We start from the raw sequence: 144,179 nt of genomic DNA on the forward strand, positions 1-144,179 counted from the left end.
CTGTTTTGTCCAGCTTTATTAAATCTCTGTTCAGCTTCATTTTGCATGAAAAATATTTTGGGCTTGTGCAGCCTTTTAGTATGTAGAATCCCTCCTCATCTTGATGTGCACCAGACATGCACAACTCATATGGGGGCAGATCTGTGGTTTTCTGCTTTGTCAACACCTGCTGTTAAGTGCACAGGCCCAGTTGACCAGAATCCCTTATAAGCATCCTAGAGAGAATTTCTGAAGAAAAGATCCCTGAGCACTGCCTCTGGAATACTCTCAAGTTCCAGAGCATGTGGCAGTTCCCTACAGCAGCAGCAGAGAGCATGGGTTGGGTTCTAGTGTGTGTCAGAAACATCCTTGTAGATAGGAAGATTGGGCCAGTTCCATGCGTCAGACTATAGTATTGGGAGGTAGGGGGCATTGGGATATGGCTGTTTATCAGGACCAGTTGAGAATGGGTGTGCTGTGGAGAGAAGGAAGATGGCAGCATCTGGTACTGCCTGCCCCCCCCCCCCCCCCCCAATCTGCTAACCAGTGACATGAAGGCTGTGGCTTTAGGCTAGGGATGGTCCACCAGGCCACTGGAGATGTTATTTGGGGATAGGGTTGTGAAGATGGAGAGAATCCTGGTTTTGAAGTGTGCTTGTTAGATACAGGTAATGTGATAAAGGCCTGTTCCCTGCACACTTCTATTTCTTCAGTAGATGGGGTTGAGCCAAGCTATGCAAATAGATAATCAAATGAGTGATCAGGAATAAACCTCCAAAGTCTGACATGCACACAAGGAGTCACAGCTAGGATCACAGACCTCAGTGGGTGCAGACTCACAAGCAATTACAGCACACAAGAACCATCAATGTGCCTGTAACAGACAAGCACGCAGGGACTGTGCCAGGATTGCAGCCGTTGGTGAGAGTGGACGGAGCACAAGGGGGACAGGTGCTGCTGGATCAGGCCTCTGAAACATTAGTGGTTGCAGCTGGTGTGCTCTTAGCAGATGGTAAGATTCTTTTGCTTCATTTTTACCATGTTTGCAACAGCTCTTTTTATCTAAGTTCAAGAGGGACCTATTTCCTCTGGTTGTTCTGGGAGATTTTTTTTTTTTTAACTCTATCCAGGCACATCTGGGATTTACAGCCCTGGATCTAACAGGAGTGCAAATTCCAGAACATTTTGAGACTGGAATGAGCAAGACGGGGTGAGGGGGAAGGGAGCATGTTATCCTCTCCTTCACAATTATAGTGAGGCACTTGTTACTGTGCTCTGGCAGTACACAGTGTACAGTGAAACTGATGATTGATAGAGGCTTTCTGCAGAAGGGTAATATGCATCCTGCATGTTTCACTCACTTTCTACCTAGATTCCTGTACGAGGATGTTCACAATGACAGCTCTTTCAGAACTTCTATATTTTTAAGGGGGTGTAAGGTTTAAAATGGTCCCCTGCTTTGTGTGTTAAATTGCACTTAATCTTCCAAATGGAAACTAAAATGAGGGGCCTTGGAAACATGTGGGAGTGTTTGGTAAATGTATATCCTCTTTTTTTTTCTTTTTTCTTTCTACACTCATAGGTGTAGTTTGCTTGGAGTGGTAGGGAGCCCTTTTAGCAGTGTGTAGTGGTGAGGCAATTAAGCACCAGCACCTGAAACATTTGGAGGGGATGCTGTCCTCTCACACCTCTCAGCAAACCATGCCCGTCTCTATGCATGACTCAAGACATGCCATACATTTGTCTTCACCTACATGGGATGAACTGGAGTTCAGCCATATGAGGAGTCTGCAATGGTGAGACAGTGATTTTCAGGAAGGGATACCAGGACTGAAATTGCAGTGTTCAAGACATATAAATACACCTCAGCAGCCTCGATAGGTTAAACACTGCAGGAACTTAGAACAGTCCTGCTAGATTTCTGGTGGAAATGTTTTTGTCAAAAGGTTGTCAGTTAAGAGGTTCAGTGACTGCAGTCCAACACAAGCTTCCAAGTGGACATGTTGCCAGAGAGCTACAGCGATCCATGTACCAAGTAACATCCCAGGCACCAATCTTTAATTGCTGAGTTTATTTTTTAAATGGGTACATCAGGTTAATGTTGCCTGTTTTGAGGCAGTGGTATTCTGAAGGTACTGATCTACCTGGGAACTCTCCAGATGTCACCCAAAGACTAAGACTTTATATTGCCAGGTTACTGAGCTTCAGGGCATCCAGAAAGTTCCATCGGGAACCTGCTGTTTACAACTCCAGTTCCCTTCCAACTTACAGCACATTGCACTTGCAGTCAACATGAAAAAAGGGGCAGGACAAGAGCATAAAGCAATCATTTTTAGATCTGCGGTATCTGCTCAAACCTCGCCCCATCCCATCCTGAGGAAGGGGCTGGGACAGTAATCCAAGTGCCCTCTGATGGAGCTTTCCCATTGCTCCTGGAGCCTGGTAATGCAGCAACTTAATAAAGTCCCCAAGTACATCAGTACCCTCAGAGCAACACCTCCTCAAGATGCAGCAGTATCACTTAACCTCAGTAAGGGATCTTAATGGCAAAGCAATAGTGGTGAGGACCAAAGACCTGGTTCTATAGTCTGATCTGCCCATTGTAAACTGAACAGCGAGAGATGTCTGTTTAATCTGGTTTCCCTTGCATCTTCCTTCTTCAAATTTCCAACTCTTGCTTTTTTTCCAGAATCATTTTGGGAAGAACAAAAGTGCGTAAGTAGAGGTCTTAATTTTTTTTTGTTCATCAGATTGTGGGAATACTTTATAGGATAGGAACTAGGGCTCTAAAGAATATTCATATTCAATTCGGCCCCAAATACATTATTCATGTTTGAATTAATTTAGCCAAATAAGAATAATCTGGGGCTCTAGTGTGCTAAATCCTACTGAAATAAAACACTTGATCTCCAGTTTCACGTTGCTTCCTTTATTATTTCTTATGTTAAAGCTCTGCCCAGTATTCATATTTGGTATTCATATTCAGCCAAATAGTAAAATATGCTATTTGGTATAGCTTTGATAGGGACCCTGAGTAGGGCCAGAGGCAAACCAAGTACCTGCAGTCTCATGAAAATACCGACAGGGCTTTGAAGGCAAAAGTGAAAAGCAGCGCAGCCTATGAATATTGCATCTGAGCAGGATAAAGATCTCTTGGTTTTCTTTGTGCTGGTTCTCGTGCAGTTTCTATCAAGTGAGAAACATCAGCAGGAGTGGGAAGGGGAGGGTTTTGAGTTTAGCTCATGCGCTTTCAGTAGTAGCTCAAGGTAAGTTAGATTCAGGTATAGTTGGTATTTCCCTGTTCGAAAAGGCCTAAGTTTGTGCTGATGGTTAGGTAATGACAAATAACTGCAAGGCCCATCTCAGTCTGTGCGCTTTCCTACTACAGTCATGTACTTTAGCCTCATTTCCACCCCTCCCATATTAAGTTTAGTTTCTGCTAGCTCAAGGTTTTGTGTGTAGTTTGTTTTTTTGGTACTTTAGCAAAGCCTCTAGCCCAGTCAAGAGAACTTGGAACACTCAATTTGGGTTTAAAACTCAAGACTATGAGCCAACATTTGGGTCATTAGGAGGGTTCCCAGGTGAAGGCATGTATTAGAATATATTCTGGTAATAGTAGCCTGTGCCAGGACCTCCATTAAGATTTTTAGAGGAAGATAGAAATGGCAATAATGCCTTTTTCTTCTTCTTCTGATGGAAACAGAATGCCCAGTGAGCTGAGTTTACACTTTGGGTTAATTGGTGATATAGTAACATAGTAGATGACGGCAGAAAAAGACCTGCATGATCCATCCAGTCTGCCCAACAAGATAACTCATATGTGCTACTTTTTGTGTATACCTTGCCTTGATTTGTATCTGTCTTTTCAGGGCACAGACCATAGAAGTCTGCCCAGCACTAGCCCCACCTCCCAACCACCGGCTCTGCCATCCAATCTCGGCTAAGCTCCTGAGGATCCATTCCTTCCGAACAGGATTCCTTTATGTTTATACTACTACTACTTAACATTTCTAAAGCGTTACTAGGGTTACGCAGCGCTGTACAGTTTAACAAAGAAGGGACAGTCCCTGCTCAAAGGAGCTTACAATCTAAAGGACAACATGTTTATCCCACACATGTTTGAATTCCGTTACCGTTTTCATCTCCACCACCTCCCGCGGGAGGGCATTCCAAGCATCCACCACTCTCTCCGTGAAAAAATACTTCCTGACATTTTTCTCGAGTCTGCCCTCCTTCAATTTCATTTCATGTCCTCTAGTTCTACCACCTTCCCATCTCCGGAAAAGGTTCATTTGCAGATTAATACATTTCAAATATTTGAACGTCTGTATCATATCACCCCTGTTTCTCCTTTCCTCCAGGGTATACATGTTCAGGTCAGCAAGTCTCTCATACGTCTTGTAACGCAAATCCCATACCATTCTCGTAGCTTTTCTTTGCACCGCTTCAATTCTTTTTATATCCTTAGCAAGATACGGCTTCCAAAACTGAACACAATACTCCAGGTGGGGCCTCACCAACGACTTATACAGGGGCATCAACACCCCCTTTCTTCTGCTGGTCACACCTCTCTCTATACAACCTAGCAACCTTCTAGCTACGGCCACCGCCTTGTCACACTGTTTCGTCACCTTCAGATCCTCAGATAGTATCACCCCAAGATCCCTCTCCCTGTCCGTACCTATCAGACTCTCGCCGCCTAACACATACGTCTCCCGTGGATTTCTACTCCCAAAGTGCATCACTTTGCATTTCTTCGCATTGAATTTTAATTGCCAAACCTTAGACCATTCTTCTAGTTTCCTCAGATCCTTTTTCATGTTTTCCACTCCCTCCCGGGTGTCCACTCTGTTACAGATCTTAGTATCATCCGCAAATAGGCAAACTTTACCTTCTAACCCTTCGGCAATGTTACTCACAAATATATTGAACAGAATTGGCCCCAGCACCGATCTTTGAGGCACTCCACTACTCACCTTTCCCTCATCCGAGCGAATTCCATTAACCACCACCTTCTGGTGTCTGTCCGTCAACCAGTTCCTAATCCAGTTCGCCACTTTGGGTCCTATCTTCAGCCTGTCCAGTTTATTGAAGAGCCTCCTGTGGGGAACCGTGTCAAAAGCTTTGCTGAAATCTAAGTAGATTTCTAACCATTTCTCAGGGGATTACCTGGAATTACTGCCGGCAGCCGCGTTGGGCTGACAGTAGTCCAAGAATAGTGAGTGGTAAGCCCGTGTTGGGCTAACTGCCGTGTTAGGCTTACCACCATTCTGTAAAAGGGCCCCATAATAAAAAATATAATTAAAAAAGTATGTAATCATGTAATAAAATAACCAGTGTACGATGGAAGTGTGGTTCAAAAGAGACATTCTGTGAGTGTGAAAATCAAAGAATAATGTAAACAATTTATGTTAAATGAAAGACATAAGGAAAAATAATGGAACGGTAAATATATTTGTCAACATGGAGAACTGACTGGCGTAAAAGAGTCTTGCTGGGTAGAAATGGACAGCAGCAAACAATTATGTCTGGAGGTGCATAAATAAATAATGCACTTTCCCAACTTTCAAAAACCCTATTGGTAGAGAACATAATTTATTTAAAAAAAAATTAAGCAGAAGTGAGCCAAGGGTGCACAAAAAAAAAACCTCACTGACTATCCGATTTAGAACAAAGAAATATTCATGAAAGTATATTATTTTTGTTACATTTGTACCCCGCGCTTTCCCACTCATGGTAGGCTCAATGAGGCTTACATGGGGCAATGGAGGGTTAAGTGACTTGCCCAGAGTCACAAGGAGCTGCCTGTGCCTGAAGTGGGAATCAAACTCAGTTCCTCAGGACCAAAGTCCACCACCCTACCCACTAGGCCACTCCTCCAAAGTCAAAGGTGATAAGAAAGTGCAAGAGAATGTCCAATGTTGAAACAATGTGTTGCAATATACTCAAACACGTGATAATATATAAATGTTATAATTTTGATAGAAAACGTTAATTGAAGCCGGCTATTAACATACTCGCACTCTCGGTTCATAAATGCTAACCGAGTGATCCTAAAAAGGAATGTCATGGGCTGTCTCATAAAAAGATCAATTAGACATTGTGAAAAAGGTAACAGAGTACAGTGTTTGTTGCGAGGCATTCAAAAAAATATAAACTTGTGCATGCTATAACGATCCAAAAGTAGCAAAGAAACATAAGTCAACGTAGCGCTAACCTGTAATATAAACACTGTATGTAACTGTGCGTTTAGGAAAATAGGTTCCCACTTACCAAAAAAGCAGTATAATGGGGGTACGACGTGCACAATAATGCTTACTGGTCTGCTGCATATAGAGAACAGGAGCCCCTCCCCCCCCCCCAAGAAGGTGGGGTAGGAGTGCTCAGTTCAAATTAAATTGAAAAAAGGGAAGGGGAATGGGACTCTATACCACTTTTGCAACTACATTCAAAGCGGTTTATCTGGGGCAACGGAGGGTTATGTGACTTACCCAGAGTCACAAGGAGCTGCAATGGGAATTGAACCCAATTTCCCAGGACCATCGTCCGCTGCACTAACCACTAGGCTACTCCTTCACTCTGAGGAAAAGCTTCTGTAAAACTCGCCCAAGTAACTGGTGCTGGCTTTGAATGTAAAAGTGTAAATTAGTGAATCACTACCAATAAAAGTGTCCTGGGAATGAAGTGTCCATAATGTGATGTGAAATGAGGAAGAGTGTACACAAAAACAATTAATACATATGTTACTGATGTCTTAACAAGTAACGCGAGAGTGGTGTGAATTCTGAAATAATAATGAATAATGATAAAAATATACCCACAAATATAATACCGTTCTAATGCTTGTACAGAAATTATAATTGATGGTGAATGTGAATGTATGAAAATTAACAACCGTAAGTGCATGAAATAATATTATGAAATATTGTGCAAACATATATTCACTAGTTAAACCAATTATGGTGTGCAATATGTTATAATTATTACATTATAATTATTCTCCGAGGACAAGCAGGCTGCTTGTTCTCACTGATGGGTGACGTCCACGGCAGCCCCTCCAATCGGAAACTTCACTAGCAAAGTCCTTTGCTAGCCCTCGCGCGCCCGCGCGCACCGCGCATGCGCGGCCGTCTTCCCGCCCGAAACCGGCTCAAGCCGGCCAGTCTTCTTTTGTCCGCACTCGGTACGGTCGTGTTTTCGCCGTGTCGAGCCCCGGAAAGTCGACCTCGCGCGTCCAATTTGTTTTGAACGTGTTTTTTTCCTTCGGGAAAGCTTTGTCCTAGTCGGGAAGTGCTCCGGAAACCCCCCGCCGGGTTTCGTGTAAATCCTCCCCGTACTTCCAGCTTTTTTGCCCCGGTAAGTTTTCTTTCGTCGTCGGGGTAGGCCTCTTTTCGGCCTCGGTCGAGATTTTTTCTCCCTCTAAATTTGGTGCTTCAAATTTCGCCATTTCGGCTTTTGATTTCGCCGGCGTGATTTTTCCGCCCATGACATCGAAGCCTTCCAGCGGCTTCAAGAAGTGCACCCAGTGCGCCCGGGTTATCTCGCTCACTGATCGACACTCGTCGTGTCTTCAGTGTCTGGGGGCCGAGCACCGCCCTCAGAACTGCAGTCTGTGTTCCCTGCTTCAAAGGCGGACTCAGGTAGCGAGACTAGCCCAGTGGAACGTGTTGTTCTCGGGCTCTTCGTCGGCATCGGCACCGGGATCTTCGAGTGCATCGACGTCGTCAGCGTCCAGACCATCTTCCTCGGCCGCCCCTGCATCGAGTGCATCGAGGCATCGGGCCTCTGCATCGGCGCCGAGACATCGGATAGCTGCATCGACGTCGGTGGTACCAGGACCTCGTCTGCTGATGTCGTCGGACGGTGGTGCATCGGGTGGAGTGCAGGTGAGGGCTGTCCATTCCCCTGCTGGTGGCGGTGAGCCCTCGGGTGGGTCTCCTCCTACCCTGAGGGCTCCTGCGGTACAGCCCCCCCGAGATCGACCTTCTTCAGTCTCGGCCCCGAGGAAGCGACGGATGGATTCGACGTCCTCCTCGTCGGTGCCGGGGAGCTCTGGTGACATGCTTCGGAAGAAATCGAAGAAGCATCGACACCGGTCTCCTCCCCGTGTCGGCACCGAGAGCTCTGGGTCGCCGAGGGATTCGGCACCCAGCAGGCATCGGCACCGAGAGGACCGCTCACCCTCTGTTCAGGAGGTGTCGATGCGCTCCGCTCTGGACAGCCCGGAACAGCCTCCACGCCCGGAACAGGTACTGACGTCGACGCCTGCATCGACCTCTCAGCCTTTCTCTGCAGCCGCTCTAAACGAGAGCCTCCGGGCCGTTCTCCCAGAGATTCTGGGAGAGCTGTTGCGCCCTACCCCTCCGGTACCGGCGGTGCTTGCGCCACCGGTACCGTCGAGCGTGGCGCCGGCTGGCCCATCGCCCAGGTTGAGGTCCCCGACGTCGGTACCGCGTGCGGTACCGACCGCGGCCACCTCCCAGGAAGGCTCCCCGACTACGTCGGCGGAGGGAGCTTCGCCGATGCGGGCGAGGGAGTCTACCTCTCGACGCCCCATCGTGGACGGGGTTCCACGGAGTCGAGCAGGGCGAGGTTGCAGACACAGGTCCGTGAACTTGTGTCTGACACCGAGGGTGAGGCCTCGTGGGAGGAAGAGGAAGATCCCAGATATTTCTCTGACGAGGAGTCTGAGGGTCTTCCGTCTGATCCCACTCCCTCTCCTGAGAGACAGCTTTCTCCTCCCGAGAGTCTGTCTTTTGCCTCCTTTGTCCGGGAGATGTCTACGGCCATCCCCTTCCCGGTGGTTGTGGAGGACGAGCCCAGGGCTGAAATGTTTGAGCTCCTGGACTATCCTTCTCCACCTAAGGAAGCGTCCACTGTTCCCTTGCACCATGTCCTGAAGAAGACATTGCTTGCGAACTGGACCAAGCCATTAACTAATCCCCACATTCCCAAGAAGATCGAGTCCCAGTACCGGATCCATGGGGACCCAGAGCTGATGCGCACTCAGTTGCCTCATGACTCTGGAGTTGTGGATTTGGCCCTAAAGAAGGCTAAGAGTTCTAGGGAACATGCTTCGGCGCCCCCGGGCAAGGACGCTAGAACCTTAGACTCCTTTGGGAGGAAGGCCTACCATTCCTCTATGCTCGTGTCCAAGATCCAGTCTTACCAGCTCTACACGAGCATACACATGCGGAATAATGTGCGGCAGTTGGCGGGCTTGGTTGATGCTCTTCCCCCTGAGCAAGCCAAGCCTTTTCAGGAGGTGGTCAGGCAGCTGAAGGCGTGCAGAAAATTCCTGGCCAGAGGAGTTTATGACACTTTTGATGTTGCGTCCAGGGCCGCTGCTCAAGGTGTGGTGATGCGCAGGCTCTCATGGCTGCGTGCCGCCGACCTGGAGAATAGAATCCAGCAGCGGATTGCGGACTCGCCTTGCCGTGCGGATAACATTTTTGGCGAAAAAGTCGAGCAGGTGGTAGAGTCTCTCCACCAGCGGGACACCGCATTCGACAAGTTCGCCCGCCGGCAGCCTTCAGCTTCTACCTCTACAGGTAGACGATTTTTCGGGGGAAGGAAGACTGTTCCCTATACTTCTGGCAAGCGTAGGTACAATCCTCCTTCCCGACAGCCTGCGGCCCAGGCTAAGCCCCAGCGCGCTCGCTCTCGTCAGCAGCGTGCGACTCAGCAAGGCCCCGCGGCTCCCCAGCAAAAGCAAGGGGCGAGCTTTTGACTGGCTCCAGCAGAGCATAGCCGACATCCAAGTGTCAGTGCCGGGCGACCTGCCTGTCGGAGGGAGGTTGAAAGCTTTTCACCAAAGGTGGCCTCTCATAACCTCCGATCAGTGGGTTCTCCAAATAGTCCGGCAAGGATACACTCTCAATTTGGCTTCAAAACCTCCAAATTGCCCACCGGGAGCTCGGTCCTACAGCTTCCAGCACAAGCAGGTACTTGCAGAGGAACTCTCCGCCCTTCTCAGCGCCAATGCGGTCGAGCCCGTGCCATCCGGGCAAGAAGGGCTGGGGTTCTATTCCAGGTACTTCCTTGTGGAAAAGAAAACAGGGGGGATGCGTCCCATCCTAGACCTAAGGGCCCTGAACAAATATCTCGTAAAAGAAAAGTTCAGGATGCTTTCCCTGGGCACCCTTCTCCCCATGATTCAGCAAAACGATTGGCTATGCTCTCTGGACTTGAAGGATGCCTACACACACATCCCGATACTGCCAGCTCACAGACAGTATCTGCGATTTCAGCTGGGCACACGCCACTTCCAGTACTGTGTGCTACCCTTTGGGCTCGCCTCTGCGCCCAGGGTGTTCACAAAGTGCCTAGCTGTGGTAGCAGCGGCGCTTCGCAGGCTGGGGGTGCACGTGTTCCCATATCTCGACGATTGGCTGGTGAAGAACACATCCGAGGCAGGAGCCCTGCAGTCCATGCAGATGACTATTCGCCTCCTGGAGCTACTGGGGTTTGTGATAAATTACCCAAAGTCCCATCTTCTCCCAGTGCAGAAACTCGAATTCATCGGAGCCCTGCTGGATTCTCGGACGGCTCGCGCCTATCTCCCAGAGGCGAGGGCCAACAACTTGTTGTCCCTCGTCTCGCGGGTGTGAGCGTCCCAGCAGATCACAGCTCGGCAGATGTTGAGATTGCTGGGCCACATGGCTTCCACAGTTCATGTGACTCCCATGGCCCGCCTTCACATGAGATCTGCTCAATGGACCCTAGCCTCCCAGTGGTATCAGGCCGCCGGGGGTCTAGAGGACGTGATCCACCTGTCCACGAGTTTTCTCGAATCCCTGTATTGGTGGACGATTTGCTCCAATTTGACTCTGGGACGTCCCTTCCAAATTCCTCAGCCTCAAAAAGTGCTGACCACGGATGCGTCTCTCCTGGGATGGGGAGCTCATGTCGATGGGCTTCACACCCAAGGAAGGTGGTCCCTCCAAGAAAGCGATCTACAGATCAATCTTCTGGAGTTGCGAGCGATCTGGAACGCTCTGAAGGCTTTCAGAGATCGGCTGTCCCACCAAATTATCCAAATTCAGACAGACAATCAGGTTGCCATGTACTATGTCAACAAGCAGGGGGGCACCGGATCTCGCCCCCTGTGTCAGGAAGCCGTCAGCATGTGGCTCTGGGCTCGCCGTCAAGGCATGGTGCTCCAAGCCACATATCTGGCAGGCGTAAACAACAGTCTGGCCGACAGGTTGAGCAGGATTATGCAACCTCACGAGTGGTCGCTCAATTCCCGTGTGGTGCGACAGATCTTCCAGGCGTGGGGCACCCCCCTGGTGGATCTCTTCGCATCTCAAGTGAACCACAAGGTCCCTCAGTTCTGTTCCAGGCTTCAGGCCCACGGCAGACTGGCGTCGGATGCCTTCCTCCTGGATTGGGGGGAAGGTCTGCTGTATGCTTATCCTCCCATTCCTCTGGTGGGGAAGACTTTGTTGAAACTCAAGCAAGACCGAGGCACCATGATTCTGATTGCTCCCTTTTGGCCGCGTCAGATCTGGTTCCCTCTTCTTCTGGAGTTATCCTCCGAAGAACCGTGGAGATTGGAGTGTTTTCCGACCCCTCATCACGCAGGACGAAGGGGCTCTTCTGCATCCCAACCTCCAGTCCCTGGCTCTCACGGCCTGGATGTTGAGGGCGTAGACTTTGCCTCTTTGGGTCTGCCAGAGGGTGTCTCCCGCATCTTGCTTGCTTCCAGGAAAGACTCCACTAAGAGAAGTTACTTCTTTCATTGGAGGAGGTTTGCCGTCTGGTGTGACAGCAAGGCCCTAGATCCTCGCTCTTGTCCTACACAGACCCTGCTTGAATACCTTCTCCACTTGTCTGAGTCTGGTCTGAAGACCAACTCCGTAAGGGTTCACCTTAGTGCAATCAGTGCATACCATTACCAAGTGGAAGGTAAGCCGATCTCAGGACAGCCTTTAGTTGTTCGCTTCATGAGAGGTTTGCTTTTGTCAAAGCCCCCTGTCAAGCCTCCTACAGTGTCATGGGATCTCAATGTCGTTCTCACCCAGCTGATGAAACCTCCTTTCGAGCCACTGAATTCCTGCCATCCGAAGTACTTGACCTGGAAGGTCATTTTCTTGGTGGCAGTTACCTCGGCTCGTAGAGTCAGTGAGCTTCAGGCCCTGGTAGCCCAGGCCCCTTACACCAAATTTCATCACAACAGAGTAGTCCTCCGCACTCACCCTAAGTTTCTGCCAAAGGTTGTGTCGGAGTTCCATCTGAACCAGTCAATTGTCTTGCCAACATTCTTTCCCCGTCCTCATTCCTGCCCTGCTGAACGTCAGCTGCACACATTGGACTGCAAGAGAGCATTGGCCTTCTATCTGGAGCGGACACAGCCCCACAGACAGTCCGCCCAATTGTTTGTTTCTTTTGATCCCAACAAGAGGGGAGTGGCTGTAGGGAAACGCACCATATCCAATTGGCTAGCAGATTGCATTTCCTTCACTTACGCCCAGGCTGGGCTGGCTCTTGAGGGTCATGTCACGGCTCATAATGTTAGAGCCATGGCTGCGTCGGTAGCCCACTTGAAGTCAGCCACCATGGAGGAAATTTGCAAAGCTGCGACGTGGTCATCTGTCCACACATTCACATCTCATTACTGCCTGCAGCAGGATACCCGACGTGACAGTCGGTTCGGGCAGTCAGTTCTTCAGAACCTGTTTGGGCTTTAGGATCCAACTCCACCCCCCGAGGGCCCTGTTTGTTCTGTTCCAGGCTACACTCTCAGTTAGTTGGTAAATTTTTTAGGTCAATCTCAGTTATGTCCTCGCCGTTGCGAGGCCCAATTGACCAATGTTGTTGTTTTGAGTGAGCCTGGGGGCTAGGGATACCCCATCAGTGAGAACAAGCAGCCTGCTTGTCCTCGGAGAAAGCGAATGCTACATACCTGTAGAAGGTATTCTCCGAGGACAGCAGGCTGATTGTTCTCACAAACCCGCCCGCCTCCCCTTTGGAGTTGTGTCTTCCCTTGAAGTGTATTGTCTTGCTACATACTGGACTGGCCGGCTTGAGCCGGTTTCGGGCGGGAAGACGGCCGCGCATGCGCGGTGCGCGCGGGCGCGCGAGGGCTAGCAAAGGACTTTGCTAGTGAAGTTTCCGATTGGAGGGGCTGCCGTGGACGTCACCCATCAGTGAGAACAATCAGCCTGCTGTCCTCGGAGAATACCTTCTACAGGTATGTAGCATTCGCTTTACAGAAATAACACACTGTCTCATCATATTATCCCAATACAACACATGCAAACCCACAAACATTAAAACCCCAGGATACACCCTCCCTATCTCAGACAGCCTGAAGATTCTCGGAGTAACTATCGACTGAAACCTCCAACTAGAGTCCCAAGCTAAAGTCACCATAAAGAAAATGTTTCTCTCAATGTGGAAACTAAAACGTGTGAAACCATTCTTCCTGAGGGAAATGTTTCGCAACCTGGTACAGTCAATGGTACTAAGCCACAGGGGTGTAGCCAGACAGCAGATTTGGGGTAGGCCTAGGCAACAAGTGAGTGGGCACCAACGTTTCCCCCCACCAAAAAAATATCTCAGCTGGTGGGAAAATGCTTCTGTCCACCTTACCAGTCTGCAGCAGGCATGTGCTGAAAACTGAGCAGCGTTTTCGTTACCATTAGTGGGAAGTCTTCAGCTGGCAGAACTTGGGATCCCCACCAACCACCTATGGCTAGGCCACTGCTAAGCCGCACAGACTATTTTAACGGAATCTATGTGGGATGCGAAGAACAAATCATAAAGAAACTTCAAACCGCCCAAAACACAGTAGCAAGGCTTATATTTGGAAAAAACACGTTTTGACAGCGCCAAACCACTCTGAGAAAAACTGCACTGGCTTCCAATTAAGGAACGTATCGTATTCAAAATCTGCACGACAGTTCACAAAATCATCTACGGCGAAGCACCGGGATACATGACAGACCTCAACGACCTGCCACCCAGAAATACCTTAAAATCAGCACGATCATACCTAAACCTCCACTACCCAAGCAGCAAAGGACTCAAATACAAATCCACTTATGCATCCAGCTTTTCCTACCTGAGCGCACAACTGTGGAACGCAGTACCAAAAGCAGTAAAAACCACACTCGACCACTTGAATTTCCGGAAAGCACTAACAACAGAACTGTTCAGAAGGGCATACCCCACCGACCCAACATAAAAGACCTGGACATTAGCGACACAACGTAACTAAAGATCGTAACGGAGATATCCTAACTCTTCCTTTCCCTCACTAAGTTCTCCCCAATACATGTATCTCACTGTACCATAATATCACCTTAATACTACTCACACCTTGTATTTGTTCACACCAGAATTGGTTAACGCCGATTACGGTACTATGTAAGCCACATTGAGCCCTCAAAGAGGTGAGAAAATGTGGGATACAGATGCAACAACTAATAATGATAAAAGCATTTTGTCTGTTATGAATCTTAAAACCTAGGAAACTAAAAAGGAATAATAAAAGAATGTTATGGTAAGAAAAATGTTGTAGTGAAAAAATAACATTAAAGGGAGGGGCACCATGGTACTGAACTCATAAATAAGCCGTTGTTCCTCTCTCAAGAGCATATTATTGATATTATTCCTGCACCAATGTAGTAGAGTGATTTGTGCTGTACCAATGGCTTTTTTTATTATAGTTTTTATTATATATAGTTTTATTTGAAAATGTTTTAGTACATTTGAGTATGGTCTTTAATATACTTCATGTACACGTTTTGTGATTCTGATTCTATATCCTTGTAAATATAGTTGGCTTACATGTTTTATATTTTTAGCTTCTTTCATATATCTATAATTTTGTATGATGCGACACATTTTTATTAGATCTTTCTCATCTCTAGACTCCTGAAGCAGGTATGTTTGTGGTGCTGAAATGCAGTGCCATGTCGAGTCATTTGAGTCTTTTTTTTACCACTACTACACAAGTTTTCAATAAACTTTTGGCTGTTAATCTCATCATCTGTTGAGCCTTTTTCCATTTCCCAGTCCTTATTTATTTATTTGTAGCATTTGTATCCCACATTTTCCCACCTATTTGCAGGCTCAGTGTGGCTTACATTTCCCGTAATGGCGGTTGCCATTTCCGGGTAGCAGAATTACAAATGGTATTGCGTTAAGTTGCATACATACATGGAACATAACATATATGATACAGGTCATGGTATATATATGTACCATGTGCATACATACTTGGTACAGAATAATACATTATGGTGTTGTATAAGGTTCCTGAGTAATAAATTGGATTATAACCTACATTAGGTCATCAACTATAGAGAAACCCTATTTGGCATAGGGTTTAAGGTGGTAGAGTTAGTCCTGTGATAAGATTTCAGTTTTGTATAGATCGTATATAGTGTTGATATTTAGTATTTAAGATGGATGTTTATGGTATGCTTTCTTGAAAAGGTCTGTTTTCAATAGCCTTCGGAAGATGGTTAGGTCTTGCGTTGTTTTTATTGCCTTCGGTAGTGCGTTCCATAGCTACGTGCAGATGTATGAGAAGCTGGTCGCATATGTGGATTTATATTTTAGCCCTTTACAGTCATGATAGTGGAGATTGAGGAATGTGCGTGATGATCTTTTTGCGTTCCTAATAGGTAGGTCTATAAGGTCTGACATATAGGTCGGAGCTTCCCCGTAAATGATTTTGTGGACCAGGGTGCAAACTTTGAATGCAATTCGTTCTTTTAATGGGAGCCAGTGTAGTTTTTCTCTTAGGGGTTTTGCGCTTTCGTATTTAGTTTTCCCAACTATGAGTCTGGCTGCTGTGTTTTGAGTGGTCTGAAGCTTCTTAATGATTTGTTCTTTGCATCCAACATAGATGGAATTGCAGTAGTCTAGATGGCTTAGTACCATTGATTGTACTAGGCTGCGGAATACTTCCCTTGGGAAGAAAGGTTTGATTCTTTTAAGTTTCCACATTGAGTAGAACATTTTCTTTGCTGTATTTTTCGCATGGTCTTCAAGTGTGAGATTTCGATCAATTGTGACTCCCAGAAATTTCAAGCTGTTTGAGACCGGGAGGATGTAATCTGGGGTGTTTATGGTTTTGGGTTTGTTTGTGTTGTATTGTGAGGACAGGATGAGACATTGTGTTTTTTCTGTGTTTAGCTTCCGCCCATGAGTTCATTGTTTGGAGGCTGTGTGTGATTTTGTTTGTGATTTCTAGATAGCTTATTCCACATTGTTCTTTTATCAAAAAAAGTTCCTGTTCTAGTCAGATGTAAACATACTCGATTTAAGGCAGGCGTTACAAGATCACAAGACATCAGCGATCGTAACTGATGAGATGGAACAAAATTACAAAAATATTTTTAGTTGTGCTGGAAATGGTGCATGCTCAAGGTGGAACCACTGCTGGAGGCCACACTGGGCCAGCAGTAGTTTTTTTTACATTTGTACCCCACACTTTCCCACTCATAGCAGGTTCAATGTGGCTTACAAATTATATACAGGTACTTATTTGTACCTGGGGCAATGGAGGGTTAAGTGACTTGCCCAGAGTCACAAGGAGCTGCCTGTGCCTGCAGTGGGAATTGAACCCAGTTCCCCAGGACCAAAGTCCACCACTCTAATCACTAGGCCGCTCCTCCACTCCTATGGAGCAGCAAAAGTTCCAGTTTGCTGTGAGGCATGCCCATTGCTGCATGGCAACCCTTTAGTAAAAGGGTCCCTATGTATGGAGCAGGGTATCTATCATACATGAAGAATCACCATACTTCTTAAACAAAGAAAGAAAATCATGCCATTGAGGAGAGGAGAAATTTGTCCAAGTTCTATCTATTGGTATCACCTCTCCAGAGGGTAGATCAATTAACTCAAAAATAATATCAGGGAACGAAGATCTAAGTGTACTTAGTTTGCGTACGCCTTGTAGCGCTATAAAAATGCTAAATAGTAGTAGTAGTAGTAGTACTCTGAAAATAATCATCTAGTTGACCTGCTATAGGAATCTTCTCAAGAGGGAAAGGGAATGGGACGATATACAACCTTTCTGTGGTTTTTGCAACTACATTCAAAGCTGTTTGCATAGTATATACAGGTTCTTATATTTGTACCTGGGGCAATGGAGGGTTAAGTGACTTGCCGAGAGTTACAAGGAGCTGCAATGGGAACTGAGCCCATTTCCCCAGGATCAAAGTCTACTGCAATAATCACTTGACTACTCCTCCACTCCTGAATATGAGGGGAAGGTATAGTAGTAAGAGTTTCAACAATCTGAACAAGCTGCTTAGTACTGGAGAGATCAGCTCTGATCATGTTAGAGTAGTAATTTTTTCTAGCATTCTTGAGGGCTTTTTTTTTTTTTTATAATCGTAGGCTGATCAATTTTTTCCCCCTCAGCCATTTCTGTTCAAGTTTCCTACATAATCGTTTCAAGTTAAATAGGTCTGATGTAAACCATGTGTTGCTCTGTCTTGGGTATCTTACTTTAGACTCAAGAAAAATGTCAGGAAGTATTTTTCACGGAGAGAGTGGTGGATGCTTGGAATGCCCTCCCGCGGGAGGTGATGGAGATGAAAACGGTAACTGAATTCAAACATGCGTGGGATAAACACAAAGGAATCCTGTTCAGAAGGAATGAATCCTCAGCAGCTTAGCCAAGATTAGGTGGTGGAGCCGGTGGTGGGAGGCGGGGCTGGTGGTTGGGAGGCAGGGATAGTGCTGGGCAGACTTCTACGGTCTGTGCCCTGAAAATGACAGATACAAATCAAGGTAAGGTATACACAAAAAGTAGCACATATGAGTTTATCTTGTTGGGCAGACTGGATGCACCGTGCAGGTCTTTTTCTGCCATTATCTACTATGTTTTTAGAATAACTTGGTGCTATCTTGTCTAAAATATCAGTGCTAATCTTACTCCTGTCTCCAAACTCAGAAGGGCTATTATCTGGCCAATGTAGTGAAAAAGCTGCCCGAAATTGGCTGGATCAATTCTGCGTAGGGGTATAACAAATAGCATGCTGCTTAGGGGAATCCTTACATTATCTCCAATTTAATGTACGTGAACTTTAAAAAATGATCCAACCATAATGTTTTGTCCCATTTAATGTCTGCTATACTAATATTAGAGATAGAAAATGAGTTGTCACAGAAGGAAACGAAATCTAATTGGTGCCTTTTTTCATGGGTAGAATAAGGAGGCAGAATAAAATAATTCAAAGTGGAAAGAAAAGAATAAAGATCCACCTTCCTAGAGTCCTGTAGATGTAAGTTAATATCTCCTAGAATCAAACTATGGGCCCCTTTTATAAAGTGGTGGTACACGCACCACCGCTTTGCTCTACGCCAAATCGGGACTACCACCAGGCCACTGCAGGAACCTGACAGTAGTTCCCATCCCCAGCGCATGCAATTTCCAGCACGACAAAAATAATTTTTCATTTTTGTGGCACTATGTGCTGCCTGGTTACAGTCAGGTTAGCGCAGAAGCCCTTATCGTCACTGAAACAGGTGGTGGTAAGGACACCCCCTGGAAATGGCCACATGCCAATCTCTGTGATTAGTACAGGGCCATTTCTTTTTGGGGGCCAAAACCAACCTTTTACCCACTGCTGTAAAAGGGAGCTTCAGTGTGCGGCAAATCCACGTGCCGACACCACCGCAGGCCCCCTTTTACCACAGCTTAGTAAAAGGGGCCCTATATGAGCTATAAATTGAGGTCCTAAAGACAAACTCATAGAGGTGGTAAGAGATTAGTAGAATTCCTTGTCCAAGCTCGATATTTTATTTATTAGTATTTATTTACCACCTTCTTGAAGGAATTTGCTCAAGGCGGTATATAAAAAGAATAAGTCAAACATAAGCAATAGACAATTACAGCAGTAAAAATATTTAAACAACAATATAAAGTACGGCATAGTATGTGACATACAATGTCAACACAATACGTAATAAAGCATTTATCATAGACAGTGTAGAGCATAAGCAAAGATGGAGGAACATATAGATAAGACAGAGTAACAGGAGTAAGAAAATAAGGGGATTAATTTAATTAAAGTTGCAAATGTCAGAAAGGTGCTTGAGTATTATCTTAGCTAGGGAGGGAATGAGTAATCACGTCCTGCTATGTAGTATGTGCAATAAATCAACTTTAAACGGGCACACTTAAAGATTCATTTCATTTGCAAGACGGGGGCAATTATATGTCCAATAAACAAAACACTTAGCCCAGCGTCTTATGATTTATAACAAATTATTTATTTTCCAAAGTTGCTTGAAGAATTATATATAAACTTAGCCTTATGAAATCAATTTAATGACTCTATGTAAGGACTGTTGGCCAACATGCAGTATGTTTCGCTAGTGCTGCGTCAGGGTTCGGTCCATGCATTGAGTGCCATAATCAACATACTGCTTACATGGCGACACCAACGCTATTATGCTGGGGCATTGGGTAGTCCTCATTTGTAATTAGCCCTGACATGTACCATTGTTTCTCAGATTGTCTCTCTATTATTTTCATACAGGTTCCAGCCACCGCCCCTTCCTCCCCCAAGACATGGTGAGTTTATGCAAAATAGTTTTTACATACCTGCTCAATACGTTCATTTTCTCCCAATTATATAGTTTTTTTTCCCTATGCTCCTCCTGCACTGAGGATCCTGCACCTCTCTCCTGTCCTTTCCTCGTCACAGATCCAAGCAGAGTTATGAGCTCAGAACTTCCATAATGCCATTTTCTCTTCTACCTTACAGAGAAGTCACCGTGTCCATCTGTAGCAGCAAAACTGAAAGGTTGCTGGTACCTTTATTCAATAAGCCTCTTTGTCACTTTCTCCCTTTCTTATATTTTAAATCCCTCCAAAGTTTCCTGTTAGTCAGTGTTATGAAAACTTCACAACTAATGTAATGTTCTCATGTACATTGATTTGAAGATGGATAATGTGCTCCTAAACATAGCCTGTGATATTGACCTGTGTGTGTTTTTTGTTTCAGAGAGCAGCAGAGATGAGGTAAGTTTTTGCTCCACTGTGCAGTAGTCTCTGATGTGGGAGTAGCGGCTGTGTGTTTATCTTCTTTTTATATCATGTCACGTTTTCAGAGCCATTTATCTGGGTAAATGTGACTGAATATTAAATTCCTCTAATATTACTAAAAGCATGCATGGTATTCCACAGACGTTTTTAGCTGCCTTGAAGGAGGTGTCCTGGGGACATAAGGTCTGTGTGACTTTTTTTTGGATGGGAAATGTACACCCATCAAAAGGAAATGTAAAATCCATGGGTACAAACTTTCAAGATGAAAATGTGTATGCTTTTTCTTTCAAAATTGGTGCTAGTCCATAGGTAAAACATTGGCTCAGAAGGTCCATGGTTGGAGTTCCTGAACTGACAGGGCTCTAGTGAGAGTGTTGCAAGCAGGGCAGCTGCCTAGCGTGCAGAGCTGTGGGGGTGGGGTTGCAGTGCCAGAATCTTGGGAGGGGGAAGCAGGTGGTACAGAGCAATTCTATTCCCCCACCTCCCATCCCCAGAGGAAAGCAGGGGGTGTGAACCAATAGTAGCAATTAAACATGTTCCTTAGTCCCACAATGATTTTTTTCTTATTACTGCTGTTCTGAAGACGGGTTGGCATCCTGCGTCAGCTAGTCCAAAGATAGGAGAACCCAAGAAGAAGAATTTTAAATACCATATTTGCTATGTTACTAAAGACCAGTATGGTCTACACAGTCTGACGAGGTCCATGTATGTTACCCCTCCTCCCCTTTGTTAAGATTGCACCTGTTGCTCCGAGTAGGTCCCCCCCCCCCCCCCCCCCCCCCCCCATTCCTGGTTAAGGTTTTACCTGCTGCTCTGTGAAGGTTGCCCCTTTCTATGTTCTTTATTTTTATATGTGTGATTTGTTTGCTTTGTATGGAAATACTCTACACTTTTATTCCATCATTTTTCCATATAAGGATCCTCTGTTTATCCCACACATCTTTGAATTCTGTCACCCTTTTTGTCCAACTACCTCCCGTAGAAGAACATTCCAGGCATCCACCACCCTCTCTGTGAAAAAGTATTTCCTGATGTTGCTTTTCAGTTTCCCTTCTTGTAGTTTGTTTTTGTAGCCCCCAAGCCTTTGGAAAAGGTTTGGTTATTGATAATCTTTCAACTATCTATGTGTCTATCATTTCTGTCCTCCAGGGTGTCCTCAAGTCTCTTCTCAAACATCCTTCTGTTGCAGACCCCCGTACCATTTTGGTTGCTTTCCTCTGAACCACTTCAAGTCTTTTTATGCCTTTAGCCAGATATGGCCTCCAAAACTGAACACAGTACTCCAAATGCAGCAATGTCTTGTTCAGGGGCATTATCACCTCTTTTCTGCTGCTTTTGTCCCTTTCTATCCAGCCAAGCTTCTTTCTAGCTTTGGTCACCACCTTGTCATGTTGTTTAGCCTCTTGAAATCTAATTTTTTATAGATCACTTCTCATGGTTTCTACTTCCTTTATTTATTTTATTTGTTGCACTTGTATCCCACATTTTCCCACCTCCTTACAGGCTCAATGTGGCTTACAATACATCATGAATAGTGGAAATGAGAAGAGAATAGACAATTGGTATTACAGAAGGATTTGGGGTTACATGATAATGATAAAGCATTATAGTGAAATAACAAGAAAACATTTTAAGATAATTCTGGGTACATGTGGGGGATTTCACATGTAATGATCTTAGTGATATGTCTTGTTGAAGAAATGAGTCTTCAGTAGTTTGCGGAAGCTGGTTGAGATTTCCATGCTGTTGCTAATCTGTGTCATCTGCAGAAAGGTATAAAATTTTCCTTCTAACCCTTTGGCAATATTGCTCATAACATTAATTGAACAGAATTCACCCTAGGACAGATCTCTGAGGTACTCCATTACTCACATTTCTTTTGAATGAATTCCATTTACCACCACCCTCTGTCACCTGTCAGTCAATCAATTTCTGGTTTGGTTTACCACTTTGGATCCCATCCTCGAGCTGCTCAGTTTATTCACGAGCCTCCAATGAGGAACTGTATCAAAGGCTTTCTAAGTACATCATGTCCAGTGCATGTCCTCAATCTGGTTATTTTGTCACCCAAAGAAATTAGATTTGCGTGGCATGGTGGAAGTCATGTTGCCTTGGTTCTTAAATCCCATTCGACTGTAGAATCTTCGCTATCCTTTCCTTAGCATCTCTATTATCTTTCCCACCACCAAGATTAGACTTACTCTGTATTTTCCCATCTCTTCTTTGCTTCCACTTTTGTGGAACATTTCCAGTTTCCAAGGATCTAATAAACGAGGACTTGCCAGTATCTCTCTGAGCGCCCTTGGTAGCCTGGGATGTATGTCATGTGGCCCCATGGCTTTGCCCACTTTGTTTTGCAAGCTGTTCATAAATGCTATCTTCCATGACTAGTATAGTATCTACATCATCCCTATATAAATCTCTGTCAATCAACTGTGACCTCTCGCCATGCTTTTCCTTCATGAAAGCCACACAAGTATTCATTGAACAAGTCTCTCTCTTTTTCTCTCTCTCTCATTGCAGGAGGTGGAGGAAGAAACTGAAGACACATATGAGGCTCCACCCTGTGTAATGAGCAAATTAATTCCACTCCAAAAGCTGGAGGATGAGGAGATCTACTCAGGTGGGAGAGAAAGAAAGGGAGACAAGGCAGTGGGTTTATTTCAAAGGATTTAGATGCCTAATCTTTTGGAATTTACTTGTATGTGGAGAGGTGTGGTAGCCATGTTAGTCCACTTTTAAAGGTAATCAATAGAAACAAAATAAAACATGGAAAAGAAAATAAGATGATACCTTTTTTATTGGACATAACTTAATACATTTCTTGATTAGCTTTCGAAGATTGACCTTCTTCGTTAGATCGGAAATAAGCAGTATATATTGAAGTCAGAATCAGGGCCGTGCCGATGCGGTAAGCGGGGTAAGCGCCGCAGGGGGGCGCCATCTTCTGGAGGGCGCCGCCGCTGCGTGCTTACCTTGCCCCTCCCGCTCCCATGTAGGAACTGCCCGCCCTCTTCTACCCCCCAAGATCCCTTTCCTTTTTTTTTTCTTTTAAATTTACCTTCCTCCGGCAGCGCAGCGTCAGTGAAGGAGGCGGTGCTCCCAGTCCCGACATCTCTAGCCTTCCATTGGTTCGCTCAGTGTCCCGCCTTCTTCTGACGTCATCTTGGGGGGGAGAAGAGAGCGGGCAGTTCCTAAATGGGAGCGGGAGGGCAGGGGAGAGAGGAGCATAGATGGGAGGGTAGGGTTCATGGAAGGGAGAGAGGGGAATTGCTTGATCGGGATGAATGGCGGGGGCAGGGGACAGATGGGCATGGATGGGTGGGAGGGTAGGGCTTAGGGAGAGAGGGGAATTGCTGCCTTGGAGCCGGGCGGGGGCGGCGGCGCCAACTGGTAGTCTGTAGGGGGGTGCCAGAGACCCTTGGCACGGCCCTGGTCAGAATGATAAATATGATTAAATATTTTGACACCCACCAAACAGGACTTAAAGATCTGGGTTTTGTAGCCCATTATAAACCATAAAAATGTACTGCTTTGAAAATCGTACTTCTTTGTTCTCCTCCTGTCTCCATGCATATCTCACCTGTCTCTCTTCCTGTCTCTCACCTATCCACTCCCCATCCTGTTAGACTGTCACTGGAATGCTTTGATGTTTCACTTATATATACTGTCATCTACCAACAGTTGCTTATTTCCGATCTGACGAAGAAGGGCAACCTTCAAAAGCTAATCAAGAAATGTATTAAGTTATGTCCAATAAAAAAGGTGTCATCTTATTTTCTTTCCATGTTTTATTTTGTTTTATTTCTATTGATTTCTTGTATGTGGAGAAACATTTTGAAAGAACGTTTTAATTGTAATTTAGATGTCCAAGTTGATATGTCTGAACTTCCACTAGTATTTTAGAACAGGATCTGCTGACTGTAGAAGCTATTGTAAAATACATGGTGAAATGGACATTCACGTGTCGTTATGTACAACATGAATATCCATTTTAGAAAAATAGATGTCTAAAATATGAACAGGGCAATACAGGAACATAAACGTCTCTGTGTCAGTGTATGGACATCTGTTATGAAATGGCAAGTAGCCTAATGGTTATAGCAGCGGTCATTGATCCTGGCAACCTGGGTTCAATTCCCACTGCAGCTCCTTGTGACCTTGGGCAAGTCACTTAACCCTCCATTGCCCTAGGTACAAAAAAATGATTTTGAGCCCTCTAGGGACAGAGAAAGTACCTGTATATAATGTATACAGTGCTGCGTACGTCTAGTAGCGCTATAGAAATAATAATAATAGTAGTAGTAGTTATGTGCTGAAACATAAATGGTTATGACAGCCATTTTAGAAACTTAGGGGTCCTTTTCTCCCTCAATTGGACACAGAGCTCCATATTCTTGCCAGTTTTACTTTCAGGGAGACACCAACCACTTGGGGATAAAGGAGGTAACCTTCCCTAATCCCTTCAGTGGAGTCTGCTCAATTGAAGCACTTAAACCTAGATGTCCTGGGTGGAAGGTATAACTGCATAATCCATCTTTTTGGACATAGACATTCATTCCCCTTTTGTACTTTCTTTTGGTTTTGGTCTGTATTCTGGCTTTGTAAAATCAGAACTTAGAAGACTATCATGCAATAGATGTCTAAGTGCTGGTTTGTGGACATCTAAAACTGTGAATAGTGTTTCTAAAATAAGGGCCTTAGTAACCTAAATCAACCCATTCTGCAACTAACTAAAACTGAATGACTAAATGTTTTGGAACTCTATTTCACTACAATGGGTGACTTGGGGACAGAGTAGATGAATGAGGGCACTTAGTGCTTAGCACGGAGATACTCAGCACCATACACCTATATTTAATGATATTTTTGGACAAAATTGTAGGCACAGAAGTGAAGTTGGTCCATTTTTTAAAAATGTGATCTACACAGAGCCGGATTAACACCAAATTGAGCCCTGGGCATTTGTGGGCTTCTTTCCTCAGCCCACCACTTTCCCCCATCACATTCATTTTCCTTGTCCACCTCCCTGGATCTTCATTCATGCCCCCTACCCTCATGTTTCACCACTCTAGAAGTAGTAGGGAAAAATGTCGAGCCTTGCTGTTAATGTGGTAGCAATGATTGTTTGAGTGAGTATGGGGACTAGGAAAGCACTTCCTTCGAATGGCGTAGCTTAATGATGAGCTGGAGAGCTGCCAAGTTACCCAATTGCAGGAGGGAAATTTGAAGCCAGGCCTGGATGTAACAACCATATCCTGATGCATGGGACCTGCAGTGCTGATTTCAAAGGGGTAGAATCAGGGACTACAAATAGCTCTGTGAATTGGGATGTAAGATCAAAAACAGGACTGGCCAAAGTGGTCTCCCTTTGAACCAGGTAATTGGCAGCTCTGGAGCAGTATGCTGAGAACAACGGATGCCGAGCAAGTGAGTGGATTGCCCCAAAACGTGAGATTTATGGGTGATGTGTCTGAGGGATACATTTAAAAAGCTTTGCATATAAAAAAAAAGCTTCACAAATGGAAGAAGAAAAAAATATTTAACTTTCTCTGATGCTTCTGAAAGGATATTAAGAATGGAGTTTTTCAAAAGAATTTGCTCGGGTAACTAAATAGCTGGGTAAACTCTCCAGGCTCAAAACTTTTCTTCACTTAAAATGTGCACAGCTACATTGGTGCAAGTGGATTCCCCCATATCAGCCCAATTTTAAAGGAAAGCTGTTTGTGTGAAAGTCTCCCTACTGGAGACCCAGACAGACATATAAACACGCATACATTCCTCTTTTGGTGCTCGACTGCTGTCTTCTGTGCATGTGCTCAACAAAGATATAGTGGAATTAGAAAAGGTACAGAGAAGGGCAAATGCTAAAGGAGATGGGACGACTTCCCTTTGAGGAAAGGCTAAAGCAGCTAGGGCTTGGAGAAGAGACAGCTGAGGGGAGATATGATAGAGTGGAGTGGAACGGGTAGACATGAATCACTTGTTTACTGTTTCCAAAAAACCTAGGATTAGGGGGCACACAATGAAGCTACTAAGTAATAAATTTAAAACAAATTGGAGAAGATATTTCTTCACTCAATGTGTAATTAAACTCTGGAATCTGTTGCCAGAGAATGTGGTGAAAGCAGTTAGCTTTGCAGGGTTTAAAAAAGATTTAGATAACTTTCTAAAAGAAAAGTCCATAAGCCATTTTTAAGATGGACTTGGGGAAAATCCACTGCTTATTTCTAGGATAAAATGATAGAAATTCACAGAAAAGCTCCCAATTAAGTCTTAAATTTGATCCGAAGGGGAGAAAGGGTCTCATAAAATCACCTGGGCGTCCATATACCTTCTTACAACCCAGTGTTGGGGTGTTGCCCAATAGTGCCCTATATAATCATTGACTGGACCCCCTCCTACCAAATTCAATTTTTCTTAAATTGTTTATGTGCTTCTTTGTTATATATTTGACTATGGTGCAATAACTCCACTGTGTGTTCAATGTGCACGGAGGCTCTCCTCAACTGTGATGTCTCAAAAATGTCGAGTAATACAGAACCCAAAAATCAATCAGACATCTGAAATATCCAAGTCAGCATCAGCTAATGGGACCCCGACAGGCATCCGTTTCGCGGAATGCTTTCTATAGGGATCACGGCTGATCCTTTCTCTTGACTGGTACTGTCTTAGTACTGATCCCTCTGCCGTGATCACAGCACAGCAGGGCGATCAGTATCAGTCAAGAATTTATAGCTAGCGCTTTCTCAACCTGCAGCAGCCACCTCACACTCCCCCATTCCTCTTAGATTTGTACCGTATCTCAAAAACCCAAGCCTCCAGGACATGCGCTAATCTTATTGGCTTTCTCCAGAGCCTCCTACAGAGCTCACACAGACTGAGGCAGTTAGCACTTGCAGCCCTTCCCATTGGTTGGATCCTACCACCACAGTCTCTGCACTGGAAGGGGGGAGCAATGGAGAGCTATAGAGGGCTAAACTCTGAAAATATCCAGACACTTTAACCATTGTTCTGGCTTCAAGACAGTTGATTTGCAGTTGAAAATCCTGAAAAAAAAAAAAGCTAGGTTACCAGTTGTAGCCTTCTAAATCCTGACACATCTGACAGAGGGCCCCCCCCCCCCCCCCAACATTTGGGTCATAGGCACATGCCTAGTTTGATCCAAGGAGGTTTAAAGACAGGAGACAGCATAACATAAAAAAACCTGAAGTAGGTTCCCCCAGCAGCCACCATCATGGCTCATCCAATCAGCTTCTGCATGTCGTTTTTCAATCTTCATTGTTATTTTATATCAGTTATAGATAGAAACATGCTGGTTTGTGCAGCATATGGATACACAAAGAGGAACAGTCAGTACAGTGAAGCTTGCATCTGCCATCCACCAAGCACCAGCCACTGCATCTCCACCCTCATCCAGCTCAACCACACGGTGCCAAGCCCTGCCTACCCAGCATCTCCGGAGACAGCAGGTGGCCACTCATCCTTCAGCCTGGCCCTGGCGCAGAACCTGAGTTGCTGCAGCAAGCAAAAATAATGGCAGAGTTTTTCCACACCTCTAGTTTCTCAGCCTAGGGAAACCAGCATTCAACCCAACTTTCAAAATTGCTGACACAAAAAAAGGTACCGCCATAAAAAGTAAACTAAAAAAAGGCATATAGCGCAGACAGGGTGGGGAGGAAGTAGAGGTCTCGAGGCACTGGTTCATACAGAAGTTACCTCTCACGAGCTTCAAAACACCCTGAGTTCAGCAGCAGGCACGCAAAAGGAGCACCTTTTAGATTTCTGCAAATGATGATTTCTGGAATTGCGTGCTGACTGCTTTTTAATGGTTCATGTTATGTTTGTTTAACTCATGCTTTTACTGAAATCTACAATACAGCATCACAAATAACAAAGCAAGCTGTTGAGCAGTGACAAAACATTTTGAATATATCTTCCCAACACCCCTTACCAATTCCCTCCTAACAGAGAGAATGCAAAATCAAGGTAGTTTAATAAAATCTCACCAGTTTGCTATTCTTTTGGACGTAGTGATATGGCGTCAAGCTCCGCCCACTGTCTAGGCTCATGCCGTCTCCTCATTAAACATCCTTGGTTTGCTGATGCCTTAATCTGCACACTACCTAAATATCCAGGAGGGAGGGGTGGCAGGAAGAAGGTAGATAGGGAGGTCCCAGATTTCTCACCCATGTCCATCACTTCATGCCTAGCTGGTTGAGAACTCTGATCTGATGTATTAAATGTGTTGGTTTTGTAGATTCTTGATGGTTCATCTGGCTTAGAGACAAGATACAAGAGGGAGAGAGCAGGTGGGGAAGCATATAGTCAAGGGCAGTGGTTCTTATCCAGTGTGTCCCAAGAGGTGGAAGGCATGCCACAAAAACATTTAATGTAGACAGAAAGTCTGCGTTTCCTTTTCAACCATCAGTGCATGCAAGCTGGGAAGACTAGCAATCTTGAGCGTCAGGTTCTTGAAATCCCTGTAACTAGTTCCTATTTCTGCTTCCCCAGTACCCCCAATAATAACTGCTGCCTCCAGCCCCAACTGAAAATGTTGCTGGTCTGCTGTCCACAGTTTCTGTTTGCTGCATAATTTGAGTAGCATACTTGCAGGTTTTTGTGTTGCTTCACAATATCTGGCAGTGGAGGAATTTTGTGTTGCTTTTACTGAGGTGACACGAGAATTTTAATATATATATTTTGTCTTGTATGGCAAGTGAGAAATTTAGGACTGATGTGTTGCATACAGCTTTTTGATATGGGATAGGCAAATTCATACTAAACTTACAGTTAAATAACAAAGTATTTAGATGTGCTTTGTTCAGTTGTGAATTTTAGTGTGTCCACATACATGAAAAGTTGTCTGTCAGGTGTGTCACAACAGAAGAAAGGTTGAGAACCATTGGTTTAGGGATAGCCCATTTATTTATTTAGATTTGCTCACACCTTTTTCAGTAGTAGCTCAGGGTGAGTTACATTCGGGTACACGGGATATTTCTCTGTCCCAGGAGGGCTCACAATCTAAGTTTGTACCTGAAGCAATGGAGAGTTAAGTGACTTGCCCAAGATCACAAGGAGCAGTAGCGGGATTTTGAACTGCCCACCTCTGGATTGCAAGACCGGTGCTCTAACCACTAGGCCACTAGTGGACAATAGTCCACCTGTCCTAATATTAAACTTTGAACCACTAACTTGAAAGTAGTAGGCTCCGATATATTTCTAATTTCCCAGTTTTTTTCATTAGATTGAAAGTCTTTATAACTAATGCATTTATTTGAGGTTCAGACGAGAGTGTATTTGATATTAATACCCTTAAGATCTTCAAATTGGATATGAATTTAAAACATGGATTACTAAGCTTCAGTATGTTATCTATCATTCCATATATCTGCAGTCTGCCAAATCATTAAAAATGTAGTTTTGTTAGTGTTCAATTTTAAATTATGAGAAGTAATCCAAAATTACAATAAAGTTATGCTCTACCTGCAGACTGAAGTATTGGTAGAAATACTGTAATATCATCAGCATAACAGAATACTTTATACCCAGCAACATTTAAACAGAAACCCAGAGAACTTATCAGAACATTAAACAATGATAGGGAAAGGAGAGACCCCTGTGGAACCCCAAAAGGAAGACTTGAGTATCACTGAGCCTGACACTATAGGAACAAGACAATAAGAAACTTTTAAACCACTCTAAGACCCTACCACATATTCCAAAGGAACTAGATAACAATATACTATGGTCAACCAAGTCAAAGGCAAAGGACAAATCAGATTGCACTGATTGCCCTGTGCCTACGACTCAACAGAGATCTTCCTTCATCCCATAACGTGCCCATCACTCAAATATTGACAAAATTGAGAAACCTTTCCCTAAAAAACATTCAGCCAATTCATTTGCAGAATGCTTGTTCACAACCACAGGTTGCAACAGTTCCTTTGGATCATTGAACATATTAACCAAATTGAACAACTTTTTAGAATCTAATATATTAGCCCCAAATTCCTTGTAGTGATAGATTTTCTTTTTCTCCCTTATTAACATCTTAGTTACTCCCCTGTTTACTAAGCTAAGCTATTGGCTGCCGTGTGCTAATGCCGACAGTCAGCATTGCCGCGCAGCTTAGTAAACAGGGGGGGTTATTTTACGTCTACAATCTGACCTAGACTTGGGCCGATAATCTTTCTGCCATTTCCTTTCTAGGCATCTACAAAAGTGCTTTTGTTGAATTAATATATCACCAAACCAGGGACCTGATTTCTTTTTGGACTTGGTCTTGATTTCTAAAGGAGCTAACTCATCTAACACTTCAGAGCTGACCTTAGCACAATTATCTATAAGGGACAGAGATAAGATATTTTGTTCCAGTATAGCTCGTTAGAAACCTTCTGTCTAGATGTATAAAGTTGTAAAGAAGGTAAAGGCTTCTGATTTTATCTATCACCTTAAAATAACCCTGAATCTGAAATCCCTTTTATCCATGCTTTTGGATTTACTTGTAGATGGTTCCAGCTCAAGGGGGAATCCAGTGTCGCAAAACAGACTCCCAGCAAAGGTTGTATTGTTTTTCCATTGTACATAACTGTCCTGCTGAGACCTGACTGGGTTCCTTTAATATTGTCACCCCTGGGTCTCCCTTCCAGGTGGCTCCTGCTTAGCTTGCTTCCCTGGAGAGTAGTCAAGAGTTCTATGCCGTGGGCAGAAGGTCTCCCTATTTCACTTACTCCAGGACAGCAGAGGAAAACAGAAAGGTTACAGTTCCCTCCCTTTCTACATGCCAGCGGTCTTTTATCAGGAGTTCAGTAAACAAAACCAGCAGGCACTGATGGAGAGATTCTCCATGTCAGATTTCCTTTAATCAGTTTATTTCCAGCAAACCACTTAGCACAACCCTGCTCCACATCATTCTTCCTCTTCTGGTTTAAAGTAAGTTAGTGCTGAATACCACTGCACACAGAGTTTTCAGGCACCACACTGATCTTGACATTCAAACCCCTGTAGCCTGTCCTTTGGTTCACTTATCACAGTCCAATCACTTAGTAGTACTCCTTACAGTCTGCCTAGATAGCTTGCTAGCAAAGCTCTCCCACAGCTTTCTCCCAAACTCTGCTATCCTTTCCTCCCCTTTTTACACAGGTCCAACAATAACCTGACTCATAACGCTTTTACCTTTCCTTTGGAGACATCCATCAGCTCTACTCCCCCCTCCTTCTGCCTAGTCCCCTCGATCTTATCCTACTCCATAGCATCTTCCGCCCCTGCCTCCTGCAGCTATTGCTCACTTTGATTGGAACTCATTTCCAAATCATTCCCTTTCCCCTCTGCTTCCTGTGAGTCATGGGTTTTACCTTGCGCTGGTGGTTTCTGGGGACTGTAGTTCTCTCTCCTATATTGATCTCTTACCGAGCTCTTTTCCACCAGAGGGTGAACTTTTCCTCCAGGGGGAATCTGGGACTTGTAGTCCCTTTCCCTGGGAGGAAAGCTCTCCTGTTGTTTCCTCCTCCACTTGTCTAATGTAGTGCTCCTGCTCCCCTGCTCACAATATATAATAAATACCCCGGCCTCCACTGCCCCTGGGGTTGGTTCCAGGTTATTGACCTGTCGGTAGCGGGACTGTGGGGGGTACTTGTCTTTTCATAGACCAGATAGTTCATGTGGAGAAGCTATCTGAGAGCTGTTTTGAGTCTCTGAACTTGGTTCTTTTGAGGTCATAACACCCCAGAGTCAGCCTCTAACTCATGACATCAGACCCTTTGAAATAATGAATATAACAGGAAGAATGTTAAATTACGGTAAGCAAAATGAGTTTGGGGAGAGGACAGGATATAGAGAATGGGGCAAAGGGAGAGAATGTGTGACTTGGCCTTTTGGAAGCCAGCACTTTAATTATAGGAAGCAGACCATACAATATGGACATTAAAAATGAGGAGCTTTTTATATAAGAGAATCCTGGGGGGTTATGAAATCTCTCCTATAAGAGCCCACAGCCTGGGTGTATGGTAAGGAGCCATGTGGCAGATTTGGTAAATGACATATGATGAAGTTGGAAGAGACCATGGGAAAGGATCACTGTAATGTAAGGGCATGGGAAGGGAGCACACAGTAGATATATGATAATGTCTTGTTTTTTTGTTTTGTAGCGTCCTGTTAAGATGAGCCTTTCCTTAAACACAGCACTCAATGAAAGTAGCAGAGGAAGCCATCCTGGCCACGGCACCCGATGTAACTATTTCCTCTTTTACACTATTGGCAGTCATTGAATGTAAGAGGCAGTTGCTTGTGGTGGTGATGGGTTGACAATTTTCTTGGTCTGATCCTAGAGCTGTCTAAAGTCAAACTTCCAGCATTCTTAAGAAGACAGGAATTGCCTGTGTGCTGACCATCAAGGGCTGAATTTATGGCTCCTAATTTTCTTAGGTGACACGGAGGCATATTTTCAAAGCACTTAGACTTACAAAGTTACACAGTAACCTATGGAACTGTGTAAGTCTAAGTGCCTTGAAAATGGCCCCATAGAGGCATATTTTCAAAGCACATAGACTTACATGGACGCTGTTCAAAAATACCATCCTGGAGGCCCAGGCCATACATATTCCGCAAATTAGAAAAGAAAGACGGAAGTCCAAAAGACACCCGGCCTGGTTGAAAAGTGAGGTGAAGGAAGCTATTAGGGCTAAAAGAAACGCCTTCAGAAAATGGAAGAAGGAACCGTCTGAAAATAACAAGAAACAGCATAAGGAGTGTCAAAGCAAATGCAAGGCGCAGATTAAGAAGGCCAAGAGGGAGTATGAAAAAAAGATAGCATTAGAGGCAAAAAAACATAGTAAAAATTTTTTTCGGTATATTAAAAGCAGGAAGCCGGCAAAAGAATCGGTTGGGCCGCTGGATGACCGAGGGGTAAAAGGGGCGATCAAGGAAAACAAAGACGTAGCGGAGAGACTGAATGAATTCTTTGCTTCGGTCTTCACCAAGGATGATTTGGGTGGGATACCGGTGTCGGAAATGGTATTTCAAGCGGACGAGTCGGAGAAACTTACTGACTTCACGGTAAACCTGGAGGACGTAATGGGGCAGTTCGGCAAACTGAAGAGTAGCAAATCTCCTGGACCGGATGGTATTCATCCTAGAGTACTGATAGAACTGAAAAACGAGCTTGCGGAGCTACTGCTAGTGATATGCAACTTATCCTTAAAATCGAGCGTGGTACCGGAAGATTGGAGGGTGGCCAATGTAACGCCCATTTTTAAAAAAGGCTCCAGGGGAGATCCGGGAAATTATAGACCGGTGAGTCTGATGTCGGTGCCTGGGAAAATGGTAGAGGCTATTATTAAAAACAAAATTACAGAGCACATCCGAGGACATGGATTACTGAGACCAAGTCAGCATGGCTTTTGTGTGAGGAAATCTTGCCTGACCAATTTACTTCAATTCTTTGAAGGAGTGAACAAACATGTGGACAAAGGGGAGTCGGTTGATATTGTGTATCTGGATTTTCAAAAGGCGTTTGACAAGGTACCTCATGAAAGGCTACAGAGGAAATTGGAGGGTCATGGGATAGGAGGAAATGTCCTATTGTGGATTAAAAACTGGTTGAAGGATAGGAAACAGAGAGTGGGGTTAAATGGGCAGTATTCACAATGGAGAAGGGTAGTTAGTGGGGTTCCTCAGGGGTCCGTGCTAGGACCGCTGCTTTTTAATATATTTATAAATGATTTAGAGATGGGAGTAACTAGCGAGGTAATTAAATTTGCTGATGACACAAAGTTATTCAAAGTCGTTAAATCACGACAGGATTGTGAAAAATTACAAGAGGACATTACGAGACTGGGAGACTGGGCGGCTAAATGGCAGATGATGTTTAATGTGAGCAAGTGCAAGGTGATGCATGTGGGGAAAAAAGAACCCGAATTATAGCTACGTCATGCAAGGTTCCACGTTAGGAGTTACGGACCAAGAAAGGGATCTGGGTGTCGTCGTCGATAACACACTGAAACCTTCTGCTCAGTGTGCTGCTGCGGCTAAGAAAGCGAATAGAATGTTGGGTATTATTAGGAAAGGTATGGAAAACAGGTGTGAGGATGTTATAATGCCGTTGTATCGCTCCATGGTGCGACCGCACCTTGAGTATTGTGTTCAATTCTGGTCGCCGCATCTCAAGAAAGATATAGTAGAATTGGAAAAGGTGCAGCGAAGGGCGACTAAAATGATAGCGGGGATGGGACGACTTCCCTATGAAGAAAGATTAAGGAGGCTAGGGCTATACAGCTTGGAGAAGAGACGGCTGAGGGGAGACATGATAGAGGTATATAAAATAATGAGTGGAGTGGAACAGGTGGATGTGAAGCTTCTGTTCACGCTTTCCAAAAATACTAGGACTAGGGGGCATGCGATGAAACTACAGTGTAGTAAATTTAAAACAAATCGGAGAAAATATTTCTTCACCCAACGTGTAATTAAACTCTGGAATTCGTTGCCGGAGAAAGTGGTGAAGGCGGTTAGCTTAGCAGAGTTTAAAAAGGGGTTGGACGGTTTCCTAAAGGACAAGTCCATAAACCGCTACTAAACGGACTTGGAAAAATCCAAAATTCCAGGAATAACATGTATAGAATGTTTGTACGTTTGGGAAGCTTGCCAGGTGCCCTTGGCCTGGATTGGCCGCTGTCGTGGACAGGATGCTGGGCTCGATGGACCCTTGGTCTTTTCCCAGTATGGCATTACTTATGTACTTATGTACAAAGTTACATTACATAGTAACATAGTAGATGACGGCAGAAAAAGACCTGCACGGTCCATCCAGTCTGCCCAACAAGATAACTCATATGTGCTAATTTTTGTGTATACCCTACTTTGATTTGTACCTGTGTTCTTCAGGGCACAGACCGTATAAGTCTGCCCAGCACTATCCCCGCCTCCCAACCACCAGCCCCGCCTCCCACCACCGGCTCTGGCACAGACCGTATAAGTCTGCCCAGCACTATCCCCGCCCCCCCAACCACCAGCCCCGCCTCCTGATCTTGACTAAGCTCCTGAGGATCCATTCCTTCTGCACAGGATTCCTTTATGCTTATCCCACGCATGTTTGAATTCCGTTACCGTTTTCATTTCCACCACCTCCCGCGGGAGAGCATTCCAAGCATCCACTACTCTCTCCGTGTCAGGAGGGGCATTTTCGAAAGAAACGTCCAAGTTGCGATTTGGACGTCTTTGCAAAACGGCGAAATCCAGGGGTGGGGAAACCCGTATTTTCGAAATAAGATGGATGTCCATCTTTCATTTTGAAAATACCGTTGGAGACGTCCAAATCCTTAAATTTGGACATCCCTGGATTTGGACGTCCTTAGACATGGATGTTTCTGACTTTCGGCGATTTTCGAAACCAAAGAGGTCCATGTTAAGAATGTCCAAATGCAAGCCATTTGGGCATGGGAGGAGCCAGCATTTGTAGTGCACTGGTCCCCCAGACATGCCAGGACACCAACCGGGCACCCTAGGGGGCACTGCAGTGGACTTCATAAAATGCACCCAGGAACATATCTCCCTTACCTTGTGTGCTGAGCCCCCCCACCCCAAAAAAAAAACCACTACCCACAACTGTACACCACTATCATAGCCCTTACGGTGAAATGTAACAGGTAGGGGGCTATGGGCCTGGGTCTGCCTGTCTGAAGTTCACTGCAGTACCCACTAAAACTGCTCCTGGGACCCGCATACGCTGTCATGGACCTGAGTATGACATCTGAGGCTGGCACGACATATTTTTAAACATGTTTTTTGAGGGTGGGAGGGGGTTAGTGACCACTGGGGGAGTAACGGGAGATCATCCCAGATTCTCTCTGGTGGTCATCTGGTCATTTCAGGCACCTTTTTGTGCCTTATTCGTAATAAAAACATGACCGGGTGAAAGCGTCCAAGTCAGGGATGTCCTTGGGTTTTTTTTTTTTCAATTATGGGTCAAAGACGCCCAAGTGTTAAGCACGGCCAAGTCCCTCCTTCGCTACGCCTCCGACAAGCCCCCTTGAAATTTGGACGTCCTTGCAACGGACTGCAGTTAGAGATGTCCAAAATCGGGTTTCGATTATACCGATTTGGACATCTCAGGGAGAAGGACGTCCATCTTCCTATTTACATAGAAAGATAGATGTCCTTCTCTTTCGAAAATGAGCCCAATAGTAACCTATGTTACATAGACATAGACTTACAAAGTTACATAGATGCAGTGTGTTTTTTCTAGAGAAAAAGGTGCCGGTAGTCAAATGCCATGCCACCCTTGAGGGTTGGGGTGATCACTGAGGGACCCACCCCACAATAGCCAGCTGCCCTACAACCAGTCACAGAATCTATGACAAGGCAGAATTGGTGTGTAGGGCCTAAGCTCTTTCATTAAAACTTGGGGACCATGGGTCAATTTTAGCAGACAATGAAAAAGGTGCCAGTACTCAGTACCCCCAAGTACCCCCTCAAAAAAAGCCCTGCATAGATGTAACTTTGTAAGTCTATGTAATTTGAAAATGAGCCTTGAGTAACAAAAGTGTAAGTGCTTTGAAAATGAGTCTCATGGGGACAAATCCTGTCCTTATTGACATGCAGTTGCCTACTCATCTTGCTTATACCCAAGTGGTCTGTGCCCTGGCTAGCCTTGTGTAGATCTTATGTACCTGTATATAATATGTGAACTGCTTTGGTTGTATCACAAAAAGGCAATATATCAAATGCATTACCATTACTCATGTTACTGTGCTTCTCCCTCTTGTTCACGATGGGAGTAGAACATGCTGATAATGTAACTTGGGCTGCTGAATCATAAGCCTCATACTCCCAACGGTAGTAACAAACGCATACAACCTGGATTTGCACCTCATTTGCAGACGGGAGGTGCCTTTGCCAAGCCAGACTGGTCAGTCCAACACTCTGAATACCGAAGATTGATGTTCCCCTTTTGTGAGAGGTTGTTACTTAACTCTGCATATAATAGTGTTGAAAAGATGACCATGCAAGGAAGAGATTTTCATATTTTGAATATTACAACAAGTTAAAATATCGAAGAATGAAGAAATGGATGATACTTGGTAATGTTAAACAGGTGTAACTTGCTGATTATTAACCACTTACAGTGAAAAACATTTATCTCTTAGGACACAGAGCTGAATAACTGAGGCTGGGACTGGAGTTTGCAGAATAGGCTTGCAGAGTGTTGGGACAAGATGACTTCAGTTGTACTGGGTTGGGATGAGCTTGGCTATTTTGGGCTGGGCCAAGATTTCCTAATACTCTCCCATGGCATGAGTAGACTGAACATTAATTACGGTGCTTGTGGAAATTGTGAATTTTACAAACTCCTGTACTCTTCCCACCCACATTACCTGCAAGAAGAGTAAATGCTTTGTTAAAACAAGGAAAATGTCACATTTTAGCATCTGAAGGAACTACTGTAACTGGATTATAAAAATCTCTCGGCATCCCTATGATTGATACAGCTGATGTGCTTTCAACTTTCAACTAGCTGACCGTCTCCTAATGACACCAGATCTCTCTCCCACCATTTCCCTGTTCTTTGCATTCAAGTTTTGGTTTGTGTGCGCAGAAAACCATTTTTAATCAAGATTTTTTTCACCTGTCCTTTGCAAAATAACCAAATCCACTGAGGCATTGTTGAATTGCGACAGGTCAGGCTTTCAAGATATCCCTAACGATTATACATCGGTACAAAAGAAATGGGCTATATCGCAATACAATGATTTAAATATCAAAACTATATCTCAATAAATCATTCATAATCTTGAACTAACATCAAATATCCACAATTCAAACATTTATTAATAATACTAATGCACACATTAAAAAAAAAGAAACTAGACTGCTCACTGTCTGAGACTTCTCTTGTACACTTTCACTATCGTGATGACATGACACGTCACATTGCTTTTTACATAAATACTAAAGTTCATAAGAGAACACAAATAAAAGACAGTGCCAATGACAGGCATATATACAGAGTCGTTCAGAACGGAGCCGATGATCTCATTCAAGGTGTAAACTTTGATCAACGGACCACTTTCTGTCCACATTGTCTAAAAATCGCCCCCTTAGCTGACCTGTACATCTGAAATGCTGGTAAGTCTGTCCCAGTCTTGCACTGTAAACTTGTCAAAACTATTAGTAGTCTCAATGATGGTCGCTCAGTGTCGGTAGGTTCATTTATTTAGTTTCGACATAAGCTCATGTTTCGCATCTGTGGCATCTTCAGGAGACTAAATAACCAATACCATGAAATTATTTCCACTGTCGCCACTGGGCAGTAGCTTCTCCCTGGGGGCACAAACAATGTAACGAATATAAATGAGACAGAGATGCATACAATGGAGGGATTCAGGGTGTTAGACTGACCAACTCAGCTTTGCAAAATCCCTCCTCACCTGGACGAGGAGGCTCCAACCCAAGCCAGGTGGTGTGCAAGTTAACCTTCCTGGAGGTTTATCACTGTTGAGAGTGAGTCTTAAATTCAGATGCCAATAGCTGACCAGGTAACAGACTATGCTCAGTGCAGACACAGTGCTACTGATGCTGTTCCATGAATCCACAAGCCTTTGCCATAAACTCTCAAATAAATATGTTAACCAAGGTTGGATTTGAACTTGTACACATTAGCAAACTATTGACAAGCCAAACAACGACCTTGTTCATGCTGTTTGTTGCACGTGACTCTAAAGGCTTTTGCTCTTCTAGCTTCTAAATTTCAGAGAGGAGGAATGAGGCCGCCACTTCCCCCCACTGACCGTAGACTATCTCTGCCCATTTCTGCATTGTACCCCCAACCGGAGAGTCTGCTGAAGCCCATCTACAGGACTGAAGATGGTATGGCCAAGGCTAGTTGTCTTACAAATGAGTAAACAGTGTAATATCCAGGAGAAAAGCTCTTAACGTATGAGGGACCAATAATGGGAGCTAGCTGTGTAATGTTCAGTTCAGAGCTTCCCAGACTTCCCCTGATGACCCCATAGCCAAATGGATTTTTGATATATCCATAGTGAATATGCTTGGGATATGTTTACATGAACTGAAGGTCTAGAATATGTAAATTCTCATGCGCATTCTGGTGAACGAGGAATTAGTGCCTCCGTATAGCTCCGTAGTACAACCGCACCTTGAGTATTGTGTTGCAATTTTGGTCACCTCATTTCAAAGATATAGTAGAATTCACTACACTGAAGAGACCAAAATGATTGAGGGGATGGAACGTGTCTCAGATAAGGAAGGGTTAGAGAGGTTAGGGCTCATCAACTTGGACAAGAGACAGTTGAGGGGGAATATGACAGAGGTCTACAGAATCCTAAGTCGAGAGGAATGAGTAAACATGAATCGATTGTTTATTCTTTCAAAAAGTACAAAGACTAGGGCTCACTTCATGAAGGTACATCATAGCACATTGGAAAAAACTAGAAGAAAATATGTTTCATTCAGTGTACAGATATTCTTGGGATTAAGTAGCATGGAATCTAGCCACTTCTTGGGACACTGCCAGGTACTTGTGACCTGGACTGAATACTGTTAGAAGCAGGATACCTGGATAGATGGACCCTGGTCTGACCCCAGTATGCTAATTTGTATGTTCTTTTGTGAGTAGATATCTGAGAGCAGAGTTGGTTATGGGACCATCAGGACAGGTTTTGGAAGTCCTGGGCTAGGGCTACCTTTCTACCTCCCCCTCAGTCCTTTGCCTTTCTGCTACTTCTGAGACTGCTTTTAGTTACCCCGGACCTAAACTTGGGAACTCTCTGTCCTCCCAGCTTAGATCTTCTCATATCCTTACAGCCTTCTCCGGGGTGACACCCAGGTCCACTCCGATCCACTCAGGGCCTCCGCGCTAGGTGCCCAGTGCTCCCACCAGGTGCTGTGGAGGACTTGCAGCTCATCTGCATATCCTTACAGCCTTCTCCGGGGTGACACCCAGGTCCATTCCGATCCACTCAGGGCCTCCGCTCTAGGTGCCCAGTGCTCCCACCAGGTGCTGTGAAGGACTTGCAGCTCATCTGCCTATCCTTACAGCCTTCTCCGGGGTGACACCCAGGTCCACTCCGATCCACTCAGGGCCTCTGCTCTAGGAGCCATTTTTCTCTTTATATCTAATCTTTTTCAGTTGCTAAAGTACCTCAATCATTTATGGCCCCTATTCACATTCTCTTCCTAGCTCTGTCCCTTCCTAATCTTTTCCCTCACCCCCTACCTCTCTCTGCTACAGGAACTCACTGCCCATCCATTGACTTCATCACCTCACCTTCTCTCCTACCCTCTTCCTCCATCTTGGCTTATAATCTCCGTCTCTTTCTTCCCTCCATTTTGCCTTCCCCATTCCACCTAAATACCTCTCGCCTTCGACGCCTTTGTGGCCACACCTCTTTTACTCTCCTCCGCTCTCTTTTACTCCTTCTCTTACTCTCAGCCGGTGACATCAATCCCAATCCTGGCCCTCCTCACCAACTATTATCCCAACTCTACAGATTTCACCGTGACCTCTCTAACCTCATCTCTATTCCTCTACTCCCCTCCTCTTCTCTGCCCTTCTCTTGTGCCCTATGGAATGCCCGCTCTATCTGTAACAAACTCCCCTATATCCAGGACCTCTTTATCTCGCGTCACCTCCATTTGCTCGCCATAACAGAAACCTGGCTCTGCCCTGATGACTCTGCTTCAGTCGCAGCCCTCTGCCATGGCAGTTATCTTTTTTCACATAATCCTCGCCCTGCTGGTCGCGGAGGCGGTGTTGGACTACTTCTCTCTCCCTCCTCCACATTTCAACCCATTCTTCCACCTCAATCTCACTGTTTTTCCTCCTTTGAAGTCCACTCTATCCGCCTTTTCTCTCCTCTGCTTCTTCGAATAGCGGTCATTTATCGTCCCCCTGATAAGTCCCTTTCATCCTTTCTCAGTGACTTTGATGCCTGGCTTGCCTTCTTCCATGATCCTTCCTCCCCCTCTCTCATCCTTGGTGACTTTAATATTCCTACTAATGATCCTTCCAACTCTTATATTTCCAAGTTACTCGCTTTAACATCCTCCTTTAATCTCCAACTATGCTCCACCTCCCCCACTCATCAAAACGGTCACTGTCTTGATCTCATCTTCTCCTCCAACTGTTCACCCTCTAGTTTCCTTGCCTCTGATCTTCCCCTCTCTGATCACCATCTTATAACTTTCACACTTAAATCTCCTCCCTCCCAGTCCCGTCCTATCTTATCTAATTTATCTAGAAATCTTCACGATATTGACCCTTCATCTCTATCCTCCCATGTTTCAAACCTCCTTTCTACTGTGGCATCATCCACGTCTGTCAATGAGGCTGTTTCTTCTTACAACAATACTCTATCCTCTGCCTTAGACACTCTTGCACCTTTGATGACCCGCCCTATAAGGCGTACAAAACCCCAGCCTTGGCTGACTTCTAATATCTGCTACCTACGTTCCTGTACCTGCTCCGCCGAACGACTCTGGCGGAAATCTCGGGCCCTTGCTGATTTCTTACACTTTAAGTTCATGCTGACCTCCTTCCAATCTGCTCTTTTACGCGCCAAACAGGATTATTATATCCAACTGACCAACTCTCTTGGCTCTAACCCTCGACTTCTCTTCACCACATTGAACTCTCTCCTCAAGGTGCCCCCTCCCCCAACTCCCCCTTCATTATCTCCTCAGACCCTTGCTGAATTCTTTCATGACAAGGTTCAAAAGATAAACCTTGCATTCTCTACCTCACCACCTCTCCCTCCACTAGTCCATTCCCCTCTCTCTCCTTCCCCTCATTCCCTTTCCTCCTTTCCTGAAGTTGCTATTGAGGAAACTACACTTCTCCTTTCTTCCTCAAAATGTACCACCTGTTCCTCTGATCCCATTCCCACCCACCTTCTTAATGCCATCTCTCCTGCTCTTATTCCTTTTATCTGTCACATTCTCAACCTCTCACTTTCCACTGCGACTGTCCCTGCTGCCTTTAAACATGCTGTAGTCACACCTCTCCTTAAGAAGCCTTCACTTGACCCTACTTGTCCCTCTAATTACCGACCCATCTCCCTCCTTCCTTTTCTCTCCAAATTACTTGAGCGTGCTGTTCACCGCCGCTGCCTTGATTTTCTGTCCTCACATGCTATTCTTGCCCCACTACAATCTGGTTTTCGCCCTCTCCACTCAACCGAAACTGCGCTTACTAAAGTCTCCAATGACCTATTACTGGCTAAATCCAGAGGTCTCTATTCCATCCTCATTCTTCTTGATCTTTCCGCTGCTTTTGACACTGTCGATCACAGCATACTCCTCGATACCCTGTCCTCACTTGGATTCCAGGGCTCTGTCCTTTCCTGGTTCTCTTCCTACCTCTCCCTCCGCACCTTTAGTGTTCACTCTGGTGGATCCTCTTCTACTTCTATCCCTCTGCCTGTCTGCGTACCTCAGGGTTCTGTTCTTGGTCCCCTCCTCTTTTCTATCTACACTTCTTCCCTTGGTTCATTAATCTCATCCCATGGCTTTTCCTACCATCTCTATGCTGATGACTCCCAAATCTACCTTTCTACCCCTGATATTTCACCTTGCATCCAAAACAAAGTTTCAGCGTGCTTGTCTGACATTGCTGTCTGGATGTCTCAACGCCACCTGAAATTAAACATGACCAAAACCGAGCTTCTCATTTCCCCCCCCCCCCCCAAACCCACCTCCCCACTCCCCCTGTTTTCTATTTCTGTTGATGGCTCTCTCATTCTCCCTGTCTCCTCAGCTCGAAACCTTGGGGTCATCTTTGACTCTCCTCTCTCCTTCTCTGATCATATCCAGCAGATCGCCAAGACCTGTCGTTTCTTTCTTTACAACATCCGTAAAATCCGCCCCTTTCTTTCCGAGCACTCTACCAAAACCCTCATCCACACCCTTGTCACCTCTCGTTTAGACTACTGCAATCTGCTTCTTGCTGGCCTCCCACTTAGTCACCTCTCCCCTCTCCAATCGGTTCAAAACTCTGCTGCCCGTTTCGTCTTCCGCCAGGGTCGCTTTACTCATACTACCCCTCTCCTCAAGTTGCTTCACTGGCTCCCTATCCGTTTTCGTATCCTGTTCAAACTTCTTCTACTAACCTATAAATGTACTCACTCTGCTGCTCCCCAGTATCTCTCCACACTCGTCCTTCCCTACACCCCTTCCCGTGCACTCCGCTCCATGGATAAATCCTTATCTGTTCCCTTCTCCACTACTGCCAACTCCAGACTTTGCGCCTTCTGTCTCGCTGCACCCTACGCCTGGAATAAACTTCCTGAGCCCCTACGTCTTGCCCCATCCTTGGCCACCTTTAAATCTAGACTGAAAGCCCACCTCTTTAACATTGCTTTGACTCGTAACCACTTGTAACCACTCGCCTCCACCTACCCTCCTCTCCTCCTTCCTGTACACATTAATTGATTTGATTTGCTTACTTTATTTTTTGTCTATTAGATTGTAAGCTTTTTGAGCAGGGACTATCTTTCTTCTATGTTTGTGCAGCGCTGCTTACACCTTGTAGCGCTATAGAAATGCTAAATAGTAGTAGTAGTAGTAGATCTTCTCTTCCCTCCAGGTGTTCCAAACCCTAGTAAAGACCTTCCTTTTTGCCTCAGTCTTTGAGACTGGTCCTTTGTAATCTCTATCCTCCCCCACCAACTCTTTTGAACCCAGAACATTTTCCCCACAGCAACCCTACTCAACCACCTTGTGGCTTTTGTCTGATTGCTCATAACCCCTCACACCATCTGCTTGCTAATTTTTTTTTACTGGTTGCAAACCACTTAGCCACCATTTTTGGCCCTATTTTGCGGTACGGTATATCAAGTACCGGAAATAAATAAATATATTTCTAATGCCCAGATTCTTGACTGATGGGGAGGGACATTCATGGGATAGGAGGCAGCTGTTATTCTAGATAGAATTGCCCTGTGCCATGCCTTCATGTTTGAATTTGTATGAGTGATAGCAGACAGTGCTGTGTTAGAAATGACATTCCTTGGGGGATAAGAACAAAGAAGGGGTGATATAGAACAGTAATTAGATTATTTTGTAGGCAGTACTGTTCTGTAAGCGTAGCCCACATTTGTAGGGGACAGAGTTATATCACAGTAATAACAGAAGAATGCTGTATTATAAATATTAATATGTCCCAGAGTAATAACAGGCCATGTATATTAGCATATGCTGGGGGGGGGGGGGGGGGGTGCTGCTTTTCTTCCAGGTCAGCAGCCTGAAACATTTCTAAAGTGTAGCATATTTCCTCCCCCAAGGGAAGGGTGGAGACTGCTGCCATCGCCAACCCAATACCCTTTTTTAAGAAAGTCTGCATTGGAGGTATAATACATAACTGCCTGTCATATTCCATAAATATCATCACCTAGCTTGTGCCTTTATTTGTAGAATTCCTAATTGATTTATTTTTCCCTGACTTTGCAGATTTGTACCTGATGCCAGTTCCTGATCAGGTAATATCCATGAGATATACTTGTGTACTGTTGGTCGCAGAAGTTGGGTTAATTTCCCTATGATGCTCTTTCTAAAAATGGAATAGTAGCATACAGGAGAAGGTGATCCACCTAGGTGGATGAACGTTAACTCCCACGCAAATATAACAGTGTAAAGAGAGTGGGAAGTGGACCAATGACTCCAGAGAAATGGGATAACGGATTTCGAAGTACCACTTTATTCAATGAGTCATTGAATAAAGTGGTACTTCGAAATTCTTTATCTCGTTTCCCTGGAGTAATTGGTCCACTTCCCACTCTCTTTACACTATAGTAGCATACAGCTCTTAAACAGCTAGTTAGCAACAGGGCAAACTTTTAATCATAATTGATCCAAAATCAGTCCATTTAAACAACATTATAGAACCTATCTTTATTTCTTTGTTTCTTTATCTTCTTTTTTCTTATTTGTAAAAATTCAAAAGCAGGAGACATTTAATGCTTACACAAATCTATGTTTCGCCATGTGGTTGCTTCAAAGGCCAATCTCCATCAGATTCACTCCCGTGATTGAAGCAGCCTCATGGTGAAACATGGATTCATATTGGCATTAAACGCTTTCTGCTCTTGGATTTTACAAATAAGAAAAATTAAAGGTAAAGAAAATAAAGATAAGCTCTTTAATGTTGTTTCAGTGGACTGATTTGAATCAACAACAGTTAAGAGAACAAACTGTTTAAGGGCTCAATTCTACTATTCTGATGGATCCAACAATATTATAAATATTTCTGAAAGAAGATTAATAATATCTAAGGGGAAGTAGTTATGTTGTGCCTGACTGTTGTAGACTTTCTCATTTTTAGTGTTGGTTTTGTGTGGAACCATCCTTAAAAACTAGCCAGGTTGTGGGCCTCGGAGGACCCAATATCTCAAGTCACACTGCCTCAGAAATATCTTTGTCAATCTTCTAACTAAGAGCTCTGCTGCAGCTCATGGTGTTAAAGACTGGGCAGCTCATCTTCCCCCCCCCCCCCCCCCCCCCACCAGCTCATCCTGCTGGCTCATGCATGATTGCTGTGCTTGTGGGGTCAGTAGAGGAAGGGGCTAAAACATATATAGCCAGTCAGCTCTTGTGCTCTGGTACTCCATGCTTCTTGCTGAACAGGAGGAAGAGATGTGAACTAAGGAGCAGGCAGGCAAGATCTAAACGCTTATGGGAGAGGAAAGAAAGATTGGTAAGGAAAATGATTCAACTAAGCAGCATAAAGACAGACTGTAAATGATTCTTTTGTTTTGTTTTTTTTCAGTAATAGAAGGGAAAGCAAGACAGGGTATATACTGCAAGCTTGCATTGTATGAGTGCTTAGTGTAGGTATCTAGTACAAGAAGAGTATGTCTGTAAACCTTCTGTATGTTTAACCTTCTCATTTACACAACCACATTTGACTTTTGAATCTGTGTCTGAAGATTCTAGGTGTCTGGCTTATGATTATGGGTCTCTGTTGACTGTATGTTTTTGCTGTGACTTCTGAAACATGAAAGGACATGGTTTAGCAGAGATAAACATTACGCCCTCTGTTCTCAATAGCAAAATACATCCTTGGCGACCTTGATTCATTTACAAAACCTGGATTATTTGTAACTGAGCTGATTCCATTGCAGAAGGGCATCCAAAGAGTGCTGGCATGTTGCAAGTGTTTCCTTTGTGCACGGCTGTCATTTTTTTTTTTAATTTGCACTATTGTCTTCAAAATATTACATGGTTTAGCTCCTGGTTGTATATCTTATTTGTCTCTTCCTCCAGTTTCTTCCAGATGTTCCTGTGTTAGAAACAGTTAGAGACTTCATTTTATTCTAGTAAAGAGATTTTACTGCTTCTTTTTCTTATCAAGCATTATAATTGTGGAACTCCTCACCTTTAAATGGAAGATTAGAACCATCATACCTTAGATTTCAAAAACTGTTGACAGCATTCTTATTTAGAAAATGTTGAAATGTTTGACTTGCTATTCTTTTAACCCCTAAATGTTGTTACTGTAATCTGCTCTAACCTCCTGGTAAGTGTGCAGAAAATAAGTTTCAATTTTTATCATATTGTATTCCATGTAATCAAATATTCTCCAGTCCCACCACTTTGCCCTCTCCCAGAACCTACTACTTTGCATCTCTGTATAATGAAAGCCCACAATCCTCTGTGCTTTTTTACTAACCAGTCACTGAGGGGTTCTAGTATGCAAATGTCATCCTAATCCCCCTCAGTCACCACCTTAATGGCACTTGATCTGGGATGTGAAAAGGTTGGAAGATTGGGCATTGCTGTTCTTTAATCTCCCTGATGTGCTCCTGTTGCAGGATGAATCCCAGGATGACATTTACTTGGAGTGTGAGCCAGTGACACGAGGTTAGTACGCAGGGAATAAATTTATGGTTAAAGCAAGTTTTCAGCCGGAGGGTGGCGTATTGGCTGCCTACAAACACTTAGGGGCTCTTTTAAGTACCTGTATATATAATATGTAAACCGCTTTGAATGTAGTTGCAAAAACCACAGAAAGGCAGTATATTAAGACCCATTCCCTTTCCCTTTTACTAAAGGGTTGCCGCGTGGCAACCCGGAACTACCGCTAGCCTAATGCGGGTGCCAGCGGTAGTTCCGCCCCCAGCGTGTGCCATTTCAGGCGCTTGCAGAAATATTGAAAAAATATTTCTGCAGGGGGGTTACCTGGGAGTAATCGGTCAGCGTCGTGCGCTGCTCGGTTAGCGTAGGAGCCCTTACTGCCACCTCAATGGGTGGTGGTAAGTGCTCCCCCTCCCCAAATGGCCGCATAGCAAGTGTGAACTTACTGCATGGCCATTTAATTTTTGGCTATTTTCACCCGCTGTGGTAAAAGGGGCCCTGGCACGTGGCAAAAACGGCCTTTTTACCACAGCTTAGTAAAAGGGCCCCTTAGTGTGTCTACCACATCCTACGTATTATTTACAAACTCGGGTAGTGTGGTTACAAAGAGGATGCCAGTCTCTTCACTAAATAAGAAAAGGATTAAAAATTTAACACAGTGGGGTTGACATTCTGAAGCATTTATGTGACCAGTATCAGATGCTAGCCATGTAAGAGCTTTTGGGTTGAATTTGATGCCAAAAATGTTTGCTGAATAGATTGCCATGCAGTCAAAATATATCTATATGGGCATGGAATGCCTAGCACCCACCTGGGGTTAACCCTGTGGCCACCTGGAGGATCTGTCCCCAGCACTGCTCAGGCCTGCCTGCACCTCAGCACGTGTTCTATACCAGCACCCTCCACCCCACCGACTGGATCCCACTTGCCTCTGGGTGAATCTCCCACTCTGAAGTTATTGCCCAGTGATTTTTTTCCAGGACACTGGGGCTGCACTTCTAGTGGTCCCACAGTTCCTAGAAAGCACCCACATACCCAAAACACAAACCACCAGGATTCTTAGTCCAGGACAAACAGAGCTAATAAATGAATTGATTTATACAGGTAACTGAATAAGGATCAATATTAAACCTATATAAATACTTTTACTACCTAAGTAGCACCTGGGGGAGTTTCAGGAAATTAACTGCTCACAAGTCTTGAATAGGGTCTCAAGACAGATGTTTCTCCTCTGTACCCCCACACAGCTACTAAAGAACATCCAGTACCTCCTGGCTAGATTTGAACTCCAGGGCCGACGCCAACTTTGAAAGTATCTGGCCAATGGTACTGCAGATTGCCTTTCACCAAGCTTAATCTGGAAAAGAATGTCTTTTTCTGCAACAGCTTTAAAATGCAAAACAAACACCATCTGCTGGCCAATTAGGAGAAATACAGTTAGTGAAATAATACAGTTCACAGGTTTAGGAATTTACTGTTTCATCACACATATAAAATGGGGCAGGACAGGGAGGAGGGGGAAGGGTCAGGGCCAGAAGTTAAAAAGTGACCATATTTAGCTTCTAACCATTTAACATGTTCAAGTGGGAACACAAACGCAAAGCCTAACTTTTTTCAGATAACTTATCCTTATAAAGCTATGTCAGCAGCATGTTCAGCTCTCAGACCTGCATGCATATATTTGTTAAAATACACATAAAGATGTAAAGATAAACTACCTGCATATCTTAATTTATTTATTGTTGCGCTCAATTAATTCTGACCAATAAGAGCTCTCAATTAAAATTTTATTTTTTTAAATTTTAGTATTTGCTCTATCGCTATTCCCAAGGAGCTTCATGGCAGTACATACTGTAATCCTGAGGTATAATGAGGCAGTAACATAATAAAAATTCATTCAAACTATACAAGGCTGGAACAAGAGGGCAGGTATAGGCATAGGTCAACAGACATGGTCCATAGACAGTGACCATGATGGCCATTCATAAACTACAGAGACAAAAGGGTTATTTTGCTGCCTTTCACAGCCTCATCAGAGGAGCTCTTGCTTCTCTCTGTCATTTCTGTGGTCTCTGGTCACAGAGTCCTCCCAGTTGCTCATTCTTTCTTTCACAGTTGCATTTCACAAAATTGATTACTTAAGAATAGCCAAACTGGGTCAGACCAATTGTCCATCTAGCCCAGTATCCTGCTTCCAACAGTGGCCATTCCAGGTCACAAATACCTGGCAGAAACCCAATTAGTAGCAACATTCCAAGTTTGGACAAGTTCCTGGAGGAAAAGTCCATAGTCTGCTATTGATATGAAGCAGAGGGGAGACTTCCGGGTTAGCCGTGGGTAGTGTATGTGAATCGCAACCATTGCCAGCAACCCTTTGATGTCAGAAATGATGTGAAGGGAGGGAGATGGTCGGTCACTGGGGGAGGGAGAGATGTTGGGGGGGGGGGGCGGTTCTTATGTACACTACTTTAGTTTCATGCTTACCCATGATTGGGTGTCTGGCTACGTTCTTAAAATCTTTTATAGTATTTATTTGTCCTCGCATAAATATTTTGGTATTGGGAAACCCCATCCTCATACCTCCTCCAATTTCTTTTTATCATGCTTTTTCTCTTCCTTTTCATCCTTATGCACATCCGATCCTTGCTTGCACCCCACTTCTTACTCTCTCTGCTCGCTGGCTCCTTCCCCCCCCCCCCCCCCAAGCCTCTATGTCAACATTAGACTGCAAGTACAGGGTATGTCTGTTTCTTGTTTAGACTTTATCCCCCTAACTGATTTTTGTTTAATTCCAGCACCTGAATTGAACAAGGCATACCACAGCCTGACTTCTGTGCCAGGCCCAAAGCCAAAGCCTCCTCCACCTCCCCTCAAGCTACCCAAGTAAGTTGTGCCATCTTGTAGCAGGAATTATGAAAGATACTGAGATGCTGAGTTTATGGGATACTTGCTTTTGGTGCTATAGTTATGTAGGACACATCATTCACTTCAGGTCGCACTTGTCCCCAAGAACTATGGCACCAAAGGTCAATTAGTTTGAACGTGTTTGTATGAGTTGCAAGTGTGTGTGTGTGCATGCGTGCGTGCATGTGGGGAAGTGAGGGGGGCGAAATAGTGGTTGAGCATGGGGCAACATCGGCAGATGGCGAGAGCAGGTGCATGAAAGGGAGAACTTTCAGTTGTGTGGGAGGAGCACTGTCTGATATTTGAGTAACTTTATGCTCATGACTAAAATGTTTGTTTTTCACAGGCCGAAACTTCCTTTCATTCCTGTGAAACATGTGAGTGCTGCTTATAGATGTAAGGGCTGGGGACAGGAATATCACATGCAAAATTAATGCTGATTGAAAGCTACTTTTTAAAAACTTTCCTCCCAGGTTCTTCAAGCCACAAATGAAGTGCATTGGGGTTAGGTATTCACATTGGAATATCTGGAGGAGGTTTAGTGCAGGATGTGCAGTAGCTGAGCTGTGTGGGGTTCTCAGTAGTAGGATGGTAGCAGAGGGTGCAGCAGGTCAGAACTGAGTATTGGGGGGGGGGGGGGTTTCGGTACCGGCTAGCAGCAGGGGGCGCTGCACATTGGAGCTGGTGTGCAGGTAGCACGGGGTATGCAAGATAGGTCAGGGGCATATCTGCATGGGGCCACAGGGGCCTGGGCCCCCGCAGATTTCGCCCTGGACCCCCCTACCCGCCGTCAACCCTCTCCCGCCTACCGCCGTCACCTACCCCTCCAAGGTCCCCTTCCTCCTGCCGGTTTTTAAAAATATTACTTCAGCTGGCAGAGGACCCCAACCCCCGCCAGCCCAGCCGAGGTCTTATTTAAGTTCTTCATCCTCGTGCTGTGAAAGCTGCATCCCTTCCAGTTTCAGAGGGAGTCTGACGCGCAGCACGTTGACGTCCTGCACGTACAACGTGCTGCGATGTCAGACTCCGTCCGAAACTGGAAGGGATGCAGCTTTCACAGCACAAGGATGAAGAACTTAAATAAGACCTTGGCTGGGCTGGCGGGGGTTGGGGTCCCCCGCCAGCTGAAGTAATATTTTTAAAAACCGGCAGGAGGAAGCGGACCTCGGCGGGGGTAGGTGACGGCGGTGGGGGGGGGCGGCGGCCGGGGGGCTATAATGTGCCCCCTCACTCTAGCCCCTGCTCCCCCTACCACCAAACCTCAGATATGCCCCTGGATCACAGTACTGGGGTGCCAGCAGGGGGTGCTGTAGGTCAGAGCGAGGTGTGGGGGTCTTGATACTGGAGTGGCAGCAGGGGGATGGCAGGTCAGAGCTGGTTGTGGGGGGGGGGGGGGGGGGGGGGTCTCAGTACTGAAGTGGCAACAGAGAGCCCTGCAGGTCAGAGCTGGATGTGGGGGTCTCAGCACTAGAGTAGCAGGGTGTTTATTGCAGGTCGGAGCTGTACAGGTTGCAGTACTGGAGTGGCAGCAGGGGGTGCTGCAGGTTGGAGCTGGGTTTAGGGGTCTCTGAACTGGGGTGGCAGCAGAGAGCCCTGCAGGTCAGAGCTGGGTGTGGGGGGTCTCAGTACTGGGGTAGCAGGAGGTGCTGCAGGTTGGAGCTGGGTGTGAGGGTCTCAGTACTGGGGAAGCAGGGGGTACTGCAGGTTGGAGCTGGGTGTGAGGGTCCCGGTACTGGGGTGGCAACAGGGAGGCAGGCTGGAGCTGGGTGTGGGATCTCAGTACTGGGGTAGCAGGAGTTATTGTAGGTCAGAGCTGGGTGTGGGGTCTCAGTACTGGGGTGGCAGTAGGGGGTGCTGCTGGTTGGAGCTGGGTGTGGGGTACTGGGTAGAAGCAGAGGGTTTTGCAGGTCAGGGTTCAGATCATTCATTGAACTGGAATAAGAGGAAGGAGGATACACTTCTCCCCTCTTGGCTCCTCTTCCTGACTGGTTTGTAATTGTTTATTGTGTTTTTCCTTTTTAGATCTCAGCGGTACCCCTGAACAGTCGGAGTACATGTCAGCCAGGTACAGTGTGCACAAATGGTGTCCCTCTGGGCATATTGCCATGGATAGCCTGAGCCTCACTATGTATGGACTTTTCAGTCTCTTACAGCAGCAGAGACAAATAGTAACCTGATTTCACCTTGTCAGCAGTAGCAGGATCCCCAAGGCTTCATACAAACCTGAACTGGGGCTACACTTGTGTCAGTTCACCCCATTTAGTGTATCACCCTGTGTTCAATAGATACACGTAGTTTTGTTTTTCTTTTGTAACCCACAGTTTCCTCCTTCTATTCCTTCATAGATTCCAGCCCTGGCCTGGTTCCAGTTGGGCTGGAAGTGGTACCATGACTCATGAGCACTCATTCACAGCTATACAGAGATTCTTCCCCTTGTGTCTTTTGTTAACTTTATTTTTCACTTTTTCAACATGGTACCAGTGGTTGTATAGAATTCTCTCCTGCTAACATCCATCCTCCTCATTCCCTTCTCCTTACTTATATGCCTCGTTAAAATACAATGAGTTTCAGGTGCCTAATTGTTTGGTATGGCTGAAGATGCCGTCACACTGCTCTCAGCATTAGTCCCAGCTCAACTGTTCCATAAGCATTATTATAATCCTAAATGTCCTTTCTTAATTGGGGATTTAGCTCACACACCTTTTCAGTAGTAGCTCAAGGTGAGTTATATTCAGGTCCACTAGGTATTTCCCTGTCTGTGGAGGGCTCACATTCTAAGTTTGTACCTGAAGCACTGGAGGGGTAAGTGACTTGACCGAGATCATGTGGGATTCTTGCTGTTCCTTTAGAATGTGCCATGCTATATAGGGTTCCCATATCTCCAAATACCTAGTCAGAACACCTTTTAATGGTTGTCACTTTACCCAGTGCATATACACTCCATAACCCATTACAAAAATCTGCTAATATAGGGTCCTTCTGGTTTTCCATGCTCTAGTAATATCACATTGCATTGCTATGAGGCACACCCACTAGTATCCATTCTTCTCTTGGAACACTCTGGTTTCCAATGGAGAAGACAAACTTTAGGATCTATTCCTGTATCAACGCCTAGCCTTATCATAGGGCAGGGCCGCCAAATCTGAAACATGCACCCCACTTGTCCATATTTGCACCAATACTGCTTTGGCACCAAGAGTACATTTTATGCAGCCTCTCCGGTATCATATACCATCTATGTAAGACTTTAGTCCATTTTCCACTGGGGAGGCTGTAACTGAGACTTTGAATTGTTGGCCACATCTTTGTCCCAGTTCTCTTTCTCCAGGTCCTCCCCTGTCCTTTTTCTTTTTTTTTTTTTTTTTTTGCTTTCAAAATCTTTATTGCAAAAGTTACAGAAATAGAAATCCATATAATTTAAAAAATATAGCAAACTCTTCATACAACATAATACCCCCCCCAATCTCCCACCCACTTCCCAAAACCAAATGATCTAGGGTTCCCCTTGTGTAACTGAGATAAGGGGCAAAACTCTAATATGCATCAAGTGTCCACAGCAGGCACTGCATAGAGACTGCTACATAAGTCAGTAAACTTTACCAGATCTCCAGGATTGATAATAACCCCAAATACGATGAAACTTAGCAAGATGTCCATTTTTAGGGCTGTCGACTCCGACATTAAACAGAAATAATTCAACTTCTGCAGGACCACCTCCAAAGTCGGAACCACTGGCTTCTTCCAAGCCACTGCCAACGGCCGCCAATCTGGCAGCAGTAATTAAGTGTGTGGGTAACCTGTGTTGAAGAGGTTTAATCCCCAGAGGCTTGTGATGTAAGAGGCAGTAATCTGCCTTCATGGGGTATGTAACCCTCAAGATCTGCTGCACCAAATCCATCCCATAGTCTGGGAGGGGATGGTGATGAGACCTGCAATGGAGCCCTAAGAGAAGGCAGTGATGATACACAGTGTCAGTGCATGGATGTTAGATGCCCTAGATTAACATTCAGCCTTGTGCCACTTCTCCATTCTTCCTCCCCTCCCACACACAGAAGCTCTAGCACAGCATCCTTTCACTCCTTTTGTCTTTCCTCCCCCATACTTTGCACAGCAGTGGCAATATCCATCCCTATTTTTTCTATCTCCCCCCCCCACCAATACTCTGCACAGTATCCTCCTCTTTTCCCCACCATCAGTGCCTCTGGCATAACACTGCCTCTTTCTTTTCTTTTTCCTTTTTCTTAAATTGATCTTTATTGAAATATTTAATGTAGTTTAAGCTGTTCCCCCTTAAAGCTTCCCTCCCCCTCCAAACCCCCCATCTCCCCCCCAAACCCCCTAATACTAAGGTAACAATGGAGAGCAATACACAAGGGGGGGGGGGGGGGAAATCAAGTAGAAAACCAAAAGAGAGAGCACAAAAATGTTCTCCCTACCTCCCCATGGCTCATTATTTCTTAATCTTCTAGCTCAGATACCAGGCCATAAAAGGCGCCCACAATTTTTCAAAACTGGACAGTCTTTCTCGATGAATAGCAGTCAATTTGCCCATATAGTATACGTCCCACAGTGCTGGAAGAATCTCTTGCTGTGAAGGTATCAATTTAGATTTCCATCTTCTAGCCAGCTCTCGTCTAATACTTGTCAAATATGGAAACAAAGACTTTGGACAATTCAGGTGGCACCATACCACCAGAGAAATGTGCAAAAACAAAGCAGGATCCGCCTTAATGGGAAAAGCAAACACTGTAGTGAATATCCAAGTACATTGCTCCCAAAAGTATGAATCAAGGGACATTCCCACCAAATATGAAAGTAGGTACCCACTCCACCACAGCCCCTCCAATATAAATTCCCCAAAGAAAGATGAAAGAGAGACGTCTTAGAGGGAGAGAGGTAACATCTATATAATAATTTTAGCCCATTTTCTATGAGTTTGGCTGAAATAGAAGTGTGAAAAATATATGAGTGAATAGCTTGTCAATCCTTATCTGTAAAATCCCTTTCCCCAAGTAATAACATACTTAGGATAAGTGCCATCTTGTCTATGCAGTATTTCATACACCTGAGAAATCGATCTACACTGTCTGGGCTCACCCTGAAGTAACATTTCAAAGGAGTGTACCAGTTAAATAGCCATTGTCCGAGTGGATTACCTTGTAAAAACAGCACTGCCTCTTTCAGTGGCGAGCAGCTCCAGCAAAGCATTATCCTTTTCTCCTTCCCTCCCCCCCCCCCCCCCCCCCCCCCCCATATTTCTCCACGTCTAACAGCAGCATCCACCTCCCTTCTGCTTTTTCTTTGGAATAGCATCCAGTTTCCCTCTCCTCTTTCCCTTCTCCCAGTTACCAGGGCAGCATCCAGATTCCCCCCTCCCCCCCCCCCAACATCCATCCTCTTGCTCTCTTCCTGCATGCTACCAGTGGTGCTCAGTACAGACTGCACTGCACAGCAGCATTTCTCTTCCCTCCTGGCTGCTGCTTGCTTTCATGGGAGAACCATTCCTCAGAACACAAGCATCTGGTTAGGGCACCAGGGGTTAGCACCTCTTTTATCTCCACTCCCCATGCTCCCTGCTGCCGTTTAGCAGTAAAAGATAACACCAACAGTAGAGTTTGATTGCAGCTACACTGCCACCCAGTTGTGTTGTAGGCAACCACGAACCACCTAGATTGTCTAATGCTTATAACAGCTCTAAAAACCATTAACTATTTTGCAATTTGTGTGTAGAAATGGTGTAATGATTTTATTGGACTAACTTAATACATCTGTGATGATCTTTTAAGAGCTCTGATCCCTTCATCATGTCCCTGCAGTGTAGCTCTGCATTGCACTCGCCCCAACCCCCTGCATCTTACATTTAGAATGGCTCTGACTATGTGTTTCTTCATCCTTTCAGGCACAAAGCCTCAAGTTGTGACTCCTGAAAACACATCAGAGGTGAGAGCAGCTGCTACAGATGGGGAACTTTTAGCAGGGGAGAAGGATAGTGGAAGAGAAGAGGGGTAGGCAGAATGAGGGGATGATGTGGGGAGCTGGGGAGAAAAGGAGCATCAGGTAAAAACTGTGGAGAAAGACTGGGTAATGAAGAGGCAGGTAAGGGTTAAAAAAAAAAAAGCAGTATTAGTGTAGGACAGTGGTCTCCTACCTTTTTTATGTAAAGGGCCGCAAAGTGGACACTACAGAGCTCCGGGGACCACCAAAAGATTTTATTTACTTGGATTTTACTCACACCTTTTTCATCAGTAACTCAAGGTGAGTTATATTCAGGTACACTGGGTATTTCTCTGTCCCTGGAAGGTTCATAAGTTTGTACCTGAGGCAATGGAGGGTTAAGTGACTTGCCCATGATCACAAGGAGCAGCAGTGGGATTTGAACTGGCCACCTCTGGATGTCAAGACAGTGCTCTAACCACTAGGCCAATCCTTCACTCCATATATTTAAATCCTAATCAGCTCAGGCTTACAAATGTAATCTTAAATACTAATTTTGATTCTACAAGGATAAATGATACTCTGTTTCTGTGTTACTATTAATCCTTCCCATCCCACATGAGCCCAAAGGAAAGAAATTATTTTTATCCTTAAAAGTCTTCTGGAAGTAAAAGAACAAAAATGTACCGGGGGGGGGGGGGGGGGGGGGGGGAGGGGGGTTGTCTTACAAATATCTTGCATTTTGGGTGGAAAAATCCAAAATAATAGTCAAGGACAAAAAAGCAATGTTGTCTCACCTGTTTTCAAAGTGAAATATGTGGGTAAAACTTTGTCTGAAAGTTGTCCACGTGAAGCTCTGCTGGGTCGCATGTGCGTGGTCACATTGATTTGCATGCAAATGCATGCATGCACAGGGAGAGGTGAGTCGATTGGCATTTGTGTGCATGTATGCACATGTTATGATTCTGCTAAACAGGCAGAGGAATGGCTGGAACCCGCTCTGCTAAACAGGCAGGGGAATGGCTGGAACTCATTTCTCATTGGCCTGTCAGGGATTGAGCTGACCTCTGTAGCTGCAGAAGTCAGAAGCCAAGAACTACTTAACCTTACCTCTCCCTACAACATTTGCTTTAGCGTTTGATTGCTGTCAGCTGATGTCTGCTTCTCTCTCTCTGTTTGTGCTAGGGCAATTTGCGTATACATTGGAGTTTTGCTTACTCTCCTCCTAGCTTGTTGATTCTGTGCGTGTTTGCTGGGTATTCCCAGCATGAGTTTGATTGTCTCCTCAAGTCACTGGCTTCCGATCAGGTACCACATACAGTTCAAGCTTCTCCTACTTACCTACAAATGCACTCGATCTGCAGCCCCTCATTACCTCTCTACCCTCATCTCCCCTTACGTTCGTACCCGAAACTCTGCTCACAGGTCAAATCCCTCCTCTCAGTACCCTTCTCCACCACCGCCAACTCCAGGCTCCGCCCTTTCTGCCTCATCTCACCCTATTCTTGGAATAAACTCCCTGAGCCCATACGTCAAGCCCCCTCCCTGCCCATCTTCAAATCCTTACTCAAAGCCCACCTCTTCGATGTCGCCTTCGGCACATAACCATTATACCTCCATTGAGGAAATCTAGACTACCCCAACTTGACATATCGTCCTTTAGATTGTAAGCTCCTTTGAGCAGGGACTGGCCTTCTTTGTTAAACTGTACAGCGCTGCCTAACCTAGTAGCACTATAGAAATGTTAAGTAGTAGTAGTAGTATTTCATTGCACCTTGTCTGTTCCCTGCTGTCTGGTGTTGTGCTGTCTGTGGTAAGCTTGTTCCTTGTATGTTCTTGTTTGTTTGATTACGTTTCCTTTCTCTCTGTGCTCCCTTTTTGTGCTAAGCTTAGGCTCTGCTCCCTGTAGACCTGCCCCTGTTGGCAGCCTCCCTGTCCTTGTTTTTGCTCCTGTTTGTTTGTTTTAGTTTCCCTTTGCTTGCCTCACCTTTGTCTGCCATGTAGCCCTACTTCCTGCAGTTCAGTGTTTCAGGAGTAGCCTTTTCCCTTAGCCTGTTTCCCCCTTTGTTTGCTGAGTCTATCTCCTGATTCTGGTGATCAGTGCTCCTTATTTGATCTGTGTTTCTTAAGGCAACTTTCTCTGTTTGTTTACTCTTCCCTTTACCATGAGTGCTCTGTGGCACAGCCTTGTATATCCCTATAAGCAGTTCCCTTTAGCCTTGTGTGTTGTGGGGCCAGCCTGTGCATTCTTGTGTGTGGATTCCCTTTATCCTTGTGTGCTGTGTGGCACAGCTTTGTGTATTCTTATAGATGGTTTCCCTTTACCTTTGTGTGCTGTATGGTACAGCCTAGAGTGTTCCCTTGAGTGGCTTCCTTTATCCTTGACTGCTCTGTGGCACAGCCTTGTGTATTCCTATAGAAGCTTCTGTCTGTCTCCCTCTTCCTTGTGACTCCAGCTAGCGCTGTGTCCTTTGCTTGTGCTCCAGTCACTCCGGGGACCCCTCGTTGTTCTTTCTCCCTTCCCAGTGTATGATTGGGTTCCTGTTCGGCTGTGAGGCCCGCACGCTTGGACTCTGTACGCATGGGTTCCCGATAGGCCGTGAGGCCCGCATGAATGCTGTATCTCCCATTTTCTGGTGGTGCTAGTTGTTTGTCCTGTGTGTGCGGGGCTTGGTGGCTGGGGTTGTGCATAGTGCCTGTTTGGTCTACCCTAGGACTTGGCCAAGATCTTATGTTAGGCCTCGGCCTGGGCTCAAGGGCTCACGACCAGATTAACAGTGCATCAGTGTGACCACGCAGGTACATGTGGCCCAGTGGAGCTTCATGGGGCCTTATCTCTAGCCACAGAATCAGCAGGGTTCACTGGATATGAAGGCCGCAAAAATGGACTGAGTGAGCTGCATGTTGGAGACCACTGGTGTAGTGAGAGACTGTATGGGAAATCAAGAATTCTTTGCATGTCAGTACTAACTACTGGATGCCGAGTACCTGAGTCCTGCTGTCACTATGTGCTTCCAGCCTCCTGGATCTGGATCTGCGCCCTGGCTAACTCTCCTTTCCACTGTGCTCACTTCCTCAGGCTCAGTCACATGTTAGATATTTACTTCTGCCACCTCAGTGGGATGATTTAGTTACTTGTAGTGTGGCATGACACTCAGACACTGGTGTGGTATGGCATCCAACTGACAGCTAGGAAGGTGAAGTGTGGTAGGATGATGTGAATGAATTAGGAAATCTATCTCTTAATCTATTGATCTCTCTACTACCTTTTTGAAGGAATTCACTCAAGACGGTGTACAGTAAGAATAAAGTAAACATAAGGAATAGACAATTATAGCAGTAAAAATATTCAAATAACAATACAAAGTATGGCACAGTATACTACTTACAATGTCAACACAATATGTAATAAAACATTTTAATAGACAGTGTAGGGTGTAAGCAAAGATGGAACATATAGATAGGTAAGAGGAGTTAGAAAATAAGGGGACTAATTTAAGAAAGTTGCATACGAGATCAGAGAGGTGATTAAATATTATCTCAGCTAGGGTAGGAGTAGATAATTATGTCCTGCTGCGGTATGTATATGTGAGATTAACAAGTTAGTTACTTCTTCCATTAAAGGCCTGGTTGATGAGTCAAGCTTTCACCAGTTTCCTGAATTACAGATAGTCTTGTGTTGAGTTCAGCTTTCCAGGGTATAGGGGCTACTCTGGAGAAGGCTTGCTTGCGGGTTTCACATTGTGCAATGTCTTTTGGAGAGGGTGTGGTTAGGGATACTCCTTGGGAGGACCTTAGTGTCCTTGGAGGTGTGTAGAAGGTGATCCTGTTCTTCAAGTACTCTGGGCCATTTCCTTTAAGGACCTTGAAGATCAGACAGTTTTAAATTTAGCCCTGTATTGTATTGGTAGTGAAGTTTTTGCAAAAATGGTATGATGTGGTCATGTCGCTTGCAACCTTCTATTAGTCTTGCTGAAGCATTCTGAATCAATTGGAGCTGGTGCAAACCCTTTGTAGTCAGACCAGTGTAGAATGCATTACAGTAATCCAGTCTTGATGTTATCATGACATGCACAATTGGGATAAGATTTACCTTCCCAATGTAAGAAGAGAGGTAGCGTATTTGTCACAAATAGTAGAAGCAGTTCTTGAGGGTTGCTTGGATTTGGGGAATCAGAGTAAGTGTTGAATCTATAACTGTATTCCAAGGTTCCTGACTTGTGATTAGAGGAGAGAGTCTGTACTTTCCAAAAGAGATTTTGATGTCAGATATGTTTCCACTTGTGTTAGGGACCCAGAGAAGCTCGGTTTTACTTGGGTTCAGCCAAAGTTTGTTGTGTTTAGCCTATTCTTGAATGTATGTTAGAAAGGTAATCAGTTTATTCCGGGCTGTAGGTAAGTTAGGCTCAATGGTTTTGAGTAGCTGCACATCATCTGCATAGATGTAGAACTAAGTGTCCATCGACTGAATCAACTCATCGGAGCCAGGAGATGTCACCAGCTAGCCTATGCTCAGTCTGCTTTATGCTTTCTGCAGGATGCCAGTGTGGTGAATAAAGCCTGGTATGGAGGTCACTGCACCCGCAATGCAGCTGAGAGTGCCCTGCTCAAGGTCAGCAAGGTAAGTGCACAGGATCTGGACTGCATCTCCAGCCTCTCACTGGCCCTTTCCAGGTCCAGCTAGTGGCATATGATCTGCTGTAAGCTCTATATATATATCAGGGTTATGCAATACCAATACTCACATCTAAACACCAGAATAAAGGCCTCTTACTCTGTTTATTCAGTATATCTTTAGCTTGAAGTAGAGATGAAATAATTTTCCCCGAAAAGATAAGATTGGATCATTCTAGGCTTTCCCAGATTCAAAAATGAAAGAATTCTGAGTGGCCAATTAACTCGGGGCACAGCAGAGGGGAAGGAGATCCTTACATTTTAATGAAAAGTTCATTCTTGCTAATTTCGGTCATTCTTTCTGACTTTACAGTTCAACTCCTTTTTTCTCTCCAGTTTCTAAAAGTCACAGTTCACTAGATGGCTTATGACTGGTAGATGTGCAAATTGACTTCTTAAAAACCTATTTAAGAGTCAGTCAAAATTCCATTGAAAAAAATCTGTATCTGCACTAGATTGCATTTTAAGCATTGTACTGGCAGAGGATGACTCTGTGTGTGTGTGTGTGTGTGTATGTGTTCCTGCACCTCCCATCAGGGCCCATGGCCTTGCTGTATCATCTTGAAATGTGATAGCAGCAGTACAGGTTAAATGCCTCTGTGAAAGCTCTGCTCAGTCCTGACAGGAATGAACGGTAAACTGTCCATGGCAGGCCAGTCCTCTGCTGATGGAGGAAGGAGGGAGTCGGTTGTGCAGTACTGACATCTCATAGCTCTATATTTTAAGGTCCGTGATTGAAGAGTTCAGGAAGGGGCTCTGGTGCACATGGTTCCTGTACGACTCCTTAGGCATAGTTTGGGGGAGGGATGGGGGATCATGTGGGATGGTGCCCTCCTCCCCCCTCCAGAGCTGGCAATTAATTAGCTCCTCTCCCCACACAGTAATATACCACCCTACTTCTCACCTCCCACTCCCCCCCCCAAAAAAACAAAAAACTAAACGGGGAATCTACACCGATGCTTTTGACCCATGGCTATTAGTGTAGTGAATGAGCTAGCTAGGTAGATAGAGGAGGGGGAATGGGTAGTTACAAATGGGGTGTGATTCCATGAGTCTTCAACAGAGGCTGCTTCTGAATGAGTTGGAAACCCAAACTGACCACTTAGAAAATGAATGAAAGAACTAATTGTACAAAACTATATAGATTTCTGGCTGGAGCTGAGATGTCCTGTGAAGGGGAGGAGAAAATTCAGTCATTACTCAATGACACCACCTACTTTGGGATACAAGTGTACTAAGCTCCAGAGAGGGCCACCAGTGCAATGTCTGTGCCCAGGTAGAGGATAGTTATAACAGAAGAAAATGTCCAAGCACTATGTGAGCACTTGAAACTGAAGGCTCCTGCACCAGATCCCCAGCCTTTGTTCTTATTGATAAGAAAGCCCAAAAACTACAGACCAAAACACAGTACACTATACACATGGCCTGATTTTGTCCTGACCTGAGGAAGGAGGTTTTGGCCCCTGAAAGCTCGTAAAAAAAATGTATCAAGTTACTCCAATAAAAAGGTATTCCCATATTTTCCATTTTTTGTTTTATTTTATTAACCTTTTAAGTGAACTAACATGGCTGCCACACTACATTTATCCTAAAGTAAAAATACAATTATTTTTTCACCTTCATTGTCTGGACCTTTAATTTTTCTGATTACGTTGGGGTCTCTGTGTCTGGTTCTTACTTTCCTGTGTCTTCTCTTAACTGTTTCCAAGTCTCCATTTGTCATTTTTCCCTGCAGTCTTCACTTCCACCACTACATCAAGCTCAGACTTTGATATTTACCTTTAATTTTTCTTACTACCTAATCTTCAGTCTCCCTCTTAACGTGTATACCTACAGCTTTCCATTTTTTTCTCAGTCCCCTTCCCTTATTCTCAATCTTTCACTGACTCTTCTCTCTCCCTTTTATCCAATATCTTCAGTATGCAACTTCCCCCTCCCCCCACCGTATGTCTGCCATTTCCTTCCCAGGACCTGCGGCACTGCTCAAAACAGAAAAGACACACAGCCTCATACCTTCTGTGCATGCCACTGCTGACTGTTGGTCTTGCCCCTCTGAAACTGCAAGGCTGTCAGAGTGGTGGGACCAGCAGAGCCAGCAGTGGCGTTCACAGGGGCAACTGTCCCATGCCTCTTCTGTTTTGAACACTACTGCAGGTCCCAGGAAAGCAGTGGGAGGGAGAAATATGGAAGTTGGGGCTGAGAAGCATAGCTTTCCCAGGCCTCTTATAAGGGGTTCTTATGAGTGTGCTTCTGAAGTCCAGTTATCCAGTCAGCTTTTGAATCAGCAGCCAAGTAACCAGGTAACCACACTAGTGACCAGCAGCTCAGGGCTTCCTGCACACACCCAGAACAGATAATTATTCTAGTTTGTAATACTTTTTTTTTAATTAACACTCCATCAACTGATAGAATAACATGATTGATTTTTATTTTCTTTATTACTTTTTAACTATATGCACATGGATCACAGTTTTCAAAATTAATGCTTCCTTCCCTTCTTAAATACTTTTATATACATTTGGCTAGGAAGAGAGACCCAGTTCAGTCAGACATGGTGTGGTATCCTGTATGAGCCAATGACAATGGGAAGGTGCTGATTTCCCAAAGGGGTGCATACAGATTTTGAGGCCTTTCATTACTTCATTTCAGCCTCCTTAGAGAGAGGTCATCAGTTCAGTGCTGCCTGTGAAGGGTGTCCATGACTGACTGTGTAGTAGTCTTCACTTCAGCAGTGTTTTTAAAACAGTTTCTACCTCTTACTGTGATTTCTTTCCCGGCAGGATGGCTCATATATGGTGCGACATAGCTCTGGCCTTGGCTCCAGCAAGCAGCCATACACATTAGTGGTTCTGTACAAGGGATATGTCTACAATATTCCCATCCGTTACGTGGCAAGCAGTCAGTCTTATGCTCTGGGAAAAGAGGGTAAAGCCTATGAAGAGGTGAGTCACTATAAAGTTTTTGATAAAAGTGGTGTTTGCATATTTATGAATATATTTAAATTTGAGTATGTGTATTCCATGATAGCTGATAAAGAGTTTGATGAGTCACAGGACTATGTTCCCTGTGTGAATCCCATCACCACAGAGGTTTTTGATGTCATGGGATTTTGATCTGATCCACATTCCTTGATTTATTTCATAGTGGTCATATGTGCTGAGTTTTAACATATGCCTAATTCTACATTTTGCAGGTTAACACAGAAAACAAACACAAAATATTTGTATACTCAAGACAGTGACATTTTGAAGGAAATGTTTTTTATTTTGTATTTATTGAAATTTTGAAATATTTACAAGTATCCATTTGTTACAGAAATCTTGATAGGGAGATAGACCATATTTAATTAAAGGAATAATCAACATTAAGTACAAAGCAAAAGTTGAGAACATAACCCCCAATCAATTTAGACCACAATAAAGGAGGATGGAGCCATAAAATAGTGGAGTTATTTTAAAAAGGAAACAAGTTAAATCAAATAGGCTTAATGTAACATTCTTCCCTTCCTATCCTTAAGACTCAATAAGGAGGTACAGGATTAGCTGATGAAATAGACGCTTTCTTTAAATCAAGAGAAGACCTTAGTTGATCTGGAACATAGAAAAGATATTTATCCCCAGAATAGCAGATCAAACACGTGCAGGGATAAGAAAGAAAAAAATTAGTACCAAAGACAAAATGTCTTGTCTCAAGGAAAGAACAATTTACAATGAATCTGAATGCAGATTCATTGTATGCAATACATCTGGGAATGTCCATATTCTTTGTCACAAATTTAAAAAAAAGATGTAGATTTTTTTTTAAGTATACGCACATAAGCAAGTTTAGGTCCTGTTCAAAAGCACAACTAACCAACAGGGCAGCCGAGAGGGGGGGACAGGGGGGACAAAAGTCCCCAGGCCCCCCTCGCTCCTCCTCTCCTCGCTCCGGAACTAACCTTAAGTCTCCTTCTTTCACTTTGCGCAAGCAGCAGCAGGGCAGGCCACTCCTTCCTTCCGTGTCCCACCTTCGCCTGACGTAACGTCTGCGAGGGCGGGGCACGGAAGGAAGGAGGAGAAGTCTGCCCTGCTGCTGCTTACGCGAAGTGAAAGAAGAAGACTTAAGGTTAGTTCCGGGCCCGGTAGCGGGTGGAGGGGGGGGGGGCCCGGCGACTTCAGGTGGGCAGCGACCTCGGGGGGGGGGGCCGGGGGGGGCCTTGTCCCAGGCCTGGCACCGGCACTCGGCGGCCCTGCTAACCAACAATGTATATCTATCCTGAACTTCATGACTAGATGATTCTAAGATTGCTGATACATCCAATGCTTCATTTCCTTGGGATTCTTGATTTTCTCTTACTGGAAGAAGTGGTGGAGTAGCTGTGTTAGTCCACTTTTAAAGGTAATAAATAGAAATAAAACAAGACAAACAAAAGAAAATAAGATGATACTTTTTTTTAAGTTGAACTAAATACATTTTTTTGAATGAGCTTTTGAAGGTAACCCTTCTTCGGATCACAAATTGAGAATTTATGATCTGAAGAAGGGGGTTAACTTTGAAAGTTCATCAAAAAATGTATTAAGTTAACTTATCTTATTTTCTTTTCTTGTTTTATTTCTATTTATTACTCTTACTGGAAAGAAAATATGCTTTATTAAAAGGTGGCAAATTGGAAGTAGGCATATTCAAAATCTCCACTAAGTACTACTTCCAAGTCTCCAAAGGGGATTGACCTAGTACTTTGGGAAAATTTAACACACTCAATTCAAATGGCTAGAATAATTTCCCCTTTGTCTAATATTCTATGAATAACAATCTTATCTTGAAACAAAGTGTTAATTAAGGAAGTCTAAGTCCTCTATTAGAAACTATTATTTTAGAAACTAAGTGATTTTCATATTCTGTGAGGATGGCTTAAACTAGCTTTATATTGGGTTTCAAAAAGGAATAGACTAGCTTTTTCATAGTCTTAAGTTTAGAGTCACAAAAAATGTCAGGTCCTCCAAAAAATGCCAGTAAAGGAAAGCAACTACTATTCCTGTATCTCATAGAAAATTAAAAAAATTTCCATCTTCCTTTTTAACTCTAAGTTGTCTTGGACAATCAACTAATTAATCAAGGACGTGACCTACTATATACTTTAACAGAATCTATTATTACATTTGAAGCTCTAAACCTTCTGAGTCTTTGCTTCCATCATACGCGTTAAGTCCCTGTTTGCCAGCTAGCCTGGTGGTACGGGGGTGGCATGTACTGTGCATTGCCATCTGAAAGACCCTCCGTTAATACTCAAGCAAGATCTTCCTCTCCTAGGTCAGTGGGGCAGGAGAACTGTTACAGCCCCTTGGGGCAGAGTGGGGAGGAAAGTGTAATGGTCATTGCTTAAAGGCGACACCTAGTGGCCAGATGCAGAGCCAGTGATTGCAGGGTTCCAGAAGAAACCTTGATGTATAACTCTGAGCCAAGCAAGGACATTGCTACAGTGATAATGCCGGGTATGTGAGGAAGGAATGCAAAATAAAGGAACATTTTAAATCCAAAAGACTCTTCTCTAAAACATCTTTTAGGTTTTCTTTGGTTGGTTTGGGACTCCCACTTTCATCTCCCTTAGTCAATACTTGGGCAGAGCAATTCTCAGCTCAGCTGAGTCTTCTGACGGAAGCTTTTCTCTAGGTGAGGGGTCTAGTTTGGATGCAGCAGTTTGAGCACTGACACCATGAGTCGCTAGAGAATGTTGGAGCCTATCCCTGGCAGCCACAGGTTTGGTTTCCTGCTGAGCTGTTTCTCAAGTCTATCAGACTGGCTCGTGGGGGGGGGGGGGGGGGGGAGGAGGGAGTGCCTTTTGGGTGTTGAAATAGTTCTGCCTAAAAAGCAAAATTAAGTCTCCAGTCCATAGAATAACCCAGCAGAGGCATCCCATAAACGCAAAGTTTTCCAGTTGCCACAGCTCTGTTTTGAAGCCAACTTCCTCCCCCCCCCCCCAATTCATTAGTTAAGCTATCTTTGCCTTTGTCTCTCTCACATCTCTGTCTCTCTACAGCTCTTTGACAGCATCTCCAGCATCATCCAACACTACCAGGATCACCCTCTTGTACTGATTGACAGCCAGAATGCATCCAAGGAGCAAACAATCCTGCTGTGCCCAGTGCAGCCCTGACGCATCCACCCACCCGGGAGACATCATCAGTCACAGAGCACAGTACCGACCCGCCTAAGAGCTGTGCTACAATGCCCTCTTCTTCCCCCTATCACCCACACGGAGGGGTGGAGGCTGGCACAGGCTGAGCTTTGCTGAGACAGCTCACTCCAGTCAAATGTGTAGTACTCGCCTGGCTTAGCTTGCTGAGATCTTCTTTGTTCTTATAAAATGTAAGAGTGAGCTCTCAGGACTCTCTTCTAGCACATAACTGATCTTACAGGCTCCACAGGGCTCTCCTTTCTTATTACAAACCAGTTCAGTCCAGAACAGCTCAAGCCCTAATGAGACCAGATGGATGAAGAATAACACTCTAATCCATAAATCCAAAGCCAGACACTAATATGGGGCCTGGGCTTTTGGAAAATTGTGTGTGCTGGGAGGTAGGGGGGATCTAGACTTGAAACTGTAACTGTTAAACAGTGGTTGAATAAACAAAGTTTTGAGGTGAGTGCAGCTGTTGTGATAGAATCAGATTGTGGCGCTTGGCAACAATTCTCTACCCAGGCTGAAGGAAGGAGGGCACTGGGTGGAGGCGACTGGTCACTGCTGTTTCCTAGGATCTTAGAGTGTGTAGCAGGAGCAGCACTCGAGCCCAATGTATGATGGGAAGGAGCTGCAGGCTGCCGTTTTCTGTCTGCTTTCTCTACATAGGCGAAACCAGCAGGTTCAGTCACAAGGTAATGCCTCACAGCTCCTTGCTGAAAGGTAGATGGTAAGGGATAAACAAAACCCATACATAATGAGACCCCTATGAATGAGGGAGACTTCCTGAGGCACCAATATAGAAAATCTTGTCCCTTTTTCCCAATGGGAGAAATCCACACTTCTCCCCACTGCTGAGTCACTAATAGGAATGCCTGGAAGGGGAGGGGGGAGCCCAATGTTTGGAGCAGCAGGCTGAGAACCAGGGAAACCAGGATTCATCTCCTGCTTCTCCCTGTGACCTAATTTCTCCCATTTAGTAAATGTTTTCTCCCATGGGGAAAATCAGGTTGTAAACAGGGACCTTAGATTGGAACAGGGAAATATCCACTGTTACCTGAACTGTAATCTGCCAGGTGCTGGGAAAGGCAAGTAATTTAAACCCAAAATCACAATCCAGATTTGTATTTGACTTATTTTAGCAAGGTAAGATCTCTAAATCTATGCATGCAGTGGAGTAACACTGAGAATGGAAACTTATTCAGGACAGAGGGCAGTGCTAAGGGCAGGTAGGGGGAAATGGATAGAAACAGAAGGGGCTTGAGTGAGGGCCAAAAAGTGAAGAGTGCAAATCAACAGACAAAGAGACAATGTGACTACAGCAGGTTTCTAAGAAGGCTGAGAGTAGACTGTGTGACATGACCATAGTTCTAGTACCACCCTGTACCGTAAGCCTAGAAAGGAATACCTTTCTACAGTTCGGCAGTTATCCCCATAATCTAAAAATGAATTTACCTATTAGTCAGTATTTACAATTGAGAAGACTGTGTTCGGATACATCAGAGTTCAAAATCCAGGCACAAAGTTTGACCGCTCAGTTCTTGACAGACAGTTGGCCCCTTTAAAAAGGGTTAGGGTCTCCTAGGAGGCGGAAGATGATCTGGCCTGGGAGGCAGAGATGGATTTGCCCCTACTGGAGGAGGAAGGAGTGGCAGAGGGCTGTTGGGAGGACCCTGTCACTTCAGAATCAGGAGTGGATCCCCTGTCTTCGGGGGACGACCCTTCTGTAGTCAGGATCTTCCATAAGGAGGATCTGCAGGAGCTAATCTCTTTCGTGTCTTCCACCCTCCATTTTGAGGAGGAGCAGTCTGTAGTCTCTGAGATACGTAAGGTAGATGTGTTGGTCAAGGGAATCAGATCTTCAGGGAGATCCTTTCCTATTAACCAAGACATTCGGGATATTATTCAGGCCCAATGGCAGGTCCCAGAAAGATATGAAAGATAATGCAGAAAGTTGGGAAAGATTGATCAAATGTAATGCTGAGAACAACTGATGTAATTACTGGTTATAGCCCTATGCACAATGGAAATAAGACATTTTAAATAAAAAAATAATAGGAAACGTAGATCTCTCATAAAAGTTAAGAATGACAAGGGTTTATTGTGCTCCTTCTCTATGGTATTACTGTCAGAATTTATTGAATTTTTATTATGGAAATCACCTTGACCTACCTGTTCAGATTAGGCGGTATATCAAGTTTTCAATAAACATAAAAACAAACATATATTCCCTATTCTGTGAGAAATTTTAAGCTTTGTTTTTATTGGATATTGTAAATGTGTGTATACATTTATTTGTATGTTTTACCATATGCACTGTTGTAATTTCCCTTCAGTGCTTTGAAGAACGATGATGCCTGAGACACTGTTAGTGTCCGCCTCTGAAACTATGGTTTTGTTTCTTTGAAAATGAATGCAAGCAAGTCAGCATAAAGTATAAGCTTCTTGCCCCTGAGCCATTCTTCTACCTGTTTTGTTTTGAGAGCCTTATTGTGTTTTCTGAAGGCACTGAGCAGAAGTGCAATGCCTCAAACTCCCGACTGCCTCCGGATCGAAGTAAATTCTGCTTAGAATTTGTTTGTACATTACTTTGTAGGGCGGTGCACATTTCAACACTCGCTTCACCGTAAAAAAGAGGGTGTTTTATTTTAAAACTAGTAAAAAAAGGCCCGTTTCTGACACAAATGAAACGGACGCTAGCAAGGTTTTCCTTGGCTCCCCTGCAGCCACCCATGTCCAGCGACCCTCCTCTCCCCCTGCAGCCACCCATGTCCAGCGACCCTCCTCTCTCACCTGCCCCCCCTCCAGCCACTCGCTGTATCTAAAATATTCTAAGCAGAGAACAAAGATAATAGAGTAAAATATAACAATACAAATCAAACATAAAATAAAACTAATCACTCAACCTTAATAGTCATTCATTGCCAAAAAACAGAGCAGTATCATTAACCTAATAACTCATATGCTTGGTCAAACGGATGAATTTTTATTTCTTTCTTGAACTGAGCAATAGTTCACACAGAGCGAAGCTCAACAGATAGAGCATTCCACAACTTAGGGCCCTTAACATAAAAAATAGAAGCTTAGCGGGGTTTAAAAAAGGTCTGGATGGCTTCCTAATGGAAAAGTCCATAGACCATTTTTAAATTGACTTGGGGACAATCCACTGCTTATTTCTGGGATAAGCAGCATAAAACGTATTGAACTTTTTCGGAATCTTGCCAGGTATTTGTGACCTGGATTGGCCACTGTTGGAAACAGGATGCTGGGCTTGATGGACCTTTGGTCTGTCCCAGTGTGGCAATACTTATGTACTTGGCCAGAGGTTATCCACAGAAGTCAGTACACCGGGCATATCTAAGAACTCGATATGCTCATCGTGAACGATTATTACAGGATAAGTGCCCTACTCAAGATGAACGCTTGACTTGTATTATGCCTTAGAATCGGTTATCTTCTAAATTTGTACGAATTGTACATACACATTGGCATGTACTACAGATACATCCCGCCTTGACTGAATTTCCACTTTTAGCATATACTAGGGGTAAGAATATGGGGCAAATATTGTTTAAACAGCGATATGAAAGTGAGTTTAGTCAGGTAGAGATGGGTGAACATGTTCCCTGTGGGTCCTGTCAGTAGTGTTTGTTAGCACTTGTAGGACCATAGTGGGAAGGATCCATGCTCAGGCGTTATCATACAAGCTAAGAGAAAAAACACATGTAACACTGCTAATGTAGTATATAAGTACATAAGTAATGCCACACTGGGAAAAGACCAAGAGTCCATCGAGCCCAGCATCCTGTCCACGACAGCGGCCAATCCAGGCCAAGGGCACCTGGCAAGCTTCCCAAACGTACAAACATTCTATACATGTCATTCCTGGAATTGTGGATTTATGTGATACAGTGCCCTTGTGGCTTGATTTATGTTGGGCGCAGTAGCAGGCCGATAAAGATACGTTTCAATGAACACAAGTCAAGGATTGTCACCAAAACGGAGCAAGCCCCCTTGGTCCCTCATTGGTTGGAGAGTAAGCATTCCATAGCTGATCTTCACTGGCGGGTTATAGATGGTGATGTTGTCGGGTGGGAGGGAGGCCATATAGAACGTTTGCTAAATTACAAGGAACAGGAATGGATTTTTAAGTTAAATACGGTGTTCCCTAACGGGCTTAACGCAGAAGTGGAATGGGTGACGTTAGTTTAAGGGGTCCTGTGATTGGTTGGATTCCCGTCCACTGTTAATATAAAAGCCAGTAAAAAGTGAGCCGCCGCCATCTTGCATATAGCGGGTGAAAGGTCGGCAGGATGGCCGGAGGCTATAGTCCAGGTAAACATAATTAGTTTAGTTTTGGCGAGTTAATATGTTTAAGATCTGAGGGGCCTTGAGATTTATACCTCTCTTCTTTTACAGGGGTCTTCCTTGATAAAGCTACATAGCAAAACATGTGCCATGTCGGAAGCAACCCCTGAGCTGACTAGATTTAAATATTGCACTCACAAGATGAGTATATAGTTGTTATGAGTATATATAAGTGTTTGAAAGTGAATAGACGGTGTAAATCACAAAAAGAGTATTATTAGGATACGTATAGTACACTATACAAGGCAGTGGTGGTCGGAAACCACTGAGGATCGCAACAAATGAGACACTGTGGGTAAAAACATTAAGTCCAGTGCATTGTTACTGAGGTTTACTGTCACCATAACTCTGGTTATCAGCATTGGTAATCACGGAGGTTTACAGAAGTATAGTGGCCTCTTTATCTGTTATTGCCTGTAATCCAGTGCCTAACTTTACACGCCTAGACTAGTGGTTTTCAACATAGTTCTAACCCTAACATCAATGATGAAACATCATGTTCTGATTCAAACAGCTGTTTTACTAATTTTGATGGCTGTTTTGTAATAATCCAGAGTTATAGGAGGAGGACCTAGAAGTTGGATGAGACTTGCAAGATTTAAAGGGGTCCAACACAAGGCCTGGAATGGCCTCCCAGCTCAAGTGGGGGAGGGGTGGAGGAAGAACAGATGCATAGGTACAGTGGTAAATCTAGCTTCCTATAGGACACTATGCTGAAAAGTATGATGTGGCTGGAGGGATACTTTAGAGCTAATCTATATGATAATTCATTGCCTTTGGGTTGGTTCTGTTCTGTTTTGTATTGCAATTTCATGATTTTGACAGGGAATCGCAGCAGTTTTTAAAATATATGGTATGTTGTGCTACCACTAGCCCTTTAATGCAAGAAAGACTAAGGAGCAGTAAAGACCCAGCTCCCTCTCCTGAAGCAAAGATGAAGGATTAGCAAACTGATTCTCAAATACCTCAGCTGTTGTACTTCTGATTTTCCTCATCTTGGAGCAATAAGAGTGAATCTGAGAGACTGAGATCGTCTCAGACATACCCTGGCATCTGAAGTTCATTCCTGTCACAGCAATTATAAAATTAACCCATTTGGAAACATTGTTAATTCTTTTTGCAGCTGATGAGGGCTACTGCCCTCAAAATAGCAGCAACACAGCCCCAATATTCATTGCTCTTTCCTAGCAAGAGAACTGGGACTACTACTCGGGAAGAAAGCCCACAATAAAGTAATTATAGAGCCTGGAACCACCAAGGTGTTTATAAGGAAACAGTTAATAGGGTCAAAAAGTAAAAGCAGTCAATTTAGGATGCAATATCCCTTTTTACCACCAGAGGTCATCAGTTCCCACTTTATCAGGCATTAGCTCAAGGGTGGAGGAAAAGGAAAAGAAGGATAAAGAAACACCCATTCCATCCCTGCAACTAGGGCTTAGGTTTTACTCTTAGCAGCTCCTTGTTAACTTAAAAATCAAATGACTCAGAGGATGACGCAGTAAGATTACTTTACAGCCCTACGCTGACACTTAACACACTGCTTCCTAATGCAAGCATAATGTAACATTTTAGATCCTCAAAGCAAAAAGCAAAAAATTGTGCCCTGTTAGAAAAAAAACTGTGTACGTTGCAATAGTAATATTAATAGTAATATGTAGCTATTTGCTACAGTAGTCTCCCTGTCCGTGTATGAGTGGGGATTGGCTCACGCTCTGATAGGAAGGAAAAGATTAGGGAAAGAATCCTGCTGGACTCTTGGCTCCCCCTCCCCCAAATGCTTTCCCCCCCCCCCCCCCCAAGGATGATCCCCCAATCCTCAGAATCCCCTCAATTTAGAGATGGCCCTCCAAACCTGCCCCCTCCCTCACCAATGCACCTGTAAGACTTCAGGCAAGAGCTGTGTTCATGTACTCTTTTTTTTCCCTTACCAGCATCTTGCAAAGTGGAGGCACCTGATCCTTCGGTGCAGTGCCTCACAGAACGCATAGTGTGGGGTCAGTTTGCCAAATAATGGTATTATTGCCTTATCTAGCAGAATCTGGGTGGAGTGCCAAATAAGGCCTTATTTTAGCTGACTTTTCCCCTCCCCCCACTGTGCATCCCAAGATGCACTGTACAGGGTCAGGTGCTGCTATTTTGCAATGGGTTGGGGGTGGATAGGACCCACTCGACCACCACTGAGTTTATATTTTGGAGCTCTGTGGAGGAGGGGGGTGGAGGATTGGAAGGAAGTCTTATAAGGATGGGGAGTCCTGGAGCAGAGGGTGTTCTGAGATGAAATGCCACATTTCACCTCAGATCACTCACTGTTAAGTTGTGAGTCGCCTCGGCATTAGAGCTCCTGAGTTCTGCTCAGCCTTTCACTCTTCAGCACACTTCTCTGCGTTTGTGTTGAATAGTGAATTGGCCTTAATACCATTTCTTAAAAATATGCCATGCAGTCAAGGCTTTGCACAGGGTTACCTGATACACAAAACTGCTTTCTGCAGCATGGCCAAACAAAATTGTGTGCTGAATCCACGTTTCACCACTATAAAGCCTGAGCGTACTTTATTGCATCAGCCCTCAGTGCTGGAGTCTCTATTTTCCTAGGGCTTTTAAATGTGACTCTTCAGAGCAATCGTTTCTAGGGATGCAGTTTATAAATGCTTTTTGTTGTTAAATTACGGTATAAATTAAACATCAGTATCGTGGTCTGTGGAAATTGGTCCTAATTCTGCAACTTCTTTACAAAGATTTTGCTCCTCTTCTGGACTGATGCTGAAACTGTCTAGGTCCAGTGTGGACACACTCAAGCCAAACCTCTTTATGTCTAGTATGCGAGGTGGAGACATTCTTGTGTATTTTTCTACTTGTATGATGAGGGGAAGAGTACTGACCATAAGCACAATCAGCCACTGCATGGCTGATTGTTTTGTTTATAAAAGGTAGGAACAATAGTTTAAAGAGAAGGTGTAATACCAACATCAATCACTGTTAACATCATCCCTAAGCTTCATTTCTAAACAGAAGGCGGCTTGGAGCCAGTCTGTCTGTGGGAGTGTGTAGATCCCTCTCATAACCTGTGTATTTTAGATTTAGCTCATGTCTTTTCATCGGTGAGTTTCGGGTACAATAGGCATTGCTCTGTAGTCAAAGGGCTTACAGTTTCTCAGTGGTTCTCAAACCTGCCCTGAGGGGCAGGGCCGTGCCTAGGGTCTCTGGCGCCCCCCTGCAGACTATCAGTTGGCGCCCCCCCCCCCCCCCCCCCGGTGAAAATGATCGCTCACCACTTGCTACACTGACAGGAATTGTCAGCAATATTCTTAGAAACAAATTGCTATACATTGCAAAATAAGATAGCAGATGTAAATTCTCAAAGTAGACATATTCCAAACGCTAAAATGAAAATAAAATGATTTTTTTTTACCTTTGTTGTCTGGTGACTTTCTTTTTCCAATCATGCTGGCCAGTATCTGAGTCTGCTGCTATCTGTCCTCTTAACTCCATTTCCAGGACTTCCTTTCCATTTGTTTCTTTACTTTTCTCCTTTCTTCTTCATTTCTTGCTCTATATCCATTTCCAGCAATTTCTCCTCTCTCCCTGGGTCCTGCCCTCCCATCCATGTCCATTCTTGTCCCTCTCTGCCCTTCCCTCCTCCATCCATAGCCAGCAATCCTCCTCTCTCCCCTGCCCTCCCCTACATGTCCAGTCCAGTGATTTCTCTTCTCTCCCGTCCCGTCTACCCCCCCCTCTCCTCATCCTTCCATCCGTTTTCCCTCTTTATCTCCCCATCCTTCTGTCTTCCTCTTCCCTCTTTCTCTCCATGTCCTTCCATTCGTCTACCCCCTCTCCCGATCCTGCCATCCAACATCTACCCCCTCTCTCCCAATCCTTCCATCCAGTGTCTCTCTCTCTCTCTCTATCCCCTTTTCCATCCAGTGTCTCTCTCTCTACCCTTTTCCATTCATCATGCCCCCCTCTCTCTCCCCATCCTTCAATGTTTCTCCTCCTGTTAGTTTCTCTCTCCCTACTCTTCCTTCCAGTGTCTTCCCTCTTTCACCCCCCCCCCCTCCCATTTTCTCCTCATTTTAAGCAGCTTCTCCCTTTCTCCAGGACTCCAGCCCTTCTCCATGTCCCCTCCTTCTCTCCCCATCTTCCCACTCTCTCCATTATACCTGCCTAGTGCCTCTCGCTCCCCCTTCCACCTGGCATTAATTTGTTGGCCACTGCTGCTGCTTCTCCTCTTCAGCAGCAGCGCCCCGAGTCCAGACAAAAAAAACAAAGGTAACACAGTTACACGCACCCAAAGTGCAGGAATCAGCTGAGAGGACCGACACCACACGCAGCTTCAACCGCTTTGGAGCCCCCAGGAGCAACAGTTGGCTGCTGGAACAAGCGCGGGGCTGTACCGTAGCAGCTTTCAGCATGGGCTATCGGCACTGCAGCCGCTCCTCTCTGTCCCCGGAGCAGAGCAGGAAGTCGATGTCAACTTCCTTCCTGCTCCTCCAGGGGCAGAGAGAGGAGCGGCTGCAGCGCAGACAGCCCATGCTTGAAGGCTGCCACGGCCCCGCTCTTGCTTCTTTTTTTTTGTTGTTTTATCGCGCGACTCGCGCTGAAGAGGAGACTTTAATTCCCACTTTGCCGGCCCAGACTCGGGAGTGCGGGAGACTCCGGACTTGGCAGGTCTGGATGAGCGGGCCTCGAGGGAAAGTGGCTACGTTTGGGGGGGGGAGGCAATGCAGCATGGGCGGGAAAGGTCACTAAGCCTCCCCAAGCCTCTTATACGGGGCGCCTATGAGCGTCAGTGAAAGCGGAGCGCTGCCGACATCTACCTTCCCTTCGCGCTCTTGGTCTGTGTCCGCCTTCTTTCTGACGTCAGAAGAAGGCGGGACACAGAGAACCAATGAGTGCAAGGGAAGGGAGACGTCAGCAGCGCTTTCACTGACGCTGCTGCGACCAGGTAAAAGATTTAAAGGCCTCGCGGGGCGAGAGTAAGCACCGCGGCGGCGCCCTCCAGAGGTGGGCGCCCCCCTGCGGCGCTTACCCCGCTGACCGCATCGGCACGGCCCTGCTGAGGGGCCACCAGTCAGTTCAGTTTTTAGAATATCCCTAATGAAGGAAATTCTATATAATGGAGGTAGTAAGTCCTACAAATCTCTCTCATGCATATTCATTAGAAATATCCTGCAAACCCAACTGGCTGGGGTCCCTCAGGACAAGTTTGAGAACCACTGGTCTAAAGCACATATTTCCAAAGCTGTGTTATGGCATAATATTTATTATTTGCCAATAACAGAACTATATGCAAGATTATTTTTTTTTTATCATAATGTGTGTTAAATAATCATGATCTGTAAATAAATGCAGAGCAACTCGTTGTTATGCAAAATGAATAATATTTGTGTTTAAAGTTTTTTTGGTCACATCCTACCTGAAATCCATAAACCTAGAAACCTTAGCAGACCAATCCTCTCTGGTATTGGCACACTCAGAGGAAATATCTAGACGTACAGAGGGGATTCTTAAACCCATAGTGCACAAGTAGCATCATACAAGACACCACAGCCTTTCTGAACAAATTGAAAAACATAAGCAGCTACAGCCTGGTGCTCTTCTGGTCACAATGGATGTAGAATCACTATATGTACCCACCTATTCTTCACCTGACCCTGTGACAATGTCAATGTCTCAGACCACACCTCCTCCAATTTTTCCCTATGTTTACCCAACCCTATCACCTGATTATCTCAATCTAGCCTAAAACTAGCTCCTCCTCCTACCTCTTATACCCTTCTCCCTTATAATGTTACCTATCTACACATCTCCTTTACTCTGTTAAGTTTAGACTGTATTCTCTCCATTATACTTTTTTAATCTTACTACTATGTAAGCTGCATTGAACCTGCTATGAGTGGGAAAGTGCGAGGTACAAATGTAACAAATAAATAAATATATAGGAACATGTGATAAATTCCTAAAAAAAAATCCACCCTAGACCACCAATACTCACAGGAAACTATTACAAAATTAATCAAATTTATTCTAACTCACAACTATTTCTGTTTCAGTAATATCTATCTGCAAATCATGGGCACTGCTATGGCCACCAAGTTGGCACCACACTATGCAAACCTTTTATAACAGAAGGAGACATTTTTGAATACAAATCAGACTAAACCCCTAAATTACTAGTGCTATATTGATGACATTGTTATGATTTGGATGAGGGAGAAGAGACTCTCAAACAATTTTAGTTCTTTCAATGCATTCCATTCTTCAATCAAATTGAAATTTGACTACTCCACAGAAAAAGTCAACTTTCCAGATAGCACAATCTCTATCAACAGTGGCTATACACAAACATCTATATACAAAAAACCGAGTGATAGATGTAGCTACTTCCACAATTCTAGCTTCCACCTTTCACATACAAAAAAAAAATCCATTATACACTGCCAAGTCACACGAGACCATCATATCTGCTCCGACCCAAGAGACAAACATCTCCAAATCTTGATTGAGTTCTTCAAACAAAAAGGATACAACCCCAAAATCTCCAAGAAGATTGCCTCTTCCCTTAAAACACCCAGGGAAAACAGAGAGCAGTGTGCCCCTTGTAGTGACATACAAGCCAGAGCTGGAGAAACTGAGAAGAATTATAAAAGATCTACAGCCACTACTCCAGGAGGATGACCTACTGAAAGAAATATTCCCAGCTCCACTAATGCTGGCCTTCCAACAGCCACCTCATCTAAAGCAAAACTTAGTGAAAAGCAAGTTCCCAATAGAAACTAAAACAGTGAGTCAGCCAAGTGCTGTATCAAAAAAAAGTTCTCTAGGTATGACCAGAAATGTTAGTCTGATCAAAGAATTTTCAATGATTTAACTTTCAAATTCCACTTTCCTTTAGTAAATAAATCTAAATATTCCCAATAATTATAGCAGTTTTATCAATGTAAAATGCAAATTTATAACCAGTTGGGAGACTAAATTTGTGGTTTTGCCTAGGACTGGCAGAACCTTTCCACAAAGTTAGAATGCTACAGGACCAGAAGCAGTTAGAAAAGCCTATCCTCTATCAGAGCTAGGCAGGAAAGGAAAGAGGGTATTATTTTTTTGTTGTTGTTTTTGTCTTGTTGGGAGGGGGGCAGGGTTAGAAGACAGAGAAGTGCACCACAATACAGATTCACAGGACAAATTAATTAAGCAATAAGCATTAAATTAAAGAGAATATAAGGTAGCTAAACCTATAGCCCAAAAAAAATAAAATAATCAGAAATCACTTAGCAGTATTTTGGTTCAGGTCCAGCACATGGAATGCTGGAGCCGGGTTAGTTACATAAAAGTCAGTTCTATATCTTTATGCAGTAACTCAGAGCTGGTTAAGTGCTGAATATCGCATTTAACCAGCTATATGTTAGACGGCTCTGGAAACCTGGAAATTCAATACTGGTGCCTGGACATAGCCTGACATTGAATTTCCAGGTTTAGCGCTGGCGGCAGTCAACAAAACCAGGTCCCACAGTACTAACCAGGGTGACACTTCTGTAGGTCAGCACTTTACAAGACCAGAATACTGCACTAATAACTTTATGGTGAGAATACTAACAGGAAATTTTAAAACAATCCAGGAACGTAAGACCTTTGAAGTTAAAATTATGATATATTTTTGACACACCACACAGGACTTAACAAAGATCTGGGTGGGTTTCCTATCACATTATAAACAACAAAATTATACTGCTTTGTCACCCTCTGATCACCCATCCATTTCTCCCTTTTTCTCACCCCTACCTTTTCCTGTGAGACTGTCATTAGAATGCTTTTATGTTTCACTTATATCTTCTGATATTTGTCATAATTTTTCTCATTTCTGCTCTGAAGAAGAAACTATTGCCTTTGAAAGCTAATCAAAAGTGTATTAAGCTAGTCTAATAAAATAGATATCATCTTGTTTTTTTTTCTAGTTATTATATTTAAATAGCAAGCTGCATTAATCCTTGAAAGTTAATATCTAAAGAAGTGGTAAATATTTCTCCTGAGAGCCTGCTAATGTATGAACCAATGTTCCTGGGAAGCAAATTAGAGGCTGTCACAATGACAAGAATTGCTCCCTTTCTCCCATCTCTTTAAAATTATGTATTGAGGAGCAAGTGACATCATGATTGGAAATGACTGCTGAAGTTCAGAGCTCCAGTTGGGGTGCTTTCAATAAAAAAAAAAGAAATTTGTGAATTCGCACCCGTACCCTCCTCCAGAGACTTACAGCAGTGGGACATATGTGTGTGGGGAAGAACTTAGAGACCATCAAATGTGCTGTAGACAGCAAGGGCTGGGGCAACATAAAAGAACCACGTGGCATGAAAGAAGTGGACAAGTTGGTGGAGATGAGGCAGCAAGTCAGGGGCGTAGCCAGACAGCAGATTTTGGGTGGGCCTAGACAAGACGTGGGTGGGTACAAGTGCTGTCCCCCCCCCCCCCCCCCCCACCAACTTAAAAAAATATCTCAGCTGGTAGGAAAACACTGCTCTCTACCTTAGCAGCCTGCAGCAGGCATGCGCTGAAAACTGAGCATGCGCAGTTGCCAGTATCGGCAGCTTAGGAAGCTCAGACTTCTGAAGTGGAGAGCAATGTTTTCAGCACTATCAGGAGGAGGTCTTCAGCTGGCGGAGCTTGGGATCCCCACCAGCTACCACTAAATGTGTGCTGCTGTTGAGTGGGCCTGAGCCCTAAGTGGGTGGGCCCCAGCCCACCCAGGCCCACCTGTGGCTACGCCACTCTAGCAAGTACCGGAGTCTATGCAAGGACCAAGATTCACATGACAAGAAATGTGGCAGTGGCTGATGGAAATTGAAACTGAAAGTAGAGGAGTGTGGTAGCCGTGTTAGTCCACTATTAAGGTTATCATTAGAAATCAAACAAAATAAAACATGGAAAAGAAAATAAGATGATACCTTTTTTATTGGACATAACTTAATACATTTCTTGATTAGCTTTCGAAGGCTGCCCTTCTTCGTCAGATCGGAAATAGTTGTGAGTTAGAATAAATTTGATTAATTTTGTAATAGTTTCCTGTGAGTATTGGTGGTCTAGGGTGGATTTTTTTTTAGGAATTTATCACATGCAGCTATGCCATCTGTTCCTATATATTTATTTATTTGTTACATTTGTACCTCGCACTTTCCCACTCATAGCAGGTTCAATGCGGCTTACATAGTAGTAAGATTAAAAAAGTACAATGGAGAGAATACAGTCTAAACTTAACAGAGTAAAGGAGATGTGTAGATAGGTAACATTATAAGGGAGAAGGGTATAAGAGGTAGGAGGAGGAGCTAGTTTTAGGCTAGATTGAGATAATCAGGTGATAGGGTTGGGTAAACATAGGGAAAAATTGGAGGAGGTGTAGTCTGAGACATTGACATTGTCACAGGGTCAGGTGAAGAATAGGTGGGTACATATAGTGATTCTACATCCATTGTGACCAGAAGAGCACCAGGCTGTAGCTGCTTATGTTTTTCAATAGGCGTGGGAACCCTACTGGCACCAGTATTGTTCATGTGATGTCTATGTAAATTGAATCTTGTCTTAAGCATCTGGCCTGTTTCTCCAATATAGCATCCTTCGTTACATTTTTTACACTGAATGATATATACCACATTGGAAGATGAGCAAGTGAAAGATCCCTTTATGTTGAATATCTTTCCTTTGTGGATGACTTTGGGGTCCTGTGAAATATTTTGGCATAGTTTGCAACTGGATAAATTACAATTTACATTTTACATAGACATTACAATTTACAATTTACAAATTACAATTTACATAGACATCACATGAACAATACTGGTGCCAGTAGGGTTCCCACGCCTGTTGGTCAACATTTTACAGGACCAGGACACTGTACCAGTGACTTCACAGTGAGAATCCTGAAAGGTAACTTTAAAACCATACAAGAACGTAAGACCTTTGAAGTCAGAATGACTGAATATTTTAACACCCAACAGAAAGGACTTAACAAGGATCTGGGGTTCCTAGCCCATTATAAACCATAAAGCTGTATTTCTCTGTTGATCACCCCACCCCTCAATTATCCACACCCATCCTGTTAGAATATCAATGATATGCTTTGATGTCCCCATGCATACCTCGTACCCACCCCCATCCTCCCACCCTGTCAGACTGTCATAGTAATGCTTGAATGTTTTCACTTATATACACTGTCAGCTAGCACATTTGCTTATTTCTGATCTGACGAAGAAGGGTAACCTTCGAAAGCTAATCAAGAAATGTATTAAGTTATGTCCAATAAAAAGGTATCATCTTATTTTCTTTTCCATGTTTTATTTTGTTTGATTTCTATTGATAAACTGAAAGTAGAAATCAAGGAAGCAGTCACAGACTTGAAGCAAGAGATCAGTGACTTGGATCAGTGCCTTGAGCAGCTGTTGTAAGGATCCCAAAGGACGAACCGGTCCCTGCCTACACACTGAAGGAACTTGGCATTGTAATGACTTAGGTTGATAACTTGTCTCACAAAAAAAATGTAAATTGGTTTACCAAGAAACATAAAGGTCCCCCTCATTGTTTTAGGTGTCACAGGTTTGATTGAAAATTATTTTTAAACACACATCTTGGTTGCTTCTATGAGCTCTAGAAGGAAGCTCTCTTTGGCACAATGTAAATGCTAACATGAGTGTTAGCAGTATATTTGAGAGATGCTCATACTCCACAGGCTTAGGAATGAGGTTCATTCGTGTCATGGTATGTGGGAAAAGTCATTCTGATCGCTGCCCCTGAGTATAGCAAATGGTGCCAAGAAAGATAATACTCTAAGAAGACTTAGGTAATTTATCAATTGATTTAATCAATTTAGATCAGGGGTTCTTAACCTAGTATCGGCCATACCAGTTTGGTTTTCAAGGTATTTTATTTAATCCCAGCCATTTGATATACTGCAAATTAATCCTTTACAGGCAAACTAAGCAGTTTAAAATCCTCTAATCATAAAAGTCTGCACTGAGGATGGTGGGGGGGGGAGGGGAAGGGATCGAAGCATGAAGGGGAAGGATAGAAGGCAACTAAATAGCAAAGGGAAAGGAAGAAGAAAATAAAAAAGTTTTATAATGGGCTTTAAAAGACCAAAGAAAAATGAGGACTCTAAGAGAGGAAGGAAGGTCATTCCACAACCTAGGACCCAGATAACTGAAGGCTGTGTCATGAGAGAGTGTGAGATGGAAGATTATCTGAGGAAGACTGAAGGGGCGGGGGAGAATAAGGGATGAGAAGCCTGTGGAAATAGACAGGAGCATCAGGTGAATGGCCCTTGAAGGTGAACATAAGGAGTTTATAACAGATGTGATATGAAAGAGAAAGAGGGAGCCAGTGTTCGTCATATGTGAAAGCAATGAGCTCAATTAATAAGTTTCACAGTCGTGGACTGGACTAATTATAGGCATTTTAAAGAGGATAGTGGGAGGCCAGCATACAGAGAATCACAGTAATTTATTTATTTATTTATTTATTGCATTTGTATCCCACATTTTCCCACCTATTTGCAGGCTCAATGTGACTTACATAGTTTAGTTATGATATTGTCATTCCAGGATATCAGATACAATTAGTAATGTGTAGAGAATAAGTAAGGGGAAGAAGAAGGAAGTGATTGGGCGGGTAAGTTTAGAAGGTGGACTTTCATAACTGGATGGATTGGTGAGGTGGATTACTGGGGCTATCGGTTCTCTTTGTAGGCCTTGTTGAAGAAATATGTCTTCAGAGATTTGCGAAAGTTAGTTATTTCCTCAATTGTTTTCAGGTCTGTGGGTAATGCATTCAATAGCTGAGTAATAACCAAGGCCTGGATGAGGGAGCGGATAAATTGGGGGGAGAGAAAAGGGTGAACTGAACGGATCCAATGTAGTGCAAGCAAAGATGACGACCACGTTATCTATTTGCTTCTTAAAGGTGAGTCTTGAATCAAAAATTATGCCCAGAATTCTAACAGAGTCTTTATAAGTGAGCTGAATATTATTCAAAACTGGCGCAGGAGGTGAGAGACAATAGGGGCCAGTGAAAGCATTGGATTCACAGTTAGATTAAGAAAAAGTCCATTGTCTTTCATCCATGTAGAAACAGTGGTAAGGCAAGGAGGAGAGGTGAGCGCAGTGGTATGGTAGAGAATTTGGCAGACAGCCTTGTTCTTGAATGACGTGAGCAATGGGGCAAGAACTATGTTGAAAAGGGTAGGGGAAAGGATTATTATGTATACTAAGAAGGTTTGCTTATTTCATATAGAGATCTTTTTTTGTGATTTGGTTTTCGTGACACAATGTTTCCCAGCCATACTGCAGTTGGCAGAAGTAATTTGCACCTGTAAAAAGAAAACAGAAAAAGCTCTACCAAAAGTCCTTAACTTTTCCTCAGCTGTCCTGTAGGCTAAAATTAGCAGCTGTCTTCTTTTGTGCAGGACTTCTAAAGAGATTATTTAGGTCATCTTTTCTTTTGAAATGGAAGTCAAAAAGAAATCCTGGAGCAAGCAAGCAAAGAAGCTCCTTAAAGATAAAATTAAACTAAGTCCTCTCTGCTAAGATAAGAACAAAAAATAAAGAACGTTTTCTCAGCAACATAAAATTAGAATTTAAATAAACCTATTCCTAAAATAAATAATCTACTTCAGTCTACAATGTCTACTTCCTAATTGGCTGGAGAGCCAATAAATCAAAGATCAGCCTTGGGGTAGGTGGGAGGGAATTAAACACTACCCAGAGGCTTCCCTCAACTGGTATCTGTGATCATGATTACCATGGTCTTGATGCTAAGTATTTTCTAAAGGGTTTTGGTGATCAGCAACTTTGGGGGAGGGGGGATTGCATATAATATTCCATTCTGCAGAGCGAGAGTAATCCTGTGCCTACCTGTTTGTGATATAGAGCATGACAACTTGGTTATTTGTCTGAAGGAGAACTGTCTTGCCTGCAATCCATTGCTGGTAGGCTTTGAGAGCTTTGCCCATGGCTCTGAGTTTTAAGATATTGATGAGGAGGTGTGTCTCCTGGGTGGGCCATGTGTTCCCTGTGTGCAGGTGGAGTAGGAGTGCCCCCCAGTGGTACTTGAAGGCATCTGTGGTGATGGTGAGCTGGTGGAGGAGGGGGAGGCTGCTTTGATAATTTGCTGCCACCAACTAAGTGTTCTGTTGGTGGATGTGCCTATTAGAATGTTGAGTGACAGTAGTTGGCAGTGTTTGTTCCAGTGTAGGCGGAAGTGCCACTGTATTAGGCTTACATGGAGTCTGGTGTGTTGGACGACATGGACAGCTGCTGCCATGTGTCCCAGGAACTGGTGCAGTGTCGATCCACAGGATGAGATGCACTGAGTCAGGGTGATTGTGTTGACCCACATGGTTGGCAGGAAGGCCATGGCCTAGGTGGTACAGATTTCTGGTCAGCATCTGTGATGATGAGATGTGGGACTTCCTGATGTTTATGAGGAAGTCTAGGTTCTGGAGTAGGGACAGGTTGGACTGGAGTGAGGCTTGGGTCTCCTTTGGTGAGCAACCTGCGATCAGCCAGTCATCCAAGTACAGAAACACTGAACACACAAATCCCCTGTCGGCACAAGTGTGCTGCTGTCACAGCGATGCATTTGGTAAACACACATGGTGCTCTTAAAAGGCTGAATGGGAGGACTTTGTACTGGAAATATTTGTCTTGCATCCTGAAGCGAAGGTACTTTCTCTGAGATGGGTGTATCGGTATGTGTGTGTATACATCCTGCAGGTCCAAGACTGCCAGCCAGTCATTGGGCTGGAGGAGAGGTAGGACGGTGCCCAGGAGTGCATCCAGAAGCATTCTTTGTAGATGCATGTGTTCAGCTTGCAGAGGTCCAGAATTGGTCTGTGACCCTGATTCTTTTTGAGGATGAAGAAATAGCTTGAGTAGAATCCTTGGTGATCTCCTTTGTTGGAACTAGTCACACTACCCCTGTTAGGAGGAGGAGGGCATTTACCCCCTGAATGTGGCATGATATCAAGTGTTCTGAATTGTTGGTTGATTGTGGTGGTTTGTTTGGTGAGGATATTGGAAACGGATGTTGTAGCTCCACTTGACAATGTTCAGGACCCACTGGTCGGTGGTGATCTGTGACCAGGTATGCACAAAAAACTGATTGTGCCTCATACTAGGATGTGGGCCCTTGGCGGACCTTCAAAGGTTCTGGTTCTACTTGGTGGATGTGGATTGTCTCTGTTGTCTTCTGTCCTTGGTTCATCTTTTCTGCAAGTAAGAGATGTTGTACTGATGCAGTCATTGGTGGTTGTTCTGTTGCTATCTTGGTAGCATTGACTAATGACATGAGTTGGGGATGCCTAGCCCCTGTGGTGCCATCTGGAGGGTGTTGCCTGCTCTAGGTCATCAGAGGTGAATGTTTGCAGGATTGTGCAGCTCTCTTTATTATCATCCACTGTCTTTTTGACCTTGAAACAAAGAGGTTCTTGCTCATGCAGTTGAAAATGCACCATGCCTTTTCGGCTGAAACTGAAGCATGGCCAAGTCCAGATTTTAGATCGGTTTCAGCACCAAAGCCAAAACCAAAACTGAAATTCAGGGGAAGACATCTTATTATGAATTGACAGTGAATGAGACTATGCTGTGGATAAAATACAAAAGCACTCTTCCAAAATAGCATGATATATAACTGCCTTTCTGTGGCTGGCATTGCCGACTGCCCTGTTTATGATACCAGTGTTTAATTGTGAAGGAGAGTAACCTGCACAGAGTGGCAGGTGCGGCTGTGGCTGCCTTTTTGGGCAGACTGGCTGGACTATTCAGTATTTATATGCTGTCATTTACTATGTAAGGTAGCTGCCATTTGGCCTAATTCTAGTGGACTATGTGCCAGTAGTCTTTTTGGCTGTAAATGCAAAAACCAAGAATATAACAGCAGATAAGAACCCTAAAGCTTGGCTCCATCTGCCCAGATTTAGTTCTGATGCAGTGCCAGAGACCCCAGCTCACCTCCAGGTTCAGAGCTGCCAGGGATTCAGAAGAAGATGCACAAAGGTCCCCGGAAAGAACCGCGTAGTATTTCCACCTCAGTAAAAATTACCGATTTGGAAATACAGAGCTATTCTCAAAGCAAAGCAAGTCACATGCAAATGAGCTGCTCGGAAAGCTGTGAGCAGCTCAATAGGAGGGACACCAGTTGGTCAGCTGAGTATGCGCAGAACAGCCAGTCACTAAGCGTGGCTGTTCTGCGTATGCTCAGAGCGGCGCTTGTATATGGCTTTCATACACGCATAGAAGCTGCAAGTATGAAAGACAATGTAGCTTTTTTTCTTTTTTTTTTTCTCAAAACCGCTGTGGAGTTTGCTTCCAGGGTTGGAGCAGTGGTTGACGGGTGGACTATCATGTTGAGGCTCCGGCATCTTCCCTGCCTCCCCGCCACTGGGAGAGAGGGTGTGAGGAAAAAGTGGCACCCGTGTCCAATCCCACACTTCACTGCCGCAGTCAGTGACCTCCATGCTCTGATGCATCTTGTCTCTCCCCGAGTCTTTTTCCTTCTGCAGGAGTGGCAAAGGGCCCTAGATCGGGTGTGGAATACTTGGAACAATGAAAAACTGTGAGGACCAACATAACCAGACCTCCTGTTAAATTTTCCATGGTAAAGGTAGGGCTACTTCTGTGCATCGCTCAGAAAATGGCTGTGTATCTCTTTGAATACACATTTGAATGCTTAATAGCTCGTTTAAATAGATTAGCATAGGATTCCTGTTGTCTGCTCCCCCACACGGTAAAAAGCCTGAAGAACCCCATTGTGAATCTCCCGCTGAATAACGTGCTTGCTAAACCGTCTGGAACCAGTTTAACAAGCACGTTGCTGGCCCAGTAGACTTTGTGCATTGGGCCCTCAGGCTTTATCTGTCTCATGTTTTTCTCCCTAGAATCATTCTTGTCTAGTAAACATTGTCAATGCCTTTGATCCTCAGAGCAAATCCCCTGGAGCAATGTGCTATTATACATTTCTTTTCAAGGATCTCTTACCAGCTCTGCTCAATGCGGTAATATTTTGTCGTCAAAAATAATTTAACTAGAGGGTCTACCTCCCCCCCCCCCCAGTTCATCATAAAACGTTTATTGTCCCTTGTCTGACTTTTCCTGATTTTCTCTCACTTTCTCCTCCTTGTCACCCCTCCTTCCCATTTCTTTCTCTTTGCTCTTTCACTTTTTAGATCTCATTAATGTCTTTTTTCCCTTTTATTACTGCAGCTCCACTCTCCATATTCTGTGTACTTCAAGAAAACCCAAAGAGGAAAAGAAAGAAAGCAGAGACCCTTGTGAGTACAAATACATTTCCTTTGATGTATGATACACTGTGGTTCTTTAAGTCTCCTTCTGTAAACTGCAGAAGGACAATATCTACCATTCCTCCCTCAGAGTTGCCAAGGGGGCTGACCTTCTGAGTGGGAGACTTAGGGCCCGCCCATAGTTCCACCTAGTCCACCCATAGCTCTGGCCAGCCCCACTCACATCTCCGCCCCTGGCACATGCTGATTCATGGCCAGGGGCACCCTAACCTCCTTGCCAGAAGTAGCCTCAAGGAGGTTTTCATCCAAACTGCTGGAAAGGGAGGCTGTTCCACGGGAGATCCTGGCTGCCTGGTGGGAGTGTGGGTGCTGACCCACAAAAGCGGGAGACTTGGCAGGTCTGCTCCCTAAGCCTGGCTGTTTTGGATGTGTCTAGTAGAGTCTGGCCAATCCTAGCCCTCAATATAGGATGCAGGATGCCTCTTTCTCTCTCTCTCTCTCTCTCTCTCTCTCTGCAGCTGGGGGCTGATTCAATGCTGACGAAACCTCACCTGATGCAACCTCAGCTGATGCAAAGCTTGGGAATGCACAAAGTGGACACAGAAGCCATTTGGTCCCTTTCATGCCCTGACTGTCTCCTGTTATTTATGTCATCTTGATTTAACTGTAAGGTGAAAGATGCCAGATTAACTACTTTTTTTATTTATTTTGACATTTGTATCGCACATTATCCCAAGCAGAGTTCAGGTTCAATGTGGCTTACAATCAGTTATAAGCAGGTACTATCTCTGTCCCTAGAGGGCTCACAATCTTGGCTGAATTGAAATCTTCCTTTTGTTCACAGAAAGCAGCAATGCCAGGGTTAGTGCAAGAATACCAAGCACCTTAGGCAGTCCTTCAATCTTGCAGCCTCTCCTTACACACTTATCTATTAGTGAAAGCTCTGGTACAGTATCACCACTCCCCCCACCCCTTCAGCATCTTCTTTTCTCTCTCCTTCAACCTCTGCTGGTCTGACATGTCCCTTCCTTTGTCCACAGTAGAGGTGCCCCGTCCATCCCCATATGAATCCATCCCCACCCTATCCCCAATTAATTCTTTTCCATCCCTACCCTATCCTTGCATCGTCTTTCCCATTCTCCATCATATTGCTGCCATCCTCTCACCATTCACCCAGTTTTCTTTCCCATCCCTGAATCCAACCCACACTTGAGCGATCTTATAAATTCAAGAAAAACATATTCTTACTGACACTTTATGTTAAGCAAGGACTTGTCATTACATTTTTTTCTAATGCCTCATCTTCACTCCCAGTCCTCAAGGGCCACCTATGGGTCAGGTTCCAGGATATTTATTTTTACTTATGTATTGTGTAATTTGATAAATCACCCTTCACCAATTAGACATCAGAACGGTTTCCAATATCCATTACTATCCAATAACATTAAGGGCCTCTTTTACAAAGCCACACCAATGATTCCCGCGCGCAAGGCCAGATTAACACTATAATTGTGCCCTAGGCAAACATATATTTGTGGGCCCCCTACCAGGGACCCCATCCCCCACCATCATTTCACCTCTCCAGAAGTAGCAGGAAAAGTGCAGAGCCTAGCTGTGGGTATGAGAGCAGTAATAGTTTGTGAGTGAGCATAGGGACTATGAAAGCACATGCTTTGGATGGAGAGGCTTAATCGGTAGAGAAGGAGAGCTGCCAAATTACCCAGTTCCAGGAGAGAAATTCTGAGCTAGTTCTGGATTTCTTCAACCGTATCCTGGTGCATTATGGGACCCAAAGTGCTGATTTCAATTGATATCAGAGATTACAAAAAGAACACTGACTGGAGCTAGGTAACTTGGTGGGCTCAGAGCCAGGGAAATTGGGCAAGTCATATTTACTCTCTCTTTTCTGCCCTTGGCCGTAGCATGTCTATCACTGGCCCTGACCCTTGTTCTTTAAGCCCCACTAGCTGAGTTCCTCCTCTGAGGTTAGCAAGAACTCCATCAAGCTCAGCAGTCGGAGGCAGCATCCTTGAGCTGCAGACACCAACAACTGAGCATGCGTGATGTGCCGGTGTCAGTGGCTCAGGAATTCTGCCGAACTTGATAAAAGAGAGTTCTTGCAGCCTTCAGAGGAAGTCTTCAGCTGGCAGGGCTTGGACATCATTGCCAGCTAAAATATTTATATTTTGAGTTTGGAGGCTCTGGGGCAGGGGCAGAGAGTGGGGTGGAGAGAAAATCTCGTGCCCACTCACTTTGGGCTCAGACAGACCCTCCCAAAATTAGCTGTCTGGCAAGAAAAGGGATAGGACTTGATATACCGCCTTTCTGTCTGTGGTTTCAATCAATCAAAGCAGTTTACATATTATATACAGGTACTTATTTTGTACCTGGGGCAATGGAGAATTAAGTGACTTGCCCAGTCAGTCCTTGTTTTTCAACTCCTGTAACAGAGATTCTAGAACCTTGCTAGATTGGAGTTACATAGTAACATAGTAGATGACGGCAGAAAAAGACCTGCACGGTCCATCCAGTCTGCCCAACAAGATAAACTCATATGTGCTACTCTTTGTGTATACCTTACCTTGATTTGTATCTGCCATTTTCAGGGCACAGACAGTAGAAGTCTGCCTAGCACTAGCCCCGCCTCCCAACCACCAGCCCCACCTCCCACCACCGGCTCTGCCACCCAATCTCTGCTAAGCTTCTGAGGATCCATTCCTTCTGAACAAGATTCCTTTATGTTTATCCCACGCATTTTTGAATTCCATTACCATTTTCATCTCCAACACCTCCCGCGGGAGGGCATTCCAAGTATCCACCACTCTCTCCATTAAAAAATACTTCCTGACATTTTTCTTGAGTCTGCCCCCCTTCAATCTCATTTCATGCCCTCTAGTTCTACCGCTGTCCCATCTCCGGGAAAGGTTCGTTTGCAGATTAATACCTTTCAAATATTTGAACGTCTGTATCATATCACCCCTGTTTCTCCTTTCCTCCAGGGTATACATGTTCAGGTCAGCAAGTCTCTCCTCATACGTCTTGTAACGCAAATCCCATACCATACCGCTTCAATTCTTTTTACATCCTTAGCCAGATACAGCCTCCAAAACTGAACACAATACTCCAGGTGGGGCCTCACCAAGGACTTATAAAGAGGCATCAAAACTTCTTTTCTTCTGCTGGTCATACCTTTCTCTATACAGCAGAAAAGTTCCTCTTCTATTATTGTACGGGATAGTGGCCCACTGTTAATGACAGCAAGTGCAGTCACACACTATAAAGGACACTCAGACTCTGCATGAAGTGGCATGCTGCAAGGGACAGCTGGATAATCCCTAGGTGCTGCACAAAGCAACTACATTCTGCATAAAGTCTTTCCATCAAAAGAATGGGGTACCTTTTATTAGATTTTAATTTTCTTCTGTTATGTTTGTTTTGAATTTATTCATCTGTTTTTTTAAATGTGTTGTAAACCACTTTGAGCTGTTTAAGTTAACTTCAAAGGTAACCTTAAAACAATGCAGGAACGTAAGATCTTTGAAGTTAAGATGATGAAATATTTTGACAAAAGGAGACAGGTTCCCCTATGAACAATCAAACAACAACCAAAAGGAATACTGGTGGACCAACTAGCTTATTATGAAAAAAAAACTGATGTAAAAAAACAAAAACTAAAGGAATTAAAAACAGCCCAAGTTTATTAGTTATAAAAAGGAATAGACATTCAAGTGCCTGTTTGAGTTCCCCACATTGAAAATATTCAAAAGGCAAACTCAACACGGTGCTGTGTGTTGGCATGAATGCCTGCATCAGGAGTCACATATTTTGAATACATCTATAAGTTGCATAAAATCAATCCAAAATTAAGGGCTTCTTTTACAAAGCTGCACTAGCAACTCCCACATGGCAAATCAGAGGAAGCCCATAGGAACCGAATGGGTTTCTTCTCATTTGCAGTGCAGGAATTTTTTTTTTTTTTTTAATTACATTTGTACCCTGCACTTTCCCACTCATGGCAGGCTCAATGTGGCTTACAGGTACTTATTTGTACCTGGGGCAATGGAGGGTTAAGTGACTTGCCCAGAGTCGCAAGGAGCTGTGAATCGAACTCAGTTCCCCAGGACCAGAGTCCACCACCCTAACCACCAGGCCAATCCTCCTTCTTTGTAAAAAAAAGGCCATAAGATGATTTTGGTGGCACTTTTCCTGTCAAATTCTCCAAAATGGGCACTTGCATGTCTATTCCTTTTCATAACTAAAAACGTTGAATGTTTTCAATTTGTTTTGTGTTTTTTTTTTACATCAGAATTTTCAAAATAAGCCAGTTGGTCCACCCCTGCTCCCTTTTGATACCCACCTGACAGGAAAAACAGATCCTTGTTAAATCCTATCACATTATAATCCATAAAATTATACTCCTTTGTCACCTTCTGATTACCCATCCACCTCTCCCTGTTTCTCACTCCTCATACCCCATCCCAGGTTTTCCCTTAAGACTGTCATTGGAATTCTTTTCATGTTTCACTTACACATATTTTGATATTGTCATCTTTTCCTCATATCTGACCTGAAGAAGGTTTTAACTTTGAAATCTTGTTAAAGATATATTAGTTTGTCCAATTCAAAAAGGTATTGACCTTTTTTTCCTTTTGTTTTATTTTTTCTTATGACATTCTGGATATAACAGTTAAACACTGAATGGGACAGCAACACACTACAAGGGACAGTCAGAGCCTGCATGGGTCAAAAGAATGATGCATGGGAGAATTATGGATTGCATGAGCTAAATAGATGCTGCATGGGACAACAAGACACTGCAATTGTAAGCTCTTTGAGCAGGGACTGTCCTTCTATGTTAAATTGTACAGTGCTGCGTAACCCTAGTAGCGCTTTAGAAATGTTAAGTAGTAGTAGTAAGCAATAACCACTCATTGCATAGGACTGGTATGCTGCATGTGACAGTCACAGGATGCATGTGACACTCAGAAGCACACACTGCATGGAACAGCCATACATTGCACAGGACAGCCAGACACTGCATGGGAGAGCCAGACACTGGGGCAGTTGTGACTTAGTATTAATGCTACTTTTCAATTTGAGATCTCACCACACTTTGTAACAAGAAAATGTTATTACAGAACTGCAGCTAAATAAGACAAGATTTACAACCTTATTGACAGAGATTCATAAAGAATTAACACACCAAAATGCATATTTTGGTGCATTAACCCTTAACACACCTTCACAAAGAGGGCTGCTAGAGAAAAATCATCCAGATCTGGAATAACTAATCTCACCTCTTCTTAATAGGCAGGATCTGAAACCTCATCACACTTTTCCATTAGATATATCGGGAGTAATTTTACGAAGCCTTTTATAAAAAATATCCCAGGGATTATGTGCCTAAAAGTATGTGCAGTGTCTTGAGAGACTTTTACATCACACTGCACTAAGGCCATTTTTACCGTTGGGGTAAAATAGCCGAATTTCCTATTTTTTTTGTATTAATGGCTATGCATTAAAATTAGCAAAAGAGAGGGTCCAAAAGTACACAAACCAAAGCAGTAAAGAAAACACAAATGAGCCCTCAAGCCTGGAACAATGGAAAATCCTTTAATGAGATAGACCTGACACGGGTCTTGTTTCGGCGCAAAGTACGCCTGCCTCAGGGGTCAAACAAACGTTCTCTGCAATAGCAAATAAAAGCCAAAACGTTCTTCAAACAGCATGTAAGGGTTGGCAGCAGCACAAACCAAGTGTGTTAAAACATGAGAATGATTACTAATAAACCGCCAGAAGTAAGTGCATGCGCACAATGAGGCATATATGGTACTTATTTCTGTCAGTTTGTTAGTAATCATTCTCGCATTTGAAAGCACTTAGTTTATGCTGCTACCAACCTTACATGCTGTTTGAAGACCGTTTTGGCTTTTATTTGCTATTGCAGAGAACATTTGTTTGACCCCTGAGGTAGGCGCACTTTGCACTGAAACATGGCCCATGTCAATTTTGAAAATGATAATAGACCAGAAAAATTTGAACAAAATGAATATTATTACAGATTATTAATATTGAGATTGAGTTCCGGGTATGACTCCTAAAGTTTTTTCCTCTGAAATGATTCCTCTTAGTATATTAATTCAAAAGGAGTGAAGCCTGTGAAACTGGGATTACCTTAATCAGTGGGAATTGGATTAGAGACTCAAGTTAAATAATTTCTGGTTTTAAAAGAGAAACAAATGAAATCATGTGTATTATTTCCACTAATATTGGACAATAAGTATGTTTCCAACGAAATAAATTGACTATACACCGTTTTGGGTTTGAAGAAGCCAACCAGACGATCAATGTGGAATAATGATTCAGATAAATAATAACTGGGGGATAATCAGGTTAATACCACATTTTCTTTGTTTACTGTTTAATTGATCTCCTTGTCTTGTTTCACTCTCCCTATTTTGTGGTCTAAGGAAGAGTATAGAATTACCTGATTGAAATAATTCTTGTGTGTTATTTTCTCTGTATTTCTGGCAAGTTATTTTAGTGCTTGTAAAATTAAGTTGTTATAAATAAAATTAAATTAAAAACCATGGCCCATGTCAGGTCTCTCTCATCAAAGGATTCTCCATTGTTCCAGACTTGAGTTATGTAGGCGGTAAGGGCTCGCATGTTAAGCACACAAGAATTGGTTAGTGTGTGACAATATAGCTTCACTAAACAATTAGCACAGAACATGCCTACTCTCTGCCCACCCCAGACACGCCCCCATCACAAAAAAATAAAAATTTATTTTTTAGCATGTGGGTAGCATGCACACATCCTGAAATTATCGTGGGATGCCTCAGCATGCCCCTGCAGTATGCCATTTATTGCTGCAGTAAGTTTTATTCCTATGGGCTTCTTAGCATTTAGTGCACCTTAGTAAAAGGAGCCCAAAGTATATATTTTTTCATATATTTTATTATGCTTTTTGTTTATTTGCATCATCTTTGTCCTGTGTCTGTTGGTTGGTGGGAATCCTGCTCTTCGTTGCATAAAATTAACCTCACCAAGTTTCATATATTAGATATGAGACACATGACAAGAGGGATATCAGATGGATATGCAAAGATACCCTCCTCTCATGTATTGCAGCAGCTAGCAGATCCTGTTGATGGAAAAAGTGAAACAGGCAGCACTGGAAGGACAGAGTAGCAGGATCAATGAGGTTTCCCAGGCCTTGTTAGCCCAAGAAATAAGACCAGTGCAGGAAGGCCAGCAAGTTTTCCCAGGCCCAACCAGCTGAAGATCTTTCGAAGACAGCCCAAGTCAGAGCAGTGGGAATTCTTGTCCCTGATCCTCGCCATCTCTCTGCTGGAACATTATGAATGTTGAAAGTGCTTATATCAAGAGAGAGGAGGCAGAACTATAGAGAGCAGAACCCAAGAGAGAAGAAGCAGGGGGGCAGATGCAGGAAGGGGAAGGGAGGAGAGAAAAGGCAAGGGGCAATACTGGTGGGAAGAGAAGAGGAGAGGTGGGGTAAATGCTGGTGGGGGGAGACAGAAAGATGGATGCTGTCAACTAGAACACTGGGACAGATAGGTTTTGCAGCCCCCTCCAGCTGAAGAAACAAAATTGGAGCCAGGAACTGAAGTAGCAGCAGACCAGAATTTAGTTACTGGCTGGGAGCTGAAGCTGTGTCTGGACCAGTGGCATAGCCAGAAGGCAATTTTTGGGTGGGCCAACAGGTTGGATGGGTGGGCACTAGAGTTGCCAACTTTTTTGAAAGAGAAAAAACAGCAACCTGATGCACCCATGCTCTGTCCCTACCCCTCTCCCCATAACTTCAATGAGGGTTGCAGGGCAGGCTTCAGTGGCTGCAGGCCAATTGAGAGCTAAGGGAAGTACAATAGACTGCACTATTCAGCCCCATTGAGCCATGGTCCTCCAACAAATATATGGTATTGAAGCCAAACACATTCTGCATCAAGAGAACCTCCTGGCCCTCCACCAACAATGGATATAGAGCACAGCAAGGACAATTCTCCATAAAACTCATCATACAAAGAAATTTTGTTTTCTAGTGTAATCTCAATTACAGACATATTATAAATTAACTTTAAAAAAATCTATAAAACAAAAAGTCACTCAGAACCTAGAGCAAATCTACCATGCCAACACTAACTTCCAAAAACAAAGATCCTACCTATGAAAAAGAAGTGCCTTAAATATTATAGTAGGGCCCAAAAATACAAATACATTTATCAGGAAAGCTGAACAAGCCAAATTACTACAGAATGCTACATGGAAACTTCATGCTAACAGAATACCTCAGTCACACACACAAGACACAAATGCAAAATACAGAATAAGTGAACACAAACTCTAGAAATATAAATTAAACGGAAACCCCAAGAAACTAGACCTTGCATGTAGTACAACACTAGAGAAACAAGAAAGAAAGGCATTTGCTCCTGTGCAAAATATAAAGATGGCACATGCCAGGGATGGTGTTAGGGATTGCAACTAGGGCAATTGTGCTTGGTTCCTTGGCCAGAGAAAGCCTGCATGCTGGAAGCTGAAGGCGCAGCCTGGTAATGGACTTTGGGGTCCTTTCCTAGATTTCTGTCCTGGACCCCAGCCATGTTTACCATCAACTTTGGCAAGATGTACATTCCAAATCCAACATATTATATTCACAACATTGACAATAAAATAATATTTTTATACCTTTTTGTTGTCTGGTCATTTTTTCTCAAATCATATTGGTCCCAGTCTCTGGTTTCTGCTTCCCTCTTTCTTCTCTTAACTCACTTGCCAGGGTCTCCTATTTGACATTTCTTCTTTCTTCATGTCCATCATCCATCTCCCATCTCTGTTTTCCTATATTTCCTTGTCCAGTATCTCTCCTGTGTTCATATCCCCTCATCATTCCTCTGTTCACCTATGCACCCCATGCCCAGCATATCCCTTCTGTGTTCCTATTCTCCCCCTTGTCTGGTATCTCTCTCCCCCCCTCTGTGTCCATATACCCCCCTCTCCAGTGTCCAGCATTTTATCTCTATTCCATATCCCCGTCCCCCCCCCCTTGTCAGGCATTACCCCACTGTGCCCATGTGCCATCCCCACACAGCATCTCACATTTGTGTCCCTGTCCCCATGCTCCCACCTAATGCCCATCATCTCCCTTCTGTATACTTACCTATGTCCCCTTTCTCCCTTCTCCACACCAATGTGTCCCTCTCCTCTCTGATCCCATCCCCCAACCAGCTTCTCTTCCGATCTTTCCTTCCCCTTATGCATCTGGCTCTTTTTCCATGCACCTCTCCTCTTCCCTCCAACCTCCCCTCTGCAAATCCCAAACCTCTCCCCTTCCCTCTGCAAATCCAAAACCTCTCCCCTTCCTTCCAGCCTCCCCTCTGCAAATCCCAAACCTCTCCCTTCCCTCCAACCTCCCCTCTGCAAATCCCAAACCTCTCCCCTTCCTTCCAGCCTCCCCTCTGCAAATCCCAAACCTCTCCCCTTCCCTCCAACCTCCCCTCTGCAAATCCCAAACCTCTCCCCTTCCCTCTGCAAATCCCAAACCTTCCCTCTGCAAATCCCAAACCTCTCCCCTTCCTTCCAGCCTCCCCTCTGCAAATCCCAAACCTCTCCCTTTCCTTCCAACCTCCCCTCTGCAAATCCCAAACCTCTCTCCTTCCCTCCAACCTCCCCTCTGCAAATCCCAAACTTCTCCCCTTCCCTCCAACCTCCCCTCTGCAAATCCCAAACTTCTCCCCTTCCCGCCAACCCTCTGCCCCTCTGCAAATCCCAAACTTCTCCCCTTCCCTCCAACCCTCTGCCCCTGGCAAGTCCAGCACCCTTCTGTTCCCTTCCTAGCCTCCCCTTACTGGCCCAGCACCCCACTGACTTCCTCACCCTCTCCCACCCCTGCCGCAGCGCTTCATTTAATTCTGTCCGCACTGCTGTAAATGCACAGTCTCCCACCCCCCGCGGCGGCACTTACAGTTTGCTACGGCGCTGACAGCAACTCTACAGATGCGGCACCGACGTCCGACGTCCTGCTCCGGGGCCTTCCGCGTCCCGCCTCCGTAAACCGGAAGTTACATCAGCGCGGCAGAGGGAAGGCCCCGGAGCAGGACGTCGGACGTCGGTTCCGCATCTGTAGAGTTGCTGTCAGCGCCGTAGCAAACTGTAAGCGCAGGGGTGGGAGACTGTGACAGCAGCGCCCACAGAATTAAATGAAGTGCTGCGGCAGGGGTGGAAGTCGGGAGAGGGTAAGGATCTGCTTCTGGGCGGGCCTGAAGCTAAACTGGGTGGGCCTGGGCCCATCCAGGCCCACCCGTAGCTACGCCCCTGGTCTGGACAGAAGCAGTTTCTGAAAAGGCAAATATCATTTTTATATTTGTCTTTCCATTTACAAAGTAATACAACAGATTTTTCCAGATTTGTACTCCAAATATATCACCTGAAACATTTCACGTTGGCCTTCAATCTCATTGATTTCAGTCACACTCAGAAGGATCGCCCTTGGCGTCACTGTTGATAAGCAATGATAACATTTGTATGTGGCATGTCATCATGAGAATTACACACAGGAATGTGACACTTCTCATCCTGTTTTTCCCCAACCCTGCTGAAACAAACTTTGCCACTAAAGTTCCCAATCTTCCTGCCACCCACCTACTCTCTATTAACAAAATAAAACAAGCCCTTGATAATTCCTGCCCAAGGAGATCAGGCACATTGCATGGAAAATTCCACTGTGTAGAACCAGCTGTGACAAGACTGAAAACCTTAAACAAATAGCTGGCAAGGGCTCAGGTTAGGTCAAGGCACTGCCAGGGTTCACTTCTCACAAGCTTGTCACTAAATGATGCAACTACCACAGAAGGACGGATCACACTGTGTCATTTTAAGAACAATTTTCTTCTCTGAACATTGGGCTGTCACTTCCTCTCAGCTCTGGTGGTAAAAGCCAATATATATAGTGAGCTAGACTAATGTAATATTGTAAACTGCCTAGAAAGACCCTCGTTAGGCAGTACAGAGTGGAGGAGAATCCTAATTGTTAGTGCAATGGATTGAGAACTAGGCAAACCGGGTCTGATTCAAACTGTGGCTCCTTGTGATCCTGGGCAAATCAACCTTCCGTTTCCACAGGTACAAAAACTTAGATTGTGAACCCACTAGAGACAGAGAAAGTGCCTGCATATAATATGTAAACCACTTTTGTTCCACAGAAAGTTGATATATAGGTGGGCCCGGGTAGTCCGGGGCTCACTCACTTAGGGCCACCCAACAGCAGCGTATCCTTATCATTAGCTGGTGGGGACCCCAAGTCCCGCCAACTGAAGACCTCCCACTGATAGCACTGAAAACACTACTCTCCACCTTGGCCGCAAATGTCGGCACCTGCACATGCTCAGTTTTCAGCGCATGTGCCAGTGGTGGCGGCTCCGGGAACTGCCAAAGTGGAGATCAGCATTTTCAGCACCATTGGGGGGAGGTCTTCAGTTGGTGAAGCTTAGAACCTCCACCAGCTCAGGTATGCTTCTTGAGGGGGGGAGACACTTCAGTTTACCCCCCCCCCCCCCCCCCCCCCCCCCCACACACACACATATTGCTGGCTGTCTGGCTACATCCCTGAAACAGACATAAATTTAAGGGTCAGGGTAAATTAGGGCCAAAAACTATACAAAAAGTCCATGAAATCAGTCTGTTGGCGTTGTGCTTGAATGGCCCATCTTCTGCCTGTGGTCAAATGTCATTTCCTGCATCTCTAAGAAGGGGAAAACTCCCACAGGAAAACTGGTGCAAAATTATACAGTGGGCATTTTGTCAGAAAGTTCTAACTTTAGGATACGTACCTATTTGTCCAGATCTGAGTGTTTAAATGACTGATTCTGGATCACATAGAGGGGGACTATTGAACAGGGCCGACCATCTCTAAGGGCGCCCATCTCTGAGGATGTCCACGCAAAGGGGCGGGGCATCCCCTATTATCGAAACAAGATGGCCGTCCATCTTTCGTTTCGATAATATGGTCGGGGACGCCCAAATCTCAACATTTAGGTCGACCTTAGAGATGGGTGACCTCGGTTTTCGCCAATAATGGAAACCGAGGACGCCTATCTCAAAAACGACCAAATCCAAGGCATTTGGTCGTGGGAGGAGTCAGCATTAGTAGTACACTGGTCCCCCTGACATGCCAGGACACCAAACGGGCACCCTAGGGGGCACTGCAGTGGACTTCACAAATTGCTCCCAGGTGCATAGCCAGTGGCGTAGGAAGGGGGGGGGCGGTGGGGCAGTCCGCCCCGGGTGCACGCCGCTGGGGGGTGTCGGCGCCTCGCTGGTTCCTTGCTCTCTCTGCCCCAGAACAGGTTACTTCCTGTTCCGGGGCAGAGAGAGCAAGGAACCAGCGAGGCGCCGACACCCCCCTAGCGGCGTGCTCTCGGCGGATTGGCCCTCCCTCCCGCCCCTCACCGCCTTCCAGGTATGTTCTCGCGGGCGGGGCGGGGGGGTGTTGCGCTACGGAGGGGGGGGGTGCGCAGCGGCGACCTGCCCCGAGTGTCAGCTGCCCTCGCGACGCCACTGTGCATAGCTCCCTTACCTTGGGTGCTGAACCCCCCCCAACCCCACTCCCCACAACTGTACAACACTACCATAGCCCTTAGGGATGAAGGGGGGCACCTAGATGTAGATACAGTGGGTTTGTGGTGGGTTTTGGAGGGCTCACATTTACCACCACAAGTGTAACAGGGGGGGGGGGGGGGGGAGGATTAGCCTGGGTCTGCCTGCCTGAAGTGCACTGCACCCACTAAAACTGCTCCAGGGACCTGCATACTGCTGTCATGGAGCTGGGTATGACATTTGAGGCTGGCATAGAGGCTGGAAAAAATGTTTTTTAATTTTGTTTTTGGGTGGGAGGGGGTTGGTGACCACTGGAGGAGTAAGGGGAGGTCATCCCCGATTCCCTCCGCTGGTCATCTGGTCAGTTTGGGCACCTTTTCGAGACTGGGTCGTGAAAAAAAAGGGACCAAGTAAAGTCGGCCAAATGCTCGTCAGGTAGCCCTTCTTTTTTCCTTTATCGGCCGAGGACTCCCATCTCTTAAGCACGCCCCCGTCTTGCCTTCAGTACGCTGCCGACATGCCACTGGGAACTTTGGCCGTCCTTGTGACGGAAAGCAGTTGAGGACACCCAAAATCGGCTTTCGATTATGCCGTTTTGGGCGACCCTGAGAGAAGGACACCCATCTCCCGATTTGTGTTGAAAGATGGGCGCCCTTCTTTTTCAAAAATGCCCCTGATAGTGAATGGCGGAAAATGATGTGGAAGGGTGGTCTCCAGAGATCTGCAGTAGGCTGGCTTGCCAGTGCCAGATGCTGAAGGCCCAGTACTGCCACCTTTCTGACATAATGCTTCCTTCCATGACAGCATGCTAAAGGCTTGCATTACTACTTTAATGCCAGTGCTGTGTAAAGTTGCAACACACACTGAAAGAGCTTTGAAAGAAGGCTTTGTCTGTTGGGTCTCAGATATCTTTTCTTTCTCTGTCATGATGATTGTGCTCTTTATTCAGTGTGCAGGTGGTTATGGGAGAGATTAATAGAATGCCTGAAAAACTCTTTCATTGTCCAGTGTTTTTAGTTCCCCAAGCAACAAATGCTGAAGGAATGATTCAGCAAAATGGGCAAATCAAGGGGCCCAGGACCAGCAGAGCGGATGTGGTCGTTGGCATGCTGCAGTTGTCATTCTCACTGGCTCCAGGCCCTGAGGATTGGGTGCAGTTGTGTGCTGGAGAGGGCTCTCACGGGCTCGCGAGAGCCGTTTGTTAAGTTTTTAAGAATTTTGGGAGCCGGTTGTTAAAGTAGGCCTCCCCATGGCTACTTTAACAACTGACTTCCAAAATGTGGGCTTGGGCCCCCTCCTGAATTCTCTTTTACTTTGCTGGCAGTGATGTTGGCCCCACTAGCCAAGTAAATAGACTGCTGCTGCTCCCTGCTCCTTGTTTCTGACTCTGCGCATCAGGCTGGGACTTTTCATGCAAGCACAAGAAGGTTCCATCATGCTGCTCAGAGCCAGAAACAAGCAGCAGAGAATGGTGGCAGTCCATTTATTGGCTGATGAGGCTCGGCAAAGGTATGCCTAGCATGCCCGCACAAGGGAGGGGAGATAGAGGCATGTATTCCCCCCCCCCCCCCCCAAAAAAAAAAAAAAAAAATTTCAGGGCCAGCTATGCCTGGAGAGAGAGCCCGTTGTTAAAAATTTACCAGCACACCCCTGATTGGGTGATACCAAGAAGGTTTAATGATAGATGGCATGACGTCAAAAGGATGAAGGTGACACCCCCCCCCCCCCACGCACAGCCACCATATTGATCAAAACAAAACAATCAGCTGTTGTATCCACATTGTTGTTCATTGTTATTTTATCTCGTTATAGTTAGAAACATGCCAGCTTGTTCAGCATACAGATGTACACAGAGGAAGTATCATAACAGAATAACCTTTCATTGATTAGAGTAGTAACTAGTTCTAAATCATAAACATTGTGATATTTCGAGGGGCTGTTTATAGGGGCACCCTAGCAGGTGTTGTATTGGTGTGGTGCTGAGATTTTTTCACCTAGTAAAGGGCCACCAAAACGGACATTATATTCTGAGAATCAGGTGCTCAACATTCACAGTTTTTATTTTTAACTTCAAAGGTTGTTTTAAACCTTGATTAGGTTGAAACCTAAGAGCATTTAAAATCTTTTTTTTTCCTGTGCCTAGATCAAAAGAGAAAGATGGTATGTGAGAATTTGCTGCTTTTGTTTTGTGGAATGTAGTGGTATATTATAAATACGTACTTGATTTTTTTTATTGCTACTATGAAGATAGGTATTGAATAATGAGGGAAGTGCTACCTTCATGCAGAAGTCCAGAGTCAGTCTAAATGTGCCACTGCCGGTTCTGTTTGGATGTAAATGCAAGCAGCACACTATAGTCGCCAAGTTCATACAAAGTTAATTATTTTCAAAGGAAATTTTTATTTATTTATTTGCTGCATTTGTATCCCACATTTTCCCACCTATTTGCAGGCTCAATGTGGCTTACATTATATAGCAATGGCATCACCATTAACAGAGTAAGAAATAAATTTGTTGCCTGCCTGCTATGTGAATATTCCATCACTGTTTCATTATTTCTACAAATATTTGGGGCATTCGCTTTTAACTTTGACTGGATGGACCAACTTTATCTGCCGTCATCTACTTTGTTATTATGATCTTAATTTTTTTATCCAGAGTGACTTTACATGCACATGGTATTGCTTTTTAAACCCAAAGGCGAAACCTAAGAGTGGTTGAACAATTAGGTATAAATTGTGTTGTTTCTCACTTTACTTGTTTCTCACTCACTTGCTTTGGGTTCTACTGATCTGTACGTCTGCTGTCTAGAATCTTGGAAGATGGAAATGAGGAAATAAAAGTTTTGGATGTAATCTGTAGAAGTTGTTGCTTACTTTTGCAATGTGTGTATGGATGCCTGTTCTGCATGTGATAATAGTGTGTGCATGGATGCCTGTTGTGTGCATGTGATAGTTAAATAAGAGATCTGCATGAAAGAAAATATTTATTTTTATTATTTTGACTTATAAAAACACTTGTCCCTGAAACATGCTCAAAACAGAATAATCCATTTGTATATCTAAAATGTAAATCTCTGTAAAAGAGGTGAAGTGAAGATGTGATTCCATGTTCCCAATGAAAGGAGAGTTTAATTTTACTTCCACTTAATTTCAATATATTCCATCTTAGTAACAGTTAAGATTAACCCATCAGGACACATGATATCTTCACTGAGATTTGGCCATGTATTACTGTATTGTATACAACTGTGTAGAAAAATAAGCACAAAATACAGAGAGTGTATTACTGCTGTTTCTACTAGCTACAATAATATAATTTTATTATGCTGTTTTACCCCCCCCTTTTTTTTTTTTACAAAGCCACGCTAGCAGCTGCCAATGCAGCATTGCCAACACAACACATTCAAAGAATGTGCCAGCATTACCATGCAGCTTTATAAAAGGGGGAGGGGGTTAGTGATTTCCAATTTTATTTCATGATATATATGTACATATGGGAAGCTTTCAAATAAATAAAAAAGCTGTCAAATAAAACAAATCCATACAGACACATAAGCATTAGCTATTTTTTTTTATTTAGAAATATTGCTGGCAGAAGCAAAAATAGCAGCACTGAAAACCACAATACAGCATTGCAAATAAAGTAAGCTCTGGAGTACTGGCAAAATATATTTTAAATATAACCCTCCCCTCCTTCATAAACCCCTCAAATTCCCCAACTTCCCTTATATTCCCCATCTCCTCCTAACATAAAAAATGCAAAACCAAAAAAGTTTAACAAAACAATAGAAACTGTACAAGTTTGCTATTGTTTTCAATCGCGCCTGGAAATGTTTTGCATCCTTCAATATGGCAGCTCCACACAATGGTCCAGATAGGCTCATGACATCTCCAGTCATTAAACCTCCCAAGCAGGTTTAATAGACAGGAGTGGAAGTGAGCCTATCTAGTCCACTGTAAGCAAGGAAGCCAATTAGGTTAATCTCTGTTTCCACTCCCTCATGCAGCTATCATCTCTAGTACACTCAAAACAAAGGGGCCCTTTTACTAAGGTGCGTAGGCACCTATGCGCGTCCAATGTGTGTCAAATTGGCACTACTGCCCGGCTACCGCATGCCCCGGACAATAGTTCCATTTTTGGCATGCGCCCAAAACACGCGGTAGAAAATATTTTCTATTTTCTACTGTGGGGTGCTTACCTGGCGGTAATCGGCAGTTGGCGCATGCTGGACACTTACTGACTGGTTAGCGCATGAGATCTTGCTGCTAAGTCAATGGGTGGCGTTAAGGTCTCAGGCCGAAAATGGATGTGTGCTGGTTTTCATTTTGCTGCATGTCGATTTTCCGGCACATAGTAACATAGTAGATGACGGCAGAAAAAGACCTGCACGGGCACAATAAAAAAATCCCTTTTTTCCAGGTACGCTCAGGAAATGAACCAGCGCGCATCCTACACATGCACCACTTTTGGGTGCACCTTAGTAAAAGGGCCGCAAAGCAAGCAAACTTATGAACTGCTGCATCCACGTTGTCGTTCTTTATTGTTGGTCTATCTGTAACAAGTCTATAGCTATTTCAATTGGATAGGCAGTGCCTTAAAAGGTGGAGGACAAAAGATATATTTTTGTACTTATTGGACAGCTCTTTAATTTTTTTGAAAGCTTCCCATTTGAAGATATAAATATCATGAAATAACAATTGAATGTCACTATAACAGCTTTAAAATTTATTATAGCTGGTAGAAACAGCAATTTTAAACTGTAGTTTATGCTCATTTTTCTACACTAAAATCTAAATAAATACACTGCATACAATACAGATGGCCAAATTTCAGTGAGGATATCCTGTTTCCTGATGGGTTCATCTTAACTGATGTTGTAATCGACATTGGGAAGCCTGGTGTTATAAAGATAATGGAATATACTGAAATGAAATGGAAATAAAATTAAACTCTCCTTTCATTGGGGCACATGGAATCACATCTTCTTCTGTTTTGTAGAAGTTTACCTTTTAGATACACAAATGGATTATTCTGTTTTGAACATGTTTCAGGGGCAAGTGGTTTTATAAGTCAAAAATAAATATTTTGTTTCATGCAGATCTCTTTTATTTAAACTTGACTAAATGGGCTATAAGCGCCTAATGCAGTCCATTGGTTTTCATATATTTTGTTCTTGTGATGACTTTTATATTGTGCCAAAACTGAAAACTCTTTATTTCTATCTGGTTGATAATAAAAGGAGTCCATTTGGAACACTATCTACCCTAAAAGATTGTTTTGTGGCTGTACATGAGGAATTGTGATTTTGAATAAATAAGTGTATGTTTGTGTCCCTAGTCATGCATCCAAAATTTATATAAACCTTTCAAGAAAGCCAGTTAATCTTTTAACTTATTAGTGGAACATAACCACAGAGGCATGGTATAGTTGCATTTTCAATATGGTAATACTAGGGCCCAGCTAAGGAACAGGTTATTTTGAGTTAGTCTTCCCTATCCAGCGGGAAGGCAGTGTCTTAAAAGTTGGAGGATAAATGATTTTTTTTCACGTTTAAATCACACATTATCCCAAGCAAAGCTGGGTTCAATGTGGCTTATATTTGAAGACAGAATAATAGAATTCTGTTATATCATGGAAGCAAACAGATGGATATGTCTGAAACATTTAACAACGTTGAGATTAGCATATATGTCCAACTGGGCATTTAAAGTGTATCCTTTAATGATGCCACATGTTCAGAAATCATAGCCGTAAGCATAAGCAGTTACTCAAAGATTATCACATGCACACACCAGAACAGGCATCTATCACATTACAAATGTAAACAACAACTTCTACAGAGTACATCCAAAATTTAGGGGTTCTTTTACTAAAGCCTAGCTCAAGTTATCTGCAGCAGGGCCCATTTTATTCCTATGGGCCCTGCTGCAAATAACTCGAGCTAAGCTTTAGTAAAAGACCCCCCCTTAATTTTTATTTCCATCTTCCAAAATTCCAGACAGCAGATGTACAGATCAGCAGGACCCAAAAAAGTCCAAAACAAGTAAAGTCACAAACAACACAGTTTATACCACAGTTTAATTGTTCAACCACCCTTGGGTTTAAAAAGCAAAACCATGTGCATGTAAGGTCTGGATAAACAAATTAAAACAAAGTTTAAAGCAAATGCCCGCAATATGTGGCAGCAATAATGAAACAATAATGAATATTCACGTAGCCTGAGCCAACAGATTTATTTGCCACTGAACATAATTTTATTTGTATTTAGGTAATAACTGAGAAAATGCTATTAAAAATTATGTTACAAAGCATCAACTTGTCTTGGTTAATTTCTGCTGTATATCAATCGGCAGTAAATAATTGCATTTTTATAATATACCACTGCATTCCACAAGACAAAAGGAGCAAGTTCCCACAAACCATCTTTCTCTTTTGATCTAGGCACAGGAAAAAAAAAATATTTTAAATGCTCCCAGGTTACGACCTAATTTATGTTAAATTTGGATATAAATGTCATAAATAAATAAAGAGAGAAACTCTGAATGTGGAGCACCTGATTCTGTGGCCGGTTAGAAGGAAATGCTACCAACAATAAAGACAACTTGCTTTGTTTTGAGTGTACTGGATGACGGATGCGCGGAGTGGAAACAGAGATTAACCTAATTTGTTTCAACATGGAGGTTTATATACCTACTTGGCTGACGCAATCTGTTTCTGTGCTTTTGCTGGCGTCCAGACACTGTCTGTGACTACTCCAGAATGTTTTCCTAACAGAAGTCGTGCACAAACAATTTGCGGGGCTCTTTCCAGTGGTTGTGGGTAGAGGTCGGCCCCCCTGATTCCCTCTATTCTTTATACCTGGAACTAGGTCGTCGCTAATTCTGCAAATCCTCAATGTTCTCTGCTGCCAGATCAAAGGGAAAGGAGGGGGGAGGAGAAGGTATGACAGATTATCAAAGATGAAAGATGAAGGGAGGGACAAGGATGCTGGCAGACTAACCAATCTGGCAAAATCCTATCCTGCTGCTGTTAGGGTCAGAAGTCAGAACGAGGTTTGTGCATTATGGAGTCCTCAGAAACCGCCTGAAGAAAAACTGTGAGATAGGAAATGCATATAGGACAACGGGATTAAAATATTTCAGAACCATGTATACGGTAATGTTTATCATTTGTAACACTGCAGTACTTTACAGACATATATAATATAGTAAAACAGCCTCTGCTTCTTGGAGATCAGTAAAAACAAAAAAGGTACAGACCGTTGGGGGAGGGGGTGCCTTGGGGCTAAAGCAGTTGCAATGAATGAGGCACCTTGACAGTCCCAGAGCTAGATCAGTGGGGTGCATGTCAAATAATCGGTAGAATTCATCTGCAAAGAGGACTGCCCAATTATGAAAGTACTTTGTTTTGTTACTTGTTCTAACCTTAGCAAATTTATAAGAGTCTCAGTGATAATATAAAGCTGTGGCTGACTTTTTTCAAACTGCCATGTAGGCATTTTGATGTGAGTAGTGAATTGCTTCCTTTATGCGAAAATAAAACATGAAGGCCCTATTATTCAGCCGCACTTATCTGGGTAGGAGCGGCTTCTGTCCGGATAAGGGTGGCTCACTAAGACCAGAACCGGACTTTTTGTGCTGTTTCCGGATAATGAGCTGAAAATGTTTACTGCTAGCCTCAGTATGATGTAATCTTGGAAGAGTAGTTTTGTATTTGTCCACATTCCACAGCTATATCAGTAACTCTAGAGCCCTTCCCCATCCCATGACAGGTCAAGTAGTGCAGCCTGCCAATGTTAACTCTTTGCTGCCTGGTGGCTTGGAGGATACATGTGCTATTAGTTTTCCAAGAGAGGATAGACAAAGATGCAAAGGACAGAAGGGGAGAGAAATGAGAGAGGATAATCAAAGGAAAAATAGAGGGGAGCGTATAGAAACGGCTAATGTAAGACAAATAAGAACCATAAGGGCTTGCAGCTTGAGTATTGTATACAATTCTGGCTGCTGTGCTGCATCCCAAAAAAGGTATAGCAGAATTAGAAAAGGTACAGAGAACGGTGGCCAAAATGATAAAGGATATAGAACAACTCTTATAAGGAAAGGCTTAGGAAGTTAGGGCTCTTCAACTTGGAGAAAAAATGCTTAGAGATATGGTAAAATCCTGAGTGGAGAGGAATGGGAAACCCAGATGAATTTCTTACTCTTTGGAAAGGTTCAAAGAGTAGGGGGCACTCCATGATGTTAATAAGTTGTACATTTAACACAAATAGAAAATATTTTTTCTCTCAATGGATAGCTAGGCTTTGGGACTTGTTGCCACATGATGGCGTAAAAGCAGATAGCATAGCTAGGTTTCAAAAAGGTTTAGACAAATTCCTGGAGGGAAAGTCAATAAACCATTATTAAGATAGACTTGGGGGAGTTTATTTACTTTTTGGGATCCTGACAAACAGGATGCTGGGCTTGATGGCCCTTTGGTGAGTATGTTATGTTCTTACAATGCAAGGAAGCATTAACACTTCTTTGTTTCTCAAGTTATACCTCTCCCTTTACACCTTAGCATATTTTTCACTGTGGTCACAGCTGCCAATTGCTTGAGGTACAGTCAAGACCTTTCTTCAGGCATTTATCAGTGGACCATTGATGCTCATGGGATACAAAATAGGCATCCTTGGTCCTTTTGCTTCAATATCCTAAAGTCTGGAGTGCAGGGCCAGTTTAACCATAGGAACAGGTGAGGCTGTGGCCCAGGGCACCGGTGAATAAGGGCACCAAAATGCCCTGCCTCTGACCTCACCTGGTCTGCAGGTTAAGCCTTTGCTTCCCCTCCCTGTGGGTCTGGCAGTGCTCCCTCACCTCCCTCCCTCCCCTGTGGTCCTGTTATATCTACGTTGGTTGTCATTTTGCTGCTGCCCCTGCCAGCAACCAATGTAGACTTTACAGGACAAGGGTGGGGGGAGGAAGAGAGATGAGGGAGCACTGCCAGACTTGCAGGAAGGGGGATAGACAAAAGGGAAAATGAGACAACCCGGGAGTAGGGGAGGAGAGATGCCGAACCTGCAAGGAGGGAGAGGGTGCCGTAAGCAATGCAATGGTAGTGGTGGGGGAGGCTGCTGGAGTGGAGGCCTTTCCTATCTGTCCAAGGCTTCATTTGTGGAAACCTTTCTCTCTGCTGCCTTCTCCTCCTCCTCTTCCTTGGTTTCATATTAAATGCCTTTTTAGATTATTATGTTCTCTCTGCTTAAGTTTTGATGCATGCATCCTTGTTCTCTGCTGCTCCTGCCTCCAGCTTAGATACCCATAAACATAAACACATTGGTTATACCCACTATGGTAGTTAAGGTTCATTCCTGCATTTTCTCTGATTCAGCTGACTCATTGCCCAGTGGGTACTTTGACTTTACGGTAACATTTGTTTTTGAAAAATCAATTTACAAACAGGCTCTAGGGAACATATTCAATCAATAAAAGCAAAAAGAGTCACAGCTGTTTACTGATCTTCAGGTCATGCTGCTCAAGGAGCAGGGTTCAGTTGGTTATGACAGCACTTTCGATACTACTGCAAGTGGCAGCCAGCCAGTCTTGTCTTCAGATTGGCAAGTTTCTATGCTGTTGTGTCCTCTGTGTGTATACAACCTCAGTTTACTATTCAACCAATTGCAGCACTCAGGAGCATTTGTTTTCAGACAAACGGCCAAATGCAACAAATGAGGACCTGTAGCTGTCCTCTATAGAAGCAATCCAGCAGCTTGGGAGGCTCTGCGACTGGCTCCCCTCTTCTAACATAAGTGTTGCCATGTAGGGACAGATCAAAGGTCCATCAAGCCCACTATCCTGTTTCCAGCAGTGGCCAATCCAGGTCACAAGTACCTGGCAAGATCCCAAAAGAATAAAACATATTTTATGCTGCTTATCCTAGAAATAAGAAGTAAGATTTTCCCACGTCCCTCTTAATAATGGCTTATGGACTTTTAGGAAATTAGCCAAACCTTTTTTAAATCCTGCTAAGCCAACTGCTTTTACCACATTCTCTGACAATGAATTCCAAAGTTTAATTACACGTTGCATGAAGAAATATTTTCTCTGGTTTGTTTTAAATTTACCACTTAGTAGCTTCATTGTGTGCCCCCCCTAGTCCTAGTATTTTTGGAAAGAGTAAACAAGTGATTCACTTCTACCCATTCCACTCCACTCAGTATCTTATAGACTTTTATCATATCTCCCCTCAGCTGTCTCTTCTCCAAGCTGAAGAGCCCTAGACGCTTTATCCTAGAGGCCAACTGATAGTCTGCAGGGGGGCACCAGAGACCCTTGGCACGGCCCTGCCATAACTTTCTAATTCCCTCAGAAGTCTTTCATGAGGTACTTTATCAAATGCCATTTGAAAATCCAGATACAAGATATCGACCAGCTTCACCTTTATCCACATATTTGTTCACCCCTTCAAAAAATGTAGTAGATTGGTGAGGCAGGATTTCCCTTGACTAAATCCATGCTGATTTTATCTCATCAATCCATGCTTATGTATATGCTCTGTAATTTTGCCCTTTATAATAGTCTCTACGATTTTGCCCAGTACTGACATCAGGCTTACTGGTCTGTAATTTTCTGTATCACCTCTGAGCCCTTTGTAAAAATTGGTATTAGTGGGGTTCTTTCCTGCTGCCGAAGAAACCACTAGACCACCAGGGCCCTTCAAGGTAGAACTGGGTTCAAGGGACTGTGGTGTGTGTGGGAGGGGGTGGCAGCACAGTGTGTGGGGGGGGGGGGGGGAGGTGGCAAGGGGGCAGCGGTTGAGGGGGGGGGGGTGGTAGGCAGCAGCTGGGAGGGGCCCAGATCATCACCACTGCCTGGGGGCTCAGATCACTGTCAGTCCGCCCTTGGTCTCTTTCTAATCATCTGGAATACAACAAGAGCTTCTTCTGGGCTTCTCGTGTTTCAAGAAGGTATTGCTGATGAAGATGTAGGGCTTGAAGTATTTGTGGGAATTTTCTCTTAGCTGTGATATAATTTGGGAGAGTGGAAGGAGTTTAATGATGATTTTCTATGTATGACCTAGCCGTTGAGCCCGTAAAAACGGGCTCGTATAGGACGGGGGGGGGGTTTGAAAGGCCCCTTCTCGCCGCTGCAAGGCCCCCCCCCCCCGCTGCCGAGCTCGCCGCTGCCCCTCCGAGGTCACCGCTACGCCCCCCCCCCCGGAGTCGCCGGCACCCCTTCACCCGGGCCAGGCCCTCACTTTGCTATTGAAACAGCGCGGGAATGCAGCACACAGCTCAGATGAGCTGCCGTCCTTCTTCTCTGCCTGTGTCGGACACAGGCAGGGAAGGAAGGCCGACGGCAGCTCAGCTGAGCTGTGTGCTGCGTTGACGCTGTTTCTATAGCGGAGCGAGAGCCCGGCCCGGGTGGAGGGTGGGTGGCGGCGGCAACTCCGGGTGGGGGGAGTGGTGGTGGTGACCTGGGGGGGGGAGTGGTAGCGACGGCGGTTTCGTCCCTCCCCTTGCGCAGTAGAGACCCTCTCTGTCCCGCCCCCGTCATCACGTATTGACGCGGGGGCGGGACAGAGAGGGTCTTTACTGCGCATTTGCGAGTGAGTTCGGTCACTCGCCGTTTATATGTTTGATATATAGTTGATTTGAAACAGAATGTTTTCATGACTACATTATACATAAGGCAAGCGATCTGCAAAATCCAATATGGAAAAAGAAGCCAGCAGATCAATATAACATCAGAAAGATTTTATTGGATACCGCATGTAAACAAATTGCCCGACACAGGCTGTGTTTTGCCCACCAAGGGCTGCGTCAGGGGCTAATTTGAAACCTTCTGAAAGGAGGAACTCTAAAAACAGAAAACTTGTGGTGTATAATAGATTGGAAAAAACCAGCACATACAGCAGATGCCTAAAATGATGTGACTCTTAACACAACTCAAGCAGATGCACTGTGAAGGCGGAACACTGAGCGAAAGGAAGACTAGTAGAGACGTCGGGAGCACTGCCTCCTTCACTGACGCTGCGCCTTCGCTGCCGGACGGAGGTAAATTTAAAAGGGACCTTGGGGGGGAGAAGAGGGCGGACAGTTGGGACAAGGGAGCGGGAGGGCGAGGTAAGCATGGTGCGGCGGGGCGCCCCCCAGAGGACGGCACCCTCCTGCTGTGCTTACCTCGTGTTGGCACGGCCCTGCTTTCTGCCCACCCCATAGTGAAGAGTGTCCACTGGCTGCAAAGGGTAGCGGTAGAGCCTTCTGTACAGCCATATAATTTTTTCAAGGTAGGGTTATATAAAATGCATGCTCACATCTGGAGGGTTCAGTGGATCTTGTACCATTCCATGTTTGCAACCATGAGGAAAAGTCAACTCCTGCCCTGGAAAAGGGATGGGATTTGATGTTCTGCCTTTCTGTGGTTACAATCAATGTGGTTTTAACATATTGTATACAGGTGCTTATTTTGTACCTGGGGCAATGGAGGGTTAAGTGACTTGGCCAGAGTCACAAGGAGCTACAGGGGGAATCAAGCCCAGTATCCCATGTTCTCAGGCTGCTGCACTAACCATTAGGCTATTCCACACTCCTAGAATCTCCTCCTAAGAAAAATTTGATTCCTGATGGACAGCAATGTTTGTTATGAGGTTTTTGACCTACAGAGGACCTTGGAGGTTGCAAGAACTGCAGACATGTACATGCAGTCAGGTGGGACCAGGGTGTGAGAGTGTCCCCCAGATTCTATATAGCGTGACCAAAATTGCATTCACATATCCAATCATATTCTGGATTTCTGTGTGCAATTTAATTACTTAGCAAGCCAATCAGCACCAATAATTGCCACTTAACAAGCAATTATTGACACTAATTGGCATTAATTAGAATTTACACGCACAACTTGCTAGGCGTGTTCTGTAAAGTGGTGCATGTAAATTCTAATGTGCACTGCCAAAAAAGGGGCATGGCCTTGGACGTGGAATGGGCGGGCTGTAGGCATTCCAAAAATCTACCCACACAGTTATAGGAAATACCTGCTCTGTGTCTAACTTAGGTGCCGGTATTTACACTAACTTTTACTTGGCGTAAATGGACGTGCCTAGAGTTAGGGCTGCTACGCATATTCTATAAACCAGCTAAGCGTATTCTATAAACTGCAACTAAATCTAGGCACAGTTTACAGAATATGCCTAGGTGGAAATATTTTCAATGCCTCTTTTTCAGGCACCATATATAGAATCTAGTCCTATATGCATTAATCATGCTTGTTACACATATACATAAGTATTGCCATACTGGGAAAGACCAAAGGTCCATCAAGCCCAGCATCCTGTTTCAAACAGTGGCCAATCAAGGTCACAAATACCTGGCAAGATTCCCAAAAAGTACAAAACATTTTATACTGCTTACCCCAGAAATAGTGGATTTTCCCCAAGTCCATTTAATAATGGTCTATGGACTTTTCCTTTAGGAAGCCGTCCAAACCTTTTTAAAACTCCGCTAAGCTAACCGCCTTTACCCAGTGGTGCTGGGTGCAACTTACTGTGTATATTATATGTGTAAACCAGTGGCGTAGCCAGAAGGCAATTTTTGGGTGGGCCAACAGGTTGGATGGGTGGGCACTAGAGTTGCCAACTTTCTGAAAGAGAAAAACCCACCACCTGATGCACCCGTGCTCTGCCTCACCCCATGCTCCACCCCTACTTCGCTCCCAATAACTTCAATAAGGGTAGCAGTGCAGGCCACACTGAAGCTAGAGGAAAGTCCAAAAGACTGCACTCTTCAGTCCCCATTGAGCCATGGTCCCTCAACACATTTATGCTTCTCCTGTATCAGGGTTTGTCAATTCTTTTGTGGTCACAACCCCATAATAGTGGCCAAATAAAATTATGTGACCCCCCCCCCCCCCCCCCGAAGATGCAGAACAATGTACCATGGAGAGCCCACTCAAGTTGTGACCCCACAGTTTTGGAAGCTCTGTCTTATATGGTATTGAAGCCAAATACATTCTGCATCCACAGAACCCCCTGGCCTTTCCCCAACAGTGGATGCAGAGCAGGGCTAGGACACTTCCCCATAAAACTCACCAAATCTCTTGTGTAATCTCAATAACAGATGTGTAAAGTAATTCAAGCTACTCAGAACCTAGATCAAATCTATCATTTCAGCACTAGCTCCCAAAACAAGGATTCTACCTATGATATTTTAGGGGCCTAAATATTACAGTAATGCCCTAAAATATCAACATCTATTAGGAAAACTGAACAAGCCAAATTACTACAGAATGCTACATAGAAAATTCATACTAAAAGAATACCTTGGTCACACACACAGTACACAAATGCCAAATACAGAATAGGTGACCACAAATATAAACATCAATTAAACCGAAATCCCAAGAAGCCAGCCTTTTCATGTAGTACAATACCAGAGAAATAGAAAGAGATGCATTTCCTCCTATATATACTGTGCAAAAAAGAAAGATGACACATGCCAGGGATGGTGTTAGAGGAGTGCAGCTAGGGCAACTGCCCTTGGCCTCCTGGCCAGAGAGAGCCCCAAGCCTGCCAGAACTTGAAGAAGGTGCAGCCTGATAATGTGCTTTGGGATCCCTCCTAGATTTCTGCCCTGGGCCCCAGCCATACCTAACACCACATTTGGCAGAATGTACATTTCAAGTCTGATGTATTCTAATCACAAAATAGAAAATAAAAATATTTTTCTACCTTTTGTTGTTTGGTCTTTTTTTTTTCTCCAAATAATGTTCATCCCAGGCTCTGATTTCTGCTAACCACTGCCTTCTCTTAACTCTCTCACTAGGGTCTTCTGTTCATTTGACATTTTTTCTCTCTTCATGCTCACCATCCATCTTTGTGCCACTATCTTTCCCCATCCAGCTTCTCTCCCCTCCCTCTTTCCTGCCCGCAGTTGGCTTGCCTGCCCTCCCTCCTTTTCTCACTTGTTCTGTTTGTTTAGTATTTGACTCCCTGTTCTTTCATCCCTTGGCTTCAGTACCTCTTTCCTTTCCCTTCTCCCAGGTTCAGCACCTCTCGTCCTTCCAGCCAGTCAACCGCTGCCGCCTCCCATGAGTACAACACCCCTCCCCCCAAAGGGTCCAACACCTTTCTCCCTTCCCTCCAGACCCCCCCCCACAAGTCCAGTACCCCTCTCCCTTCTCTCCAGCCTACCCCCATGGGTCCAGCACTTCTCTCCCTTCCCTCCAGCCCCTTTCCCTCCAGTCCCTCCCCCACAGCTCCAGCTCCTCTCTCCTTACAGCCCCCTCCATATGTCCAGCACCCATGCAGCCACTCACTCTCCCTACAGCCACTCCCACAGGGCAACACTTGTCTCCCTTCTCTCCAGATCCCCCTCCACATGTCCAGTACCCCTCTCCCTTCTCTCCATCCTGAGCCTACCCCATGGATCTAGCACTTCTCTCCCTTCCCTCCAGCCCCTCCCCCAACAGCTCCAGCTCCTCTCTCCTTACAGCCCCCTCCATATGTCCAGCACCCATGCAGCCACTCACTCTCCCTACAGCCACTCCCACAGGGCAACACTTGTCTCCCTTCCCTCCAGATCCCCCTCCACATGTCCAGTACCCCTCTCCCTTCTCTCCATCCTGAGCCTACCCCATGGATCCAGCACTTCTCTCCCTTGCCTCCAGCCCCTCCCCCAACAGCTCCAGCCCCTCTCTCCCTAAAGCCCCCCCCCCCATATGTCCAGCACCCATGCAGCCACTCACTCTCCCTACAGCCACTCCCACAGGGCAGCACTTGTCTCCCTTCCCTCCGCTCCCCCCCCCCCCCGAAAGGTCATCTCTGTCTTTTTCTTCCCTTCTATTGCTCCTTTCCCTGTGCCCCACCTCATTCCGCGAGTTAGTTTTTTTTTCTCCCTGCTTTTGCCGCGGTGCTTCTAACTGGCGTGCGTGCGCAGCAATTCACAGACACGGGCCGGCTCCGAGGTTCCCTCTGCCGCGTGCGTCGTGCCCTAACAGGAAGTTGCATCGGAGAGGGCGGGATGCGGAAGAGCGAACCCTGAAGCCGGCCTGTGTGTGTGAATCGCTGCGCACGCACGCCAGTTAGAAGTACCGCGGCAAAAGCAGGGAGAAAAAAAACTGAAGTGCTGGACTCGCGGATTGAGGTGGGAGCACAGGGAAAGGAGCAACAAGGGAGGAAAAACACAGCGATGACCTTCCGGGGGGGGGGGGGGGGGCTCTTAATTTGGAAGCACCGCTACAGAATTAAAAACAAAACGAAGGACTCGCCGAGTGGGAGCGGAGGGAAGGGAAGGGAGCGAGCCAGCTAGGGAATGGATGCAACTTGGGGACAGCGCCGTTCCTGGGTGGGCCTTGGGCAAAAGTGGGTGGGCCTGGGCCCACCCAGGCCCACCCGTGGCTACGCCCCTGGTGTAAACCCCAGTATTTAAACGCTTAGCTTGCATGCGTAAAAGTTTAGAAACATAGGCGCTGATACCCGCAAGCGAGCCTTCTCTGGAGTAGCCTCCGCACTTTGGAATGCACTGTCTGAAAGGCTCCGCTTAACACAAGACTATCTCAAATTCAGAAAGCAGGTGAAAGCTTGACTGTTCAACCAGGCCTTTAATGAAAGAAGTCAACTAATGGAGTGGAGGAGAGGCCTAGTGGTTAGAGCTCCAATCAGTCTTGCAATCCAGAGGTGGCCAGTTCAAATCCCACTGCTGCTCCTTGTGATGTTGAGCAAGTCGCTTAACCCTCCATTGCCTCAGGTACAAACTTAGATTGTCAGCCCTCCTGGGACAGAGAAATATCCAGTGTACCTGAATGTAACTCACCTTGAGCTACTACTGAAAAAGGTGTGAACAAAATCTAAAAAAAAAAAAAAACCTAATGTGTTAGTCTCACTCACATACACAAGGAGTGACTTGGGTTGCACATACTGCAGCAAGACATGTTTACCCACTCCTACCCTAAGATAATATTTAACCATCTCTCTGACCTCATGTGCAACTTTCTTCAAATCAGTCACCTTACTTTCTAAGTCTTGTTACACTCTTACCTATCTATGTTCCATCTTTGCTTATACCCTTCACTATCAATTAAAATGTTCTATTATGCATTGTGTTGACATTTTAAGTAGTATACTATGCCATACTTTGTATTGTTATTTGAATATTTTTACTGCTGTAATTGCCTATTGCTCATGTTTGCTCTATTCTTACTGTACACTGCCTTGAGTGAATTCCTTCAAAAAGGCAGTAAATAAATGCTAATAAATAAATATTCAAAGTGATTTAATCAGGCAGGAGAAGCTCTTGCCCAGCTAAATACTATAATTACCCTAACAACTCCCTTCCCTCTTCCCTCACCCCTTCCTAAGCGCTACACATTACTAATTGTATCCGATATCCTGTTATGACAATGCTATCAAATCTATATAAGCCACATTGAGCCTGCAAATAGGTGGGGGAATGTGGGATACAAATGCAATAAATAAATAAATTGCACTGGGTGGCCCAGGAGCCGATATTTGGAGGCATTTAACTGGACAGCTGTGGCGCTTGTCGGTTAGTGCTACAGTGGCCTGGAGGAGTCAGGGAGGAGCCAGGAGTTATGTGGCCACCAGCAATATTTTGTGTCGGTGCCCACATAGATAACCGAACATTTAGGAGTGCACGAAAAGCAGTGCTGACTTTGTCCAGTGAGCTAAGCGAGTATGGCACTGAATATTGGTTGTACCCTTATAACTTCTGGGCACTACTAAAGACCTGGATATTCAGTGCCAGTTCCTGGATGCAGCTCAGCACTGAATATCCAGGTCTAATTTAGCCAGCAACAGTCAGCACTGAAAGAAACGCTGAAGGCCACTGGCTATTGACCAGATAACAGCAGATAAAAACCAGTTCTACGCTTCCACCACCCTTTCCATAAATATTTGCTTATATTACTCCTGAATCTATGCCCTTTCATCATCATTTTGTGCACCCTTGTTCCAGAGCTGCCTTTCAATTGAAAGAGGCCCACCCCCTGAGCATTATGACACAAAGGTATTAAATATTTTTATTATGTTTCTATTATATCTCCCCTCTCCCGCCTTTCTTCCAAAGTATACATATTGAGATCATTAAGTCTGTCCCCATATGCTTTATGATGAAGACCACCGACCATGTTAGTAGCCGCCTTCTGGAATGTCTCCATCCTGTTTATACCTTTTTGAAGATGTGGTCTCCAGAACTGTACACAGTTCTCCACATGAGGTCTCACTAGAGACTTATACAGAGGCATTATTTCCTACTGTCCATTCTTTCCTTGTCCACCTAAATGTTCTTCTGGATTTTGCCATCACAACCTGTTTGGTCACCTTATGATTATCGGTCATGACCATCACCCAGGGGTGTAGCCAGACCTCAATGGGGAGGGGGGCCAGAGCCTAAAGTGTGGGGGGGACACATTTTGATCTGCCTCCCCACCGCCGCCACTCCTTGCTGCCACCGCATGATGGTAGTACCTTAGTACCTTGGCTGCCGGGGGTCCCCAACACCCGACAGCTGAAGTGTTGGTCCTGCACTGGTCTCGAATTGCCTGCCCTGCTCTGTTCTCAGTCACGCCGTGCAGTTTTAATGAAACTGCGCGAAGTGTCGCGCATGTTGAGTTTCAGTAAAACAAGCATACATGGCGCGACTTAGAAGAGCAGGGTAGGCAATGCGGACTAGCGTGGGACAAATGCTTCAGCTGGCGGGGGTTGGGGACCCCCACCAGCCAAACCAAAGGCCCTAGAACCAATTTCGTGGCCCCCCCGTAGCTACACCACTGCAATCACCCAAGTCCCGCTCTTCTTTTGTGCACAGAAGTGCTTCACTGTTCTATTTTCTTGCAGCCCAAAAGGCACTGTTATATGTATCTATTTGAGGACAGTGATACACATATTTTACAAAAAGCTGCCAGTTTTGGATGGAACCACCTGGAGGTCCATTTTCACACCTCTGTGACCTATACCAAGTTATCCCTCCCTGTGTGATCAGCCAGCGTCCTCTTTACATGAACTAACTAAATGGACTTTGTCATCTGGCTGAACTTTGCTTTGTGCCATTAGTGTTTCTAGTTTCTTACCTAACTCCAAGTGTGTTCGACTGTGATTTATTCCAAATTGCCTAGAGGCTGCTCCTTTCAACAGTGTAAAAAAAAAAAATCCTATCTTGCAATTAAAAGAAAGGAAGTGAACTGCGTACATTTGAATGGATTTTCTGGCACTGTTTAAATTTAATTTTATTTAAAGATGTAATTGCTTGTCTTTTTAGAACAAGTCTGTACAAAGCAATGTACACTCACAATGTTATGCTTACACAAAACAGAGAATGAATGTATTTGTACTAATGTGATCATTAAAACCTAACAGACAGCAGCCAACCTTCCTCAATCCTGAGGAAATAGCCAGGTTTCTAGCAGTTTCTTCAGTTCTGCATAGGCACTGAACCTCTTTCAATCCATTTGGCAATGAATTCCATAACTTCAAAACAATCCATCCAAATGACCTAACCTGAGTGGGGAAAAAAGCTGAAGTTTAGCAATTGGAGGGATAACCAAATTTCTCCCTGACCAGATCTTCGTCCATAATGGTGTATATATCTTTAATCAGCCTGGTGACAGCGTTCTAAAGCACTGTCAACATTGAAATACAGCAGTGGTTCCCAAACCTGGTCCTGGAGGCACCCCAGCCAGTCAGGTTTTCAGGATACCCACAATGAATATTCATGAGAGACATTTGCATACACTGCTTCCACTGCATGCAAATCTGTCTCATGAATATTCATTATGGGAATCCTGAAAACCTGACTGGCTGGGTTGCCTCCAGGACCATTGAAATACAGTTTTCATGAAAGTCAATGTAGACTGAATTACAGTAATCCAGGTTTTACAATAATGCTTGAACCACCTTGTGAAAATGAAGGCGTAGGCTGATGGTTAGAGCAGCAAGCTGACAACCAGGGAAGCTAGGTTCAAATTCCACTAGCACTCCTTGTTATCCTGGGCAAGTCACTTAACCATTGACTCATATACAGACTTTTTAGATTGTAAACTCTCTGGGGACAGGATAATACCCACTGTACCTGAATCTAACTCACCTTAAGCTACAACTAAAAATAGCAGAGACCTTCTTACAGAGCAACCTCTGGACTACAGCTTTCATTTGGGGCTCTAAGGTTAAACATTACCCTGTTGGAAATGCCTGAATGCCAACACATTCTGATGATTTCCAGGACTGTAATTTATACGAATACAATGGATGTTTTGGCCACGTTTCAAGATGATAGCTGCCATCTAGCCATCATATGGGCAGACAGATCAAATGACCGCTGTGGTACTTTTGTAATCTATGTTGAAAAGCACTAAAAAGGGATTTCAAAGTATAGATGCTCTTATTTTAGAAGCGTCATCAAGGTTTTAGATGTGCATAATCTGGCATTTAACCAGTTGATAATCAGCCTGCATCAGTCAGCATTTTTTTAAAACAATTATGCAGCCCTACTTTATAGGAAGCAATGAGAAGAAAGGAAATGGGGGAGGAGCAGTGTTGTTTAAAGTGGAGGAGTGACCTAAGGGTTAGTGTAGCAGGTTGGGGAACTGGGTTCGGTTCCTGCTGTTGCCTGATGGTCACAATGGGTTGAGATACTGGGGAACCAGGTTCAATTGCAGCTCCATGTGACCCTGGGCAAGTGATTTAGGCCTCCATTGCCCCAGGTACAACAGTAGTACAATGTACTACTTAGATTGTGAGCCCTCTAGGGACAGACCCAGTACCTGTAAAATGAAACTATAAACCGCTTAGGTCTAAGCAGTATATAAATTTAAAAAAAAAGTACTTAAAGATAAATGCATATTTTGATACTTAAGTAAAATGTGCAATGAAAAACACATTAAAAAATTACTCAAGTAAACGTAAAAAAGTAATTACCTAATATAATACTTTTTGAGTAAAAGTAAAAAGTACTGTGACTACGGATATTTATGTTTGTGTGTGTGTGTTTAATACATTTGATATACTGCTAATGTCAGTTGTGTCACAGCAGTGAACACAGTAAATTAACATCAATTAAAATTCAAATCAAACACATAACAAAATAAAAGGAATGAGGATCAAGAATCTGTGGAAATACCCAAATGACAGCCAATAACAAACATGAGCACAGAGTCAATTGCAGCCTGGAACAGGATTATTACTTGTGACCACCTTGTGAAGATTGTCCACTCCATGCCAGAGCGATACCAACTTGTCCACAAGAGTTAAAACTGGCCAATCAATAACATGTTTTGTTAATAGCTGAAACTTTTGAAAAATACGATTGATTGTCTACTTGGCCACACACATATTTATTAATAGTGTCCACCAACATTTAGGGGAAAGGATAAAGAGGAAACCTTACTATTTCGCAAATTACATCAGCGGCATAGCTGGGAGACTTTAAACCAGGGGTGCTGTAGCATCTCTGTTCATACCTGTGCCAGCTTATTTCTAGGATAAACAGCATAAAATCTGTTTTACTGTTCTGGGATCTTGCCAGGTACTTGTGACCTGGATTGGCCACTGTTGGACACAGGATACCGGGCTTGAGGGTCCTTTGGTGTGTCCCAAAGCTTATATTCTTAAGATGCGGCCGGGGAGCATTAGGAAACGGTTTGGCTGTGGTTATTTTTCCAGCTATATTGCGGCTTGTGGAATGCACCTACTGCACACCACAATGTTTGGTATAGTATTTATATAGTAATGAGCTGATTTACATGCATTTGCATGTTTTACATAATGTAGAACATGCAAATGCATGTAAATCAGCTCATTACTATGGTGAAGATAGAGTCGATGCTGTTTGTATGAGATGTTCTGTTTAAAAGGAAATGTCAATAAAAATTGTTTTGAAAATAAAAGTGTCTACCAAAACAATTGCAACCCCTCTAATCAAAGGAGAAAGAGAAAGTATACATAAACATTCTGTAAGAGGCAATACACTTGCTGGAATTTAAGACAATTACTACAATTACTGTTAACATTTTTATCCTCTACGAGTCAATCCACTTGTTCACTTTTAGTAACACTAAATTCTAAAAATGACTGTTACTCGTGCGAGTGCGCTTGTGAGTCATTATTAAACCAGCACAGCTACAAAGGCATTCAACAGCTGCACTGGCAGGAAGTGGAGTGTTCAGTCTGATAAAAAGCCCATTCAAATCAGGCCAGGCTACAATACTACTGATGTTGTTTGACTGGGTCTGCAGGTATTGATCAAGGGAATCTTTGTCTGAAACACTTGACTTCCTTATAGCAAAGAATGTTTCATCATCATCATCGTTGTCACTATTATCTGCTTTAGAAGTACTCAAATCATGTGAAGATTTATTAGGAACATTATCAAGGGGATATATGATATGTTGAAGACCTTGTCCAAAGTACTCTGACTGTCAGTCCACCCTGCGCGAAACTTGGGATGCAGGATTGCTGCTTCAGTTGCTTTTGAATCATCAAATAGATCAGAGAAGCGTTGATCAATTGCATTTATAAGGACAGTCACACGAGGCTTGCAAGTTGCTGTTGATGCTTTCTTGTCAATCAGTGTCTCACAAAGCCTTGCAATGGTTGTCAGCAAGTAGGCCATGAACAGGATGCTCAAAGATTGAGCAACAGGTTTCAATACAGAAACATAATCAACCAAGAAAGTCAACTCACCTGCACTCAGTCTTGGAACTTCCAGTTTAGTACAAACAGCATTGAATCTATCTTCACCATGTCGATGGAACAATCAAACAAGTCTCTTAACTGCCAAGTATACAGAATTCCATCATGTCTGGTTTGGTTTCTTGAGACTCAATCCAAAGGAATCCATCAATTCATCAGCCGCCAATATAGATTGTCCATATTTTTTTCAAAGTCCTTGGCATTTGGCAAATGCACTCAGAGATATATTTTCTTGTAGGCCAAATCACTTTCAGCTCTGTCAGCATCAGTAGTAGACACCAGGTTTAATGTATTGCAGGCACATCACTGATGATGAGGAAGCTTGTAGACTTGATTTCCATTGGAGTTGAAAGTTCCACAGACATTGAATTCCTCAACGTCTTTGCCATCTAATTCATCACTTGCAAACTCGAACATATCATCACCTTGGAATACAGACTGCAGTGTACCCCAAGGATCACCACTATCACTGATCCTATTCAACCTAATGATGACCCCACTAGCCACATCCCTATTCAAATAAGGACTTAACCCCTACATATACACAGATGATGTCATGATATACATCCCTTTCAAACACGACCCAATAGAAATCACCAACGAAACCAAACTCAGCCCGCAAATCATGAACTCATGGATGGATGCATTCCAACTAAAACTAAACGCAGAGAAAACACATTGTCTCATCCTCACATCCCAATACAACACGAACAAACCCAACAATATCAACACCCCAGCCTAAAAATTCTTGGAGTTGCCATCGACCGAAACCTCACACTAGAAACCCAATCGAAAACTACAACAAAGAAAATGTTCCAATCAATGTGGAAACTCAAACGAATAAAATCTTTCTTCCCGAGGGCAATATTCCGCAACCTGGTACAATCAATGACTCTAAGCCACCTAGACTATTGTAATGCAATCTATGCGGGATGTAAAGAACAAATCATAAAGAAACTCCAAACCACTCAAAACACTGCAGCCAGACTCATTTTGGAAAAGCGAGATATGAAAGTGCCAAACCTCTATGCGAAAAACTACATTGGCTCCCGATCAAAGAACGAATTGCCTTCAAAATCTGCACACTAGTGCATAAAATCATCTATGGCGAGGCCCCGGTACACATGACCAACCTCATTGACCTACCAGCCAGAAACACTACAAGATCTACATGCACCTACCTCAACCTCCATCACCCAAGCTGCAAAGGACTCAAATATAAATCAACGTATGCATCCAGCTTCTCCTTTATAAGCACACAACTATGGAACATACTACCAAACGCCCTGAAAACAACCCATGATCTATCAAACTTTCGGAGATCACTAAAACTTATTTATTCAAAAAGGCATACCCCAATGGCCCAACCTAACTGCCTCAATCCTGCAACACAACGAAACAAACACTTGATCTGGTCACACCTCAACCCCTCCTCTTTATTCCTTGATGTGCCTATCATCATAAATCTTCTACAATGTCTCTATGTATCTGTTACACCGGAATTGGCGTTCGCCATCACGGTTACTATGTAAGCCACATTGAGCCTGCAAATAGGTGGGAAAATGTGGGATACAAATGCAATAAATAAATAAATCTTCATCATCAGTCTGTCCCAATACAGAGAAGGGTTTCACAAAGTTGGAGCTATTGTCTGTTGTTAATCTAACAATTTTTCATCTGATGGCAAACTCTGTATGAATTTTTTGTTGTTGGTACATTTGCACCCTGCGTTTTCCCACTCATGGCAGGCTCAGTGCAGCTTACATGGGGCAATGGAGGGTTAAGTGACTTGCCCAGAGTCACAAGGAGCTGCCTGTGCCTGAAGTGGGAATTGAACTCAGTTCCTCAGGACCAAAGTCTACCACCCTAACCACTAGGCCACTTCTCCTTCTAGAACTGATGCAAGAATGTCAAACGTGTATGAACCCTTCAATCTTCTTATGGCCAGACAAGCAGACTTTTTATCAATCCAGTAGACAGTCACTCCAATAAGATTTTCCATGGGATAACAAGCAGTCTGCTTCAACATGACCCAACTCATCACTGTTCTGTTTGGCTGGAGACCAGTAACCAGTTCAACAAATGCAGACAACAGCCACTATTCTCATAGGCTGTGTTCCCCCAACAACATTTAAGATAAGATGATCCATTGTTGTTTGCTTGATGAGGTTTGCATTAGCAAAACTTTGTTCCAGTTTTTGCTGCTTCATTCGGTTTACTAAGAATCATATTTTACTTCTTGCTTCTGCTTTCTCACATTCAATGTTAATTTTTCATATATTTCCACTTGGTTAGGATGCACTCTGTGCACATGTTTTTTCAAATTTGATAGTGAATTAGCAAATACTCAACATTCCGTGTGTTTTGATGTGCATAATAAGCATATGAGGATGACAATATTTCCATCTATACTTTTCAGCTTAAACATTGATGTCAAATATGATCATGGATGTTCCATGTTGTCAAATGACTCTGAATCACTCATTATTTACCTGGGGGAAAAAGGATTCAAAGAGAGATGTATAGAGATTATGCAAAAAACAATTGAAAACTTGAGCAGTGACCCTGGGGAGAAAAGGGCACCATAGGAGAGAGGAAAAAGACATGAGAAGAGGGGGAAAGAAGCAGAAGGGTGGGTCGAGGAGGAATATAAACAATCCTTCCTGCACACCTGCCCCTCCAGAGAGGATGGGAGGAGAACACAGGGCACCTTTCTTGAATGAATCCATGACATGAATGTTGCAAGCATTTAAGTAGTTAAAGACTCTACTGGTCAGGAGAAGAGATGTCATGTGACTGTTACCTAACTACATTATACCCGCTTTATTCAGTAAAACAGACATAATATGTTAATTTGAGGTGAATGAAAATATCATTTTAAAACATCTTGACATTTGTCTCTATTGATTTTGCTGTGATATTTTAGGGATACAAGTCAACCAACTCAGTACCCCAACAAGTTAGAGTTGTGCTATGAAATATTTCCCAGTGACATGAAATTTGTGTATGAGATCTATACCTGTGACATTAAATTTGTGCAAGGGTTCGTTCTGTCCTCCGAGGGTATCTTGCCAGGGATCTATTTTGCCCATGATATTGAGCTGTGCTATGAATTCTCTACTCCCCACCCCCAACCCACCCCCAACATGAAATTTGGGTCAGAGATCTCAGGGATGTAATTAATTTGTTAATCTCTGTCGATATTTCTTTGGTGGGTGGTATTGAAGAAAAAATTGGGGGTCAAGCGGGATCTGGATAAAATATAAATAATCTTATTGTTACCACAAACAACCCACCTTAACCGTCGCCAGGTTAGCCACAAACCCGAAGGCAGCAGCCTGAGAGGTGCAGCTGGTCTGAGCGCTGGCTAGACACAGAGATGAAGCGGCCTGTTGCCTGAGAGCAGCTGGGCTAAGCAACTGGATCACAGAGGCAGAGTTAGAGGAAGCGGCCCAACGAGACAGCTGGGCACAATCACAGCTGCCTTCACTTCATTGGACTCAGCCACAGTTTTTTACATGGCTGATCTACAGAAGTGCAGTGCAGCTGTGATTGGTCACGGAGCCTGTCTGGCATCTAAAAGGGTTATCCTAATTGGCCGGGAGTGACAAGGACTGCTGGTTTCCATGCACCAACTCCAAGGTAAAGCCAAGGCTGGGGAACATTGCAAGGTGGGGCAGGGGGATGTCCGAGGCAAGACTACCAATGCTGCTGACAGCGAGGCCCCTGTTGTCCCTGCCTAAGACTGGCCTTACTTCAGCTGCCATGTTAGTGACATCAACAAGGAAAGCCAATGGACAGGGTGCAATTTTGGCACACCAACTTCCCTTACGCTCTGTACTGGCTACACATACCTAGCTATGGCCCTGAACAGTTGCTGTGATAGTAAAACTTTACAATAGTACTCACTATTAATTTTTGCACTTGGGTCAATGAAGAAAAGCTCTGTGCATCTCATTTTGGTCACTCCAATAGAGACTATGACAGATTGGAGTGGAGGAGTGGCCTAGTAGTTAGGGTGGTGGAGGAGTGGCCTAGTGGTTAGGGTGGTGGACTTTGGTCCTGAGGAACTAAGTTCAATTCCCACTTCAGGCACAGGCAACTCCTTGTGACTCTGGGCAAGTCACTTAACCCTCCATTGCCACATTGAGCCTACCATGAGTGGGAAAGCACAGGGTACAAAAATAAAATAATGAAACCAAAATGTAATGAGGTAAAAGTGATGCAGATTATACTCCATTACAAATAAAAGTGCTCAGTTTTATCATGTACTCAGTAACAAGTAAAAGTACTGGAATGTTTACTTAAGTATTGTAACTAGTTACTTTTTACTTTGTTAGTATATAACACTGGGGAGGGGGAACATGAAATATTGACAATATTTTTTTTATAAGTTTTTAAAACAAATTTTCACAAGAACAAACTTGTTACAGAAACACAGAGCACATGAATTACAGGAATATCAACAAATAGAATTTTTGGTTAATAAGGAATATCCGACACTTCTTTGGTAGACTACAAAAAGGTATGGCGCAAAAACCTGAAATATAGAGGACCAAAAAGAGGAAAAAGAGAAAAATAAGGAAAAGGCTATTATTAACACAATATCTCCCTAGTCTTATTTGTTATCTGCAAACTAAGTAGGAATCACAGATTGATTTTTTTTTAATTCAACTACAGACTTAGGCTTGAGAGGTATTTCTTCCAAACTTAGAGGAAACTGGCAAGAAGTAAATCTTGGTAACAGGAGGTATCTGGTCCGAAGAATATTTATTTATTAAGATTTATTTACCGCCTTTTTGAAGGAATTCACTCAAGGCAGTGTACAGTAAGAATAGATCAAAGATGAGCCATAGGCAATTACTGCAGCAAAAATATTCAAATAACACTACAAAGTATGGCATGGTATACTACTTGCAACATCAGCACAATACGTAAAGGAACATTATAACTGGTAGTGAAGGGTAAGGCAAAGTTGTAACATATAGATGGGTAAGAAAGTAGGAAGAATTAGAAAGTAAGGTGACTGATTTGAAGAAAGTTGCACATGAGGTCAGAGAGATGGTTAAATATTATCTCAGCTAGGGTAGGAGTGGACGTAGGTGCTGACTCAGTGGGTGCTTGAGCACCCCCAATATTTTAACTCGCCCGCCCTCTTCTCCCTCAACAGTCCTCCGTCCTCACCTTCCTGCCACCCAGAATTTAAAACACATCTTACCTCGGTCCCAGCAGCAGTGAAAGGCGAGCAGGCTCGGCTTCAGCCTTCCTTTCTCAGCTCTGGTCCCGCCCTCATTTCCTGTTTCCGCGAGGGCGGGACCAGAGCTGAGAGAGAACGGAAGGATGAAGCCGAGCCTGCTCGCCTTTCACTGCTGCTGGGACCGAGCGAGGTAAGATGAGTTTTAAATTCTGGGTGGCAGGAAGGCGAGGACGGAGGACTGTTGTGGGAGAAGAGGTCGGGCTGGAGTTGGGACTGGCACTTGGAGGAGAGGGGGCCTAGAACTTGGAGTAGGGGGGCCTGGAACTCGGAGGAGAGGGGGGCCTGGAACTCGGAGGAGAGGGGGAGCTGAAAAGGGGCAGGTGGTGTTTGGAGTGAGTTACTGGACATGGAGGAGAGGGGAGAGAGGAGAAATCGCTGGACATGGGAGGGGAGGGGAGAGAGGAGAAATCGCTGGACATGGAAGAGAGGGCAGGGGAGAGATGAGACTTGTTGGATATGGATGGAGGGAGGGGAGGGCAGGGGAGAGAGGAGAATTGCTGGATATGAATGGAGGAGAGGGCAGGGGAGAGAGGAGAATTGCTGGATATGAATGGAGGGGGAGGGGGGGAATGCACCACCTGTAAAAAAAAAACATTTTCAGCACCCCCAATCATTTTGAAAAGTTGGCTCCTATGGGAGTGGATAAACATGCCGCGCTGCAGTATGTGCAGCCTGAGTCACTCCTTGTGTGTGTGAGTGAGACTAACAAGCTTGTTAAGCGGAGCCTTTCATGCAGTGCATTCCAGAGTGTGGGGGCTACTCTGGAGAAGGCTCGCTTACGGGTATCACATTGTGTAATGTCTTTTGGAGAGGGTGTGGTTAGTGAAAGTCCTTGGGAGGACCCTAGGGTCCTTGGCGGTGTGTGGAGGATCATCCTATTCTTCAGATTCTCAGGGCCATTTCCTTTCAGGGCCTTGAAGATCAGACATAGAGTTTTAAATTTAGCCCTGTATTGTACTGGTAGCCAATGAAGTTTTTTCAAAAATGTTGTGATATGGTCACGTTGCTTGCAACCTTCTATGAGTCTTGCTGCTGCATTCTGAATCAACTGGAGCTGGTGTAGGCCCTTTATAGTCAGACCATTGTACAGTGCATTGTTGTAATTGCAGAATAATGTAGAATATCTACCAAGTATTTCTTAAAGGTATCCAAACGAGTCATACCACTCAGTTTTGGAAAATGTAACAAGCGGAGATTCAATCTTCTGTTAAAGTTTTCTAATTGTTCTATTTTCTTATGTATCAGCAATTTGTCTGTAACTAAAGCAGCAATTGTTTCCTGATGATTTGTAAGTCTTTCATTATCTGCTGTATCTGTCCAAAAAAACCTCTTCTTTAATATTTCCCATGTTTGTAGAGATTAAATCGATTTTACTCACTAATAATGACACTTCAGCTGCAGTTCTTGTTGTCGTTGCTTCCAACTTCAATAACAGTCTCCAGATTCCTTGCAGTGTTACCTCACTCGGGGCCATAGAGGGCAGGGTCTCCTCCACCTGATCGCCGAGAGCGCCTTCTGCAACTGATTCAACCAGTGCCCTTACCCTCTCACTTACTGGACAAGGAGGTGTCTTACAGAGCGGGGGGTAAAACGAATAGACCATGCCCAAGCTCTCCGGGACTCCTCCTATCGCGGAAAGCAGCAGGCACACCAGCTCCACTTACATCCTGGGACGTCCCAACCGCATATCGGTCGACTGACTGTTGGATAGGGGTCAAAGTACACCCCACGGAAGTCGCAGGCTTATTCGTTCCCTTCTTCTTAGTATGAGGTGTGAAGGGGCATAATCGAACGGAAACATCTATCTCCATGGGCGTTTATCTCCGAGAATGGGTCCGTGAAGGGGCGGACCGAAGCGTATTTTCGAAAAACATGGACGTTTATCTTTTTTTGAGCTGGGCGTTTTTGTTTTTCAGCAATAATGGAAACCGAAAGCGCCCAGCTCAAAAACGAATAACTCGAAGACATTTATTCATGGGAGGGGCCAGGATTCGTAGTGCACTGGTCCCCCTCACATGCCAGGTCACCAACCGGGCACCCTAGGGGGCACTTTTACAAAAAAAAAAAAACAAGGAAAAACAGCTCCCAGGTGCATAGCACCCTTCCCTTGGGTGTTGAGCCCCCCAAATCCCCCTCAAAACCCACTGCCCACAAGTCTACACCATTACTATAGCCCTAAGGGGTGAAGGGGGCACCTACATGTGGGTACAGTGGGTTTGGGGGGCGGTTTGGAGGGCTCCCATTTACCAGCACAAGTGTAACAGGTGGGGGGGGATGGGCCTGGGTCCACCTGCCTGAAGTCCACTGCACCCCCTAATAACTGCTCCAGTGATCTGCATACTGCTGCCAGGGAGGTGGGTATGACATTTGAGAGTGAAATAAAAAGTTGTGAAACGGCATATTTTGTGGTGGGAGGGGGTTTGTGACCACTGGGGGAGTCAGGGGAGGTCATCCCCGATTTCCTCCAGTGGTCATCTGGTCATTTAGGGCACTTTTTGGGGCCTTATTCGTGGAAAAAACAGGGTCCAGGAAAAGTGCCCTAAATTCTCGCTAAAAACGCATATTTTTTTTCCATTATCGGCGAAAGGCGCCCATCTCTGATCGGCCGATAACCACGCCCCAGTTCCGCCTTCACCACGCCTTCGACACTCCCCCATCAACTTTGTCCGCATCCGCAACGGAGTGCAGTTGAAAACGTCCAAATTCGGGTTTTGATTATACCGCTTTATTCGTTTTTGTGAGATAAACGTCTATCTCCCGATTTGGGTCACAATATAGGCGTTTTTTTATTTCGATTATAAGCAGGATAATGTTCCAACAAAGAAAAACGCCAACAGACAGAGCTCTTGTGATAGGAGTCAGGCTTGTGTGGTCATCTTGGTTCCACTCCCCTCTGTATTTCTATATGACATTTGTATCCCACATTATCCCGAACAAGTTCAGGTTCAATGTGGCTCACATATAACATTAAACTAATTGACAACAAGTTCAGATTACATTACGTTAAATATACATTCAAAGCTCATGATAGTACAATGCAATTAATGAGAATAAAATAGTAGAATTAACAAGAATGAAAAATCTTAAAGATTATCCAGTGGAATATGGAAAATGAAATGCTTTTCCTCTTGCAGTTTTATCTGGAATGCTTTTCCTGGAGGTTTAGCTGGGGATTCTGTGCATTTGGGTCCCACAGTTTGGTTGCGGGTAATTTAGTCTCCATCACGCCATAGAAAATGTCAGCATGATTAAAGGAATGAATGCAAAATGCTTTTCATAGTGTTTAATTCTTGTGTGCCAAAAAATGTATCCTCTTCTTTATTAACTGGCTGCTTTCCATCGATGTGCCGAGAAGATACAGAACATTCTTTGCTTGACTATGATTGAACAATCAAAAGCATATTCAAAGCTCGTAGAGGATAATTGTATAACAGGGCTTCTAGGGTAATAGGACAAGAAGGTTCCTGTTTTATAAAGACATTAAGGTACTTCTGTGTCCTTATCAAATGCTAGTTCAAATCCAGCAGAAATGCTATTCTGAGATACGCGTGCAACTAAATTGGCTAATGAGCCAATTAGCGCTAATTGGGTGCTAACAATCAATTATTGGTGCTAATTAGCAACTATTTGCGCATGCATCTTGTTAACCACTATTCAATAGAGATCTGTGCGCAAATCTCAGAAGGGGGTTTGGCCATGGGAGGGGTCAGGAGTATTCACTAAAGATGCATACACTATTACAGAATACCAGGGGTCTGCGCCTAACTTACACACCAGGATTTACAGCAGGTTTCAGTTGTTGTAAATCCTCACACCCAAAGTTTGGTGAGGAAATCAGCTGTAAGCGCTGTTGCCATGCAACTTGGAGCGCCGTTTAAAGAATAGTGCTGCACGCTGATTTTTTCAGTGACCAAATTTGGGCACCATTTATGGAATGTAGTGCATAAAGTATGCACATATATGAATATTTTATAAAATATGCACATAAACTGAAATACTGCCCACGTTCACCCAGTTTCCTTCCCTATACACACCTACTCTTAGACATGATCTAATATTATAAGAGCCTATTACATGCTTAATCAGCATTTTGTTTAGGTAAAAGGTTTATTAAATTACCTAAATAGTGTGGAATTTTAAGTACAGCAATCCCTTCTAATCCTTTGTACTGCTTAATATTCAACAGTTTTAAGCCGCTGACTGCTGCAGGCTGAATCTAATCCAGATATTTGGTACCAAGGCCATATCCAGACACTGGCACTGAATATCTGGGTCAGCTGCTGACCCAAATGTTATCTGGGCACTGGCAAAGCATGACTGCCTTTTGTTTGGTCCTGTCTCCCTACTTAGTCATGCAGGCTCTGACACTGAGGCTCAGATGCTCAAAACTCTGGCACTGTTCAGTACAGTGGAGGAAAAATACTGCTACAACAGTGCTGTAACACAGCTCCCTAATGCTCAGCGCTAATGACATGCAAATTTAGGTGCGCTATGAGCGCTGAGCATTAGGGAATTGTTTCAAAATTAGGGGAAGGATGGCGCCTGGTGCCTGCACTGAAGTGTTGTGCATCAAACACAGCTCTTCAGCGCAGGGGCGTAGCCAGACACCCAAATTTGGGTGGGCCTCGGCCCAAGATGGGTGGGCAGAAGTAGTCCGCCTTGTTGTCCCACAAGTGATTTCGTCTCTCCCTCTCTTGCCTGCATCCATATGGTCTCTCAGACATCCGCCCTTCCCTGAATACCTTTTAAATAGCAGATTTTCACCGGCAGCGAGCAGCAACTAATACACACTGCTCATGTTGACCCCACAGCCTTTCCTCTGATGTAACTTCCTGTTTCTGTAAAGGTGAAAATACATCAGAGGGAAGGCTGCAGGGCCGGTGCAGACAGTATGTATCAATCGCTGCTTGCTGCAGGCAAAGATCTGCTATTTAAAAGGTATGCAGGAGGGACAGTTGGGAGTTTTCGGCTGGTGGGGCTTGGGAATCCCTGTCAGCCACATTATAGATGTGCTGCTACAGGGTGGGCCTGAACCCAAAGTGGATGGGCCTGGGCCCACTCAAGCCCACCCCTGGCTACGCCACTGCTTCAGCGCATGTCCAGATTGCCAGAGGAGGAAGAGGAGCTGCTCTGGTTTGCTCCTTTTGCAGTGATGTCACCCAGAATAAAGGAGGATTTAGTAACGAAGGAGACACAGACACCCACACCACCTAAACTTTCCCAGCAAAACTTTCCAATGTACAGCCGGGTGACTACACCGCCCTGCAGGGCAGCAAGGGGATGTGACTCTGGACAGGAGGTGGAGAACGGCACCAGCATCGCTTTCCCACCATGACCAGTGTGGACAGTGTCTGCCCCTATTCCCCCCTCCCCCCAGCTGGAGCCTGAGTCCTGAATAAGCTGGTGAGTGGCACTGTTTCTGCTGTCCTGATTTAAGAAAAGGCTAATTTTGAGACCTTGTTGGACTGTCTTCACAACATGGCATTGCTCCTCCCTTATTAACCCTAACGCCAGCTCCGAGCTGGCATAGGGTTTAAAGCAATAGGAATACCCGAGTTTACAGCATTGTTTTCTGAGCATGAGTGGAAATTAGCTCATTTCAATCTCATTTAAATGTCTTCTGCAGTATCCCTTGATGCGCTCATTGTGCCCTGCTCTAGAGCCTCTGAGCATTCTGTGCAGGTAAATGTGGGTGCAAGTCCAGCACTAATGACCTCTAGCACCCACGTTTACCTTTGAGATTTTATTTTATTTATTTATTTATTGCATTTGTATCCCACATTTTCCCACCTTTTTGCGGGCTCAGTGTGGCTTACAATATATTGTGAATGGTGGAAGTACAATTTGTTGCATTACGATTATAGGCTACATAGTGAAGAGTTATGGGAAGACAAAGTCAACGTCGAAATATAGTATGGGGAGTAGAACAATGTAATGTAACAATGGGGAATTGATAGGGCGATAAAACAATAACAAGAGGGTAGAGATTTAGGTGTGGTGAGAATACGGGGGAAGAGAACTCAGAAGAGAGTGTACTGATACATTTCTCTTAGTGTGTGTGGACTTCATGTTTTTTTATCCTTGCAGTAAGTTTTCTCAAAGAGATGAGTCTTCAATAGTTTGCGGAAGTCGGTTAGTTCGTAGATCGTTTTCAGGTTGCGTGGTAGTGTATTCCAGAGTTGCGTGCTCTTATAAGAGAAGGTTGATGCGTGCAGTACTTTGTATTTTATGCCTTTGCACTTAGGAAAGTGGAGATTGAGGAGAGTTCGGGATGATCTTTTAGCGTTTCTGGGTGGCAGGTCTATTAAATCAGACATGTATACAGGGGTTTCACCGTGGATGATTTTGTGGACTAAGGTGCATACTTTAAAAGTGATACGTTCCTTGAATGGGAGCCAGTGTAGTTTCTCACGTAAGGGTTTTGCACTTTCGTATTTTGGTTTTCCGAAGATGAGTCTGGCTGATGTATTCTGGGCTGTTTGAAGTTTCCTCAGTATTTGTTCTTTGCAGCCTGCGTATAGTGATTTGCAGTAGTCCAGATGACTGAGTACGAGTGATTGTACTAGACTGCGGAAGACATCTTGGAAAGAATGGTTCTATTCTTTTCAATTTCCACATGGAGTAGAACATCTTTTTGGTTGTGTTGTTCGCGTGATTCTTGAGTGTCAGGTGGTGATCAATAGTGACTCCAAGGATTTTTAAGGTTTCTGAGATTGGCAGATTTAGTTTAGGTGTGTTAATAGCGGTAAATGTATTCGTGTTGTATTGGGAGATAAGTACGAGGCATTGAGTTTTTTCTGCGTTCAGTTTCAGTCGGAATGCATCTGCCCAGGTGTTCATAATGTGTAGACTTTGGTTGATTTCGTTGGAGATTTCGTTAATGTTTTGTTTGAAAGGGATGTAAATCGTTACATCATCGGCATATATGTATGGGTTGAGGTTATAGTTTGATAGAAGTTTTGCCAGGGGGATCATTAGGGTAATTAATACTGTTTCTGTGCTGTGATTAGACCGGAATCCTGATTGGGCATCATGCAGTATGGAGAACTTGTTGAGATAGTCCGTGAGTTGTTTGGTTACCATCCCTTCGGTTATTTTGGTTATTAGTGGTATAGATGCTACTGGTCTGTAGTTAGTTATTTCTCTTGCGTTTTTCTTTGTGTCTTTGGGTATTGGGGTGAGTAAAATGTTTCCTTTTTCTTTTGGGAAAAGTCCGTTTTGTAGCATGAAATTCACGTGGTTCGTTAGGTCTATTATGAATTGTTGAGGAGCTGATTTCATGAGGTTGTTAGGGCAGATGTCTAGTTTGCATTGGGATTTGGTGAATCTTTTGAGCGTTTTAGAGATGAGGTCTTCTGACAGTAATTCGAATTCGGTCCAGGTCCTGTCTGCTGGATATATTCCGCCTTCTGGGTCTAGACAGTTTAGGAGTGTTGCGTATTCAATAGGGCTGGTGGGTATTTTAAGTCGTAATTGTATGATTTTCTCCTTGAAGTATTTTGCGAGGTCATCAACCCCTGGTGTATCCTTGCTGTTGTTTGTAACTGGTGTGGTGTCTAGCAATTTATTTACAAGGTGGAAGAGTTTGTGTGTGTCTTTGTAGTTTGGTCCAATTATTGTTTTGTAGTGTAGTCTTTTAGTCTGTTTAATGTTTAAAGATCAGAGCCTGAATATGTCTGGTGTCTGCATAATTGTACATAAGTACATAAGTATTGCCATACAGGGAAAGACCAAAGGTCCATCAAGCCCAGCATCCTGTCTCCAGCAGTGGCCAATCCACATCACAAGTACCTGGCAAGATCCCAAAACAGAACAAAACATTTTATACTGCTTATCCCAGAAATAATAGATTTTCCACAAGTCCATTTAATAATGGTCTATGGACATTTTCTTTAGGAAGCCATCCAAACCTTTTTTAAACTCCACTAAGCTAACCTCCTTTACCACATTCTCTGGCAACAAATTCCAGAGTTTAGTTGCACGTTGAGCAGAGAAATATTTTCTTCGATTTGTTTTAAATTTACTACATTGCAGCTTCATTGCATGCCCCCTAGTCCTAGTATTTTTGGAAAGCGTAAACAGACTCTTCACATCTACCCATTCAACTCCACTCATTATTTTATAGACCTCTATTATATCTGTCCTCAGCCGCCGTTTCTCCAAGCTGAAGAGCCCTAGCCGCTTTAGCCTTTCATCATAGGGAAGTCGTCCCATCCCCTTTATCATTTTCGTTGCCCTTCTCTACACCGTTTCTAATTCCACTATGAGGGGCATAATCGAAAGGGGTGCCCAAGTTTTCCTGAGGATGTCCTCGCAGGACGTCCCGGCGAAGGGGCGGTGAAACCCGTATTATCGAAACAAGATGGGCGTCCATCTTTCATTTCGATAATACGGTCGGGGATGCCCAAATCTTGACATTTAAGTTGTCCCTAGAGATGGTCATCCTTAGACTTGGTCGTTTCTGATTTCTAGCAATAATGGAAACTAAGGACGCCCATCTCAGAAACAACCAAATGCAAGCCCTTTGGTCATGGGAGAAGCCAGCATTCGTAGTGCACTGGTCCCCCTGACATGCCAGGATACCAACTGGGCACCCTAGAGGGCAGTGCAGTGGACTTCATAAAAAGTTCCCAGGTACATAGCTCCCTTACCTTGTGTGCTGAGCCCCCCCCCCCAAAACCCCCTAAAACCCAATACCAACAACTGTACACCACTACCATAGCCCTTACGGGTGAAGGGGGCACCTACATGTGAGTACAGTGGGTTTCTGGTGGGTTTTGGAGGGCTCACATTTACCAACACAAGTGTAACAGGTGGGGAGGTGATGGGCCTGGGTAAGCCTGCCTGAAGTGCACTGCACCCACTAAAACTGCTCCAGGGACCTGCATACTGCTGCAATGGACCTGAGTATGACATTTGAGGCTGGCACAAAATATTTTTAAACTATTTTTTGAGGGTGGGAGGGGGGTTAGTGACCACTGGGGGAATAAGGGGAGGTCATCCCCGATTCCCTCTGTTGGTCATCTGGTCAGTTTGGGCACCTTTTCATGGCTTGGTCGTAACAAAAAAAAGGACCAAGTAAAGTCATCCAAGTGCTTGTCAGGGACGCCCTTTTTTTATGGGTCGAGGATGCCCATGTGTTAGGCATGCCCAAGTGCTGCCTTCGCTATGCCTCTGACACCCCCCCGTGAACTTTGGTCATCCCCGCGACGGAAAGCAGTTGGGGACGCCCAAAATTGGCTTTCGATTATGCCGATTTGGACGGCCCTGTGAGAAGGATACCCATCTTCTGATTTGTGTCGAAAGATGGGCATCCTTCTCTTTCGAAAATAAGCCTGTATATCTTTTTTGAGATGCGGCGACCAGAATTAAACACAATATTTGAGGTGCAGTCACACCATGGAGCAATACAAAGGCATTATAACGTCCTCATTTTTGTTTTTATGCCTTTCCTAATAATACCTAACATTCTATTTGCTTTCTTAGCCGCAGCAGCACACTGAGCAGAAGGTTTCAACGTATCATCAACAACGACACCTAGATCCCTTTCTTGGTATGTGACTCCTAACATGGAACCTTGCATGACATAGCTATAATTCGGGTCCCTCTTTCCCACATGCATCACTTTGCACTTGCTCACATTAAACGTCATCTGCCATTTAGACACCTAGTCTCCAGTCTTGTAAGGTCCTCTTGTAATTTTTCACAATCCTCCCGCGATTTATCGACTTTGAATAACTTTGTGTCGTCAGCAAATTTAATCACCTCACTAGTTACTCCCATTTCTAGATCATTTATAGATATGTTAAAAAGCAGTAGTCCCAGCACAGGCCCCTGGGGAACCCCACTAGCTACCCTTCTCCATTGAGAATACTGACCATTTAACCCTACTGTTTTCTATCCTTAGTTCTTAATCCACAATAGGACACTACCTCCTATCCCATGACTCTCCAGTTTCTTCTGGAGTCTTTCTTGAGGTACTTTGTCAAACGCCTTTTGAAAATCCAGATACACAATATAAACTGGCTCGCCTTTATCCACATGTTTGTTCACCCCTTCAAAGAAATGTAATAGATTAATGAGGCAAGATTTCCCTTCACTAAATCCATGTTAGCTTTGTCTCATTAATCCATGCTTTTGAATATGCTCTGTAATTTTGTTCTTTATAATAGTCTCTACCATTTTGCCCGGCACCGATGTCAGGCTCACAGGTCTATAATTTCCTGGATCCCCTTTCTTTAGCACCCTCATGTATCCAGACTGACTAATAAGCCAGAGATGGTGTCATAAGCACATAAAAGAAAAAGAGGACATTTCCCTAAAAATTCTGGAGGACATATCTGAAGACATCAAAAAGAGGACATGTCTTCTTAAAAGAGGACATATGGTAACCCTAGCCCTAGGCAATGATCTAATCTGCCTGATGTCTGTTGCAGCCACACTTTTGAAGCGTGAAGAACCATTGCCACTTATATTTTCCACACCTTGCCTCATCCTGTGGAAATCAAGCAAAGTAAAAAAAAAAAAAAAGTGGAAATATCTGCAAGGCATCCATTATTTGGAGATCAGAGAAGACATGCAATAACAATGTGAGAAAGCATTACTTTGGATGTGAAATTAGAAGTTTTAAGACACTTTTGGCCAGATACTATATAAGGTGTCTAAACAATCTGTGCGGTAAACATTTCCACCTAAGCATATTCTATAAGTGGTGCCTAGATTTAGGCACTGTATATAGAATATGCTTAGTTGATATCTCAACACCTAAAACTATTAGTCTCCATTTACACCAACAAAAACGTGGCGTAAATGCCTGCGCATAGATTTACGCGCACTGGGCCATATTCTGTAACTAAGCACGTAAATTTGGGAATGCCCACAAAATGCCCATTTCCCTGCCCATAGCCATGCCCCTTTTGAACTGCGTGTATTAGAATTTATGCGCAGTTCATTACAGAATACACTTAGCGAGTTGTGCGCATAAATTCTAATTATTGCCACTTAGTGCTCATTATTGCTTGTTAAGTACTGATATCAGTGCTGATTAGCTTTTTAAGCCGATTAAGTTACATGCATTCTTATAGAATACGCCTGGATTTTGGGTCAGGTCTCTAGGCATGCTACATAGAAGCCGGCAGTTGCTCCTAATTCTATAAATTTACTTGTCCAATTTTACATTTACCCCCGAATTCTAAATATGGCAACTAAAGATGTGCATGCAAATCAAAATGCATAGCCAATTTGCGCACATAATTTAATGAGCCAATCAGCGCCAATAATTGGCTGCTAACAAATTATTGGTGTTAGTCAGCCTTAGTTGAGTGTTATGCGCACATCATATTCTATAACAATGTGCGTGTACCTCCTATAGTGAGTAATTTCAAGGGGGTGTGTTTAGGGGCATTTTGGGGTTATTCCTATGAGTTATGCACATTTTTATAGAATATGCCCAATGCATGCCTGATTTAGGCACTGGCATTTACACCTGGTTTCAGCAGGTGTAAAGCAGGTGACGTAAGTTAGGCACAGATTAGGCACTTACTCCCAAATTCTATGTATGGTGCCTTAAGTTGTGCATGCTAATTTGGCCACATGGTCAAATTACGCACATAAATTAATTGATTAACAAGCCAATCAGTGCCAATAATTGGTACTTAACAACCAATTAGCGGCACTAATTGGCTTTAATTAGTATTTATGCGCACAATTTTCTAGGTGTATTCTATTACACAGTGCAAGTAAATTCTAATGCGTGCAGTCAAAAAAGGGGAATGGCCATGGGCATGAAATGGGCACCGATCTGCACCTAACTTAGGTGCAGGTATTTAGGCCTGGTTTTAGGTAGGCTAAATGGGTGTGCCTAAATTGTAGTCACAAAAATGGCACATGAGCGTATTCTATAAACTACACATAATTTTAGGTATAATTTATAGAATCATGCTAACCGCGTGGTTTTTCAGCGCTGATTTTTAAGGCACCATTATATAGAATTCCCCTCTTAGGCACTATTCTATAAGTCCGGATACACTTTATAGAATAGTGCTCAATGTATACTTTTTTCCACACTGATTTTTTTGGTGTGATTTACCGAATCTAGTCCTTAGAGTGCAAAGTAGTATGCACAAGCTATAGAATCCTGTCATCTGTAACTTAATATAGTAATTAGCTGCTAATTGGCATTAACTACCAGCTATTGGTGCTCATTGACACTTATTCAGGATTCTGCAAACTGCGCATGTAAATGCTATACCATGCAATTGCTAGGGGGTGTGGACCTGTGCAGTGCAGGGCAGGGCATGGGTGGGTCAGAGGCATGCCTAGCACATATGTGCATGGGTTATAGAATACTACCAGTAATGTGCCTGACTGCCTACATTTAGCTGCAAACAGTTACACTAGCCTTGGAGCTGATGCAGGTGCTTGTGTCTAAGCTTAGGGGCACAACTGTGGACATACACTAGTATTCGATAATTGCAATTACATGTACAACTGCCAATATAGAATTTTTTGTTCAGTGTGCATCATCCCGGCACCCAACTTCTTTGAGTCTAGTGAAAAAGTTGCTCAAATATCTAAATCATTAGGGCTTGCAACATCCAGAGGGATGGGAACAATGTGTGAACATTAATTACACAATCGACAACACCTTTAACTGTAACCAAGCTGTCTCATCACAGGAGTAATGTCATGGAAAATATGAAAAGATTCTTAAATTAAATGTGCGGATTAAAGATCAAAGTCAATGTAATGTTCCCAAATGGGCGGTGATAATGCGAGACAATTCATTTCATGTGTCTGAGGACTTCAGCTTGAGAACTTGAGAGAGATTTTAAAGAGGCTGCAACTTGCATAACATTGAGAACTGTGGTGAAAGAAGCAGCCTTAATGCACGACGTGCATGTGAATATTCTGAGCTGCTGAAGAAAATCTTTAAAGCAGGGGTTGCAAACCAGCCAAGGTTTCCTTCTTCATGATCGATGTATACACAGAAAAAAAATCTCCTCAGGGTACACAACGTGCAGCAATACAGCGAAGATTACACAAAAATGGGCAGACAACGTTCCAGTCAATAAAAACAGTTTATTGCAGATAGTTCTGGATTAAACAGTTGATTCTAGACTCGACACAGCTGTGTTTTGGCCAGATAGGCCTGCATCGGGAGTCTCTCAATTAGTAGTTTGGAAAACGCCAACAAAGATTAATAGTTGTATGGTGTATAACTAATCTACTCCCATATTCTATAAACAGTGCATCTAGGCCCCAATGATCAAAAGTAAATGTGGGCACTAGAACCGGACTACTGCCCGCATTTACACAGCACCCATGATCACAGAGCATCCAGCGCAAGCAATCAGGGAATACTGCAGAGCTCAGTATTCTGCCTGTATGATCAAAGCTGAAACTACTACTACTACTACTACTACTACTACAAATCATTTCTATAGCGCTACCAGTTGTACGCAGCGCTTCACAATTGAACATGAAGAAGAGACAATCCCTGCTCAAGAGAGCTTACAATCTAATTCAAGACAGGCAGACAGGAAATATAAGAGATAAGGGTAGGACAGACAGATAGGACACATATGGTAGGGAATACCTGCCCAGTGCATTCCAGGATGCACTGGGCAGGGTTGGGTGCCACCATTTTGGAGGTAGCACTAGAAAAGGAAGGAGTGCTATTCCCTCCTCCATCACACAGAGTTACGGGGGACATGGGGTTGGGTTTGTAGCCCACTGATTTTTATTGTGTTGGGGTGTTAGGGGGCTGGAAACCTTCCAGATCTCCAGCCCCCTGTGTCGCTGTTCGTGGGGGGAGGGCTTGGGGGCACTAGGCCACCAGGGCCTGAGCAATTGGGGGGTCTGGGGGTCCCACAGACCTCCATCTTCTGTGTTTGATAGGCCCAGGCTTTTGACAGCTAATTCAGATATGTTATTAATGTTGATCATTGAGGGAAAAGTGCGAGAGGATTGTTAGGCGTACTTTATAGAATATGAACATGTGCCATATTTGCACCTAAAATTTAGGCACACCCATTTAGGCCACCTAAAATGAAGCCTAAATATGTGCACCTAATTTAGCCGCAGATCGGATGTATTCTATAACAGTGCGCATAGTTTTTAGGAATTCCCATAACCTGGCCATTCTACACCAATGGCCACTCCTCCTTTTCAGCTGTGCGCATTAGAATTTACATGCACTGTGTTATATTATACGCCTATAAGGTTGTGTGTGTAAATTCTAATTAAAGCCAATTAGTGCTGCTAATTGGTTGTTATGTACCAATTATTGGTGCAGGTTGGCTTGGCAATCAATTAAGTAGTGTGAGCAATTTGACCACATGGCCAAATTAGTGTGAACAACTTAAGGCGCCATATATAGAATTTGGGGGAGGGGGAGTAGATGTTTTGGGGTCTGCTTTTATCATCCCCATACTGTTAAAACCTCCGGAGATGGAATGTCTTGGAAACCTTTTACAAAGTATGCTCTGCTTTAACACCAGTCATACTAGGTTAACTCTGTTCACAGACTTTGGAGAAGAAAGCTGTTGATTCTGGCAAGAAGATTGAAGGTTTAAAAAACTCAAGTGGCTCAGGTTACGCAATCTCAGTTTGTGTTATTACAAAATAAGATGATTGTCCATCATAACATTGAGAACTTTGAAAATTATGTCAGACCTCTCAATTTAAGGATTTTGAATTTTCCATAGACTTTGACTGTTTCACCTAAAGATTTATTTTATGGATTTTTGAAAGAGTCCTTGCACTATTCATCAGAGACTCTTCCTCCATTAAAAAAAGATTTACTTTTTACCATCTTCTGCAGTTAAACATATGACTGAAACTGTGGAACCCAGTGGTTCTTTACCATTGGTTGAAGTTTCATTGGATAGTTTGGATGTTACTCATATACTAGAAAATTCTATGGATGAGGTTACTGCCAGAGCAACTCCTTTCTGTTTCATTTGTTTTCTTACAAGATGAGGAAGCTGTTCTTCATTTGTTCTTTTGCCAACTTCCGTGAACTTCTGGGTAGGAAAATTTCCAGTTTTCCCTGCTGTTTCCAAGTTGACCTAATCCAGGAAAAAGAGGTTTTTGTCTTATGAACAGAATTTGCTTGACATGGGAGTTAAATTCAGATTAAGATATTCTTGTAAATGTGTAATGATCTTTGAGAATCATTCCTATGTTTTTTATGATCCTTCTCAACTTCACTTCTTTCTGGAAAATAAGCGTCTACTTAAGGACAATCCAGGATTTATGCTGTGCCTTACAAATTTATAGTCTGGCTGCTTTTCACTGTTATCTATTTCCTTAATCCAGCTTCCTCTGATATATTGCTTTCTTATTCTCCTGAAATGTGGGCTAATTTGCAAAGACACATTTTGTATTAGTTGTATTATTTGTTGGTTATATTTTGCTATTATCTTTGCTTCTGTAAGATGTATTGCACGATTTCTTTTTCAAAGTACTTCTTTGATGTCAAATTTTGAATACATAAAAAAAAGAAAAAGAAAGAAAAGGAAGCCAGAGACAAGACAGCATTTTGCAATTCTCATGAAAGGTATGCTTGCCAAAGGCCATACAAAATCAGCACACCTTTGAAGGAGAACAAAGAATGCTGGTACTTACTCACCTTTGGAGTATATCACTCACAGAAAGTAGAGCATATTTGAATTGTATTTGATTCCAGTTCTCATTTCCAAGTAACCTCGCTTAACAATATGCTCCTTACTGAGACTAACCTGAACAATAGCCTTTTAGGGGTATTAATCCACTTCAGAAAGGTGCCCACTACCAAAATTCCTGTGGTTTTTGTGATGATGACATCAACAACAAAACCATCCAATAGAGAATGTATGAATCCACGTCTTTGGCAACAGTCCATCAACAATATCTATAGAATCAGAAGAACTGCTCATAAAGGAGAAAAGTAGTATGGAGCAGATGCCAGGCATTTTATGGAAAGAAACTTTTATGTGGATGATGGGTTGAAATCTCTACCTACAAGCTGAAGCCATTGACCTGTTGAGAAGGATACAGGCCTGCTAGCAGAGGCTAATTTGAGAGTCCATAAGAGAGTCTCCAACAGTGCCAAAGTGATAAATGCATTCTGTTCAGAGGACCACATCAAAGATTTGAAGAAATTAGACTTGAGAATAGATACACCTCCACTACATTTCAGCGTCAGCTTAAATTGGTACCTAAAAAGAAACCATATATTCATCAAGGCATCTTGTCTAAAGTATACAGCCTACATGACCCATTGGGACAACAAGTCTGGCACGTCGCAGAAGAAGCTGTCAGAGCTGCAGGATTGTGGATCATCAATGACATCATGGCACCACCTAGGAACTTCCACTAGAAACAATATGGTCCTTGTGCCCCATGAAGACATGTGAACGTTATGGACTACTATCCATTCCTGAAGCTTAAAGACTATGGAGGTGATATT

The 144,179-nt window shown here is 44.1% G+C and overlaps 1 protein-coding gene across 1 annotated transcript; it reads left to right on the forward strand.

Annotated features, from left to right (window-relative positions):
* Positions 1–3,099: 3,099 nt before the first annotated feature.
* SH2D6 (SH2 domain containing 6) lies at positions 3,100–68,393 on the forward strand. The gene is made up of 16 exons (XM_030202487.1): positions 3,100–3,245; positions 19,491–19,525; positions 19,959–19,975; positions 22,523–22,622; positions 30,511–30,563; positions 32,149–32,230; positions 38,732–38,860; positions 44,459–44,487; positions 46,819–46,867; positions 49,657–49,744; positions 50,112–50,142; positions 51,788–51,830; positions 55,665–55,705; positions 60,237–60,320; positions 63,154–63,315; positions 66,390–68,393. Exons 1-16 carry the CDS (start codon positions 3,100–3,102, stop codon positions 66,504–66,506), a joined length of 1,206 nt encoding a protein of 401 aa, XP_030058347.1. The 3' UTR covers positions 66,507–68,393.
* The last annotated feature ends 75,786 nt before the right edge of the window (positions 68,394–144,179 follow it).

The sequence above is a fragment of the Microcaecilia unicolor genome, chromosome 4 (assembly GCF_901765095.1).
Source record: "Microcaecilia unicolor chromosome 4, aMicUni1.1, whole genome shotgun sequence".
Taxonomy (NCBI): domain Eukaryota; kingdom Metazoa; phylum Chordata; class Amphibia; order Gymnophiona; family Siphonopidae; genus Microcaecilia; species Microcaecilia unicolor.

What these genes read in the sequence shown, in the direction of transcription:
- SH2D6 (XM_030202487.1), top strand. Translation starts at nt 3,100, where the DNA reads ATGAATATTGCATCTGAGCAGGATAAAGATCTCTTGGTTTTCTTTGTG. An exon ending in CTTTCATTCCTGTGAAACAT is followed by an intron (nt 50,143 to 51,787) that starts GTGAGTGCTGCT and finishes TTTCCTTTTTAG; the next exon opens with ATCTCAGCGGTACCCCTGAA. An exon ending in CTCCTGAAAACACATCAGAG is followed by an intron (nt 55,706 to 60,236) that starts GTGAGAGCAGCT and finishes TGCTTTCTGCAG; the next exon opens with GATGCCAGTGTGGTGAATAA.